Source organism: Canis lupus, chromosome 12, assembly GCF_011100685.1.
Source record: "Canis lupus familiaris isolate Mischka breed German Shepherd chromosome 12, alternate assembly UU_Cfam_GSD_1.0, whole genome shotgun sequence".
NCBI classification, from domain to species: Eukaryota; Metazoa; Chordata; class Mammalia; order Carnivora; family Canidae; genus Canis; species Canis lupus.
Window position 1 is genome coordinate 65,412,874 of NC_049233.1, and position 144,179 is coordinate 65,557,052.

General features: G+C 40.8%; 1 protein-coding gene, 1 long non-coding RNA gene and 1 pseudogene across 6 annotated transcripts; all 3 read right to left on the minus strand.

Moving 5' to 3' along the window:
• Positions 1–16,454: 16,454 nt before the first annotated feature.
• On the minus strand, positions 16,455–23,111 carry LOC102156451 (annotated as a pseudogene).
• Positions 23,112–23,439: 328 nt separating this feature from the next.
• On the minus strand, positions 23,440–58,543 carry OSTM1 (osteoclastogenesis associated transmembrane protein 1). 3 transcript variants are annotated; one of them, XM_038554874.1, is made up of 6 exons: positions 58,081–58,543; positions 52,640–52,754; positions 40,390–40,487; positions 31,535–31,702; positions 29,087–29,252; positions 23,440–25,501 (listed from the first exon to the last, which is right to left on the minus strand). In XM_038554874.1, exons 1-6 carry the CDS (start codon positions 58,459–58,461, stop codon positions 25,446–25,448), a joined length of 984 nt encoding a protein of 327 aa, XP_038410802.1. In that variant the 5' UTR covers positions 58,462–58,543; the 3' UTR covers positions 23,440–25,445. The 3 variants fall into 3 exon arrangements, with proteins under 3 accessions (XP_038410802.1, XP_038410804.1, XP_038410803.1); XM_038554876.1 differs by lacking the exon at positions 29,087–29,252; XM_038554875.1 differs by lacking the exons at positions 23,440–25,501; positions 29,087–29,252; positions 31,535–31,702 and adding an exon at positions 37,184–37,457 and having other exon boundaries at positions 58,081–58,509.
• A 21,072-nt stretch (positions 58,544–79,615) lies between these two features.
• On the minus strand, positions 79,616–144,178 carry LOC111098383. 3 transcript variants are annotated; one of them, XR_005368105.1, is made up of 4 exons: positions 144,059–144,178; positions 119,973–120,189; positions 107,025–107,133; positions 106,081–106,883 (listed from the first exon to the last, which is right to left on the minus strand). It is a non-coding gene; the product is annotated as an uncharacterized LOC111098383 (long non-coding RNA). The 3 variants fall into 3 exon arrangements; XR_005368104.1 differs by lacking the exons at positions 106,081–106,883; positions 107,025–107,133 and adding an exon at positions 79,616–79,911; XR_005368106.1 differs by lacking the exons at positions 106,081–106,883; positions 107,025–107,133 and adding an exon at positions 113,703–113,760.
• Between the last annotated feature and the right edge of the window lies 1 nt (position 144,179).

Genomic DNA, 144,179 nt, shown 5'->3' on the forward strand with positions numbered 1-144,179 from the left:
GAAGGGAAGGGAAGGGAAGGGAAGGGAAGGGAAGGGAAGGGAAGGGAAGGGGAAGGGGAAGGGGAAGGGGAAGGGGAAGGGGAAGGGGAAGGGGAAGGGGAAGGGGAAGGGGAAGGGAAGAGAGAAGGGGAAGATAAGACAAGACAAGACAAGACAAGACAAGACAAGACAAGACAAGACAAGACCAGGATTTGATTCATGGCTTTCACTTACTAGCTGTGTGACCTTGAACAAAGTACTGAATTTTCCCAAGTTTCAGTGTCATCATAGGTAAAAAACGAGTATAAATATAATTGGAACTACCTTGGAAGAAAAACTGTAAAAAAAAAAAAAAATGCCCAGGGCAAGGTCTGGCATATAACAGGAGCTCAGTAATGGGTAGGTTTTAAAAAAATCATTATCAGTTTTGAAACACTAGACACTTTAGTGGAATCTAAAGTGTCCTAGGTTTCAAAAGGTGAAGGACTCAAGAATCATTTCAACATCTTATATCCTAGAACAACACTACTAAGACTGCTTCATGTGCTAATGAAAATCCTGTTGTCTAGGCGATTTATAAACATTAAAGCCTCTTATGTCTTCCTCCTGTTAGACTACAAGATCTTTCAGGAAAAGGATGGAGGCTTCCTCATCTCTGTGTCCTCAGAACCTACCATTAAAATGTACATCACACCTTGCAATACTGCTTGGGCATTTTCTCATTGAGGAATTTAAACTGATATGTGAGAGGATATGTCACAAAGGACTGTAATGAGTACAGACCAGGTTTAGGAAAAGTTCCGGTTAGAAGCAATTGCCTTAGGCTGATGAGTCTATGTGTCTCACTTCCCACACTGATGTCCTTGGAGGTTTCAGTCCTGGAAGGCAATTCTGAATTGGGTGGACATTGTAATTGCACAGCCCATCGCTGTTTGAACAATAGTGCACAATCCTCTAACTTGTTTGATTCATTAATTCATATATTCAACAAATATTCATCAAGCATCTACAACATGCCAGGTGCCATCTGAGACACTGGGGATACTTAGGGTGAGCAAGACAAGCGGATTCTTATGGAGCTTCACGTCTTGGGGGAGGGGAATGGCGCAGGTGCAAACAGCACAAAATTAAGTCAATAATTTCAGATCATGGTGGGAGCTATGAGGGAAACAAAGAGGACAATGGGCTGGAGATGGACTGGACAGAAGTGGTGCCTCCTTCAGGCTAAGTGCTTCAGGAAGGCTTCCCCTTGGGATGAGGAGTCAGTCCTGGGAACAGAGAGCATTCCCAGGTCAAGAGAACAGGTGAGGGCAAGGGCAGGGCCTCCAGGCAGAGAAACGTAGGTGGAATTCAAGGAGTAGAATGGAAAATAGCTGGTGAATGGGAGGACAGCGGGCAGTGAGGAGCCCCAGGGGAGCAGATGAGGTCAGATCATGAGAGCCACACAGGCTTTAGGCTGACCATGTGGTTCTCCAGGACTGTCTCATAGAACATTTGGCGAATACTTTCAATTTGTATACATGTGGGCTCTTCTGCAGGGTACCAAGAGGGCAATCTGGATCTCTACAGATCATTCTACTATGGACAATTATTAAGTCAGTCTCTGTCAACCCCTTTGAGCCACAAGTCCTATGTTCCCAAGCTATATTTAAAAGACTGAATTGGAAGCCACCCTCCCTTGGAATATTTCTATCGAGGATAATCTATTTGATATTTCATTTTTGTGTCAATTTTAATTTTTATAGCATATCTAAACAAAGAGACACTTGAATGGGTACCTTCCAAAGACCTGAGAATGTAGAAGAAAAATAGTGAACCAAATCCACTAAGAGAAAGTAAAGAAACAGGTATGGCATGCCGAAGAGTTCTAAGCCTCTTGAATTAATTCATCCAGGGCTGAAGGTGCCCACCCTGCTCTATAAAGTGTGATTAGAAGGACATTATCAGAGCTTTGTACTTAAGAAATACTGGGCAGGGCAGCCCGGGTGGCTCAGCGGTTTAGCGGTTTAGCGCTGCCTTCGGCCCTGGGTGTGATCCTGGAGACCTGGGATCAAGTCCCACGTCGGGCTCCCTGTATGGAGCCTGTGTCTCCCTCTGCCTGTGTCTCTGCCTCTCTCTCTGTGTCTCTCAGGAATAAATAAATAAATAAAATCTTAAAAAAAAAAAAAAAAGAAATACTGGGCAACTAATTAGTTAACTGGAGAAACAAGTCAGAAATCTAATGATAAACTGATATTAAAAGTATTTTTTTTTTATTTCTTGGTTTAATTGGGATTTCTCTTTTATTCTTTTACAGGGCTTTAGCTCTTTAACTCAGAAAAATAATATTTTGAAAACACAAATGCATATGTGATATTGTTATTGACTTTTTCCAAACAAAAGAAAGAGATTTTTTTTTTTTTTTCCTGCAAGCACTTGAGTCTTCTTTCTCCTCCTTATTCTCTGGGAGAGGCAATGTAGCATTACAGGGGAGGAAGGATTTAGGGCCAGGGGTCAAAGACTTGCTTTCCAACTGCTGTGGGCAAACCATTTCAACTCTCTGAGGCCAGTTTTCCCTGCAGGGGATATTACACCAGATACTGGGGAGTCTCCTGACCTTCCAGCTCTAAGAGTCTGTGATTTTAGAAAGCAAGGAGATGTTTCTGAGAACGGATAAAGGAAATATATTAAAAGATGAGGGAAGCAAGAAGAGACAGACTGTAAGAAAAAAAACAAAATAAGGTTTGAAAAACGAGTCTGGGTATGTACTGTGTCAACCTGTTCCTTGTGAAACATCAGCAATGTTAAATTAAATTTTCTGGGCTTTTTCTCTTTTCTCCTATGCATCTGCTGGTATAAGTGCAAATGGGCTGCAGTACATTGGAGAAAGGCAAGAGCTGGACCAAAGAAGCATAACTGGCCCTCAAACCATCTAGATGTGAGGGTAGCTTTCTCCCCTCACATGACAACTTGATCCTGAGGTCCAAAAGGTTAAAAGGGATCTTTGCTCTGTGTAGCTGTTCCCAATCATCTTAATTCAAAAGTATACCATTGTTTAATTTATCCAGAATCATCTCTTAAGTGCTTTGCAATATACATCATCAAGGATTTCAACATAAAAAAGACCAAAGATACTCTGAAAGGAGAAGCTTAGAAAATTTTCTTTAAAAAATTTTTTTAAAATTTATTTATTCATGAGAGACATAGAGAAAGAGAAGCAGAGACATAAGTAGAGGGAGGAGAAGCAGGCTCCATGCTGGGAGCCTGGTACAGGACTCGATCCTGGGGACTCGAGGATCACACCCTGAGCTGAAGGCCGACGCTCAACCACTGAGCCACCCAGGCGCCACAGAAAAATTTCTTGGTTCTAAATCAAGTCTTTTATTTTTCTGTCTAAACTGATTAGGATTCATTTCAGGTCAAGTTACCCTTCAAAATATATCTCTGGACTTTTCTTAAGTATCCAGAGACCAGACCTAGAGAAAGAATAGTCTTTAGCATACTAAATAGAATTCACAACCTCATCTCCAGCCTCATCTCCAGCAGCTGAGAAGATGGTGTCACTTAGATTAATTCATCTCTCCGACAAACCAGGCCCTGAACTCATGTGAGAGGAGGCAAGTGAGTAAACAGCAATTATAGCACTTGGTGATGGGGGGTGTTACATGGTGCTGAGGGAATGCATTGGAAAACATTGCAAATGACCTGTGAGGGTGGCTTGGACCAGGATGGTGACGGTGGAGAGGGAGAGAAGTAGTTGGGCTTGAGATATATGTTGGAGGAAAAACTGATGAGTAAGGGTAACGCACTCTATAAGAAACACAGGGGAAAAGGTTTCTAGTTTGATTAAGTGTGTGAGCTTGGTAGCCATTTACTGAGATGGGAAATCAGGACATTTAACTTGGGACATGTTCAGTGATAAGCTGTAACTCCTCCAAGGGAGATGTGCATTTTGAAGACAAAGCTCTCAAGAATCAAGAAGGGTGACACTAGCTAGAGAGTAGATTGGCAAGCAGTTGGGTTGTCATTTTTGTTTTGGGGAGTTTTTTGTTGCATTTGTTTTTAATAAAATATAATTGGCATCTATATAACATTTTTACTTTTTTTTTAAAGATTTTATTTATTTATTCATAGACACAGAGAGAGAGAGAGGCAGAGACACAGGGAGAGGGGGAAGCAGGCTCCATGCAGGGAGCCCGATGTGGGACTCGATGTGGGACTCGATCCAGAGTCTTCAGGATCACACCCAAGGCTGCAGGCGGCGCCAAACCGCTGTGCCACCAGGGCCACCCCATTTTTACTTTTTATATAACATTTACTTATATATAACATTTGTACAACATGATTTAATATTTGTATTATTGTGAAATTTATCACAAAAATCTAGCTAACATGTCACCACACACAGTTACAAAATTGTTTTTCTTATGATGACTTTTTTTTAAAGATTTTATTTATTTATTCATGAGAGACACAGAGGCAGAGACACAGGCAGAGGAAGATGCAGGCTCCATGCAGGGAGCCCAACGTGGGACCCGATCCCAGGTCTCCAGGATCACACCCTGGGCAAAAGGCGGCGCTAAACTGCTGAGCCACCCGGGCTGCCCATCTTTTTTTTTTTTTTTTTTTTTTTCCGGGCTGCCCATCTTATGATGACTTTTAAGATCTACTCTTAGCAGCTTCCAAACATACAATGCCATATTATTAACTATAATCATCACGCTGTACATTACATCCCCTGGACTTATTTATGGATTTTCATTTTTGTAACAAGAATTCCCTACTCGGAGCACAATGACATTTTATGGAGATGAGCACATGATCCCGGGAAAGGGGTTCTTAAATTTTTTTTCTTTTGGTTTTGGTGCTAGGAACATGAGATTTGGTAGAGAATTTCCCTGAGTTGCTCCTGAGTACATCTTGACCCAAAAGGCTATGTCATTCACAATGGCTTGTGAGAAAGTGGCCACAGATCCCCTCCCAAAGCATCGCCTCACCTCCTGCCCCCAAACCTCATCCACCATGAGTCAGGGGAGAGCTCAAGCTTCCAAACAGCTGCCAATCTCTGTCTCTGAAAAGTAGTTCAATTCATCTCAAAACTAGGGAGAGGAAGGAGAAGCTGGGATCAGTAGAATTTCATATTCACAAAGAAGAACAAGGAAGAGAAAGAGGCTACACTGTCTGTTTGAAGACAGGTTTTCTGATCCTATTCTCAAAAACCTCACTCACCTCCAAAGTTATCCAAGCCCAGTGAGTGGCTCCAAAACCATCCTGAGGAGCACCTTACAAAAAATCACCATCCTCCGTTCCAAAGAATTGGGACATAAAAAAGGTTCTTCATAATTTTTTTCTGCACATATTAATACCTACTATTCATTTAGCATTTAAAAGTTTTGAGTGGGGCTCCTGGCTGGCTCAGTTGGTGGAGCATGTGATTCTTGATCTTAAGGTCTTGAGTTTGAGCCCCACGCTGGGCACAGAGATTACTTAAACAAACAAAATGACTCAAAGCATTTTTTAAAATGAAAGTTTTGATTTATGACACCAGCTCTAAAGAAGTTTCTTATTGGTCTCCAGTTATCTTACTAAAATTGGAATATGCAGCCACCAAATAAACTTGGTTATGATTTTATTATCTGTAAGAACAATTAATCAAGCAGGAAATCATGCTTTTTAAAAAGATTTTATGGGGATCCCTGGGTGGCGCAGCGGTTTGGCGCCTGCCTTTAGCCCAGGGCGCGATCCTGGAGACCCGGGATCGAATCCCACGTCAGGCTCCCGGTGCATGGAGCCTGCTTCTCCCTCTGCCTATGTCTCTGCCTCTCTCTCTCTCTCTGTGACTATCATAAATAAATAAAAATTTTAAAAAATAAATAAATAAATAAAAAGATTTTATTCATTTATTTAAGAAAGAGAGAGCAGAGTGGAGAGAGCGAGCATAAGCAGTGGGGAGGGGCAGAGGGAGAGGGTGAAGCAGACTGTCCGCAGAGCAGGGAGCCCGGACAAGTGGCTCGATCCCAGGACCCTGAGATCATGACCTGATCCAAAGGCAGACACTTAACCAACAGATCCCCCCAGGCGCCCCAGAAATCATCATGCTTTTATAGTCAACTTTGTTTTTCATATAAAATTAAAACCAAGGAAACAATAAGCACTCTATTAAAAGGATATACATTTTTAAGTTTTAAATAAAATGCAATTGCCTATGTACAATCAAGTTCCAGTCTCCATTAACTTTAAGTTAGTAATCCCTGTTTTTATGACCTGAGATCTGCCTATTTCTTGGTCTGGGCGCTAGACCACCTCAATGGCATGGTCATCAGATCAGAAACTCTGTGAGGTCAGGCCCATACCCGTCTGGGTCACCGCTGGAGCCCCAGTGCCTGGCGCACTGCCTGCATCTCTTAGGGAACCAGAAATATGTCTTCAGAGAATGAATGAGTGGACACAATCCAGGACCAGGCCTTTGGGATAAACTGAATCTGGTTGGATTATTTCTGAAGTGCTGGAAGGAGATAGAACTTAAGAGGTAAATGTGAATCAAAGCAGAGGGAAGGGAGCCAACACCAGAGGAGTATCAAATGTACTTTGTTTTGGTTTTTCCCTTGAGGGATTTTTATGAAGCCAAAAATAAGAGCTAAAAGGAGAGTTCAGGCCGCGAAGATCAGGAACTTCTCAGAAACTCAGGTTGTGAACAGGGCAAAGAACTAAGCAGGGGTCCCAGATGTTCTTGCTGGTGCTGGTCGGTCATGTGACATATGGGCGGGTCCTCCAGTTTAAACATTAAACTTGGTCCCCAAAGAAGCTTTCTTGAAACCAGAGTCCTCCCGGGATGGCTTAAACATTTCAAAATAATTTGACAACAAAAATCTTTATAGTGAAGTATACTGAAGTCGGAGGAACCTTAGCTCAAGGTCACATTCCCCAAAACATAGTTTTAAATTTTTCTTAATAACTTACATGGGGGATTAATAAGGTTTTGTGGGAAGGAAAAAAAGGGTGAGTAAAACAAATGCTAAGCAGATTACTTTCTTATAGCAATTCTCAGAGCCTTTAATATGTTAATGTACATTAGGAATCTCCAAAAGAATGTGTGTGTGTAGCATCGCTTAAGACTAGAATTCCAGGGGGGGAAGAAAAAAGAAGACTGGAATTCCGCACAGCGCTTTTTGGAAAATACTGACTTATTGAGTAATCCCACCTTCCTCTTTTTTTTCTTTTTTTTAAAGATTATTTATTTATTTATTTATTTATTTATTTATTTATTTATGAGAAACACAGAGAGAGAGGCAGAGACACAGGCAGAGGGAGAAGCAGGCTCCATGCAAGGAGTCCAAAACTCCAGGGTCAGGTCCTGGGGCACCCAGGGGTCCACCCACTTCCCCTTAAGCACTCTTCTGCTAGAAGAAATTCTCCATCAATGGCAATACCTTTCTCTTCAGAGAATTTCATTTGCTTTTTGTGTGGCATGGCAAGAGCCCAAATGAAAGCTTAAAGACCTGAAATACATATTTTTCAGTAAGAAAGAAATGTTTTTCTCCTAAGTTTTTGTGTTTTGCCCATTGAAACCGGAACATATATACACATATATAAATATATTTTTACATAGAAATATATAATATATAATAAATATATAATATATTTAAATAGATTATATTTAATATATTTATATATAATAAATATAAATAAATATAAATAAATAATATATATTTTATATATAAACTAGCCCTTTAGTGACCAACACAAACAGAAAAATGTGACAAAACTGCTTTGGGAAAGAACACAAAATTAGAAAAACAATTTATAAAAATATAACTTCAAAAATGTTTTTAAAATAAAACTTAACCACAAACACTGAGATATAATGTGGTGTCATCATGTGTTTGAAAAGGAGAATTACTCATTATTTTCATAATTCCTCAGAGTACCATTCAATAATTTGCCCAAGGATTTGATTTTATGTTCTAGCGGCCCCCAAAGGTGGCAATATCTGCTTATAAAAGCCTTGAGTTGGACTGTGCAGCCTGCTGACTTTTTTCCAGGTATTTACTCATGAAAACAAGATTGTACCCCAGGTGGGCAGTGTCACTTAATCGCTTGTGCCTCTCGGAGACTTATATATACCTTTTCCTTCTCTTCACAATATCGATTTTTTTTCTTAGCCAGTGATTATAAAATATGTTCTGAAAGAAAACGAAAATATGCTCCATACCGAGACTGCTTAGGAGTCTCTCTCCCGGGATCCCTGGGTGGCGCAGCGGTTTAGTGCCTGCCTTTGGCCCAGGGCGCGATCCTGGAGACCCGGGATTGAATCCCACGTCGGGCTCCCGGTGCATGGAGCCTGCTTCTCCCTCTGCCTGTGTCTCTGCCTGTCTCTCTCACTGTGTGCCTATCATAAATAAATAAATAAATTTAAAAAAAAAAAAAAAAAAAAAGGAGTCTCTCTCCCGGGATCCCTGGGTGGCGCAGCGGTTTGGCGCCTGCCTTTGGCTCAGGGCGTGATCCTGGAGACCCGGGATCGAATCCCACGTCGGGCTCCCGGTGCATGGAGCCTGCTTCTCCCTCTGCCTGTGTCTCTGCCTCTCTCTCTCTCTCACACTGCGTGCCTATCATAAATAAAAATAAATAAATAAATAAAATAAAATTATATATATAAAAAAAAAAAGGAGTCTCTCTCCCTCCCTCTCCCTCTGCCCCTTCCTGCCCCCTTCCCCCTGGTGCTAGCATGTGCTTGCTTGCTCACTCTCTCTCAAATAAATAAATAAATCTTTTTAAAAAAACAAAAAAGGAAGTGTCTGTCTACCACAGTTTGAAACAAGCTTTTGGGTTTTACTGATGAAATAGTCATGGCTTTTCAAAAAATAAATGATTACACTAGGCCCAAGTAAGAAATATGTGTTAATCATTGAAACAGCTTCTTATTGATCATCATCTACTCTATACTCTGACGGGTGCTTCTCCTCCCTATGGCGTGAAGGGATTCGGCCATAAAGGCTGAGACTGTCCTAAAGGCTCCTGGAGAAGTCCCATCAAGGAAAGCACTGGGCCTGCAAGATGAAACTGCCCACAGTGTCCAGCAGGTTGCCTTCTGCAGGGCTATCCTTGCTCAGCGGCATAAGAAAGTGGGGGTATCAAACTCTGAAAGCTGCCCTTGGTCCTGCAGGATTTGTCCCTAGAAGAGTTGCCCTAACAGACCATTTTTTAAATCAAAGTCTAAATGATGGCTGGATTACAGAGCTGTTGTAGCTCAGAGATGGAGTGGGCTGGTTATCATTCCTCTGCTTGCCTTCACGATTCATTCTCCATCCCTCCCAGCCCTGCTCCATGCCCAAGGAAACTGACCCCCTTCAGAGGAGAGGGTGGGAGGAGAGAGCAATCAGGCCTTATTCTCTGCCCTCCCTGCTTAGGAGCTGTGTCTCTGTGGGTAGCTGTGACCTTCCACACATTTGGCTCCCCTCAGGTGGCCCATCTTTCATGCTCTAGCTCTCACCAGGCTCCAAAACCGATTTTCCTCCCCTTGGCCCCTTCAGCCCTAGGGGAAATAATGGTTTCCTGCCAGTGTCAGACCCAAAATCCCTTTGTTCATGTCCTCAACCCTGCCCCCACCTCTGAAGGTAGCCTCTTTGTTCCAGTCTCTTCATCAAACTATCTGGGGTGAATTCTGTTTCCTGTGGGCAACCTGACTGATAAACCAACTGCCACTCATTTGCAGAATGAAGCTGTTAAAAGAGAGCTTGAGTTAATAAAATATATTTTCTTCACAGCTTCAGAGGATTGTGTAGAAATGCGGGTTTTGAAATCATGCAGATCCGTTCTTATTAATTGTGTGATTCTAAGTATGCTTCACCTTTCTAAATATCAGCTTTCTTATCCAGAAAATGGAGCTAAAAACAGTATTTTAACACATCAGATTGTTGTCAGGATTAAATGACATAATGTTTGTAAAATGCTCAGCACAGTGCCTAAAATATCAAAGATTGTCAGTAAGTTGGAGCTCTTGTTTTTATTATTTTTATCTTTAAGTATATTTCAGTTTTCAAACTGACTGCATCTGTGTCTCTCTATGAATTGCTTAGTGTTAGTCCTTTCATAAACAAGAAATGAAAGACAAGCACATTATAGAACATTATTTTATCAATATGGACATTGGATGCTCGAGGGATCTGTACTGGTAGATTAAGGGCCAATAGCAGAGAAAGAAAGGAGTTCCAAGTTGGTCACCTTTAGGAGCAGCATTGCCCCTACCAAGTCCCCCCAAAACAGATACCTAACTTTTCACTCTTTTCACACCAGGCTTTCACATATTCACACGTCCTGGGCGATATAACACATTACATTGTCTTGTCCCTTTAGCGCAAACTGGAATTCCTCATCTGTTCACCTGAAATCTACTGAATCAGCTGGTGTTGGTTTATCTGTGAATGACCCCAAACTCCAAATAGTAGTAGTCCAAGCAAGATGAAAGTTTCTTCTTCCTTCACATAAAATCTGAGTGGGCAGTCCTGAGTTGGCAGGGAGCTCCATGGTGGAGCTCCATGGTGGCAAGGAATCAGCAGGCTGATTGCTCTGCTGTCCTTTCTTTCAAGGTGGAGCTCCAGCCATGACAGCCATATTCCAAGTAGCAGGATGGAGAGAAAGGGGAAAGATAAAAGATTTTGTGAAATAATAGAAAATATGTATATTGGCCTCTGATTCTCAGTTCCTGGCATGGAAGTCCTAGAACCCTTCTAATTTCCTAAGTGATAAGAGTACTAGGAGCATCTTTTGTTCTAATATTTGGTCTTTGACCCCCAGCCCTGGACACACAGTCCTAAATTGCTTGGAATTTCCTGGGTGTGTCTTTTGTTCTAATGAAGCAACTCTTGGTAGTCTCCTGAATAGCTTCAGGATGGGAGCTGGTCACCAGAAAGATCAAGCCATAATTAAAAGCTTGTAACTTTTAATCCCACCTCCTATTCTCTGGGAAGTTTTTTTTTTTTTTTAAGATTTTATTTATTTATTCATGAGAGACACAGAAAGAGAGGCAGAGACACAGGCAGAGGGAGAAGCAGGCTCCATGCAGGGAGCCGGATGTGGGACTCGATCCCAGGACCCCAGGACCACGCCCTGGGCAGAAGGCAGGCACTAAACCACTGAGCCACCCAGGGATCCCTCTGGGAAGTTTTGAAAGGAACTAGACATTGAGGTGATAGCCGATCATAGCTATGTGATGAAGCCTTCATAATAATCACCAAAATATGGGGGATTCAGAGAGTTTGTGGGTCGGTAAGCACATCCACATGTGGGGAGGGTGATGTACCCCAACTCCACAGGGACAGAGAAGCTCCTGCACTCAGGACCTTTCTGGACCTCTCCCATGTATCTCTTTATCTGTTCAACTGTATTCTTTATTGTATTCTTAATTATACAAGAAACTGACAAATATGTGTGTCCCTGACTTTTTAAAGCCATTCTAGTAAACTATCAAACCCAAAAAGAGGGTTGTGGGAACCCCGATTAGAGCCAGTGAGTCCAAAGTATAGGGAACAACACTGGACTTGTGATTGGCATCTGAAGTGAGAGGTTGCAGGCAGTTCTGTGGAATTAAGCCCTTAGCCTGTGGGATCTGACACTAATTCCAGGCAGATAGTGTCAAAACTGATTTAAATTGTAGGACACCCTGAGGGTACCAGAGAATTGCTCAATTATGTGGAAAACTTACACATCTAGGGTCAGAAGTGAGGGAAGTATGATAGTAGAACAGGAGTAAATGAGAAGCTTGGGAGTTGTTCCTTTACATTGGCTGGCATTGGCTCTCTCTTAAAACAGGGATCCCAGAAGTTGCCATTAGACATTTCTGCTGTAAGCCCATGGGCCACAACTTAGTCAGATGGCAACCACTGGCCCCGCCAACCTCCAGTAATCAAGAAGGCTGGGAAATGTTGACTTTATCCTGGGAAGTCACATGTCCAGCTCAAACTACATTAACATTAGAAGAATGTTACATTAGAAGAATGTTACTACATTAGAAGAAATGTAGAGCAACTATGGGGGCTACTAGTAACTTCTACCACCTTCCTTTCTACCACTCTTCTTCCTCACCATACAAAACATACAAAAACATTCCTCACCATACAAAAACAGAGGCAGACATTAAAAAAAAAAAAAAAAAAAAAAAAAAACACAATGCTATCTTGACAGTAGAAAAGGGCACTTTAGTTTTCAGCCTCCAGAAATGGTATGGTGTGAAATCAAAAGGAAACCAGAAAGCTGTACTGTATCCTATTTTGCCCCACCTCAAACTCTACTCAGCTCACAATTTCCAAACCTGAGCAATCAGTAGACCTTGTTTTAGACTGCTGCCCCTGCCCAAACATACCAAGCAATCAGAGCATAAATCTGTATAAATAAATACAACATTGACAGTAACTGGAATTACAGAATACATTTCATACCTGAAGGATAAAGACAGCCTAGTAAAACAGTCTGATGTTTATCTTTAACCACTCGGGCGTGGATTCAATGGGTACCCATGGCAATTGCCTGGCAAGTCCGTTCTGTTTCCCTGTGGCCATCTCCATAATTCATAGGACTCAAAACAGATTTTTAATTGAATATGCAAAATAGGTGTTAAGTGATCAGGAGAAAGAGAATGGAGTTGATGCCGGTGAGCAGATACTGCGGTGCTAATGACAAGTGAGGTATACAACAGGAATGGGAAGCAGATGACAGATAGAGACCTACTCCAAAGGATTTAGAAGTAGATTGTTTTCAGGGGACACAGTAGGAAGGGGTTGAATGTAGGAATCTGCCAATTTTGTCTTCTCAGATAACTATCTTTCAATTTTGTCTTTGTAGGTATTTGTTCCTCTGCCACTTTGTATGATTGGCAAGACTGTCAAATTGAAGGACTCTGCCATTTGAACAGACGAACAGAGATATGAGTGTGTGTGCTAGTGGTAGGAACAGCCTAGAACCTTAGGCCCAGACGATCACAGTACTTCATTCTCTTAGGCACAGTGATTGGGCCAGGGATGGGCAACAGGTGCCCCAGTCTAGGCCAATTAGAGCCCTTTTCTAAGACTTCTCAATTCGGAGCCAGAGGAGAAGGGGAGTTACTTTTTGGAAGTATGTGAATGAAGACTGCCAGCAGCCTTTTTCTTTCTACATGAAGAGCACCTGTCTACAAGCATGAAAGCAACATAGATAAGTGGGTGAAGGGTGCATAGGGCAACCCGTTGAGTTCCTGAGTCCAGTCAAACCAGAAGTGAGATCATTTCCTGGACTTTCCAGCTATGGAGTCCAATAAATCTCCTCTTATGCATAAGCTAGTGTGAGTTGGGTTTTTGCCACCACTTGTAATCAAAAGAAGTCTGGGAAAAAAATATGCTCTTCCCATTAGAAAGAGACTATGAGTCCACAGCAAATTCAATGAAATGAACACTTAAGCACATTGGTATCTGATAAAGATTTATTAGCAAACTACGAACAAATCAGAGATGGTAGAGAATGTCAAAGAAACCAGTTTTGCTCAGTTTTGTTGTTGTCCTTCTGACACTGGTAGTTTTTGCTTTTGAAATTGTAAGAGGAAGGAAAAGAGATGTGTCAGTCTAGAGAGAAGGGATTGAGAGGCAGTAAAGGGAGGTATGAGAACAGAGTGATGGAAATTGGTAGATTCCTACTTTCAACCCTTTTCTACTGTGTCCCCTGAAAACAACCTTGGAGTAAATCTCTGTCACCTGCTTCCCATTCCTGTTGTATACCTCACTTGTCATTAGCACTGCAGTATCTGCTCACCGGCATCAACTCCATTTTTGAGAGATGGCATGATGTAGTCCCAGCTACAGGGAACATGGGTCACAGCCTTGGCTTTGTCACTACAGCTTCGTCTACTTGGGTAAACCATTTGACTTGTTGTGATTTCTACACTTGAGAAATAAGGAAGCCTGTAATAAAGGGTGATGAAGGCCCCTCTTGGTTCCAACAGTCTATGATTCTAGTGTATCCCCTATATCTGCCAGAAAAATGAAGGAAGAAGGGAATAGGATGCTTCACTATTGGATTCACAGATATCAGGGGAGTGACCTCAGGTTTTCTCAAGAGGTCCAGCTTGGATGGCAACTACTCTGACACACCCAGGGCAGCCTCAGATCATCCTATGGACAATTGAGGCTCTGGCTGTCCCCTGAGGAAGTCAAAACATGGTCAACAATTTTTGGGCTGGGAGTAGATCCAAGGTAGGGCTCCCTGTTTATAATTCATTAAATAATTTATCGAATTCGTTAGTCAGAAAGGGCAGAACCAACCTAAGCTCCCTCTTCCCTCCTCATCCTCATCCTACCTACTGAGGAGTGCTGACCCACACTAAATCCTATCCAGAGGAGCATACCTGGAATCCATCCAACCTAGCAAGTGCAGCCTGCCTGGCAGAGACCTGAGCAAACCAGTTTCACACAGGAAAATTCAATAGCCTGCTATTATCACAGCCAGGGAGGCAGGGGAGGAGCAATCCCATCTATCAGAGTGGTTTGAGGAGGAGAAGGAGGAGGAGAAGTGAGAATGGGAAGAAGAGGCAAATAAACAAACAGAGGAAAGGAAGCATTATGGAAGGTGCTCCTGCCCAAAAACTGGGGCTGAAGGATAAGTCTGTGAGAAGAAAGTTTTCTTCTAGCTCCTTTAAACTGTTTTCCCCAACTCCACCAAAATGGTCAGCAAGAAGTTTCTCAGTTTTTAGAGTTTTGAAACTACTTGGGTTTACAGTAGGCATTTAATAAATGTTTACTACGTGAAAAAAAAAATCAATGAAAGGATGAACAAACCTGTCGGTCACCATGTTCATTCTCTTTGTCTTTGATTCTCTGCTGAGCCACCAAAACGGAATATGCTCCACGGAAGACAAGGCCTGATAAGGATGGGGGCTCCTCGCAGGCTCAGCTGAGGCTGGCAGTCCCTGCTGTGGACCATCCGGGCAGAATCATAATGGGTCACATCACAGAGGATGCTTCTTTCAGTCAGTGAGCAATTGTTAAATCATATGCCCGTTGGGGCCCAGGACCATGTAGACGTTAGTCCTGGACTCCCCTAACGGAAGGGACAGTGTTAGCCCATATAGAATAATGATATGAACCATTATAAATCCGTAAATGGCCTGATGTAGAGAGAACTATAATTGCAATTAAACTTCAAAGAAAGAGAGATGAGTGGGGGCTGGAACAATCTAGGAAAGCTCCATTGAAGTAGGATTTGATCTTGATGCAGAGAACAAGTGAATGTTCATTCACTTGGGAGGAACTTAGGTTAACATTCTGCACTCTGATCCCACCTGAGTCATCACAGTGCTATTTTCCAGATGCACGGCCAAGCCCTCTTCAATTTGCCTTCCGTACTCTGCATGGCAGGCGAGATTCCCATCACCATTAGAGCAGAGGGGGGCTTCACAAAGAGCAGTGCAATTTGAGTGTTGATGAGGCCAACAGGTTTGATCCTGAAGGTTATTATTGCTGCCAGGCTGTAACCTAGACATATAAATTTGCTGCTTCAAATGTTCCATCGGGAGAATCGGCTGGGGAGCACTAATCCTAAGTGAAACCATCTTGATTACAAAGGAAGAAACGACAACACCGTATCGTTTAACTGCTGAACTTAACAATGAAACACAAAGCAGCATTAAAGTTCTCTGCCTGTAATGCCACGGTTTAAGCAGTTAATCTTATTTTAGCTGAATGGCATGTTCATTACAGCAAATAAGTAGGTAATATGTGGGATTACTGAAAGGAAAGATAAATTAAGCCAGTTATGGGCATCATGTTGATTTTTTCTTAACTGTCTGATTTAACTTGGTATTTTTCAACAGTCAGATCTAATATATACTCATCTAGCAGAGATTAAGTAGATGGGCCTTTTGCCCAGAAAAGGTATTACATATAACTTAAGATGCTAGTTTTCAGGGCAGCAATCCATGATACTCAACATTGCCTCCAGCCTGGAATCTTTAAGGCTTAAACTGGAGGGTTCCTGAGTGGTAAAATGGCACTTCTCTCTTTCCATTAAAGATGTTTTCACCATTTATGCTTCTCATGGGCAGCTGAAGCACTTTTCTTCAAGGTCTTAAATATCCTTCTGGGTGGACCTGCTATGAAGACACCTTCCAACATAATGTATAGTGCAGGAATGTATTTTATCTCATTGTGCTTGCCTCAAGCAAGTATTACTCTTACCGCAAACACCATTCACTGAACTAGGGGTATGAGAGGAAAGGGACATATATTGTCCCAAAACTGGAGGAGATTACAATCTAGTCAGAAGAGGGGGGATAATAATAAAAAATATTAGAAACCTAGGAAATAATGTGAGAGGGTGTATAAGCAATTGCCCATTGCATAGTGCAGTCCATAAGTGAAAAAAACTAGCACCTACTGAGCAATATGAAGTCCTAGATATTGGGCATTGCACTGTGGGCTCTTCGTATACTTATTCTCATTTAATTTGCACAATTATCTTGTGAAGTCACTCTGATTACCTCCCCTTTTCACAGCCCTCTCAAAGTGAAGGCCCAAGTAAGGGGAAAAACAGGAGTTTAAGCCCGGGTCTGGTTGATTCTAAAGCTCTTGCTTTTTCGCTTCTAGCAAGTTGCTTCCTGAAGAAATATGAAGAGTCAGGAGCAGAAAAAAAAAAAAAAAAAAAAAATCCTAAAAGAGGCAATGAAAGGAATGGAATTGGATGTATCTTCATCAGAATGTATCGTCAGTCCAACTTGAAAACAACGAAGTTCTTTACCAGTATCCACCTGACAGTTCATTCTACTTCCAGGAAGAGCCTAAAGAAATAACCTTTTCAGATAATGCAATGACCTTAAAACATTTTGTTCCAAAAATAATCCCCTCCTGACTTTTATGCCATTGTTATGTTTTCATTCTAGTCATTCTCTCATATATCTAGATAGATAAATGAGTAGAAAGGATATATATAGAGACATCCCACAGAATATTATTGTTGTATGCAGTTGTTATTAAATTTATCCATATATTTTCTCCCTATACCTCTGAGTTTCCATCTAGGTTCATTTTACTCCTGCCTGAAAAACTGTTTTTAGCTATTCCTTTAATATGTAGGCCTGCTTGTGAGAATTTTGTCTTTATGTCCAGAAATGCCATTATTCCCCTTTTAATTTTGAAGAATTTTTTGGCTGGGCATATAACTCTCAGTTGTCAGTTATTTTCTTTTAGAACTTTGGAGATATTTCATTTGTCTTTCTGGCTTTCATTATTTCTCTTGAGAAACAAGCAATAAGTTTGATTATTGCTCTTTTAAAGGTAACATATCTTTTCTCTAGCTGTTTTATAAGATTTGCACTTTGGTTTTCATATGCAATGAATGTGACTAGGTTTTTTGGTTTGTTTTAAATTCTGGTTAGGCTTAATTTGTGACATTTTTCACCATTTTGGAAAATTCTCAGCTATTAGCTTTTCAGAAATTGCTCCCATTGTATTTTCTTTCTCCTTTGCTTCAGAGACTCTAACTACATTTATATTAAATCTTCTAAATGCACCCCCTATATCCCCTACCCAATCTGTATTTCCAAACTTTTTTCTTTAAATGTTTCCTTCCAGAGATATTCTTCTAACAGATTTTGAATTGACTCTTTAACTAGGACTTATTTACTATTAAAACCCTTCCACGGACTTAATTTCAGCTATCATATTTTTTTATTTGGGATTTTACTCCTTTCTTTGGCTTTCATAATTGCCAATCTTCTTTTTTGTTTTACCTCTTTACCTTTTGTTTTGTTTTTGATAGCAAAATTATTCATCTTTTTTAAGTAGTCTCTGAGAACAGAAAGTTAGTCCATTCCAGCCTTTAGTGTCCTGGTGGTAATTTTGTCCTTCTCAATGATGCGGACAATGACTCCCATGCCTGACAGTGCATCCTGATCCACAGTATTCAGCATGGTTTGTGAGATAGTTTCAAACAGGTGTTCTGGATTCATGTCAGGCCCCCAGAGGGCTCACACACCCCATACATTTGTTTGGAGCAGGTGCACGGATCATGATGTTGTCAGTCACCATGGGGCAGCAGATAAGGCCTAGGGAGCAAATGAGGGGCTTAGTCTTCAGGTCCAACCCCATGATGACTGGCTTTGTGTAGTAGGGGCCAAACCACTTCTCATACAAGATGTGGCCACCATGCTCATGAGGGTATAAGGCTTGATCTGCCGACCTTCCTTCAGCTCATACAGGTTCAGCTGGAACTTGAGGTGCTGGGCAACAGTCTGGACATTTGTGGTGAGCCCAGCCAGGTCTATGTAATGTCAATCGCCCATGGGAAAGATCTTCTAGAAGTCTATGGTCACCATCTGGGACTGGATCCCACAGCACCTTTCGTCAGTGATGGTCACACAGTTCTTCCCATTCATGGCCACAGTGGCCCTTCTGTTATAGGACATAACAGACATGATTGCAGTGTACTGGGACCTCCAACTGCCACAATTCCAGTCAACTAAGGCTCACTGCCTGTTTTACCTTTTTGAACGTATTGAATGAACTACTAAGCAATTTGCTGTCAAGTAAAAACTTAGAGTTGACAACAAAGAAGCAATCAGTGAATTCTAGACCCACTTAAGATATAGAAAGCCATAAGCACTGCTCCTACAAAGTGTTTTGCTTTGGACAGAGTACAGGAGGAAGAGTAGTAACCAAAAAAGTAAGAGAAGAAAAACTGAAATGTTAACAAAAGCTTAAAGACCAATTGTGGGCTAGTATGACAACTTAGAATCTCTGGGGGCCATGGATACAAGCAGTCTGCCCCATTTGCCAGCACTTTTCCATAGGCCTCCCTGGGTGTTCATGAAAGACTAGGGGAGAATTGAAAGAGCCTCCCTTTGGGGAAGATGAGCAGATGACAACCAGCTACCAATGGGAGAGAGGCATAAAACCCATGCCCATCTTCTATACAAAGAAAAAGCCATCTGCCACTAGAGCACTGGTACAAAACCTTCCTGACCCCTGGTCCCAAGAAAAGACTGGCTGTGGTAGAAGAGGAGTTGAAGCAAAAGCCATCAGATGCTGCAGGAAGGCAGGAAAGCCACCAGTCCCCAGGATCCTTGGGTGATACAAAGCAGAGGTCTGTTACCAGTGAGAGAAGGACAGAAAATTCACTCCCATTTAAGACCTCACCCCATTACAATGCAAAGTCTGATTGCCATGGGAAGAGGGAGGCCCACCCTAAAACTCAAGAGCCCAGGACCTGCATGAGACTGCCGGCCCCAACCATAAGCCTTGTGCAAAGAAACCAGCAACATAACTCCACAGCGGAAGGAGGGATAGGACCATGGAGAGAGACCCCACTTGTTGCACAGGTACACACAATCTGCTGAGAGCTGATGGTGAGATAGGAACACAGAAAAATCCTCTGGCATTCCAGGGCACACAACAAACACAAAATGGCAGCAGTCCCCCCACTGGAGCAATTTGAAAACTATGGTATACTGAAGGTAATGATATTAACAGTAAAACCCAAGTCCAGATCAACTACTAGCAGGAGAAATTCAGTTCCCTCCATGCTAATAGCCTCATAGAAAGGTTTGCCCATTTGCAGGTATGAATGCTATTTATCTCAGTTTCTACCGTTCTTTTCCATGCAATATCTGGCATTTAACCAAAAATTAAAAGACAAATTAAAAATCAAGAAGAAAATGACAAAAATGTATTGTCACGAGATAAAGTAGTCAAGAGAACAAGATCCAGAGATGGCCCACATATTGATACTATCTAATAGGAACTTCAAAATAACTGTGGTTAAAATAAAGGATCTGCGGCACCTGGGTGGCCCAGCTGGTTGAACAGCCAGCTCTTGATTTCAGCTCAGGTCATAATCCCAGGGTTCTGGGATTAAACCCCACATCAGACTCCTTTCCCAGTGGGGAGTCTGCTCCTCTCTGCCCCCTACCCTTCTCCTGGCTTGTGTCCTCTCTCTCAAATAAATAAACAAAATCTTTTAAAAAATAAAATACTAAGATTTAGTGGAATGGGTGCACAGCATACAAGACAGATGGAGGATTTCAGCAGAGATAGTATTTTTAAAAAGAGTTAAGTGAAAATATTCAAAATAAAATACAGTATCAAGATATGAAGAATCACTTCAATAGGCTCATCAGCAGACGGGACACAGCAAAAGAAAGCATCAATGAACCTAAAACAGGTCAATAAAAATGATCCAAACTGGGGCGCCTGGGTGGCTCAGTCACTTGAGCAACTGCCTATTGACTTCAGCTCAGATCATGATCTCAGAGTCATGAAACTGAGCCCCATTGTCAGGCTTCATACACAGCAGGGAGTCTGCTTGAGATGCTTTCCCTCTCCCTCTCCCTTTGCCCCTCCCCCTGTTCACTCTTTCTCTTTTTCTTCAATAAACAAGCAAACAAACAAACAAAGGAATGATCCAAACTGAAACGCAGAAAGAAAGTCAGAGTGTACAACAGAAGTGTGCATCCAACTGAGCTGTGGGACAATATTATATCACCTAACAAATCTAATTGGAATCCCAGAAGAAGAGAGAAGAGGGCAGAAGGATATTTGATAGTAGAATGAGAATTTCCAAAATTAATGAAAGACAACAAAAAGATCCAAGAGGCTCAGAGAATCTCAAGGAGAATACAAAGAAAAATACACTTAGACACATCATAGTAAAACTGCTAAAAATAAAAAATTAAGAGGAAATCTTAAAGGTAGCCAGAAAACAACAAAAACATTACATAGAGAAGAACAAATAAAAGGATTATAGCAGGACTCTCATCAGAAACTTTGCAGTCCTGAAGGCAAAGGAGTGATTTCTTTAAAGTACTGGAAAACTTAGACCTCACGACAATCCCATCAGCTCCCTTGAATTTTTCATGTTGGTGAGGTTAATCAGAGCAAGGAAAACTGGTGGCACTATGGGAACAAGAGAAAATGAAAGAGCTTAGATCCAAGGAGCTGGGTGGCCTTGAGAGCTGGAAGTGATATGGATATGCCTCATGAAATCAACCATCAATGAGCAAGGATCCCAATTCCAAAAAGGGTTTTTCAGAGCCTGACCAGAGACTACATTCCTTAAATCACTCTCAGCACGGTGGGGTTGGTTACAAGCAAAATTTCTGTACCCGTCCAAGCACCTTTCCCTGGTGTTTAAAGACACAGAATGAGTGGTGCAGATTCGGTCACAAGAGCCAAACTACAAAGGATAGTTCCTTTGAGTCCATCCATTGTGGTATTAGGACACAGAGGAAGAAGTGAACACAGACTCTCCAGATGCAGAGAACATAAACCTAGAGGGAGGAATCAAAGCATCTAAGCAACCATTTCATTCTGCTCCTGAGATGTTGGGTTGGAACAAGAAGTCCTGGGAGGACGGTGAATAAAGTGTGCCAAGCATTGTAATTTCAAGCAGTTTTAGCCGTTTCATAAGATCCATCATTTTCTAAAAGCCCCCGCCCCCAGTAAATATACAATCTGTGTTGTACAAAAAAAACACTGCCTTATTTAGTAAAGAATAGCCAAGATATAACAAGGATTTTAAAAAGCCAAGGTCAAGCCCATATATGTCAGCTTCTATTACATTACTGGTGATAGCACTTCAAATGAATGTAGAAAATGAGATACTAGTAGGAGAGAAAAAAGGGAAGATGTAACTGCGAGGCTGTCTATTGTGGGCGCCTGTCTCTGAAGATACACATTCCAGTGACCAGAAACCGCCTAACTTCTTCTGATCACTCTTCTGCTTCAGAAATCAATAGGATAAGGTAACGATTTCAATCCTGCTACTTACAGTTATTCCAGAAATTACAGTTGTTGAATTGTTTTTCATTTCCAATGAAATGGAAAATCTGGGCAAATCTTTTGGATACAATTCTGGCACATAAGTAAGATACTGGAGGATCTACTACAATATCTAGCTAAAATGGGCTTATCATTCCTTTTAAAGGTTTGAAATATTTTGATTCCATTTGGGTACTAGATGGGTTTTTTTAAAATATATCTGTTTATCACAGGAAAGAGGTTTTAAAAATTATTATTGAAAACCTTCTACTTTAAGAAGCATGAATCAGTTATTTATTTTTTTAGTCATATCATGTTCTATTTATTTATTTATTTTTAATTTAATTTATTTATTTTTTTTCAGTCATATCATCTTTTAAAAGCTCTCTGTAGTGTCAAGGAGACAAAGAAAATTTCTGGTCATTAGGGATGTTACATGTGACTAATATTTATTATACCCAATGTAATAGTTTAAAACAAGCAGACTTGCTGGAGTTATAACTTTTATGTGCTACACGTATAATTCAGCATAGGTGAAAGCCCTTTTTATAATCAATATGATCATTTCTTGGAATTTTTACGCCATAAGCAGAGTAGAAAAACATCTGATTGGGTATTTCAAGTCTCAGTTTTAGAACTATCAAACAATGGCCCAGTCATAAATAAGGAGTGCTATGATGTTCTGCTTCTTTAGTTAAGAGGAGAGGACATAAATGATACACTTTTTAGAGGGAATCCATGCAGTGGATAGATTAGATCAAGTGATCTTTCTGGATCTTTAAGGGTCCATCTGGCTTAGGATTCTATGACTAGATGACCCCTAATGTTTCTTCTGTCTCTGAAAACAATTTACTTGGAACATAATCTTTTTTTCTATCTTCAACTGTTACATAGGTTATGAGTGCAATTTTGCTTTTTAATTCATTGCTGCTGATGTCTATTATTTATGTGATGTCAATTATATATAATGCTCCAGGAAAACATTTCACTTTATAAGGAGCACACTGCAGTAGAGCCTGTCCATGAAACATTAGAAAATGCTGTCCCATTAGAAGTAACATTTGCCTTCTAAACTCTGGCTATTTAGAGTTACACTTTAAGATAGCTGATGCTAGTTCTACCTCACAAATCCAACAAAAAAAGTAAATAATCCAAAAGTACATTTTTATTTGCGACAAAATCATTAGGTGGTACTTTTAAAGTAGGCATTTGAACTCAATGCCTGAAAAACTGAAATGTGATGTTCAATTATATCTGAATGTTGTTTTTTTTTTTAAAAAAAGATTTATTTATTCATGAGAGACACGCGAAAGAGAGAGGCAGAGACACAGGCAGAGGGAGAAGCAGGCTCCTCGCAGGGAGCCCTATGTGGGACCGATCCCAGATCCCAGGATCACGCCCTGAGCCAAAGGCAGATGCTCAACCACTGAGCCACCTAGGCATCCTGACATCTGAAGTTTTAAATACATATTTAAAACTCAAATATGGCTTGGGATGCTTGGGTGGTTCAGTCAGTTAAGTATCTGATTCCTGATCTGGGCTCAGGTCATGGTCTTGGGGTTGTGAGATTGTGCCTTGCACTGGGCTCCACACTGAGCATGGAGTCTGCTTAGAATTCTCTTCCTCCCTCTCCCTCTCCTTCTGCCCCTCCCCACCCCACTTGCTCTCTTTCTCTCCAAACAAAACAAAAAAAGCAAATATGGCACTGCAATTTCCTTAAATTACTTTCTTTATTTCAAAGTGTCAAAAAGCTGAAGATGATCTTATGCATACACATATACTATACTATGTGTCTCAGAATTTAAAACTATGCAAAGAATTTTTCAATATGACTAAAAAATGAAGTATTTACACACTTTAGTGTAATGCTTACTACTTATTTTTGAAATCTATTGCTGATGCTACTTCTAAAGAGCAATGACCCGACCAGAAAAATAGGAGAGGTGTTTTTTTTCTTTTCTAAAGTGCTTATTAGCAACCATATCCAAAAGCAATGGTTTTTAGAAATATGTAACATTGAAAGGTGATCAGAGAGTCATTACTTACAGATTCAGATATGCCATTTTGTAACTCTGCATATGTAAACTGCTTTTATCTGCATTAATGAAAGATTGCTTTCAATGGCCCTCAACTATATGCTTCAAATCAAGATAGTGCCATTAGTATCAGCAGCATGAGCAGTGACACTAGAATAAACCCCAGCACATTTTAAATGGATCACAGCAGACTAGAAAAACTGTAACAGCCTTTGGATATGTTACAAATCCAAAGATGAGCCTTCTTGTTTGTTCTGCATATACAGTAAACATTAAAAAAATTAAAAACACATTCTTGTCTCTTTATAGAGCGTTTCATAGTATACAAAGGGATTAAAATTCTTGTACTATTTAACCTCTCATTTCTATATAGAGCAGGCTTCACATTCTCAACATTTAAAACAAAGCCTATTTCCACCAAGAAAGAAGGAATTAACAAATGAAATACCTACTAAAAACCTGAGGAAAAAAGCTGTGACCAATTCTGAAATGACGCTTTTCTTTAAAAAAAAAAAAAAAAGGTTGATATAAACATTCCAAAATAGAATTTGCTTTCTGATAGTGAAATACCTGACTTCATTTCCATCATATCATGTTTATCTGATCTAAATAATTTAGAAAAAAATAAGCATCTTAACCTAACTGCTTTATGTATCATTCTCTCATTTTAACTCATGCCTTCAACATGAATCATTCAACAGTCTTACAGTGAGTGAGCATCCCCTCAGGTCTCTCCCTATCTATTTTCTGAACCTCAAGTTATTTGCACCCTTCCTATCTCTCCCCTCCAAAAATCTCCACATAACCCAAGAGAATCTTCATTGAAAAAATCACAACTTAAATATATTGTGATAACACTACGTTTGATTTACAATAGTAATAAATTACAAATTGCCAAATAACTTAATGTAATTCACAATGCAAATCCCTGGTAGAAAAAGAATCCATCTTGCCCTGAATATAATACAGCAGTCCAGTGATTTCAAATTACTTATAAAATAAAAGCAAAATAAGGTGCAAAATACTATTTGTAAAAGTTAAGTAAGAAACCAGTTTCCATAAATCTTTCTACAAAGACAAATGTAATGTGCCTTCCTGCTTCTAAAAATTGTTAGGGAGTTTATAATTAGTGGTTTCAAAAATGACATTAAGTAAACTAGGGATTGAATTACATATTATTTGTAATGTATGACATATTAAATACATATGTAACAATAATACTGCAATGGTGAGTAATTTAAATTAATCTTTGGACCTGCTACTTTTTGGCAAGTATATTTCTTTTCCCAAAGTCTTTGCTATAACTGATTAATTTTCAAATGTTAGTTTTCAAAAACTTTGCTACTTATATACTATGTTAATAAGGAGATACCAGAAGTCTCAAATAGTAGAACTATGCTACAAAATAAAATGAAGATTGTTCTTGCATCTTTTGTTATTGTAACAAATACATTTTAACATAGACAACATTGCTAGGCCTGGAAATTTAAAATACCTAAACTCTTAAAAAAAGGGATGGAAAAGGAAAGAAAAATGGAAAATTCTTATTTAAAAATAAATCTGAAGTCCTTGCATTTCTGAGGAAGTTGACTTGTCGAATCAGTTAATCTTCTTTTGAACCAAGCTGTATCTTCCAGCATCCATCCATGGCATATGATGTTAATTCTCTATTTTCTAGATTTCAGTTTGAATTTTCCTGAATGTTTGCAAAGCTGGTACTGGACTTGAGACGTTTGGCTAGAAAAATAAAAAATATTATATTTTAATTTAAATTCTCTAAACATAATTCGTTATTTTTATGTAAACTATAGTATTCATCTATTAATTCCATGTTTGAATAGATTCAATAGATTCAATCTTCTAAGAATTAAAAGCTAAGCCTGTTTTTTTTCTATCAACCTCAAAAAATATAACTTTGCTTGAAGCTGCACATGATTTTGTTAGAAGCGGTACCAAATAAAACAGATATAATTTATTTCATCTTGAACATCATAATCTCAAATATGTAATGTAGGTAAGAGTACTCTACTTAGAAAATGGAAGTGCCATAAAGTACAATAATAAAATTATGTATTTAAAAGTCTAAGTTAGAGGGCAGCCCCGGTGACACAGCGGTGACACAGCGGTTCAACGCCGCCTGCAGCCCGGGGCATGATCCTGGAGACGCTGGGTCAAGTCCCACGTCAGGCTCTCTGTATGATGCCTGCTTCTTCCTCTGCCTGTGTCTCTGCCATTCTCTCTCTCTCTCTCTCTCTCTCTCTCTGTCTCTATGAATAAATAAATAAAATCTTTAAAAAAAAATAAAAGTCTAAGTTAGAAATCCAAATCTAGATTTCTCTTAAGATAATTCTGTAATATAAAAAAAAAAAAAACTCAAAAAGAAGTTGAAAAAATTTAATGGCTAACAAAGAAAAGTGAGTTGTATTACACACACATACACAGACACATAGACAAATATATATGGCTGTTAATAAAATATGTACAATCAATTTTGATTTTGATGCTAATGGGACTGAGTTATAGAGTTAATAAAGAAAATCATGCTATTTCGCTTGGTAATGTTGGTGCTTATAGTTAAACATGAATATTTCTCATATTCCAGAAACGAAAAACAAGTGTGTCATAGTAAAGGTATCTTATATTGGATAATCAGGAATCCCTTTACTTTAGAGGTTTTCAACATGAGAGCAGAGGTTGTGGTTTAGAAGGTCTGCAATGGCACCCAGGCATCTGCTTCTTTATTTTGCATTAAAGCTCGGCAGACAATTCTGATATGTGCTCAAGGATGGAAACAAATGGGGATTTTTGTTAAGTTTTGGGAATGTCAACTTAGAGCCTTTAATTTATATTCAGGTACATTATGAAGATCATACAAAGGAATTTCACAGGACCAGTATTTTAAGAAACATACTCTAGGAAATGCTACCATTAAATATAATGTTCTTTTACTCAATGAATATATATATTTTTAAGATTTTGTTTATTTATTCATGAGAGACACAGAGGCAGAGGCAGAGGCTGAGGGAGGAGCAGATTCCCTGCAGGAGTCTAATGCAGGACTCGATCCCAGGACACCAGCATCATGACCTGAGCCAAAGGCAGACACTCAACCATTGAGCCACCCAGGCATCCCACTCAATGAGTATTTTTGAGCACCTATGATAGGCCCAGTACTTTCTACATGTTGATGATAGAGTAATGACCAAGATAAACAAAATGTTTACCTTGTTCTGATTTCTCAACTCTACAGTTGAGTCAGGAGGAATAAATAAGGTAGAAAATAAATGAAAAAGTCAAAGAAATATCATTAAAGAAAGATAATGGATATAGGAGAATTAAAAGAAGGATGAATTCTTAGGATGGGGGTCATAAAAGGTATCTTTGAGTAAGTAATCTTTGGCCTACGACCTGGATGACAAGAAGCTAGTCAAGGAAGGTGGGGAGGGGCCAGTACAAGAGCTTTGGGGGTGGGCAGTATAAATGAGTCTGGGGGTGTTTGAGAGGAGCAGAAAGATGGCCAGGCTGCTTCCATACAGCAACATGAGCAAAGAGAGGAGTGGGTACAATGAGTTTAGAAAGATAGATGGGGGGCCAGGTCACACATAGCTTAGAAATAAGTTTCAATTTTATTCTAGATGCAACAGGAACACATGAAGGGTTTCAAGTGGGAGAAAAGCATAGTAAGATTTGTGTTTAAAAAGTTACTCTAGCTACTATACAGAGAATGGATTGTAGTGGGTCAGAAAAATGGAAGCAGGGATACCAGTTAAGGGACTCCTGCATTAGGGCGGACAGGAGATGGGGTGGCTTGCGGTAGGGTATTATCAGTGGAGGTAGAGAAATGATAATTTAAGATACATTTTTGGAAAAGTAGGGCTGTCAGTACTTGCTGATGGAGTGGGAAAAGGGTGGGGAAGAGAATATGGGAATGGGAAATAAAAGAAGAAATTAAAGATAACAAGGTTTGTGGCTTATACAAATGAATGGTAGTGATTTAGAAAACAAACAAAAACCCTGATCTGAAGCAGTAAATATCCTCCACAGAGTTAAATTACAAAGTAATTAAGATGCTGAACTCTAAAAGTACACCAAGTCCTGAAAAATAAAATTTCTCAATAGTAAGGTCCCTGCAATACATTGTTATTATTCTAAATAAGTGCTTTTAAGACCAGGTTATTTCCTATTTTACAGAACGCTAGCAATTTGTGAAAAGCTTTACTAAATACACTCATATTAAAGGCTCTTCCCTCTATTAGCTAGCTTTTCAAGGTGACATTACAAATCCAGTTCAAACTGATCTGCAAGTAACCTTTTTTTTAGTTAGATATACTAGAAGTGAGGTTAAATAAACTATGAAGAAAGGCTAGCAAGAAATTTATAAGATGGGTGCTTGGGTGGCTCAGTCAGTTAAGCATCTGATTCTTGACTGCAGCTCCTGTCATGATCTCAGGGTTGTGGGATTGAGCCCCACTTCAGGCTCCGTGCTCAGCACCGAGTCTGCTTGAGATTCTCTCTTCCTCTCCCTCTCCTCCTCCCTTGTGTTCTCTCTTTCTTGAATGAATGAAAGAAAGAAAGAAAGAAAGAAAGAAAGAAAGAAAGAAAGAAAGAAATTTATAAGGGAAAGAATTTTTATATCATAGGTTCCTAGACCAGGACTAATATTTAAGAGGAAAAAAACTTTTTTCTACAAAAGACATTCTCTATTTTAAAAATTAAAATTATTAAGGGATAAGCCCATATCTTCCTTCTGTTAATAAATAAGAAACCATGAGACTTAGAAGCCACTCTTCTTCAGCTTTATGAGATCTTCTAGTTAGTGCTTTTTCTGCTTGTCCTATTTGATGGGGAATATGTGTTGAGCACATGCTGTATGTCAAGTAATGACCTTGCAACTACGATTCCAAATTGTTCATGAACAAATTGTCTGTGTGTTCACTATAGTTTCTCCCTGCCTTTTTAGATGTCTTTCTAGGTGGCTCTTCCATGGCTTCAATGGACCTAAGAGCTGTCTCCCTCTTCCTCCTATGGCCATTTCAGGTCCAAAAAACCTTTGTTGCTATTCTTCTGTTGTGGCCAACCTTATTCCAAGCTTCCTCAACAAAAACATCTGAAAGACACTATATGTTGACTTTTGATTATCTATAATTGTAAACTTCTTACACATTTCTTCCATTAGTAAGCATAACTGTAAAATTTGAAGCAAAGAGCTATTTTAGCCTAATACATTTTCAGTTTTCAGAATATACATCATTTCTAAAACAGGTTTAAGTTTTTAAAATACAGGTTTTAGCTAAAAAAATAAAGTTATAAAAAGGAACTTACGTAGAATGAGTTTACGTTTCTTTTGCTCCGAATGAAGAAAGCTACTAAGGTAGAAGACAACAGGTAGAAAGAGAATGAACACAGAAACAGCAATGACAGGCACTGTGTCACTGCATGGGACTGAACAATTGAAAGTTCGACTCCAAAGTTTTCGAGTAATGTTCATCTGGAACAATAACAAATAAAATTATTTTATTTCACATTTACTTTGTCTTCAATTTATACAATTATTTTATTAATATCATAACAGGCATCCAGAATTTAGACTAACTATATATCCCTTAAAAAATTTATTGATCAGGGCAGCCTGGGTGGCTCAGTGGTTTAGCACCACCTTCAGCCCAGGGCGTGATCCTGGACCTGGGATCGAGACCCACGTCAGGCTTCCTGCATGGAGCCTGCTTCTCCCTCTGCCCGTGTCTCTGCCTCTCTCTCTCTCCTCTGTGTATTCTCATGAATAAATAAATAAAATCTTTAAAAAAAATAATCTATTGATTGTTGAAGACAATTTCTTCTGCCAGGGAAATGAGCTGGTTCAAGGTTATTATATAAGCTTATATCCATATGGAAATTTCATATCCTAAATTCATAACACCATCCAGAGATTGCCAACTTTTCATAGATCTTAGAGAAGTTATATCAATAGGAATATGGTTAGACCATGCTTCATTTATTAAAAAAGATTGAAAAGGGTAACTCTGTGAGGTGACAGGTGTGTTAACTCGACTATAAGAACCCTTTCATAATGTGTGTATATTGAATTATCACATTGTACACTTTATTATCATTTTATTTGTCAACTATGCTTCAATAAAACTGGGTGGAGGAAAGGCTCATAAAAACAAAAAAAAATTTTTTTCATATGTTACATGTATAATCTCACAGTTTGTTGCAGTATTTTTAGAATAGAAATAAAAAATATCAACTAAATACAGCTTCTCTTCAAGAGATGATATTGATGAAATGTTTAGTATCTTGTCTAAGATATTATGAAAGATTCATATGGGGACGCCTGGATGGCTCAGTGGTTGAGCATCTGCCTTCATCAAATCCCACATCCAGCTCCCTGCATGGAGGAGCCTGGTTCTCCCTCTGCCTGTGTCTCTACCTCTCTGTGTGTCTCTCATTAATAAATAAATAAAATTTAAAAAAAAGAAAGATTCATATGGCAAACAATTTTTCAAGTACATAATATCTAATGAGTCATGGAAACTTTATTATATAATATCTTATTTAGCAGTACACATTAAAAACAGATACATTTAGAGGCAGCAATACCTCATTTTCATTGAGCTCATGGTTTCTGTCAAACATGCTAAGTGACATAAGGAAACTATCAAATTTAATGTAGAAAAATGTTCTTGCCTAAATTTTAAGATACAGTTTGCAAGTGGTGCTTTGTATGTTTACTGTAAGTTTTGCTTATTATAAGAAAGATGTTCTAAAACAGGTGGCCAGGTTGATTTCCTGTGTAATCCAACTTCTGTCAGAGAATCAATATTTTTTCTTTATCTTAAAAATTATGAAGTAGACAATTATTCTTCATTGAGAGCTTACTGGAAGCCAGGTACTAATCCAGACATTAGAGCAGTAAAAGCCCAAAATCCCCATAGTGCATCCATTTTAAGTTTGATGATAAGTCCTTTTCGCCATCTTGAATATTATTGATACACTATAGTTCACAGCTGCTATTCACATTCATCATTCTCAAGCATTAGGTTCATCAATTTTGACCATAAGCTTTCCATTTTGAACTAATAATTCCCACTTCTTTGATGCCTCAAAATTCAGGCATCCTAGTCCCATAAAAAGGCATGATTGCCATCTAGTGGTGCCCCATATGAAATCAGCCTATACAATGGAGGAAAAAGCTTGTTCATTGACCAATCAACACATATTACCAAAGGCTTACCATGTGCTAGGCACGGTTCTAAAATACTGAACAGTAAACAAAAAAGGACATGAGGTCCTTGTCCTCGTGGGGCTTATATTTTACTGAGGGGTGACAGACTATAAGTAAACAAATTAAAATTTTCAAATTTTAAAATAATGATAATAGATATAAAGAATAAAAGCAACGGGATAAGAACAGTAATTAAGAAATGGCTTCAGAAACACATGATAGTAAACCAGAGACTTCTTTAATCAGCAACAAGTACACAAGAGACTGAAATGTAAACATGTAACACCTATGCCTCTGAAAATGACACCCATCATCAAACTTAAAAACCAAATGTAACAATTATCAACTCATTTATGAAGTACTTGATTTATATCCATTTTAGTTTGATAGATCAGGATATTCTAAAACTTTACTACTTATAACCAGTTATTTCTAGTTGAAGACAGCATATGCAGATCCAATATACCTCTAAAAAGGATAATGATACTAAAAGCACAATCAACAACACTGCCAAACACATATCATATCAGAAGTAAATTACTTACTGCATCTTCCACATCAATGCATAAGTGTGTTCCAGATTCAGCCTTATTCTCAAGTTCATTCATTTTTTGCATTTCATTGTACAAATTACTCAGAGTTTTGTATGCTTCACGACAGTTTTTGCAAACTTCTGAATAATTCTTTAACTGCAGAAGACTGTGAATGCTCCCCTAAAATGTCAAAGGCACATGTAATACACATAATAAATATTATATCTTTTTAACATAAGCTATTTGCCCTCCTAGAGGACAGGAAACAATATAGTACATTTAAAGTGCTGAGTGGTGATGTTATATAGCATAGTAAATCACTCTGAGCCTCCGTTTTATCATCTATAACATATTGCTACCACTACCTGTATTATAGGCCTCAAGGATTAGATACCTGGTATGAAAAGCACATAGCAAAATCTTTGGCACTTTCTAGTTGCCCTTAAATTTCGAAAACCAGGGGCACCCAGGTGGCAAAGTCAGTTAAGCATCTAACTCTTGGCTTTGGCTCAGGTCATGATCTCAGGGTCAAGGGATCGAGCCCCACAGCAGGATCCACATTCAGTGTACAGTCTGCTTGAGATTCTCTTTCTCTCTCTCCATCCAGCCTGTATTGTCTCTCTCTCTCTCTAAAATAAATAAAATCTTTAAAAAGAAAGAAAGAGGGGCAGCCCAGGTGGCTCAGCGGTTTGACGCTGCCTTCAGCCCAGGATGTGATCCTGGAGACCCGGGATCAAGTTCCACGTCAGGTTCCCTGCATGGAGCCTGCTTCTCCCTCTGCCTGTGTCTCTGCCTCTGTCTCTCATGAATAAATAAATAAAATCATAAATAAAAGGAAAGAAAGAAAGAAAGAAAGAAAGAAAGAAAGAAAGAAAGAAAGAAAGAAAGAAAGAAAGAGTAGGAAAGAAAAAGAAAAACTACTGCACTATCCACTGATAACAGAACAATATAGCTCAGATGCCTAAATACCAAAAATTTCCTAAATTATCTGGTCATTCATATGTCTATCCTATTTTCACAGAATAAATAAAATAGGCCCTTGCCTGGGCTGACTTTAACAGTGAAATCTGCCTTATTGAAACAGAAGGGACTTGGGGCACCTGGGTGGCTCAGTCGGTTAAGCATTTTCTTTTTGCTCAGGTCATGATCTCAGGGTCCTGGGATTGAACCCTGTTCTCTCCCTGCCTAGCAGAGAGCCTGCCTTTCCCCTCTCTCTGCTGCTCCCCCCTGTGTGTGTTCTTTCGCTGGCTCAAATAAATAAATAAAACTTTTATAAAAAAAAAAAAGAGAGAGACAGAAAGACAGAAGACTTTATTAACGGAGAAGGAAAAGACACTAAAACTACATCCCCACTCAATCCTCTTACCCTAAGGCTTGTAATCCAGACCTCTCTAGTCAACAAAAAGGGACAAAGAATTACATAACCTAAAATGAAGGTAATGGATATAAGATATTGTATTACTGAATCTCAATCTTTTCTACTTCCCGGACTGACACTTGCCTTTTTAAGGACAAGTCTGCTAACCAGTCAGTTCACATTCTTACTTTCTATTCCCCTTATTCTTTACCTTATAGCATAAAAAAATAATATTAACTGAATATTAGAATGAAAGAGGAAAGGAAAACTTAAAGGAATTAAACCGATGTACCCCCATCCCACAAACACACACACAATGCTACCCTCACCATCTGTTTGACAAAGAAACTAAGTCTCCTCAGTCCTGCCACAAGAAATAGCACATGGCCTGTTTTTCACAGAACAATTGTGCATTTAGCTAAATGTGTTCAATCAAAAATTGAGCACAGAACCTTGATGGGGGAATGTAATTTAGCCATTGATATGAAAATTTAAAATGCACATATCTTTTAACAGAGTAATATCAATTCTAGGAAAATACCAGACAGGTAAAGTCATACAAATATTCCAAGTTATTTGAAAAAAAAAAAAAAAAAAACATGTTTGTAACACTAAAATACTAAACCAAATAAAAATCTTCATCAATATAGGGACTGACTGAATAAATGGTGGCATAACCAAATGGTAAAAAGCTCTGCAGTGTTTAACAGGAATGAGGAATTAGGATTGTGGGAAGAGGATGAGACAGCATGTGCCCTTGTGTCCTGACTTCTTTACTGAAGAGATTCAAGAAAAGAAAGATAAATCCAGGCACCTGAATAGCACCTAAATTATAAAGGTGTGACACACAACTCTCATCACAGGAAGGTTGTATACAAGCTACAACACGAGTCCCAGAGGAACCAACCAGAACGACAGTCTCTTGTGAACGTCTATCTTCTGTGCCCACCCGCTGTCCTCTAGAGATGCAATAGGCCAGAATAGTAGCCCTACCTTGCCTGCAGATCCATCCACAAAAAGCAGTCTTTTCAGAGCCACCAGGCAGCCCAGGTTTCCAAAGAAGCCATCTGCAAGCACTTACTACCCAAAATAGATCTGGTCTGGAATTTAAACCTACATCCTTGCTCAGTCACTAAGCTTGGAGCTACTGCCACAGCCAATGTCACCAATTTCATTGCTACCATCGAAAGATCTGGCTGCCATTTGGCCGCCTCCCTTTGACTTCAAACTTTCTAGCTGGGTTCTTCTTTCCCATTTGTCTCTTGGCTCTGGCTCTGGTGGAAGACCCTGAGGGCAGAGTATCCCCTGATGATAAATGAAACTACCTCCTGAAGCCATAAGGACCACCCTGAGCCTATGAGACCCCACCAGGGATGGACTCCACGACAATGGTCCATTTGACCTTCAAAGCCTGCCTGCAGGTACCCACACACTTTTGCCCCACATTTTCCTTATAAAAACCTAGTAGTTTTGGCACTTTGGAGACAGTCTTTGAGAGGCTAGTCTCCCATCTTCCCTGTGTTGGACTCATGTAAATTCCTTTCTTGTTTCACTGCCACGCATTTCTCTGCCTTTGGATTTTGTCAGCAGTGGCCAAACCTGGTCTGTTTGGGACCCTTGGAGCCAGGTGCTCTTGCACCCCTGCGTCCTGGGTACACCACTATCTCTTTAGCTGGCTCCCTTCCCCTCTCAAACACACACACATATACACACCCCACCTTTAAAGCACTGGATATTGGGATCCCTGGATGGCGCAGCGGTTTAGCGCCTGCCTTTGGCCCAGGGCGCGATCCTGGAGACTCGGGATCGAATCCCACATCAGGCTCCCGGTGCATGGAGCCTGCTTCTCCCTCTGCCTATGTCTCTGACTCTCTCTCTCTCTTTCTGTGTGACTATCATAAAAAAAAAAAAAAAAAAAAATTAAAGCACTGGATATCCCCAGGACTCAGTCTTTAGGGCCTCTTTATTACCAATTATAGCTTCATTCACTCATATCCGGTTTCACAGCTTTAAATATCATCTGTACCTGATCTGATGATTCTCAAGCTCACACTTCTCCCCTGAGCTCCAATTTCATCTAAAACACCATTTGACATCTCAACTTAATAGCTATTTCAATATTAACTTGTTCAAAACAGAATTCTTAATCCCCAATACTTTGCAACCAGTCTTTCCTGTGGCTCCACCATCCTCCTCTCAGCTACTCAGAGCCTAAAGCCTAGGATAATCCTGGTTCTTCTCCTTCCTTCTCTGATCAGCCTTCACTACTCCCAGGAATTACCCAATCTATCAGCAAGTCCTGTTAGACAGACTTCCCAAACACATCCTTAACTGATCTACGTTTCTCCAACATTGCAGCCAGTACCCCAGTCCACACCATCTCTCTCCTGTGACAGCCTCTTAATTAGGTTCCTTCTTTCCATTCTTGCCTAGGTTCAACTGAGTTTCTCCACAGGGCAGCCAGAATGCTATTTTAACATGCAATTCATATCACGCCACATTCCTGATTTAAATGGCTTCCCATTGTGTTAAAATTCAATCCGTATTTCTTCCTTTGTTCTGCAAAGCTCTACATGATTTGGCTTCTGCCTATCTCCCCATATCTCATTCACGTATGCCCACTGTGCTCCAGCCAAACAGGCCTCCTTCCTATTTTTTGCACATACCAACCTCACTCCCTTCCCCAAGGTCTTTATCCTTGCTTCTAAGGAAAATATTCTTCCTGTGGCTGATTCTATCTCAACCTTTAGATCATCTCAAAATTCTCCTATTCAGAGAGGTACTCCCTGCCCACTCAATCTAAAGTAGTATACTACACTCCTTTTCCAGGACTCATTACTCTTAAATTACCTTCTTTCTTTGTTATTAATCATACCCCTACTAGGACATAGTTTGTAAGAACAGAAATCTTACCCACCTTGTTTACTGCTCTATCCTCAGTGTCCTAGAACACTGCCTCCTGGCACATAATCAGTGCCCAATAAATATTTGTTGAATGAATAAGTGAGTACATAGGGTACGTAGGGCCTGCCTGAGGGGATTTTTGAAAACCAAGCTATAGAAACCAAACTCTATACGGACAGAGAGAGATTTCTTCCAGCCCTCCCAACCTGGTACAACCACCCTATTACATTGACCACCTAAGCATATAAGAAAGTAAGATGAGCCTAACAACATAAACATAAAAAGAAACAAAAGAAAACAAAATATATAAGGAAAGAAAAGCAAATAAAATGATTCAAAGGGAAAACAGATTAGTAGACATCAGAGTAAATGCCCTAATGAAAAAGAATTCATTCAGTGAATAGGAGAGAGCTTTTAAAAATTAATTACAGCCAATGGTATGAAATAAATGTCCACAAGCCCATACTGATATAAATAAATAAATGTGGAAGAAGCGGCAAATCTTCATTATAGAAAGATTTCTAAATATTTAAGTAAATGCTCACCCCTCCAGGACTTAAAGCTTAATTTCCCCAGCCCCCATTCCTGTTACTTAGTAATTTACTTCCAAAGTATGGAATATGGAAAGAGGAAGCAAAAGGTAACTTTACATTAAAGATATGGGGCAAGTGCTACCCTGTCCAGGTGATCAGGATAACGTCATCAGGAATAAATCATGTTGACAGACTATATCTCTGACAGGATGTGATCAGAAAAGTACTTCACTTCTGTAGTGTTCTTCCCCAAAACCCACAGTCCCAGTGTAACCATAAGAGAAACTGGGGACAAACCCAAATTGAGGAACATTCTATAAAATATTTAACCAGTATTCCTCAAAATTATCAGTCATGAAAACAGGGAAAGACTGAGAAATTGTCAGAGTCTGCAGGAGGCTAAGTGTGGTATAATGGGAAATAGATATTTGGTCTTTCTCCCTGGATCCTGGAACATAGCTCCCAAAACCTTTGGAATACCCAGAGTGAAAGAGTGCCTCTGCATGCTAATGAGATGACTACTGGCCAGGGGTCCCTATATAGCTACAGGATGAAGGCTGGTCACCAGAAAGACCAAAGCACGATCAGGGGGTTGGAACTCTCAGCCCCACCTCTGACCTCTAAGGAGGGAAGAGGAGCTAAAGACTGAATTAGGCACCGTTAACCATGATTGCCTACATAATGAAACCTTCAGGGGTGCCTAGGTGGTTCAGCTGGGCAAGAGTCCGACTCTTGATCTCAGCTCAGGTCATGATTTCAGGATACGGAGATCAGGCCCCATGTTGGGCTCTGCTATCAGCACAGAGTCTGCTTGAGATTCTCACTCTCCCTCTGCCCCTCTCACTTGTGCTCTCCAAAATAAATAAATCTTCAAAAAAATATATTTTTAATAATTGATTATCACATCACAAAGATATCTCAATAAATTCCAAAATATAGGCAGGCTACATTTACTGGTCACAATTTCAATAAAACTTAAGATGTACAAATGCGGGATCCCTGGGTGGTACGGCGGTTTGGCGCCTGCCTTTGGCCCAGGGCGCGATCCTGGAGACCCGGGATCGAGTCCCACGTCGGGCTCCCGGTGCATGGAGCCTGCTTCTCCCTCTGCCTGTGTCTCTGCCTCTCTCTCTCTCTGTGACTATCATAAATAAATAAAAATTAAAAAAAAAAAAAAAAGATGTACAAATGCAAATAAACAAACAAAAAAATCATGTCACTGCTATTAAAAAATAATCTTCCAAAAAACTCTTAAGTCAAAGAACAAATCAGAATTAAAATTGGAAATTTAAAGACAAATGCAATGTATTCCCTTTATATCAGAATCTATTATTGGAAAGGCCAAAATTATAAACTTTACACTCTGAAAATTATTTTATTGTTGAGCAAGAAAAGCTGGAAATGTTAGGCATTCAGTTCAAAGAACTAGAAAAATGACAAAATGAACTGAAAGATCATAGGAGGAATTAATAAATGCCAAAGAATAAACAAACACATTAAGATTTTTAAAAAACCAGGAACTAGTGAGTAAAACCAAACACAAGTTTTTGAAAGATTAATAAAAACGAATGTACCTTTAACAAGCCTAAAGAAAACTCAAGGGAAGAAAGAACTCACAAAAAATAGCATTTGGAACAAGAAAGAGAATGTAGCTACATATATTATAGAAATCTTTAAGAAGTGACCAGTTACTTATTATCCTGGAATGGATCCTTAGACAGAAAAAGGACATTAGTGGAAAAAGTGGTAAAATCAGAATAAAGTTGGCATTTAGTTAATAGTTCTGTACCAATGTTGCTTTCTTAGTTTTGACAAATATACCATAGTAACATATATAGGTTAACATCTGGGGAAACGGGTCAGCATTATACAGGAATTCTCTGCATTACCTATGCAACTTTTCTGTAAATCTAAAATTATTCCAAAATAAAACATTTTAAAAGAAAGTAAACAGTAAAAATCTGTAGTGGGGGCACCAAATGTGATAAAATACGTTGGAATAAACTTCAGAAATGTATAAAACCTATGCAAAATTTAAATAAATCAGTAAGACTGTGCTAGAGGACATTAAAAAAAAAAAAAAAGAGAGAGAGAATAATGGTGGCTGCCAGGGGCTAAAGGAGGACATGGGGAATCACTGCTTAATGGATACAGAGCTTTAGTTTGAAAAATTTCTAGAGATGGATGGTGGTTATTGCACAACAGTGTGAATATACTAATGCCACTGAACTGTACACTCAAAATGGTAGCATGGTAAACTTTATATTCTATTTTACCGCAATAAAAAGAGAATATACCATATTCCTAGATAGGAAAGTTCAGTATCATAAATATGTCAATTATTTCCAAATGATGAATCTAAAATGTAATGCACTTATAATAAAATCTTAAAATGACTGAATTTTTTTTTTTACTTGGTTCTACAATTCATTTCATGAGGAAAAAAAGAATTGGAGCTATGCCTCATATCTTACATCAAAATAAATTTCAGATAGAGAAAAGATGTTTAAATGCAGAAAATAAAACCATAAAATTACTAAAAGAAATCACAGGAGAAATTTTTAAAAATAATTACAAAGTGGGAAAAACCTGACATGACACCAAGTCTGAAAGCTATCAAAAAATTTTTTTGATAAATTTGATAATATAAAAATTAAAAATTTCCTCATAACGAAAAGAAAAGCACAATAAAAATAAACAACAAACTCGGAAAAATATTTGCAACTAATACCTCAGGAAAAATGTTAATTTCCCTAATAAAACATTCATCACAACACTTAAAAGAGTAAACAAAAGGCCTTGGTATACAAAGACTTAGTATACACTGCATACAATAATTACTATTTGGAGTTTTACAACACACATCAGTCCACTAAAGTTCTGAAGTCCTATAGTAAAGCATTTCCCAACCTTATTAGAAAACTAAACCTTTCTTTTTTTTTTTTAAATTTATTTCTTTATTCATGATAGACATAGAGAGAGAGAGAGGCAGAGACACAGGAGGAGGAAGCAGACTTCATGCCGGGAGCCCGACGCGGGACTCGATCCTGGGACTCCAGAATCGCACCCTGGGCCAAAGGCAGGCGCTAAACCGCTGAGCCACCCAGGGATCCCCAAACTAAACCTTTCTTATGGGCCATGTGTTAACACCTTGCAGAAGATATCTGGGGAACTGCTTATTTAACAGTTCTTATTATTTGCAGGGAAATTCATAATTCTGTGTCATCACATTGGTTACAGAGAAAATCACATGTATATTATACATGTTTACATCTATTTGTGGGGATTACTTACTTGTTAAGCAAGTTTCAAATCTAGGATTTTATCAGAGTTCCAATCTCACCCTTCATCACCACCATCAATACCAACAGGGTCAGAAGTAAAGAAAGCAAAAACCTATAAGGGTGGGTTTCCTTTCTTTCTTTCTTTCTTTTTATTTTTTTAGATTTTATTTTTTAAGTAATCTCTACACCCAACATAGGGCTTGAATTCACAACCCCGAGATCAAGAGTCACATGCTCTACAGACCCAGGCAGGCACCCCAAGGTGCATTTCTTAAAGGCTACCTTTTACATTATAATTCAATACTCAAGTTACCTCACTAAACAGTGCCTTTTATTTTATTAACAGTGCCTTTTAAAATAGGTAAAATGTTTAAGCAAATATTGAGGCAAAGAATAAGCTGCCTGTAGAATCATATACTGCATTACATAATATAATACCTTATTGCATAAACAAAGTCAAGGTAAGTTACTGTCAGATAGAAAAACATTGTGTTTTAATTAAACAATCACATGACTAAGTTACTGTGTTCATACCCAGTATCTCATTGGATCCTCACTACAAAATACTTGAAGGTAGGCAGGATAGATTTTACTGTTCCTACCTTACAAATAAGAAAAGTACAGTTTTGATGATTTTCCTAAAGGCAGAAATCCAGGTCCACTTACTGTTGTTCTACATTGTGTATATAGATAAACATCAACAATTAATGCTAAAAAATTAGTTGACTCATCTATTACTCATCTATGTACAATGCAGCATTTTAATTTCAAGTATCATATAAAAAATACCTGGAGGTTATGCTCAAAGCAGGTCAAGGTGTGATTAAATAGACTGAGGAAGTACAGTGTGCTATTTGATAATTCTTCACTTTTGTTTGTTAAACAATCTGTCAAAAAACAAAAATGTATATTAATATATCTCCAGCAACAATTATAAACTGTCACTTATCTCTCAAACTATCATCTTCTGTTTCGAACTATAGTAATTCTTTGTTCAAACAAGCATATGTGTTCCATGTAAGAGAATTTTTCAAATACATGAGCTTACTCCCTTTTAGTTTCTAAAAGATATATTTTTTGTATCATAACCATATTCAGAGAAATCTCAAAATAATCACATATTCTCTTCCCTTTATAAAAACATACATTAAATAAAATTTAAATTGATTGTTGATATGCTGCAAAGTCTTAGTCATGAACATCAGCTATCAAATGCTGACTTAAAAAGGGTATTATTCTCAGTGTTGTTTAGGCATCAGACTGTTTATCCTACATTAATTTAACCTAAATTCATACTTTTTGATCATCTTTTGTGTCAAATTTAGTAGTTCTGTGTCTCTTCCACCTTCACTTCTATTGTAACTTGACAGGATCACCTTTTTCAATTTGTTCTTTCAAATCTATTGAGTTGTGGGACCAAAGAAACAAGCTGGTAAGAATTTTGCCTAAAATACTGATAAAGAGGCTTCAAGCAAAGTCTGGAAACAAAGAGAAGCATTTTACATGTTTTTTAAAAGCTAAAATAAATGATATTCCTCTGCAACTTGGTACTTTTGGTTAACATTAGCTCAAGTTCATTCCTCTTGCTTTCTATGTATCTAGGATATAGGTGCAAGTAGCTGGCTTCATATCCTGAAACTTGTGGTCAGCCATTTCAATCTCACTCTCCTGGAATCCTTGCTCTCTTTACATTCCACATACTCACAAACCCTGGATAATCTAACCCTGAATAATCTTCGTTCACTTTCTCTACTCCCAATTCTGCTTGTAGCATGCTATTATAGAAAATTCTAAGGTCATAATTAAGCAACTCAATTCCAATTCTAATCTCAGGGCCACAAAAAAATCCTTGTAGACACTTTACCAATTATTCCACAAGGGATGTTCCAAATATTTTCTATTCTCTAGTACCTACTCCACCCTACTCTTTCAACTGATGGCCATATATTATACCCATTTAGGGCCATCTAAAATGATCTCTCTCAACTGGAAGTGGAGAGACAGGACAGGAAGCTACTGCAATTATCCAGGAGAAAAGTGGCAATGCAAACAAAGAATTCAATGGATGAGAGATAGACCAATAGGTAACGAAAGAGACTTGAATACAGCCCCCTCAAAATATGCCTCTTTGGCATGTAGATTATTATATTTTTAAGGTTTATTTATTTCTTTGAGAAAGAGAGCAAATGTGGGCTGGGGGTAGGGGGGACAAAGAGAGGAGGAGAAAGAGTCTCAAGTAGACTCCGCGCTGGACTCTGAGCCAATCTCACAACCATGAGATCATGACTTGAGCCAAAATCAAAGAGTTGGCTGTTTAACTGACTAAACCACTCAGGTGCTCCTGGCATATTGGCCACTAGGAACCAGAAGCAGGAAAAAAGCTCTAAAAACAGGGAACACGTATTTTAATAAATAAAATTTACATTTATAAAGGAAATTTCCATTTGCAAAGATGTCTTCTTCTCAGTGAAAGGAAGAAGAGGACTCTTTAACCAATGGAGAAGCTCTAACTTAAATGTGTATAACCAACTTGACTAAACAATCCTGGTTTAGCATACTTTTCCTAGTCACCTTCTGATAACTTGTCTCCTCCACCCAGAAGTCCCAAAACCCTTTTCTTTTGATTAGCTTAAGATGATGTATAAACCCAAATTCTAACCATCCCTTTGGATTACTTCCATGTCACTCCTATCACTGGGTACTCTACAGTATCCACATGCGTCACACATGTTAATAAGCTTCTGTTTCTGGCCAGTCTAAGTTATAGAGTTCCAGCCAGAGAACCTAAAATGGGTAGAGGAAAGAGGTTTTTTCCTGTTCCCTATAGGAGACACTAGGCTATGAAACACCGTGAGAGATGCACATGCTCTAACTCTTATAATATCAAGAGGCAGGCACTATCATTATCGCCATTCCCTAAATAAGGAACACAGGCTTAGAGCAATTAAGGAAGTTGGCTATGGCCATAAAACTGGTACTGAAAACCTGAAGATCCTATTCGGTCTGATTCCTGAGCCTGCATTTGCAAACACTGAAATAAATAAAATATTCACATCTATATCCTTTTTAAGATTTTATTTTTAAGTAATCCCTACACCCAATGTGGGGCTCAAACTTACCACCCCAAGATCAAGAACCAGGTGCTCTTCACATCTGTATTCTAAACCATTACAGTTCAATTCTGAGAATCACCCAAATACATGACACCGCTCATCCTTCCACTACCTATAGATCTCTTACACTATGCAAGGATTCGGGCAGTTACTACCAACTGACTAGTATTTGTGGCTGAGATGAACTTTAAACCTGGTAAGGAGAGGAGCAACTAGCACATTAAAACTTCTCTGTGCACATTAAAACCAGACATCCTCTCTGGGTTAGATTAATTACAAAAAGGCACTCCTGCCCCCCCAGAAGCTGAACCAGAATTCAGTTCTATTCATCACCATCTGCGCTAGTGCAGGGTGGGTGTGCACCTGGTATGCATGGGGCTCTGCTGATGAACCTATTCCTAGAGTCTCCCTCCCTGAACTCCTATACTCTGCATTCTCCACATCTTTATCTTCTCAAGAATGTAAGTCCCATTCAGAGAAATAAAGTAATACACTGAAGATCATACATCAGGTTAGTAAGGCCCTGAAATACAAAATGCACTTCCAGACTTGCAATTAAATAGTCTCTTTATTGTATCACTTTTTCTTTTTGAAAATGTTGCTCTATCATCTTTCAAAAAGTTCATTCACTAAATTCTCTTTTTAAAAAAGATAAAACAAATGCCTCTTCTTTTTTTTTTTTTTTAAATAAATGCCTCTTAAGGCTGGTTTAATGTCACCACAAAGTAGCTTTGAATCCTTTTATGCATGAGGCAGTATATAATATATAAAAACAAACACAACTACAAATATGTAGAATATTAGAATATTAGCCTAAAAGATCGAACAGGTTTTCTGTTTTCATAGTTGATATTTTGCAGGGAGTAATGGGAATACAATTTCATCCATAGCAATTGCACATCTATGTTAATGAGCCATGTCACTGCAACTGACACACTATAGGGAATTAATGGGTGTGTGTGTCCCTCTACTGCCTATAAAAGCAGTATAAAGCACGTGAACATAAGAGAGCAGTGGCAATTTCTTCTATACACAGTATGTCATTGGAACGATTTCTTAAAAAAATGATTTCTTTATAAAAAAGTAGTTTATAGGATAATTATGGAAAATAAAAACAAATGAAAAAATAATTTATAAAGGAAGCTTCCTCTGAACAAAAGAACTTAATCTCTTCTACTTTACTGACAGCTATTTCTTTTCATTTAAAATAATTTGAAAATTAAACTAAAAGCTAATATAGACTGGTCATCTTGTTGAGTACCACATTAATGCAGTACCATCAAAATTTTTTCAATGATCATTAGACAGTGGTATTATGAAGCACAAAGGAGTTCATTTATACAATAGGATTTTAAATGTCTTCATTACTAAAGAGCCCTGACTTTCTGATTTAAAATAAAGGAACTCCCGGTAAAATTCCTCTTTTATACTTTTGCAGGAATTGGGAGCATAATATTATAAGCAGTAAGAAACTATATATTTTAGAAATTAGGAAGTTAAGGAATATTAGTAATAATAAAGCTTCCTATAAGCACTAAGTGAAGTGGTCATTATGAATTTTCCACATCTCAGATAATCAATGCAGTCTCATCAAGGACAGATTAGCATAGCTTCTTTCTCAGTGAGGGCTCAAGCATCAGCTCAAGAGGCATTTTTAAAGGTGTGGAGGATTCAAGTTAAGATACATAGACCTAAATTATCATGATGGAAATTATTAGCATCTTTAGATAAAGTATTTGGCATCCATTAGGAGTTTGTATAAAGATTTCTGCTGTTTTACAAAACCAGTTTTATAGAAAACAACAGAGACAATCACCAATTTCTGAGAAACAGGACAAGCTTCAGAAAATAGAGCATAAACTGTGAGAACTTTGTACCTGAAGAATATAATCAAGACTAATGAGTATGAAAACAAAGACACTTTAAATTATAACATACCAATAAGTGAGTTTAATGCTTACTAAATTACAATGTAGATAAAATGAGAAAGAGAGGTTCTGCTTAACCAAACTTTTGGTTAACCATGAAGTTTTATTATTGACTTTTAAGGAATTAAGACATAGTAAGCGAAGGGTGATAGAATATGCCTTTCTAAAAATATGCCTCTTTGCAGGGTGACAAAACATGAGACTCCTAACTCTGGGAAATGAACAAGGGATAGTGGAAGGGGAGGTGGGTGGGAGGATGGGGTGACTGAGGGGGGCACCTGACGGGATGAGCACTGGGTGTTACACTGTATGTTGGCAAATCGAACTCCAATAAAGAAATATACATATTAAAAATAATAATAATAAAAATAAAGTAAAATAAAATATGCCTCTTTGCCTTAAGAATTATTTTGAACTAGAGTTACCTGAAAAACAGCAAGCACAGAGAGCCTTCTGTGAATTGCCTTTATCTACCTAAAGAAAGATCTTCTAAAAGAAACTCAATTATAAATCCCTTACCTGGGAGTTTCATCAACTAGATAAGACTGACTCTTATCACACAGGAAAGGAGACCAATGGAATAGAATCGAAAGTCCAGGAATAAACCTCAGCATATAGAGTCAACTAAGAGCTGAATTCATAGAAAGAGAAGAATGGTGATTGCCAGGAGATGGAGGAAATGGGGAGATGTTAGTCAAAGGATACAAACCTCCAGTTTCAAGATGAGTAAGCTAGGAATCTAATGTACAGCATGGTGATTAGAGTTACCAGTACTGTCTTATATACTTACATACTCAAAAGTTGCTAACAGAGTAAATCTTAAACATTCTCCTCACAAAAAAAGAAATGCTAATTATGTAACACATTACCTAACACCATGGTAATCATTCTGTAATATATATCAAATCAATATAATCACTATACACCTTAAACTTATATAATGTTCTATGCCAATTATATTTCAATAAAGTTCAATAAAGAAAAAGCAAAGAACCAAAATATTTTATCATAAAACAATCCATGGTTTCATCAAAGCTTGTGACCCTAATTATTCAATTGTCAGATGCATGGGATAACTCAGAAGCATGTCAATAATAAGGCTGTCCCTATGTCAACAATATACTTTTGATAAGTTTTAAAATTCTGTACAGAAGAAATATTGATTTATTTCCTTTACTATTTAGCAGTCTCCACAGAACGAGTTTCCATATTATTTGTAACGTGAATTGGGAGAGCTGAGCTGTTAACACTTCTTTTAAATCTCCATCAATTTCTAAAACCTTTTTTCCTACCAAGACTAATAAGACTAATAAAGACATAGGAATTCTAAAGATGAAAGAGATGGGAGTGGTATGTGGATGACACACTCTTTTTTTATTGGGTTTCTGGCCTTCCTTTCATCAACTAATAACTGCAGAGAGTAGATGTCAACCCACCACTAGAGCAAGAAAGGAAAGGTGGAGTAGTATTTTATATTCTCCAAATTGCAGTGTATTAATTTTAATAATATTCTTTTAAACAATATTTTAGCTTTTATATTTTTATGTTTGTAACAATCTTTTTAAAAAGAATTTATTTATTTATTTATTTATGTATTTATTTATTTATGTATTTATTTAATTTATTTATTTGAGGTGGGGCAGAGGGGGACAGAGAGGCAAGTAGACTTCATGCTGAGTGTGGAGCCCAACATGGGGCTCAATCTCACGACCCTGAGATCATTTCCTGAGTCGGGCACTCAACCAACTGAGCCACCCAGGTGCCTCCTTAATAGTCTTTAAAAAAAATTTTTTTATTTTTATATTTTAAATAATATTATTTTTAAAATGTAGCCTCTTAAATTCACTTAAAAAGATTTTTACCTATATAATTATAGTTTTGCATTTGCTAGTAGAGAAGATGAAAAAAACTGTCATTTTATATCAAAAGATACATTCTCATAAAATAGATCACATTTTGGTTTAACTCTTCATCAAAAACAAATATAAGTAGTTTTTGTTCATTCTTTGTCATTTTTTCCCTTCTTATTTTATCTTTTAGGTACTAGAATGAATGGATTCCATATTATTCACCATTAAAGATCCTTATTGCTGGCCTCAACCACCAGGGTGTATTTGCAAATTTAATAACTAGACCATCACAAAAAGATAATGTAAACAAATGGGTTAGTGGCTCAAGTTTAATAATTTCACACAAATTCTGAGAAAACTTTGTGTTTAAAACAAAAGGCAAATAATCCAGAAAATTTTTTTGAAAATTTGTATTGTGATTTTCATGTATATACTGTAAAGAAGAAAAAATAATTTTCCTTCTATTCTTCTAAATTCTCAGCTGGTACTCCTATAACAAAAGACAGATAACAGGAGAAAAACAGAAGTTTGTTAACTTGTATCTTTCATATACACATGGCAGACACACAGGAAAAATGAGTACTCAAAGAGATGGCTTAGAATTCAGGCATAAATGCCACCTTCAGCTAAAAACAAAGAAAGAAGAGTATGAGGAAGGCTGGTTATGAAGAAGTGAGGAGGAGAAGCATGGTAAATGAATATAACTTTTGTTATGCAGATGTATGTCCCTGCCTTGTCCATTTTTAAGATTCTTTTGGGATTTAGAGTCATCTGTTTCTTGGTACAAAGAAAGAAATACTCTTACAAACGTAGATCTCCTTTAATATATACAAATTTCCCTTATAAAATGGTTACTTCTACTCCATCTTCAGAGTTTCTCCTGTGTCTGATGTTTATCAAATAATCAGCTCAATATCCTCATTCCAAAGAGGCATATTTTGGGGTGGCATATCCTGGTCTCCTATAGTCATATTTTGGAGTAGTATTTTCTATTCTCCAAAATTGTAACAACCAGGCAAATTTCTGACCAGACACAATTCCTTTAAAATTATGACTATTGTCTTCCATTTATTAAGAGTAAACAACCCTTGTATTCTTCTACAAATTCCTAAAGGCCAATGATTTAGGGACACCTGGGTGGCTCAGCAGTTGACAGTCTGCCTTTGGCTTAGGGCATGATTCTGGGATCCAGGATCAAGTCCTGCATTGGGATCCCTGCGAGGAGCCTGCGAGGATCAAGCCTGCTGTGTCTCTGCCTCTCTCTCTATGTCTCACATGAATAAATAAATAAAATCTTAAAAAAATAAATAAAAATAAAGGCCAATGATTTTTAAAACAATGGATAGGTAGGAAATAATTTTAAATGCACAACTAAATGGAAAACTTTATTATCATTCATTAAGAAAATAAGAGTAGGGGTGCCTGGGTGGTGCAGTCAGTTAAGCATTTGACTCAGTTTCGGCTCAGGTCATGATCTCAGGGCCTGAGATCGAGCTCCATGATCAACTCTATTCTCAGCTAGTAGTCTGCTTAAGATTCTCTCTCCCTCTCCCTTTGCACCGCCCCCCTTCAAATGAATAAATAAAACTTAAAAAAAAAAAAAAAGGAAAGGAACAAATAAAGATCCCATGAACTTAGTGTTTAATATATCTGGTTGCTAGAGATGAAATTTCATGAGAACCTAATGCCAGACCATTGCTGAACATTTACATTTCCCTAGAAAATGTGCAACTCCATTAAAAAAAATTTTTTTCACATTATCTAGTTTTAATTTTATGTAGTATTAATTGTTCTTTAGAAAAAGAGAGTATTTTACATTTATATTTTTAGTAAAAGACTATGCTTTCCAGAATATCAAGTATGTATATAACATAAATGTTAAACCTTTGTGGGCTAATTAAAATGTATTTATATTTCTTACAATAGAGACTGTGCAATGAATTTGTCAAGTAGTACTTTAAAAAAACTAAATTAGGCATTAACTCATGAACACTATTCAGATGAACAATCTTAAAGCCTTTTGAATTTAGTTCTAGACTCGGGATTTATAGTTCACTTACACTCTCTGAACCCTCATTCTACCTCATAAGGCTTATTGTGAAGCTCAAATGAGACAAGGGTTCAAAATTGAGAAATATTATTTACTTCCACTGCTAACTTATTACTCACCTTCTTTAGCTCCTCATTTTTTCCTTCCTTCCAATTACTTTCCTCACTACTTTGTAAGAGAAGATTATGTTGCTCAAGTAAGAATGCTTTATTAACTTTTGGTAAAAAATTGGGACACCCAAGGGGTTCAGAGGTTGAGCAACTGTCTTCAGCTCAGGGCCTGATCCCAGGATCCTGGGATCAGGTTCTGCATTGGGCTTCCCATGGGGAGCCTGCTTGTCTCTCTGCCTGTGTCTCTACCTCTCTCTGTGTCTCTCATGAATAAATAAATTTAAAATCTTTTAAAAAATTTTTTGATAAAAAACTTAAAGTTACTTGAATAACTCCTTAAAATTTTCAGAAAATGTTCGTACCTTTATTAAATACAGTTAAAAAGAACATTATTAGAAGGGTTCCCTGGTACTTCTGATAGATATTATTCTATTTAAGATGATTATTTTAGAATGTCCAAGAGAAAACAGCTGAGGAATACAAATTTATAGAACTATTTTATTTCCATTTAAAATATAGAATATAAGTTATGATGAAATTTTAAAATATGAATGAAAAATAAATGGAAGATAATTTCTTTTAATGCATAATGCTAAAAAAGAAAATAGCCAATCTCTCTGACTATAACATATAAATACTCTAGATTTGGACATTCTATTAAATTTTATGTATTTTTGAATAGGTATTAAATGCATATGGCATAATATTTAAAGGGTAAAAAGTAAGTTGGATGAAAACTAAGTCCTCTTAGTTTTCTAATTCTTCAAAAGATGTCACACTTCTCTGCACCTTGCTTCTTTCACCTGACCACATATCTTGACCAAATTAATTTTAATTAGGAAGTAAGCATTTCATTTATTCTTCAAAAGATGTTCAATCAAGGAATATTTTTTAAAAGATTTTTTTATTTATTCATCACACACACACACACACACACACACACACGCAGAGGCAGAGACACAGGCAGAGGGCAAAGTAGGCTCCATGTAGGGAGCCCGACTGAGACTCGATCCCGGGTCTCCAGGATCATGCCCTGGGCTGAAGGCAGCGCTAAACCACTGAGCCACGTGGGCTGCCCAAGGAATATTTTCAAGATAAGATGGCTCACAGAAAAACAAAGTTACCCTAAGAATTTATTCTAAAGAGTTTTATAACTACTATATTAAGTAAATATGCAGCAAAATGTTTTCTTTCTTTTATTAACTAACTGGAAAAGAAAGCTATTTTTGAGTTAGTGAAGTCTTTGTCAGAAAATATCTTTTAAAGATAAGATGCTTTAGGGCACCTGGGTGGCTCAGGAGGCTAAGCGTCTGTCTTTGGCTCAGGTTATGATCCCAGGGTCCTGGGATTGAGCCCCCACATTGGGACTTCTCCCTCTCTCTCTGCCTGTCCTTGCCCCTGTTCATGCTCTTTCTCCTGTCAAATAAATAAATAAAACCTTTAAAAAAAGGAAAGAAAAGATGCTTTACCTCTCAAGCATAAAAATTAAGTCACACCTCACACCAATCAAAAGAAGTGAACCTCAATATATATCCCATTTATTTTAATTAATTTTAAATTATAATTAACATATTTTTTCTATATCAATAGATTTAAGGGTTTAAGAATATTTGAAAATAGCTCTCCTGGGATGCCTGGGTGGCTCAGTGGTTAAGCACCTGCCTTCTGGCCCAGGCCATGATCCTGGAGTCCTGGGATCGAGTCCCACATCGGGCTCCCTGCATAGAGCCTGCTTCTTCCCTCTGTCTATGTCTCTGCCTCTCTCTCTCTGTGTCTCTCATAATAAATAAATAAAATCTTTAAAAATAAATAAATAAATAAATAAATAAATAAATAAATAAATAAATAAAAAATAACTAGCTAGCTAGCTCTCCTATATAGGTTAAGCAAACTGTTCAATCATATTTATACTGGAAACTTTTACACCAAAACATAAAGCTTTTGTTTAAAAAAAAAAAAAAAAGTAACTGTCAGCCAAGCCTCTGTTCAAATTACCAAAAAATCTGAATTATTTATTTATTTTATAAAGATTTTATTTATTTATTCATTCATGTATTCATTCAGTCCCACATCGCAGGGAGCCCGATGTGGGACTCGAACCTGCGTCTCCAGGGTCATGCCCTGGGTTGAAGGTGGCGCTAAACCACTGAGCCACCGGGCTGCCCAAAAATCTGAATTAATAGAGACAAAATTAAAAGAATCAATATTCAATATACTATGATGTACTGCAAAGAAAAGAAACTTAGCAGGGGTCTTTCTGCCATTTAGTTTTTCTCGTATGATCTAAACAAAAAGACAAGACCTTAGAAAAGTTAAACTCATTAATGACTTACAAGCACATAGATTTTTTAATACTGAGGATTTCTCCTGTCCATACTCTATGTTTTCTTTGCCTCTTGCCTAAACTATCCTAATAACTTCCTCACTGCTCTCTGGATGAAATTCCAATGGGATTTCATTAAAAGAAAAAATGAAGGCTCTTTGTAGTTAAAATGAGTGAAAGCTTCTAGTGAGCACTGCATGATGTATAGAATTGTTGAATCACTAAGTTGTACCCCTGAAACTAATAGAACATGTAGATCAACTATACTTCAATAATATTTTTTAATGAAATACAGAAAACAAAACAAAACAAAAAAGCTTGGAAAGTACTAGGTTAAATGTTAAACATTTTTTAACCTGTAGTACTTCTTACTGCCTTTAGTATTCCATGTGTATGGTAAATATTTAAAATACTACAGTATGCAACCAATTCTTAATAAAATGCCTTGATAAACTACTCTATCAGTCAAGGTCCTATTTCCCTTTTCCAATTTTACCTCCCACTGTGCTCCCAGACCCTGAAACACCTACTAGTCTTTTATTCCTCTGTGCCTCTGTCCATGATGCCTCCCTCTCTGCAGTATCCTTCCTCTCATCTCTATTTATTGAAATTACGCCTGGCCATCCATAAAGGTGTAGGATCAAAAAGTACCTCCTCCAGGAAATCATTTCTAATTCTCCCCAGTTTATTTTCTACTTCCCCCAAGGATTCTATGACTTTATTAAAACATTTATTTGTCTGTCTCAGGTTATCCTCCAGATGTAACTTTCTCCCTCACTAAATTATAAAGCAAGGAAAACAAGAACTGCCTAGTACACAGTTGGTGTTCAAAACACATATTGAAATAATGGTTTTAACTTTTCCAAAGAGTGCCTGAAAATGATCTCATTGTAGTATACAAATACATATAAACCTGCAAAACTGGTAGAATGGATGTTACCACCTCCCATCACCACCATTTGACAGATTATAAACATCATAATTATTATTATATTAAACAGTTAACATTTCAACATTAACTATGTGCCAGCTACTCAGCTAAGTTCTTTATACAATTTTTGCCATTTAATCCTAAAAACAAGCATATAAGGTAGGTTCCATTATTATCCCCAATTTATCCCCAAATCAGATAAGGAAACCGAAGGTCCAAGAGGCGAAGTTACAAGCCCAAGGTCTGACTGCTAGTGAGTCAGGGTTAGCAGTGGCAGAGCTTAGAATCAAGGCCAGATCTGTCTGACTGCAAAGTTCATCCTGCCAACTGCTACACTTTTCTGCCTTTCAATATTTGCCCAAGTAATTCCCACTAATAAACCATGATGCTAATTGTAGTTCATTTAAACTTAGTAATAGGGCAGCTCCAGTGGCCCAGTGGTTTAGCGCTGCCTTCAGCCCAGGGCGTGATCCTGGACACCTGGGATCGAGTCCCACATCGAGCTCCCTGTGTGGAGCCTGCTTCTCCCTTTGCCTGTGTCTCTGCCTCTCTCTCTCTCTCTCTCTCTCTCTGTCTCTCTCTCTCTTGTCTCTCATGAATAAATAAATCAAATTAAAATAAACAGTAATAAAAAGTATTATCTAGCTTCAAAGATTTCAAAATTCACTAAAATAAAATCTGACATCTATACTATTGAACCACAACTGCAACATGAAAATGAAAGAATTACTTACTTGCACAATTTGCCTTCTGCCACGTGGAATTAAAAAACTCAGACAGAATCACAACTATCTGCATTCTATCTGCCATTAAGAGACTTCTGGCACAACTATGACTCTCTGATGTATTCTGTAACAACAACAAAAACAGAAAAATACAATCTGAGTATTTTTAGGCTTCCTAAATAACTTTAGGGAAAAAAACCTTATAAGAATAACTAAAATATTAGAAGCATTTTTAAACATTTTTTGATGTGATCAAATAATGATGTCATTAATTACACCTGTAATAAAAGCAGCTAATATTTATTGATACCCGGCGCACTGGAAAGGGAAGAAAATCTTTGTGCTTCTTAAATACTTGTTCTATTGCACAATTTCAACCACTTAGGCCCAAATTGTGTGCATCATATTTCTTACTTTTTATACATAGGAAAATTCTGGAAAGCTTTCATTAAAATATAGCACTGGTTATCTCTGAATAATAAAGCTATGGTGATTTTCTTTTTTTCTTTTTTTCTTTTTTTTTTTGCTTCTTTTACACTGTCTAGATTTTCCTACAATGAACATACACTATTTACATAATTTCTTTAATCTGGTGGGTAAATGATGACAAAATATTTAAGTTTCATCTTCCGGGAAATTTTTGGTTCAAAATCCTTTAAACCACAAGAAAGCGTGACACACCAATTTGTACCCAAATAGTTTGTACCCACATAGAATATGCTTTCCACAGATTATTTTAATAATGAAACTCACACTATGCAAAAAAATAAATCCAAGTTCCTCAGTTATTTGATCCTTACCTATATCTTTTTTCCCATCTGCCCCAAGCAAGAAATTAAGTCATGCTGACCCCTTCAGTGTTTCAAAGTTATTTAACTCCTACTACTTACTTACCAGGCACTATAAGACTCCTGGAGTTTTAAGGATACAGAAAGTGTAAGGAAAGGCCATAAACACTGGGACTTCAAGAACCCCCCACAGGTTAACCACTGAGTCTTGTCAATTCTACCTCCTACATATCTCTGAAATCTATCCATTTCTCCCCATCACAATGGTCCCTACGTAGCCTAACCACTAGTTCTCCTATCACAAGAGTCTCTTAATTCATCTCCCTACACCTACTCTTCCTCTATCCTTCCCATTCCATCCCCTCCACTTTTTCTCATGTAACCTAAATGGTTTTTTAAAGTATAAATCTGATCACATTCTTCTACAGAATTAAACCTCTCAATAACATCTCACTGTTTCAACATAAAAGTCTAAAACCCTTAACATACCCCATGAGGCCCACGTGATTGGGTACCTGCCTACTACTTCAGGCTAGGATCACTAGCTCATAGTACTTTGAGTACTCAAACACACCAGACTCACAATCTTCACACCTGCTCCTTCTTTACATGTATACCTTCTCGTCCCTGCCCCACAATCTCTCAGAATTTAGATATCAGCTTTAACCACTGACCACTCTACCTACCACTAGCCCTAGTCAAGATCAGCTCTCTTGTCATATGATTTGGTAGTAGTATCTGGGGTTTTTTACTTTGCAAGACTTAACTGAATTAAATAATTGCATTGTTAATATGCTTAATGTCCGCTTTCCCTAACAGACTATAAGCTCTGCTCATTTACAGCTATATCCCTAGTAACTACTATTAACTGTACATAATAGGTACTCAATAATTTTCTTGAATGAATGCAGAAGCAGCATTACTTTCTGATCACTAATAAAAGACAGATTATTGTTATTCTAGGTTCTGAGTCTCTCTATATATCCCTAAGATTTTATTTATCAGTCTATACTTAAAAAAAGTATGTTGAACAGTTCCAGATGTATACTCCTAATCTCTAACACCTTCATTAAATATATATACATATCTTTGTAGATCTACACCTACCTATCTATATAAATTTTTAAGCCAACCAAGGAGAATGAGATACAGCTAAGCAATTCAGAGTTTGGGGGTGTGGTCAAGGCATCCTAGCAGCTTCTCTGAGGATGCTGAACAGCTCAGTGAAATCACGATCGGTCTATACTAAAAGATTGAAAGTGTGACTCTAAGGAAATCAGTCAGTTATACCACTCAAGTTTCACAAATCACTGTATTCTTTACTTTCTGATAATAAAACTATATGTGGTCCTTGTCTCAGTAACTCCAAGAGGAAGTGACAAGAAAATAGAATTCTCATCAGACAATCTGTTAAATGAATTAGCTTGCTATAGCCAGAGAAATAGCTTGCTAATTTCTACATTTGATTCTTTTTCTCCTTGCTATATTCCCTTCCTCTCCCAATCAATCCATGGACATGGATTTATCCTGAAGAGATGATAAAGGATATCTTATTCAAAATTCAGCTCATAGGTTTTTTTTGATTAGCCCCACCTTGCTCTGTTCTCCTTTAATTCAACAACTCCTTCCCCCTTTTGCTGTAAACTGCTATTGTACAAAACATAACATTCCCATTGATGATTTTTTTCCTTCTTTCTTTTTCTCAAAATAGGTTTATTTCCCCAACTACACTGATAGTTTGAAGCTTGGGCCTTATCCTCCTTTTCCTTTTGTATTGTTTTACTAGCCCAATATTTAAGAATAGCATGTGCTTGCTGATTAAACTGATTTAAAGGAAAGACTGAGCCTCCGTGAGTCAAAGAAAGTACACTACTCCCTAGAAATAACCTCCCCAACACACACACAAACAAATGATTCCTTCAAGGTCACTTCTAAGAAACTCAGAACACTTTTTTTCCATCCATTACACATGATGATTCAATTCCCAAGCCAATCCAAAAAACTCTATTAAATCCATGAAGTATCTCCTAACTGTAGAAATCATGCTTTTGAGCTAGCAAAGCTAGCTCTCCCTTCCTTCCTCCCTCCCTCTTTTATTAACCCCCTCACAGGACCTACCACCACATGACCCGAAAAGCACTAAAATCACCAAAAATGGAAGGCAGACATACCACTTCCTAAATTCTAGCTCCTTTCTCTACTGAAGAAAGGAAGCAAAAGAGGTCAAGGTCTAGGATGAACTGGAGTGGAAATCCAGATTGAGCAAAGGGTTTTTCTGGGTTTGTTTGTGTTTTTGTTTTTGTTTTTTTTAAAAAACTCTTTACTTTCTTCCTTTCACACAAGGGTGAGGTGAGCCTGGTGCCCAGATCATTGGTAGAATCTGATAGGCACAAATGAAAGGAAGTTTCTGCCCCTACCCCCAACTCTCTTGGGCAGTGAGGAATTCATGTGGAAATTCAAACACAGACTGGGTGATGACTATAATACTAGAGTTCGGGGTAATCTTTTAACCTCTTCCTAATTCCACAGTATCTACACAAATGAGGAATGCATTTGCTCCCTCAAAGGATCCAAGCTTTGCCTCATGACTCAATCATCTTGGCCACAAAACAACTCACCTAATTGTTCAAAATCCAATACGATGTCATATCATACCCTGCTAATAGTGACAAGTCTTGGGTACTCTATTTTTAGATCATAAGAAGACAGGTAGAGAGGGATATACATCCACTTTGCTATACCTAATAGAAATATGCCTGGAAAATATTGCAGATAAGCCTAAATTTATTTAACCTATGTTAAAATCAAATACAAATGGAGACCAGATTTGAACATTCCCTGATGAAATAAAACCAGTTCGGTCATACAAACAGAAGTTTAATTTAGCTTATTTTGCAAGACAAGTGAGGTTAACTTGACCTGGGTCACCTCTTGCTTATCCCTTTGAAAAGCATACACCAGACTTCTATTATTCCCCAGAATTGAAATGAGGCAACTACTAACCAATTCTCTTTAAGAAAATTCTTATGAAAAATAAAAAGAAGGTTCCTATATTGTAACCAGTTCTGTGAAGAATTAACAGTCACAGTCCCATACTACATACACTGCTTTATAACAATGAATCTCTGAGCCTCATTCCATGTTTTGCTTTTAGTGCTCCCAGTTTACAAACTGTCTTTTTTCATGTGCACAATAAACTTCTACTAATTGCCACTTCGGTGATTCATCGACTTTAATTGTTTCTTTCCAAACTTGAAAACTAGCTCTTGGGACTCCTGGGTGGCTCAGCAGTTGAGCATCTGCCTTTGGCTCAGGGCACGATCCAGGATCGAGCCCCACATCAGGCTTCCTGCATGGAGCCTGCTTCTCCCTCTGCCTATGTCTCTTCCCTCTCCCTCTGTGTCTCTCATGAATAAATAAAATCTTTTAAAAAGTGTAATAGTATTGGTAAAACCAGAAAAAAAAAAAAAACTAGCTCTTTACAGAAAGATCAACCACATCATTTATTTCACGCAAATAAGTTTCCTATTTATGTAAAAAAAAATGGATTTAAGTAATAGCAGGCTGACAACGCAGGATGCAACTCTAAGTTCGTATTTTGTCAGATTGACTATGATGTATGAAATAATTCCAATCACATTTTCGTGAGACTACTGGTCCTCTCCATACAAGAGGAACTTTCCCTCCCTATGATCCCAACGTCATTCTTCGTGTTTTTTCCTTTACAAGGCCTATCGGGCCCACACCTCATGACTCCTACCAGCCCTGACACTCTTACCCTTTACTACTCTAGACCCTGTAAGTTTCTTATTAGCAGGAACATGAATTCTCTCCCTTCCTTCCTCCCTCCCTCCCTCTTTTATTAACCCCCTCACAGGACCTACCACCACATGACCCGAAAAGCACTAAAATCACCAAAAATGGAAGGCAGACATACCACTTCCTAAATTCTAGCTCCTGAGAACTACTACTCTGTGCTAGTCTTCTAAGAGCTCTTAGAGAGTCACTTGCCAGGACCATGCCAGCTACTAAGCACTGGACGTCTGGTTGACCGGCTGCAGACTTGTCTCCATCACCAAGATAAACTCTCACATGTTATCTCTTTTGATCCTTGTAACAGTCACACCGGGCGGGCAGTTGTTTTTCTCCATTTTGCAGAGAGGAGGAAACGAAGATTACAAGATAAATTAATCCAAGACCAAGCTGCTGTGAAGTGGCGCCTCTGATGTTATCTGGCCACAATGCTCCAGCCTCCTAATCACTACTACAGTCTCCCCACCCCCCTCCTTCCCCCCCCCCCCCCCCCCCCCGCCCCAGCTCTTTGGGGTTTCAGGAAAGGGTCCTTCCTGGGAACATCAGGCAGGGATGGGAAGAAGCTGTGTCGGGGTGGGGTGAGGAGGGTAAAGGAGGGAAAGGAAAGGTGGGGTGAAGGGTGCAGGACCCCCGAGAAAAACAGCCCTATCGACCTGCAAACAGCAGCCACGAGGGCAAAACTCCAAACTCCGAGGCCTGTAAGGCCATCCGCTCTGACGGTGCACAGTCCCAGGCCAACCCCTTTTCCTTACAAACGGGGAAACTGAGGCTCCCGCAGTAAAAGCATCACTGCGTCCTCCTCCCCCGACCCACCACGCCCCGGAGGTCCCGGGGTGCTCCTCTACCCACCCCCACGGCTCGGCTGATGTTGTCCATCTTGCCGGCGACCTGCTGGAAGAGGGGGTAGCAGGTCTGACACAGGCGCACCGGCCGCGCGCTGCGCACCAGGCACCCGGTCAGCTCCGCGCTGCTGCGGGCGAAGTCCAGTAAGAGCTCCCGACACTCGGGATCCAGATCCGGCAGGCCGGGGGGCAGTGACAGCGGCCCCAGCCTTCCGCCCTGCAGCAGGCTCAGGGACAAGTCCTCCACCTCCAGCAGCCGCTGCTCCGACAGGAGGTCGTGGAGGACCCTGTGCGGGCTGCCCGCCAAGGCGAGCGCGCCCGACCACAGCAGCAGCAGCAGCAGCAGCAGCAACGACCTCCGCCGCGCCGCTGTGGCGTCCGGACCCATCGCGGGGTTCGCGCCCCCCCGCCCCCCGCGCCGCCGCCTCCCCGGCCCCCAGCCGGTGCCGCCGACCGCCGCCGCTTCCGGCTTCCTCGGACGCAGGCCGCGAGCCGGGTCACGAGGCGCGCGTCATGGCCCCGCCCCCTGCGCGCGGCGCCCCTCCCCATTGGCTGCCGAGGGGGCGGCGCGCGTGCGGAAGCGCGCACGCGGGGGCGGGGGCGGGGGCGGGGTCGCGCTCGCGCTCCCGGCCGGCTCGGAGCGCCCAGCGGGAGGGGCGGCGGGAGTAGGGCGACCGCCGCGTCCGACAACTGAATCTCGGGGACCTGGGCCCGCCGTGGGGGCTCCCTGCGTTCTAGAAGCCCGAGGACTCCCTTCGCACCGCAGACGGCCTCCGCCGTGGGAATCACGAGTGAGTTCCCAGAGAAAGCCCTGCTGGCAGGTGCCTTGGCAGCTTCGGCTTGCTGATTCCTTTGCCTAGTTCCCTCCTCCATCCCGTTGGGGAAGAGTAATAACATCTGTTGATTATTTGGGATCGTAGAGCCTAGTGGCTTCCGAGCTTTTTTTTTTTTTTTTTTTTTTTCTTTTAACTTGAAACTGTCAACGCCAGCGATAACGGGAAAATTCCGTATGTGCATTTTCTTTTTTTTTTTTTTTAAGGATTTTTATTTATTTATTCATGGGAGACACAGAGAGAGGCAGAGACCCAGGCAGAGGGACAAGCAGGCTCCGTGCAGGGAGCCCGACGCGGGACTCGATCGCAGGACCCCGGGGTCACGCCCCGGGCTGCAGGCAGGTGCTCAACAGCTGCGCCACCCGGGCTGCCCCACCCCCACCCCCCATATGTGCATTTTCTAACACGGTAGCCCACTGGCCACGTGGGACCGTTGAGCGGTTGTAACGTAGCTCCTGCGACCGAGGGACTTCAGTTTTCATTGTGCTTCAAGGTAAATAGTCCCACGTGGGGCGTGGTGCTGGGCTGGACAGCGCAGGTCTAGGCTCTCTCCCCGCGTCGCGTGGTCCCCCGGCGGCCAACGTCCAGGCTCACCTGGGACTGAAGGGCTTCTCGAGGTGCAGCGCAAACCTGCATCCAGGCCAAAAACCCCTGCAAGGTGCAAGGTGCAAGGTACGGGGTAAACCGCAGAACTGCAGACTCCCCATTTCTGACACGATGGCCGAGGACGCTCTCTAGCAGGCGCCTGATCCCATTGCCCGGGCTGTAGGATGAGAGCTAATGACCCGCAAAGTGGTTTTCTGGCAAGTATCTGGCGGAACAACTTTGGTCGGAAAAAAAAAAAAAAAAAAAAAAAAAAAAATTCCTGGCTGTTTTGTGTCGTCCCGCTTTTTATTTTTGCCTTCTAAACTGCAGAGCTGCTGTACAAACTCCCATGCAGTTCACGGTGCTAATTTAGGTTTCCGAGGGCCCTTAAAGTTACTTTCTACCCTGTGTTTGGTTATTGTTTTTGCAATTCCTAAATTTGCTTGGGATGGCTACATTTTGTTTCATTTTCCTTACCAAGAGTCTAACTTAGTAGGAAACCTGGCTTCTACAGCAGTAAATGTATTTCCAGGGAAGAAGAAACAAGTTGTCTTAATTTTCTCCAATGTTACCCTGTAACTTTTAGGTCTTCGTATGTATTAGAATTATCCTTCTTAGAAGTTCTTTCAGACATCATAATGGGTACATTGCTTAAACTCCGTGAGAAGTAGCACAGTCGGCAACGTAACAAATGCACATATTCTGACCTAATAAGTCCTCTTCTAGGAATTTATTTTAAACATATACTAACCTTGTATAGACATGATTATTATTTTTTTAAAGATTTATTTATTCATGAGACACAGGGAGAAAGAGACACAGAGAGGCGAGACACAGGCAGAGGGAAAAGCAGGCTCCATGCAGGGAGCCCAAGGTGGGACTTGATCCCAGGACCCGGATCATTCCCCGGGCTGAAGGCAGGCACTAAACCACTGAGCCACAGCCACCCAGGCTGCCCTAGACATGATTATTAATTGCATTGTTGTTTGTAAGAGTAATAGAATAGGTGGAAGAGAATGTTAAAGAAATCATGGCCCTTTCTCCCTTCCCTTCCTGGAACAGAGTGTCAAAGCACAGGTGAGAAAAGGAGAACGCGGAGGGTAGAGGGAAAGCATCAGCCTGATGGAGGGTTGGATCGTGAGTAGGGTAAGAAGACTTTCCATTCAGGGCAGGGGACAGCACCGAGTGGGAGTTTGCTTACATTCAGAAAGATTGATCAAATAAGAAAATAAATTAAGGATAATGGGGATCCAGTTTCTCACTCTCAGAGGAGGGAGTTACAAATATGAAAACGGAAAAGTCGGGGTGCCTGGGTGGCTCAGTCGGTTAAGCATCTGACTCTTCATTTTGGCTCAGGTCATGATCTCAGGGTTATGAAATTGAACCCCATTTTGGGCTCTGTGCTGGCTGTGGAGCCTGCTTGATTCTCCCTCCCTCCCTCTCCTTTTGCCCCTCTCCCCCTAAAAAAAGAAAAAGAAAATGGAGAAAAGTAGAATGAACTCTGTAGTATTGGATTAGAATTAGCAATATCAGTGACTAGAAATATGTATAGATATAGAAATAAATATAGATATAAAGGTATATGTGTGTATATTTTATATATGTAAAGGTATATGTGTGTATATTTTATATATATTATATATTTTGTATATATACATACATACATATATATATGTGCACACATGCACACATGTGTGTGTGTATGTGTGGGTGTTTTTCCCTAGCTTTGTCCACTAAGAAGGCCTGGGAGCAGAGGCACCCCACTAATAATAAGGAGTACATATAAGACCCAAATGGTGGCTTCTAAATATTATTATCCACTAAAGGGAACAAGAATCCTTGAAGAAATAGCTGATTCTACCAGTAGGGCAGAAAAAGCACAAGTTTAGCTTGGGTCATCTTATGCCAGAAAGCAAGAAAATGCTCAAAGAATTAATGGAGACAGGTCAACATACAGAAGCCAGTTTGAATAGGCTCCCAATGGCCAAATCTGGGACAATTTGAGCATCAAAATAATGATGGTTAACATGTCATAATCCACTGAATAAAACAGGAAACCATGAGCCTATGTTGATATGTTTCATGAGGCATAAGCTATTGACACATTTTCAAAGTCACCCTCCCCAAATACTTATTAATTACAAATGGAAAAAATGAGCAAATTTACAGTGGAGAAATCTGTCAGGCTCCACATTAATCAAATGGTCAACATGAGTATCATCACAATAAGATAAAGAGAAATTGTATGCCACCCGATAGAATGCAGTTAGAAGATCAGAGCATCACTTCTGTTATATTCCTGCCAAAGGCGTATAATATGCTAATATGAGAAAGCATCAGACAAGTAAAATTAAATTCATTCTAAAAAAATAGCCTGTAATCTTCAAAAATGTATGGCTATAAGAGTCAGGGAAAAACTGAGGAACTGAACCTGACAGAAAGGACATTATGGGGATGACTAGTGAAATTTGAATAGGGTCTGAGAATTAGATGGTAGTAATATATAAGGTTAATTTCCTGATTTTTATAATTATATTATGGTCATGTAAGCAAATACTTTTATTTGTAGGAAATATATAGAAAAGCACTCAAGGGTGATAGCATATCAAGTCAGCAACTTACTTTCACGCGGTTCTCGAAAAAATGATTTGTACTATGCTTACAACTTTTTTATAAGCTTTAAATCATTTCAAACTCTAAAAAGTATATTGTAAAGGCAATTAGGGTACAGCAATACAGTAGAATTCTATGCACTTGAAATCTTATGTACTGATGTGGAACAATTGCCAAAATAAATGAAAAAAAAGGTGTCAGAAGAAAAGAATTTTTAATGCTCATGCATGGATATGCACAGTTTCCAGAAGGTTACACAAAAGCTGGTCACTTCGGTAGAAGAGGACTTGAGGAATGCCGGAACAAAGCTAGGAGAGAGACTATTCATTGTAAACTTTCATACTTACAAAATGTTCCATGGGAGTATACTTCTTACTGAAATAAATTAATAAAAACTACAAGAATTCAACTTGTCAGCCATCAGTGGGCTCAGGGCATTTATGAATCCCACAAAACTTTGCAGAATTTTGTATGTATGTATGTATATTTTTCTGAGAAGAAAGTCATAAATTTAAGCATATTTTTATAGGGGTCTATAATCCAAAAGATTAACAACCATTAATTTAAAATAAACCTCAGGGATGCCTGGGTGGCTCAGTGGTTGAGCATCTCCCTTTGGCTTGGGGAGTGATCCCAGAGTCCCAGGATCAAGTCTCACATTGGGCTTCCTGCATTGGGGCCTGCTTCTTCCTCTGCCTGTGTCTCTGCCTCTGTGTGTGTGTGTGTGTGTGTGTCTCATAAATAAATAAAATCTTTTAAAAAATAAAAATAAAAGAATAATAATAAAATAAACCTCAGTAACATTTCTTCCTTCAAGTTTGAGTTACATTAAATTTGCTTTTTATCTCAGCTGTCTTAGAATATGTGGCACAAACAACTAAAGCAAAACAAAAAGCCATAATTCATTGTGGTAGGTACTACAATAAACAAAGATGACTGGAACACTATTGTGCTCTCAGAGAATAGGATATAAAAATCAAATGTGTACAATAAAATTAAATATTAAAGGAGATAATGTGGAAGTGTTTTAGAAGCATTAAAGATAGAACCAATTTAGGGGTGTGGAAAAGAATCAGACATGTCTCCAAAGAGGACGTGATTTTTGAGTGGTGTCTTATAGAATGAGTAGGAATTTACCCAGAGGCAGCTGCAAGACTTGTCTTAAAGTTGCATCAGTATGGCAAACACTATTTTGTGGGGTTTTTTTTTTTTCATGCATTTGAGAGAGTGAGGGAGCATGGGGAGAGTCAGAAGGAGAGGAAGAGAATCTCAAGCAGACTCCTGCTGAGCCCAGAGCCCTGCTCCATCTCACAACCCTGAAAACATGACCTGAGCCAAAACCTAGAGTCAGACACTCAACCAGCAGGGCCACCCAGGAGCCCCACACTATTTTGTTTTCTTAGGGTTAATGGTGGAAATTATGAGGATGGTGATGAAGCCAATTTGTCCACCTACTTTTCATGCTAAAAAACTTAAGTTTTATCCCATAGGAAATGGGAAATCTCTTGAAGACTTAAGCAGGACAATAATAGAATCAGATGGGCATTTAAAAATGGAACTCTCACAGCAGTGTAGAAAATTTTTTTGCAGTACCGAGACTAAAGCATAATTAAAGGAAAAGATGGTAAAGGCCTAAAGGAGGCTAAGGTGGGAGTGAGAGAGAAGAGGAATTAGATTGAAGAGCTATTTATGATACAAAAGGAACAAGAATTGATGACTATATAGTTCTGGAATGTGAACCAGAGATGACTCCATGGTCACAAATTTGGGTATCTGGGTGAATGGTAGTACCATGGACAGAAATAGAGAATAAAGGAAGTGTAGGCTACATTTGGACTGTGATAGAAACAGTGAGTTCAACTGGAATTTTTAGTTTAGGTGCTTTTGATAGAGACACCCAGGGAGCATTTTAAATTACATATCTGGTATATGGTAAGTGGCCTGGGCTAGAGACTCAGAGTTGGAAATTCCTGAGGTTCATGTGATAGTTGAGTCCATGAAGGTAAAGGAGTCACCCAAGACTGAGACACTAGGATTAATTAATGCTTGTTAAAGACTACATTCATGAATGATATACACAGTAGCTACAAAATTTAAGAATAAGATCAAGGAAAGGTCTTATCTTGACTATAAACCTAATAACCAAAGTAATGCCACTGCCTAAATTCAGGTCCTTTGCATCTTACATTATGGCAACGGCAAAGGGCAGAGATCAAAGGAAAAATATATAAGAAATCCAGAGAAGAGGAAGAGAATTTGACCTGTAGTGCTACTCCAAATTCCTCCAGTAAACTAAAAACATGAATCAATTTTCACGGAAAATTGTCAAGAAAATTTACCCATGTCAAATTACTGTGTTTTGTATACCTGAAACTAATATAACATCGTATCCCAATTATACTTCAAAAAAAGAAAAAAGAAAAGGCAATATTATATGCCAGTTAAACATTTTTTTTAATTTACCCCAAATTTGGAAGTAAAGCAAAAGAGAGTCAGTATGCTGAAACATTGTTCAGCAGGTCCAAACAAGGATTATTTAATTTTCAAGTCTAGGAGAATAAACGTATGTTTGGCTCTTTACTATTTAGAGCTCAGACACTATGAAGTTATATGTTAATGTATAGATTTCTCTCCCCTAGAAAAGATAACCCTGCAAGTTATAGTTTGATTACCCTGAAGATCATTAAGTTTTGTATCTAACCTAGCAATCTAATCCTAATATTATTTTCTTTTTTTCAGTGTCAATATCCAGTTTGAGAGACATTAATTAATAAGTATTTGATGCATTTTATTTTATATTTGTATAAGAGTCATATTTTTGACTATTTGGAAATTACACTTTAATAGTTATTTCCTTTAGAACGTGCGGAATGGGAGAAAGTAAGGCTGTAAGCCAAGAAGATAATCAAAGATGATCAGACAAGGCCCAGAGACCAAGTCTCCCTGCTAACACCTTTTCTCTGCTATGATCTATTCTCATCATTACAAGCAAAGTGATCCTTTCAAAACCTGGATTGGGTCATGTCGCTCTTTATGCTCCAACTCTACTAGTAGCTACACATCTTACTCAAAGTTAAAGGCAAAGTCTTTACTATGTCCTAGAAGGATCTACATGGTCTATCATCTACCACTCCTACCAGCCTGCCCTTCCTCCCTAACCTGCTATATTTTTCTCCCTAGCTCTTACTACCATATTTAATCCTATACAGTTGTTTCTTTTCCTGACTCCTGCCACTGGAATTTAAGCTCCTTGAGAGCAAAAACTGACAGTTTTGTCTACTGCTCTATCTCTAGTACTTAGAACAATGCTTGGTACTTAATACGTGCTCCATAAGTATTTATTGAAAGATGGTTTCATTTAGAGGGGTGTGGAATATAAAAAGTTGGAGTCTTTAAAAGAAAGTGAAATAAGTGATTTTTTTATTTTTAAATTTTTTTTAAATAAGTGTTTTATATAGTGAAAAAGTGGGCATATTAGGTAAGGGTAATAAGACTGCCAGGCATTATTGAGTCCCTGTTTGAGATTTGTGGTCACAATTTTAAGGTGTGGCCAATCAGCCTAATGATATGTTCTCTTTGGCAATAATCAGTTGTTCAGGTAAAAGTATAGAACAGCATAAAAGTCAAGCTTAAAATTGTTGGGACATTGCCGAGGCCAGTATGATGAAAGGAGAGAGCACCATACCACCTTGTATGTCTCCTCACCGGACCCAGTTTCCCATGCCTTTCCACCTTCTCATGTCATTCTTTTAGAACCATTGGGACTCACATTGTATCATCTATAATCTCCCATTTCCTCAACATCTTCTCGAAATAGTCCCTTAACCGTCTTTGCCCTAACAAAACCTGGCTATCCCTTGATGACCTCACTTCCTCTATGCTTTGTGACCTGTAAAGATTTCATGGAACTTCTTCAAAAGGAACCCTAAACTGAGGAACCCTAAGCTGAGATCACGCACCTTTCCAATTCCCAAGCAGAGTGACTTACTTTGACCTATTTTACACATTAGAGTTCGACATGAGATTTTTTAAAAATTCCACTAGGGAAAGAATAATTTGGAAACTACTGTTTCATTACATTTTTGCCATGGGCCACTATCTGCTATGTCTCTGCAATCATCCCATTTCCGAGATTATCCTGATTCTGTTCCACCATCAGGTATTGGCTTATGAGGTGAGATAACATGGCTTTCTAGTTAGACCTCTAAGATAAGCCACGTTTGAATCTGTTGTAGAGACATCATGTATCACTTAAGATTCTAGACATTGAGGCTCTGTGCTATAACAAAATGGGACTTTTGGGTTGTCTCCCTTGGAAGGGGGTGAGGGGAATGAGTGTATTTTGCCCACAGGAAGGAGAGTCAGTCAAATATTTAGATGAACTGTAGTAGTCATGAATCATTCACTAACCATTTCCAATTTTTCTCCTGTGCACTTAGTGGATTGTACTTTGCTGTACCTTTGTTAGCCACTTAATTTGGCTAGTGAAAGGTGGCCAAAAATGACAGGTTGAAGCTTTAGAAATCAGTGTATGATTCACCAGATATCCCCTCCTCCCCCAGTTCCTCTCACCTTTCTAGACGATGGAAGTTCTGTCAGCCTGTTTGAGAAAGCACGGAACAGAACCTCTAGTTGACCTGTGATGGACATGCAACTTGAGAAAGAAATAAACCTTTGTTTTTTTTGTTTTGGGGGTCTTTTAAAAGATTTACGTATTTATTTATTTTAGAGAGAAAGCATGAGCAGGGGAAAGAGTAGAGGGGGAGGGAGAGAGAGAATCTCAACCAGACTCCATGCTGATTTTGGAGCCCACCGTGGGGCTTGATCCCACGACCCTGAAATCATGACCTGAGCCAAAATCAAGAATCGAAGGCTTAACTGACTGAGCTACCCAGGCACCCAAAATCTTTGTTTTTATAAGCTATTAAGATTTAGGGGTTGTTTGTTACCACAGCAAAACCTAGTCACATGTTTGTTTGCTGATTTTCTCCCCACTATTTTCTCTAATTCTCTCTTTGGATCTCCTTTTATATGTTAGTCCTTATTTTGAAGATAGTGCTGAACTTTCTTCAATATCCATTCTCTCCTTCCTTTTTTCCCCCTCTGCTTCCTTCCTCCCTCTGAGTTTTAGCAAAGCATATGACCACGTAGGCAAGACTACATTCCAGCGTTCCTTACAGCTAGATGTGAACAGAAGTATTACATGTACCTTATGAGTCATATATTTAAGTTTGTGGCTCTTCTTAACCTCCCTCCTGCTAGTTAGAAAGTGTTAACTGAAACAGCAGCCCTGGATACAGGGATGAATATGGATGTAACATATTTAGCACAACAGAGCCAATTGGTCATAATGTAGAGCCATCTGCCTATCTTAGGCCACAGAGGAAAAAAAAAAAGAAAAAGAAAACTTCTGTGCATTTAAACCACTGTATTTTGGAATCTCTTTGTTATACCAACTTAACCTTTTTCCTAATACGGTCCCCCTAGACTGTTACTTTAGTTTTCTCATCTTCTGTGTCCTATTTTTCCATCTCTTTGTCTTTTTACTTTACTTTCTGGAGATTTCATTAACTTTGTTCTCTAGTGCTTCTATTAAGTTTTTCATTTCTACCATACTTTTAATTTCATTTCTATCATACTTTTAATTTCTAACTTTTATAGATGCTATATCTTTTTTAAAAAGTTTTCTTCTTCCTCATAACCTATTTCCTCCAAGTTTTTTTCTCATTTTTCCTTGACTACCTGGTGAACATTGGCTCCCTGCTCACAGTCAGCAGAAAGGCACTACAAAGCTAAATGGACGCTCATGGATAGAGGTATTTGACTGTAGGCATCACTGTAGGCCAGTGGTTCTTAATTGAGGGCCTTATCTATTCCCCTTCCCTAAGGACACTGACAATGTCTGGGGACATTTTTGGTTGTCACAACTGGGGGAGCAGTGCAACTGGTATCTACTGGGGCAGAGAGGAATGCTGCTAAAAATCTTACAATGCACAGAATGGTCACCTAAAACAAAGAATTGAAAACATAGTATTTTAGATCTTTTCACTTGGGCGGGTCATAACCTCCAGAGAAGACTTTGCCAATATGCTATCTGGCAGCCAGCATTCTGAGATCCTGGCAGTAGAAAAAGACTGCATTCAGTTAGTAAAAGTTTATTTAATCCCTCTATTCTCAGTAAAACACCCCTGCCCTCATATATGCATGCCTCTTGGTCCAGACTCCTTCTGTTTCACTTTCCAGAGTCTAGAAAACTTTGGGAGTATTCTTCTGGGTGAGACAGAGTTGTAGGAAGCTTATTTGTAAACAGTCTTTCAGACTTTTAGCTCCTCCTTACCTACATTTTCAAAGGTACTTCAGGTCCTGTATTTCCCAGGTTATTTGAGAGTTCTATAACATATTTCACTTGCTTTTTTTCTACTGTAGGCTTAGGATTCAACTTTTCTGGTTCTGCTAAGTCAGTTGTGACTAGTCCATTTGCTTTCCAGCTTCCAGTATTCTTCCAGTTTTCTCCCCTTCTGTTCTCTGTGTCTTTGTGAGTCCTTTAGAAAATCCTTTTACTGTCATTTTGGTGGGATTTCAGGAAAGAACAGATCTAATCATGCATTCAACTTGCTACCTTAGGTAGCAGGTTCCTCTGTTTTACCTCACTCTTTATTAATTAGAATGTATCTCTTATGCCCCCCACCCCCACCCATTAGATGATAACCTCATGGGGAATGTGAACTCTATCCTGTTTATATTTGTATACTCAAGTACCTGGCCTTAGTAGGTACTCAATACATTTGTTACACTGAGTTTATGTAATGCAAATATACATCTGCTTTAAATACTTTTTCCATTGATACATCAGGAGAAATTTATATTTTTATTTTCCAAGTTCTCTAATATGCAGAAAAATACAATAATAAGTTAATTCTTAATGCCTATAAACTTTGCATGCCTGACTAAAATGACCTGAGCACATGGAACATGTAAATCATATTGTTCGTTCATTACACTTTGCAAAGAGTCTCACCTACTCAGTCTGGTGGCCAGTCTCATTTCCAAATCTTGCACCACAGAGTATTTTATGACATCTGCATTAGAGAATATTTTTAAAACATAAAGTTTAATCACATTTACCTGACAGATTATCTGGTTACAAATGTATACTTCTCTTAGATGAATTTTATTAGAACTTCAAATACCTTATATACGGTGCTGTTTCTTCCATAGTCAGAATTCATAGGTCCAGGAATCCAGGGGTAGAAATAGGAGTGGTAGCACTCACTATTACCCCTAGTAATCCAGTAGCAAAGTTTTTGGTTCCTGTTCCCATAGCCTTATGTTCCGCTGGCCTAGAGGTCTTTGTTCTAAAGGGAGGAATGCTTCTACCGGACCATACAACAATGATTCCACTGAACTGGAAGTTAAGACTGCTGCCTGGCCACTTTGGGTTCCTCATGTGTCTGAATCAACAGGCAAAGAAAGGAGTTACTATGCTGGCTAGGGTGATTGATTCTGATTACCAAGGGGAAATTGGACTACTCATCCACCATAGAAGGAAAGAAGAGTATGTCTGAAATACAGGGGATCCCTTAGTATTACTGTGCCCTGTGAGAAAGACCAATGGAAAACTACAACAACGCAATCCAGACAGAACTACTAATGGCTTATACACTTCAGGAATGAAGATTTGGGTCATCCCACCAGGTAAAGAATCATGACCAGCTGAGGTGCTTGCTGAAGACCAAGGGAATTCAGAATGGGTAGTGGAAGAAGTTAGTTATAAATACCAGAGATAACCATGTGACTAGTTATAGAAATGAAGATTGTAATTGTCATGAGCATTTCTCCTTATTTTGTTATGCATGTATGTGTGTGTATATCACAAATATCTTTGTTTTCTTCATTCTTATTTCCTTATCATATAATGTAAGATATATTGTTTACATCATAATATTTAAGTATTGTTAATTTTACATTGTAGAATTTGGATTATGGGATATCAAGAAGAGTAAACATCACTCAACAATATGAACTCCCCTTCTGAGGAAAGAGTTAGTATATTTTTGGTTATATGTAGGATAGTTGTATCATGTTAGGTAGAATTATGACCTTGCTATTGTCATTATTTAGAGATTAAATTTGGTTTAAGGAGTTGCATATATGGGGATCCCTGGGTGGCTCAGAGGTTTGGCGCCTGCCGTCAGCCTGGGGCATGATCCTGGAGTCCTGGGATCGAGTCCCATGGCGGGCTCCCTGCATGGGGCCTGCTTTTCCCTCTGCCTGTGTCTCTGCCTCTCTCTCTGTGTGTCTCTCATGAATAAATAAATAAAATGTTTTTTAAAAAAAGGAGTTGCATATATGGATTTCAAATTCACGTGGCTGGACTTCTGATGGTCAATTTTATATATCAACCTGACTGGGTTACAGGTGCCCAACATTTGGTCAACAGTATGCTGAGTTTGTCTGTAAGGGTGTTTCTGGATAAGCTAACATTTGTATGTGTACACTGAATAAAGCAGGTTACCCTCCCTAACGTGGGTAAGCCTCATTCAATCAGCTGAAGACCTAAATGGAACAAAAAGACTGAGTAAGAGGGAATGCCTCCTGCCTGACTGCTTTGAGCTAGGACATTGATTTTTTTCTCCTACCTTCAGACTTGAATTGAAACATCAGCTCTTCTTGGGTATTGAGTTGGCCAGCTTTGGACTAGAACTTAAACTCATGGCTCTCCTATTTCTCAGGCCATCAGAATCAGAATATAACTACACATCAGCTCTCTTAGGTCTCCAGCTTGCTAACTGCAGCCTCCATAATCATGTTAGGCAATTCCTTATAATCGTTCAGTCTTTCCTCTCTCTAGCCAGCTAGCTAACTAGTTTTCTCTGTCTCTCTGTATATATATATTGGTTCTGTTCTCTTGAGAACCCTAACACACATACATAATTATAAATAGAAAAGTAATTGTACTTTTTAAAATATCCTGTTAATTATTCAATGCTTATTAATAACCATATATGAATTTTGTGTATCTCTTATTAGTTTAAAATGTGTTTTGTTTTTTGTTGTTTGTTATCCATTTAATTTGTTGGGATATATAGATTATTAAAGAAATGAACAGGATAGGAAACAAAGGCTAAAATGGACTATTGGGACTTCATAAAGATAAACTTTTGCACAGCAAAGGAAACAGTCAACAAAACCAAAAGTAACCTACAGAATGAGAGAAAATATTTGCAAATGATGTATCACATAAAGGGCTAGTATCCAAAATCTATATAGAACTTATCAGGCTATGGGACGCTTGGGTAGCTCAGCAGTTGATCCCGGAGTTCCGGGATCAAGTCCCACATTGGGCTTCCTGCATGGAGCCTGCTTCTCCCTCTGCCTGTGTCTCTGCCTCTCTCTCTGTGTGTCTCTAATGAATAAATAAATAAAATCTTTAAAAAAAAAAAAAAAGAAGAAGAACTTATCAGACTTAACACCCAAAGAACAAATAATCCAATCAAGAAATAGGCACAGGACATGAACAGACATTTCTCCAAAGAAGACATACAAATGACCAAAGACACATGAAAAAATGATCAATATCACTTGGCATCAGGGAAATACAAGTCAAAACCACAATGAAATAATACTTCACACCAGTCAAAATGGCTAAAATTTACAAGACAGGAAATGGCAGATATTGGTGAGGATGCAGAGAAAGGGGAAACCTCTTGCGATGTTGGTAGGAATGCAAACTGATGCAGCCACTCTGGAAAACAGTATGGAGGTTCCTCAAAAAATGAAAATAGAGCTACCCTACAATCCACCAATTGCACTACTGGGTATTTACCTCAAAGATACAAATATAGTGACCCTAAATGGGTACCTGCATCCCAATGTTTATAGCAGCAAAGTCCACGATAGCCAAACTGTGGAAAGAGCCCAGATGAGTAGATAAAGAGGATATGGTATATGTGTGTGTATATATATATATATACACACACATATACCATATACACACATACAATGGACTACTACTCAGCCATCAAAAAAATTGAAATCTTGCTATTTGCAACAACATGGATGGAACTAGAAAGTATTATGCTAAGCAAAATAAGTCGATCAGTGAAAGACGACTAGCATATGATTTCATTCATGTGTGAAATTTAAGAAACAAAATAGAGGATCATAGGGGAAGAGAGAAAAAACAAGATGAAATCAGAGAGGGGGACAAACCATAAGAGACTCTTAATCACAGGAAATAAACTGAGGGTTGCTGGAGGGGAAGGAGTTGGGGGGGATGGGGTAACTGGGTGATGAACATTAAGGAGGGCATGTGATGCAACGAGCACTGAGTATAAGACTTAACAAATCATTTTTTTAAATAATAAATTTATTTTTTATTGGTAAATGGGTAGGAAGTATCAGAAAGGGAGACAGAACATGAAGACTCCTAACTGGGAAATGAACTAGGGGTGGTGAAAGGAGAGGAGGGCGGGGGGTGGGGGTGCATGGGTGACGGGCACTGAAGGGGGCACTTGATGGGATGAGCACTGGGTGTTATTCTGTATGTTGACAAATTGAACACCAATAAAAATAAATTTATTATTTAAAAAAAAAGAAAAAGACTTAACAAATCAGGGGATCCCTGGGTGGCTCAGTGGTTTAGCGCCACCTTCAGCCCAGGGTGTGATCCTGGAGATCCGGGATCGAGTTCCACATCAGGTTCCTGCATGGAGCCTGCTTCTCCCTCTGCCTGTGTCTCAGCCTCTCTCTCTCTCTCTCTCTCTCTCTCTCTGTCTCTCATGAATAAATAAAATCTTTAAAAAAAAAAAGACTAATCACTGCCCTCTACCTCTGAAACCAATAATATATATGTTAATTGAATTAAAATAAAAATTTTTTTAAAATGAACAAGATGCTATAGAAATAGTACGCCTTTTTTTAAAAAGAGTTTATTTGAGAGAGAGCAAGCAAGAGAGGGGGAGGGGGCACAGGGAGATTGAGAAGCAGGCTCTCCACTGAGCAGGGAGCTGGACTTGGGCTGGATCCCAGGACCTTGAGATCATGACCTGAGCCAAGGCAGTCGGTTAAATGACTAAGCCTACCCAGCACCCCTATGTGCCTTTTTTAATGTCAAATTTTAAGTATTCTTTGTAAGTAAATCACAATCATTGTGTACATGACAACAAAAGCAGAAGGAAGAAAATGTTACAAAGAAGGTAAAGGGTATGAATGTCCATGTCTCAGGAAGGCCTGTTCTCCAGTACACTTACAGCAACATTTTAGAGCAAGTACTACTTGTTAACATCCTTCTACTGTGCTTCTTGAAGACCTGGACAATGTCAGATTGTTTGCTTTGTTTCTTTTGTGACCTATTTTATTTTTCTTCCAATTTTAATTTGGTCCAACTGCTTCATTCAAATAAAGTCATTTTATCTCTCCTGTTCTGATTAATATTTTAATTATCCAGTTTTTACCAGCTGTGTCCACCCCAGCTTTTTATGAAGAATGGAGAGCTATGCTTTCTGTATTTGAATAATGAAACTATGGACAGGGTCACTCTTTTCTTCCCCAAGTTAGAAAAAGAAATTACCCACAAAAGAGACTTCTGCTGCTCTAGGTATCACAGGGGAGATAATTGCCTATCTATTCTATTTTATTAGTGTCTTAGACATTTTAAAGACTGTGATAGCTATTTGAACTAATTACTTAAGGGATGCTTGGCTGGCTCAGTTGGTAGAGCATGCAACTCTTAATCTTACAGTTGTGAATTCAAGCCCCATGTTGGGTGTAAAAAAAAAAAAAAAGGATTGTGTGATGATAAAATGAGTTAAAAAAATAATTACTTGATTTTATAGAAAAGAAATATATATGTGAATATATTTACATACACATACATTTATATGTGCATGTAAATCTTGGACTTCTCTGAACTCATTTTGACTTTTCTGGGGTACCTTGATTGTATTCCTAGATCTTTAGGGACTGGATTCTTTGTGCATTCAAAAATAAGTACTGGCTGATGTGATAGAGGCAATGTGACTGTAGGACTAAGCAGTAGGCTTCTATCAAGACAGTCTATCTCTTGGATTACTTTGGTTTCAAGAAACAGAAACCAAATGAACTTAAGCAAAAAGTAGAAAATATAAGGATGAAACCAAGGCCATGTCTCAGGATGGAACTGTATGCGTGAGACACTTTCTTTGCTCCACTTTATATATCTCTTTAACTACCCAGTCTTCATGGTAGAAAATATGGCTGCACAAACCATTTTATATCTCCTGCATTAAAGATTTCAACTTAAACCACATCTCTTATTCCCAATTCCAAATTTCTCAAGGCTGAGTCTCTACCCAGCCCAAACTGTATTTAACATGAAAGTTAGGGGACATAATTTATAACCATGGCTGCTCAGGAGTCTATCCTGTGACCATGTAGAAAAGGGGGAAAGAGAGAAGTTTGTAGAGAAGGGAGGCTAGCTGTCAAACTTAATAGGTACCCATTGCAAGATCCTTCACTTCATTCCTAATGACCCATTGCAAGATCCTTCACTTCACTCCTAATGAAAAAGTGCTATTAAAGAGTAGCTTACTGGAGTCCATGCTGAGGAAAAAGAAGTGGATGATCTTCAAGGTAGATTGAGTGAAAGGAGAAATTTTGAGGCAACTGGGGTTTGGGTGACTCCCCTTAATTCATACTGAAAGTATGGTTTCTTAAAAATACAGTTCATGGGGATCCCTGGGTGGCTCAGCGGTTTTAGTGCCTGCCTTCGGCCCAGGGTGTGATCCTGGAGACCTGGGATCGAGTCCCATGTCAGGTTCCCTGCATGGAGCCAGCTTCTCTCACTGCCTGTGTTTCTGCCTCTCTCTCTCTCTCTCTCTCTCTCTCGTGAATAAATACAATCTTAAAAAAAAATACAGCTCATTATTTGAACCATTCTCACACAAAGAGATTTAACTGACTGTGGCAAATTTATTACTAGATTTTGAGCCATCTTCAAATTCAAATATATGTTAATTATCCGGGTCAGCTTTGCAGAGATTCAATTATCACAAGTGCTTGAAATGACCAGAATGGACAAGTAGTGACTCAGTTGTTTCCATCCTGTAAGCCAATGGGTTCCAGCCTGAGATCCTGAGACATCTAAGAGTACACAGAAATAATTAAAGATCCATAAACTCTTTCCAAATTTCATAAAGTCTTTATTTTAAATATTTTATTTGAGAGAGAGAGCACCAGAGAGCACAGATAGAAAGGGAGAAGTAGACTCCCTGCTGAGAAGGGAGCCTGATGCGGAACTTGATCCCAGGACCCTGAGACCATGACCTGAGTGGAAGGCAAATGCTTAACCAACTGAGCCACCCAGGCTCCCCAAATTTCATAAACACTTAAAGAAATAATATATTTACCTGACACATCAAAAATCTGACACCTAAAAAACATCAAACTTTCCTGTTTTAGAATATAATTATATCGAGGCAAGCAGTAAACCTATTCTATGCTAATCTTAAGCTCTGGAGATAAACACACACAAACGTAAATTGGTTCATTAAATAGATTCTGGGCAAATGAATTATATCCTGGGAAAAATGTGACTTTAATAAATTCATATGTGACTCTTATTATTCTGTTTAAAGACCATAGGAAGAGAAATTTAAAATTCAAGATTACTGGGCACCTGGGTGGCTCAGTCACTTGAGTGTCTGCCTTTAGCTCAGGTCATGATCTCAGGGTCCTGGTATCGAGCTCAGTGTGGGCTCCCTGCTCAGTGGGGAGTTTGCTTCTCCTCCTCCCTCTGCTCCCCCACCCACCCCATTTGTATTCTGTCACTCTAATTAATAAATCTTTGGAAAAAATTTCAAGATTACCAAACACAACTTTCCTGGAAATATATAAACATGAGTTAACTAGGCATCTCTCTAAAATAATAAGGTCTAAAATAATGACTTCTGGAAAACCCTCCTTCTTTCCTCTTAAAATATATTAGAATATCACCCAGCCCATTATTAGAAGATATATTCATTAGAATAATATAATGCCTTAATGACAGAACTCTGTGAGTGATAAGTTGTTTCCCAAAATGTTCTGCCTTTAGAGCATGAATTTTGGATCCTGTGAATGTCAAGATCTTGGATGTTTAGGGTTTTCTGCAAGTCCTCATCTCCATAATGATCACAAGTGCTTGGTTATTTTCTGCTTCATTCCATGATTAGGCCCTCTGGACCCAGATGGAAAGAACGAGATAGATAGGTTTCTAAAATACATATTCTCTACATGTAGTCCAAGTTGTCAGAAATATTTCACACCCTAAGCAGTTGTGCTTGAAATCCTTTTTGCAGCAAAGCCAGCCCTCTTCCTACAGCCGGGATACATTTGTAAGATCATTTTGAGCAACCTTGAAGACTTCCTTCACTTCACCAAGGCTCAAACCTCTGCACTGTTCCTATTCCATTCTGCCTTTTAGAAAAATATTTACAGTAGACCCTTGAACAACACAGGTTTAAACTGTGCAGGTCCAGTTACACATGGATATTTTTCGATAAATACAATACTATAAATGTATCTCCTCTTAATGATTGTCTTAATAACATTTTATCTTTCTCTAGATTTATTATAATACAATATGTAGTACCTATACAAAATATGTATTAATCAACTGCTTGTGTTATCAATAAGGCTTCCAGTCAACAGTAGGCTATTAATAATAAGTTTGGGGGGATTCAAAAGTTATACACCAATTTTCCACTGCACAAGGATCAGCCCTTGCTGTGTATAACCTCCACATTGTTCAAGGGTCAACTGTCATCCCAACTCAAATAAGAAAGCCCATAATTGGAGTTCCATCTTTTTTTTTTCTTCTTTAAGATTTTCTTCATTCATGAGATAGAGGCAGAGACATAGGCAGAGGGAGAAACAGGCTCCCCACAGGAAGCTCAATGTGGGACTCAATCCCGGGGCTCTGGGATCATGCCAAGTCGAAGGCAGACGCTTTAACCGCTGAGCCACCCAGGCATCCTGCAATTTCATCTTTAAATGTACCTTCTACTTCAGTCTTGGAAATGATATATCTAAGTTTGATTTAAAAAATAATAATAATGATATTAGAAGCAGTAATGACACAAATTCTGATAGAAAGTATTAGGTTTTTTTTTCAATTTATTTATTTATGATAGTCACAGAGAGAGAGAGAGGGGGGCAGAGACACAGGCAGAGGGAGAAGCAGGCTCCATGCATCGGGATCCGGATATGGGATTCGATCCCAGGTCTCCAGGATCGCGCCCTGGGCCAAAGGCAGGCACCAAACCACTGCGCCACCCAGGGATCCCAAGTATTAGTTTTTTAAATCATTGTTTTAAATACAAAGCTACACAGAAACAGACCCATACATACAGAGAACAAACTAATGATCACCAGAGGGAGAGGTGGGGGATGTGCAAAATAGATGAAAGGGAGTGGAAGATACAGGCTTCCAGTTATGGATTGACTAAGTCACAGGATTAAAAGGTACAGCACAGAGAATATAATCAATGATATTGTAATAGCATTTTAAGGTGACGGATGGGAGCTACACTTGTGGCGAGCACAGCATAAGGTATGGACCTGCTGAATCATTATGTGATACACCTGAAACTAATGTGACATTGTATATCAACTATACTTCAATAATAAATAAATATAAAGCTACATATTTATTCAAAATTGATTCATGTTTTGTGATGGACTAATCACTTCTCAAGTGTGCTGCTTTGTAAGGTTATGAAAAAGGAAGAGTAGATGGGACATGCATTAATGAGTGTAAGGTTTTTTTTTTTGTTTTTTTTTTTAATGAGTGTAAGGTTTGCTCACCCTTAAATACTTGTACAGGATGTTCTTTGTAAAGCAAATGTAGTGAAAATTCCCCCTTTTCTTCTTTGAAGCATCTGTGACTCTTTCTTCTTTAGATAAAATGAACTTTTTTGGTGAACACATGGCAAGGGAGAGGTTCAATGTAACAAGCAATCATGTTATTTTAAAGAGCTCCATCTCTAAATTTACATGCAGCAGTTTTTTACGGAGGGTGGGTTGCAACATGTGAGCAATTTAAATGTAACATCTCGTTTACAGGTTCAGAGTAGCTTTCAATTCCCTGTATTTGTATGCTTTCTTTTTCCCCCCAAAGATTCATTTTTATTTATTTTTAGGGAAGGGGGAGGGGCAAAGGGAAAGAGAGAGACAGAGTCCTAAGCAGACCCCTGCTGAGCACGGGCTTGATCCCATGACCCTGAGATTATGACCTGAGCAGAAACTAAGAGTCCACCCTCAACTAACTGTGACACCTGGGTGCCCCTCCTGGTATGCTTCTAATTAAATATTAATTGTACCATTCATTATGAAATGTAAGAAACACTGATTTACTAGATTTTACTTAAGAGAAAGTCAAGATGCCTGGCTTGGCTGGCTGGTTAATCCAAAGAGAAGGAATAGCCACATCAGGCTCCTTGCATGGAGCCTGCTTCTCCATCTGCCTGTGTCTCTGCCTCTCTCTCTCTCTCTCTGTGTGTCTCTTATGAATAAATAAATAAAATAAAATAAAAAAGACAAAGAGAAGGAATAAAATGTGGAATTGAGCCTTAAAATCAAAGCCTAAAATTTGAGGTTGCATAATTATTAAATTATCTCAAGTAATATTTTTTAACCTACCCAAATGATTTAAATATATGGTTAGTTATAGTAGAAGTGAGAAGGTAGCAAATGTCATAAAAAATGATATATCCAATATATAAGTTGCTACTTTATCATATGACAATTTTTAAATATATCTTCATGAAATAAACATTTTTAAAGTTGATTTATCTTAAAGTCAAAAGAAGAAAGGACCAAAAAATGTAAGTAGCCCATGGTACTTTCAGGATTTTTGTCTGAATTGTAGGATAATTGTTACAGTTGTCTCATTACTCCTCTTTGATATGTGCTTGGGTAAATTTGTGTTTTCAACTTAGTGTGACATAATTTTCAAAGACAAATCAGTTCCCTTTCAACTTTTCATTCTTCTTGTCCATAGACTCGTCATTCTTAAAATCTGGTGCTTTTGAATTTAGAATTTAAATGACCTCACTTTTAACTAGTTCTATGGAGAATAAATGAAACAATAACTTAAAGAGTTGATCAAGAAAGCCTCTAACAACTATGTGAAACTGAAAACAAACGGTGCATTTTTCCTGTCTAGAGGGCTAGAACATATCAGACCTAGGTTTCTCTTAGTCTGGGATTGAGAATTTATTCTCTTTTTTGAAAAATAAAATATGGAAAATCATATATGTTAATATACCAAATAAATATATCCATGTTCCCACCACCCAGATTTTAACAGTTATTAACATTTTGTCATGCTTTTTGAAAGTCATTTCTATAAAAGTATGTTTTAAATTCCTGTATTTTTCCTCTATTCCGATTCCCTCCCACTCCCTTCCCAATCCAGACTATAACCCTCATAATGTGATTTATTAGTATCTATTGCTGCAAAACAAATTACCCCAAAACTTAATGGTTTAAAACATTTATTTTGTTACAGTTTCCATGGATCAGGAATTCTTGTGCTTTACCTGGACCCTCTGGCCCAGGACCTCACAAGGTTGTAATCAAGGTGTTACCTGGGGCTGCAGGTTCAACTAGGGCAGCATTCACTTCCAAGTTCACTCAGTGGTTGTGGGCAGGCTTCAGTTCCTTGAGGATTATCAGACCGAGAGCTTCAGTTCCTTCCTTGCTCTTAGTTAAAGGCTGCCCTCAGTTCCTTGGCACATGGACCTTTCCATAGAGCAGCTCACAACATGCAACTTGTTTCATAGGAGCTAGAAGAGCCAGAGCCAATAAGAGAAAAGTCAGTTTTTAAATATGTAATCTTGAAAGTAATGCCATAACTTCTATTCATTATAAGCAAATCACTAAGCCCTGGTCAAACTCAAGGGGAGGAGATTATAGAAAGGCATGGAGAACAGGAAGCAGGATTCATTGGGGATCAACTTATGGGTTGGCTACCAAAGTGTGTGTCTTTGTAGCTAATTATTTTATACTTTTCTGTGAATATCTATAAATGAACTCTTTATAAACAAATAAAAATGTGCAATGTTTCATATGCTTTCAATTTATAAAAATGATTTCATAATGTGTATATTGTGCATCTTGCTTTTTTTTCTCTCAATATTTTTGACATCAGTTCATGGTTGGTGTATTTAGATTCTAGTTAGTTCCTTTTAACCACTATTCAGTACTCAATCTACGGATTACCACACTTAAAATTCTACAATATACTTCCAAATTGTTTTCCTAAAAGATTATACCTGTTTATACTTATGCCAGTAGTTTAAGAGGTACCTTTTCCCAACTTGCATATCAACCTTTTAATTGGTGATACATGATATCTCATTGTTGTTTTTTCATAATTACCTAGGAGGTTGAGCATCTTTTCATATGTTGGTGAATCATTTGGGTTTCCTAATCCCTTCAGTTTCTGTTCATACTGTAGCCATTTTTTTTAAGATTTTATTTATTTACTTGAGAGGGATCCCTGGGTGGCGCAGCGGTTTAGCGCCTGCCTTTGGCCCAGGGCGCGATCCTGGAGACCTGGGATCGAGTCCCACATCGGGCTCCCAGTGCATGGAGCCTGCTTCTCCCTCTGCCTGTGTCTCTGCCTCTCTCTCTCTCTCTCTCTCTCTCTCTCTGACTATCATAAATAAATAAAAATTTTTAAAAATTAAAAAAAAAGATTTTATTTATTTACTTGAGAGAGAGTACAAGCAAAGGGAGGGGCAGAGATAGATGGAGAAGCAAACGCACTGCTGAGCAGGGGACCTAATGTGGGGACTCAATTCCAGAGTCCTAGGACCATGACCTGAGCCAAAGGCAGACACCCAACCAGCTGAGCCACCCAGGTGCTCCTGTAGCCATCTTTCTATTGAGTTGCTTGTGCATTTCATTACACTTTGATTATATGGCTTTTGTCATACAAAAAACTTATGTAGTCAAATGTCAGTTCTTTGCCTTTATGATTTGTACTTTTTGTGTCTATTTTAAGAAACCTAAGGGTGCCTGGGTGGCTCGGTTGTTTAAGTAGCCAACTCTTGATTTAGACTCAGGTCATGATCTCAGGGTTGTGAGACTGAGCCTGGATCTGGGCTTTGGACTCTGGGCTCCAAGTTCTGTACTGAGTGTGGAGCCTGCTTAAGATTGTCTTTCTCCATCTGCACCTCCCTACTTTCCCTCTCTAAAAAAAAAAAAAAAAAAAAAAAAGAGAGAGAGAGAGAGAGAGAGAACATTTAAAAAGGACACACTTTCTGTAACCCAAGATCCTAAAGATATTCCTTGTATTTTCTTCAAATGGTTTAAAGTTTGGGTTTTTTTTTTACACTTTAAGCTCTAATCTATCTGAAATTTGTTTTTGTGTTTTGTGTGAAGTTAAGATCTTAATTTTATTTTTCTATGTGGAAAGTGAATTGTTCCAACATTATTTATTAACTGATCCATCTTTTTACCCCTGATTTCAATATCCCCTAAATGCATTAAGTCTGTTTCTGGGCTTTCTCTTTCACCTGATCTCTTCAAATATTTCTGAACCAGTATTAAACTATTTTAATTTCTAAAGTTTTATAATAACTTGATTTTTTGAAAATATTTTATTTATTTATTTGACAGAGAGCACAACAGGCAGGGGGAATGGCAGGCAGAAGGAGATAGAGAAGCAGACTCCCCACAGAGCAGGGAGCCTGATGAGGGACCTGATCCCAGGACTCTGGGATCATGACCTGAGCTGAAGGCAGACACTCAACTGACTGAGCCACCCAGGCACCCATGACATGATATTTTAAAAAGCAGTCACACCTCCTTGTTCATTTTGTTTAGAACTGTTTGGGATATTTTTAGATATTTACTCTCCTGTTTGCATTTTAATCACTTTCTCAAATTGCATTAAAAAATCCCACCTGGAATTATGCTAAATTTAAACATCAAATTGTTGTGTTTGGAATCAAGTCTTCCCAAAGAAGAACATGATATGTACCTCTACTTTAAAAAAAAATCCTTATGTCCTTCGTAATATGTTATAGTTTTCTCTTTAAAAAAAAATGTATACATCTTGGGGCACCTGGGTGGCTCAGTTGGTAAGCATCTGCCTTCAGCTCAGGTCATAGTTTTAGGATCCTGGGATTGAGCCCTGCTTCACGCTCCTTGCTGGGCAGGAAGTGTGCTTCTCCCTCTCCCTCTACTGTTTCCCCTGTTCATGCTCTCTCTCTCTTTCTCAAATAAATAAATAAAATCTTTTTAAAAAAATATAGACATCTTTTGTCAGATTTATTTCCAAGTATGTTATAGTATAGTATGTTTACTATAGTGAACGGTATCCTTTTTCTATTCATTTTTAAATTATTTACATAATGCTGACTTATAGAAATACCATTGATGTTTGTGGTAGTATGTCAGGAAATTAAATTTCTTCATTAATTTTACAAGTTTGACTATAAATCGCCTTAGATTTTCCATGTAGATTATTATAGCATCTGCAAATAACACTTTTTATTTTTTCTTTTCCTGTGTGTACATTTATCCTTTGTTTTGACCACCCAGCATCTGAACTCTTTTCTATGTTTGAGGAATTTCCCATTTTATGAGTCTGGTTGTAGGATAAAGACTGCTCCCTCTTTAGGAGCTTAAAATATTCCAGACGTCTTTCCCAGCCTTCCTTGCAGCTGAGGAACAAGCAATTACTGATACTGTAGTGGTGACAGCAGTGACATTAAGAGCAGTGATGGAGCAGAGCTGACATCAGTGTGAGCAAGAGTAGCAGTTGCAGTCAAGTTGCAGGAACAGAAGTGATAATGGTCTATCAATAATGTCTAGGCCTCAGTGGTGGCAGCAAAGGATTCCTTGTCAGACATTTCTGCAGCATGTTATAGGCACTTCTGGAAATTCAGCCTTAAGTCTAGTTTTTCAGCTTTCCCAAAGATTCTGTGAGCTGTCAAATATTCTGGTAATAAACTGTTTCTGCTTAATCAACCAGAGTCAGCATCTACTGCTCATAACTAAGAACTCTTAAGAGATATATTTTGTCTCTTTGAACTTTTTATTCTACTTTTTAAAAATCCAGTAGGTTGTCAAGGATCTCCAATACAGTATTAAAAAGTAGGAGTGGTAGTATTTTAGTATTGCCTTGCACCTAACTTTAAAAGGAATGTTTCTGAGAATCTGGCTGGCTCAGTTGGTAGAGCATTTGACTCTTGATATTGGGGGGATGAGTTGGATCCCCACATTGTGCATGGAGATTACTTATGTTAAAGAAAAGGAATGTTTCTGAAGTTTCACCACTTAGCATGCTGTTTGTGTGTATGTTTTTAGTGGATATCAAATAATCAGGTTAGGGAAATTCTATTAATATTTTGCTGAGAAGTTTTTAAAAATCATGAATGGGTCACATTTAGGTCTTTCATCCATTTTGAGTTTATTTTTGTGTATGATAGAAGAAAGTGGTCCAATTTCATTCTTTTGCATGTTGCTGTCCAGTTTTCCCAACATCGTTTCTTGAAGAGATTATCTTTTTCCCATTGGATATTCTTTCCTGCTTTGTCAAAGATTCATTGACCATATATTTGTGGGTTCATTTCTGGATTTTCTATTCTGTTCCATTGATCTATATGTCTATTTTTGTGCCAGTACCATACTGTTTTTGATCACTGTAGGTTTGTAATATAACTTAAAGTCCAGAATTGTGATGCCTCCAGCTCTGCTATTCTTCTCCAAGGCTGCTTCGGCTATTCAGGGTCTTTTGCGGTTTCATATAAATTTTAGGATTGTTTGGTTATAGCTCTGTGAAAAATGCTGTTGATATTTTGATAGGGATTGCATAAATGTTCAGATTGCTTTGAGTAGTATAGACATTTTAACAATATTTATTCTTCAATCCATGAGCATGGAATGTCTTTCCATTTCTTTGTGTCTTCTTCAGTTTCTTTCATTAGTGTTTTATAGTTTTCAGGTCTTTCACTTCTTTGGTTAGGTTTATTCCTAAGTATCTTACTGTTTTTGGTGCATTATAAATGAAATTGATTCCTTGATTTCTCTTTCTGCTGCTTCATTATTGGGTATATAAATGGGATAAAATGGGATATTTTATCCTGCAACTTTACTAAATTCATGTATTAGTTCTAGCAATTTTTTTGATGGAGTCTTTCAGGTTTTCTGCATATAGTATCATATCATCTGCAAATAGTGAAAGTTTTACATCTTCCTTGCCAATTTGGATGCCTTTCTTTCGTTGTCTGATTGCTATAGCTAAGACTTTCAGTACTATATTAAATAATAGTGGTGAGAGTGGACATCCCTGTCTTCTTCCTGACTGTAGAGGAAAAGTTCTCAAATTTGAAATAGGGCAGCCTGGGTGGCTCAGCCGTTTAGCACCGCCTTCAGCCCAGGGCGTGATCCTGGAGACCGAGGATCGAGTCCCACATCAGGCTCCCTGCATAGAGCCTGCTTCTTCCTCTGCCTGTGTCTCTGCCTCTCTCTGTGTGTGTCTCTCATGAATAAATAAATAAAATCTTTTAAAAATTTCAAAAATAGGTTAAAGACCTAAGTGGAAGATATGAAACTTTAAAAATCCTAGAGGAGAACACAGACAATAACCTTTTTGACATCATTTGTGGCAACTTCTTTCTAGATATGTCTCCTGAGGCAAAGGAAACAAAAGCAAAAATAAATTACTGGGACTTCATAAAAATAAAAAGCTTCTTCTGCATAGTGAAGGAAACAAAATTAAAAGGCAACCTACAGAATGGGAAAAGATACTTGCAAATTACATATCTGATAAAGGGTTAGTATCCAAAATATATAAAGAACTTACAAAACTGAACATCCAAAAACTGAATAATCCAATTAAAAAATGGGCAGAAGACATAGACATTTCTCCAAAGAAGGCATACAGATGGCCAACAGACACATGAAAAGATTCTCAACATCACTAATCATCAAATACAAATCGAAATACAAATCAAAACTACAATGAAATGTCACCTCACGCCTGTCAAAATAGCTAAACTCGGCAACATAAGAAGCAACAGGTATTAGTGATGATGTAGAAAAAGGGGAACCCTCTTGCACTGTTGGTGGGAATGCAAGCTGGTGCAGCCATGCTAGAAAATAAAGTATGGAGGTTCCTCAAAAAGTTAAAAATAGAACTATCTTATGATCCAGCAATTGCACTACTAGGTGTTTACCCAACAAAAATACTAATTCAAAGGTGTATATGCACCCTGATGTTTATAGCACCACTATTAACAATAGCCAAACTGGAAACAGCTCCGACAGGTGAATGGGTAAAGAAGGTGTAGTACATATATATGCATATATATATACACATACACAGTGGAATGCTATTCAGCCACCAAAAAGAATGAAATCTTGCCATTTGCAACAACGTAGATAGAGCTAGAGAGTATTACAGTAAGTGAAATAAGTCAGTCAGAGAAAAATAATACCATATGATTTCGCTCATATGTAGAATTTAAGAAAACAAATAAGCAAAGGGAAAAAAGAGAGAGGCAAACCAAGAAACAAACTCTTAGCTATAGAGAACCAACTGATGGTTACCACAGGGGAGATGGGTGGGGGATGAATTAAATAGGTGATGGGATTTAAGGAGTGCATTTGCCGTGATGAGCACTGGGTGATGTATGGAAGTGTTGAATCACTATGTTGTACACCTGAAACTAATACTAATATGTTAACTAACTGGAATTTAAATTAAAACTTAAAAATAATTAATCTTTAAAAGTTTTAATTGGGTAGCCCGGGTGGCTCAGCGTTTTAGCACCGCCTTCAGCCCAGAGCGTGATCCTGAAGGCCCGGGATGGAGGCCAACATCAGGCTCCCTGCATGGAGCCTGCTTCTATCTCTGCCTGTGTCTCTGTCTCTCTCTCATTCCTCTCTCTCTGTATTTTCATGAATAAATAAATAAAATCTTTTAAAAAAAAGTTTTAATCAATGAAAAATCCAAACAAAATCATGAGTGAGGACTACATTCTATCAAATGCTTTTTAATGTATCTTTTGAGGTATTCATATGATATTTGTTCTTTAATAGGTTAATATAGTGAATTAAATAATTTTCTAGAGTTATTGTTGCATTCTTATAAATCCTATTTGATCATTTTTATTCAATGTTAGATTCAATTTTCTAATGTTTTATGTAATATTTTGCATTTGTGTTCATAAATAAAATTACCTAAAATTTTATTTGCTTCTACTCTGCTTTGGGTGTCAGGATTACTTTACTCTCTCCCTCTGCCTGCCATTGCCCCTACTTGTGCGTCGCTCTCTCTCTCTAACAAATAAAATCTTTTTTTTTTTTTTTATGATAGTCACAGAGAGAGAGACAGGCAGAGACATAGGCAGAGGGAGAAGCAGGCTCCATGCACCGGGAGCCCGACGTGGGATTCGATCCCGGGTCTCCAGGATCGCGCCCTGGGCCAAAGGCAGGCGCTAAACCGCTGCACCACCCAGGGATCCCAATAAAATCTTTTTAAAAATGTATACTCTAGTTCCATCCACATCATTGCATCATTGCACATACTACATCTTCTTTATCCATTCATCAATAGACATTTGGGCTCTTTCCATAATTTAGCTATTGTTGATAAGTGCTGCTATAAACATTGCAGTTCATGTACCCCCTCAAATGAGTATTTTTGTATCCTTTGGATAAATACCTAAACATGCAATTGCTAGGTCATAGAGTAGTTCTATTTTTAGCTTTTTGAGGACCTTGCATACTGTTTTCCAGAGTGGCTGCACCTATGCCAGTAAAATTTTCTTAACAGCTATTGTTTTGGGCTATTTTTCTGTTTCTTCTTGAATGAGTGTTAGTGATTTTTATTTTTTTTAGAAAATTGACTATTCTGTTTTCAAACATACTGGCAAAATTAATAAAATTATCCTGATTTTTAAAATATTTACAACTTCTGTAGTTATGTTGCCCTTTAAATTTTCTTTTTTTAAAGATATATATGTATGTATGTATGTATGTATTTGAAAGAGAGAGAGCATGAGCAGGGGGAGGGGCAGAGGGGCAGAGGGAGTGAGAGAAGCAGGCTACCCACCAAGCAGGAGCCCAATGTAGGGCTTGATCCCAGGACCCTAAGGTCATGACCTGAGCCAAAGGCAGATACTTAACCAACTGAGCCACCTGGGTGCCCCACCGTTTAAAATTTCTAATATTGTTCACTTAATGCCATTCTCTTATTTTTTCAATTACTTTGTGAAACGTGGGTCTATTTATTAGTCTTTTCAAACAAGCTGCATTTGGTTTTATGAACATATCCTTTATTTTTATTTATTTTCATTTTAATTTCTGATTTATATTTATTTTTTCTCTTACTCTACTTTCTATGGATTTTTTGTAGCTTCTACAATTGAATACTTCATTTATTTTCAGTTTTTCTTATTTTCAAATATATTCTCCATTCCCAAAATTTCCTTCCATGTTGGAAGAACTCAGTGTAATACTCCTGACCTCTGTCCACCCTTACTGCACTGCAATTCAAGGAAAGAGACTTATTTGGTTGGTAAATTTTAGAAGATCTGAATTCTTCTAAGAAATAAGAACATTTGGCTCAACTCTTCCCTTCCTTTTGAGAGTAAATAACCAGCAAAGAGCATGAGTCCCCCTCTGCTATTCCATGATTAAGTTTTACATAGATAGGATCCCATATGCGGAGACCTGCTCACATCCAATGTCCCTGTATATAAACTCTCAATTCTGGTCCTATGTTCCCACCTTCATAAATCCTGTTTGTAACTGTTCTTCCATGAAAGCTGCCTATACCTTTAAGATTATTGTCTTTCTCAGTAATCAAAAATCTCCCAACAAACAAGAGTCCAGCACCAGATGGCCTCCCAGTGAAATTCTACCAAACATTTTTTTAAAGATTTTATTAATTTTTTGAGAGAGAGAGTATATATGAGCAGGGGCAGAGGCAGAGGGAAGAACAGACTCCACTGAGCAGGGAGCCCATCCTAGGTTGTGGGTCTCCATCCTAGGACCCTGGGATCATGATCCAAGCTGAAGGCAGACATCTAACTGACTGAGCCATCCAGGCACCCCTTCTACCAAACATTTAAAGAAGAATTAATACCCATTCTTCTGAAGCTGTTTTCAAAACATAGAAAGGAAAGGAAAATTTCCAAATTCACTCTATGAGGCCAGCATTACCTTGATCCCAAAACCAGACAAAGAACTCCCCAAAAAGGAGAATTACAGACCAATATCCCCGATGAACATGGATGCAAAAATTCTCACCAACATACTAGCCACTAGGATCCAACAGTACATTAAAAGGATTATTCACCATGACCAAGTGGGATTTATTTCTGGGCTGCAAGGGTGGTTTAACACCCACAAATCAATCAGTGTGATACACCACATTAATAAAAGAAAGGACAACAGGCAGGCAGCCCGGGTGGCTCAGTGGTTTAGTGGCGCCTTCAGCCCAGGGCGTGATCCTGGGGCCCCGGGATCGAGTCCCCCGTCAGGCTCCCTGCATGGAGCCTGCTTCTCCCTCTGCCTGTGTCTCTGCTTCTCTATCTCTCTGTGTCTCTCATGAATAAATAAATAAAATCTTTAAAAAAACAAATAAAAATTAAAAAAAGGACAAGAACCATATGATCCTCTCAATAGATTCTGGAAAATCATTTGTCAAAATACAGCATCCTTCCTTGACTAAAACTCTCTGCAATGTAGGGATACAGAGAACATACCTCAATATCATAAAAACCATATATGAAAACCCAACAGCAAATATCATTCTCAATGGGGAATAACTGAGAGCTTTTCCCATAAGGACAGGAACACAACAGGGATGTCCACTCTCATCACTGCTGTTCAACATAGTACTAGAAGTCCTAGCCTCACCACTAAGACAATAAAAAGAAATAAAAGGCATCCAAATTGGCAAAGAAGAAGTCAAACTTTCAGTCTTTGCAGATGAGATGCTACTCTATGTGGAAAACTCAAAAGACTCCACCCCAAAATTGCTAGAACTCATACAGGAATTCAGCAAAGTGACAGGATATAAAATCAATGCACCAAAACCAGTTGCATTTCTATGAACTAACAATGAGACAGAAGAAAGAGAAATTAAGGAGTCAATCTCACAATTGTACCTAAAACCATAAGATACCTAGAAATAAATTTAACCAAAAATAAAAGGATCTGTACTCTGAAAACTGTAGAACACTTAGGAAAGAAATTGAGGAAGACACAAAGAAATGGAAAAACATTCCATGCTCATGGATTAGAAGAACAAATATTGCTAAAATGTCTATGCTACCCAGAGCAATCTACACATTCAATGCAATTGCTTTCAAAAGACCAACATTTTTTAATAGAGCTGGAACAAATAATCCTAAAATTTGTATGGAATCAGAAAAGGCCCCAAATACCCAAAGGAATGTTGAAAAAGAAAACCAAAGGTAGAGGCATCACAATTCCAGACTTCAAGCTCTATTACAAAGCTGTAATCCTCAAGATAGTATGGTACTGGCACAAAAACAGACACAGAGATCAGTAGAACAGAATAGAGAACCCAGAAATGGGCCCTCAACTCTATGGTCAGCTAATCTTCAACAAAGCAGGAAAGAATATCCAAAGGGAAAAAGTCTCTCCAACAAATAGTGTTGGGAAAATTGGACAGCCACATGCAGAAGAATGAAATTGGACCGTTTGCTTATACCATACACAAACATAGACTCAAAATGGATGAGACCTAAATGTGAGACAGGAAACCATCAAAATCCTAGAGGAGAACATAAGCAGCAACCTCTGGCCTCAGCCCCAGCAACCTTTTGCTAGACATATCTCCAAAGGCTAGGGAAGCAAAAGCAAAAATGAACAATTGGGACTTCTTCAAGCTAAAAAGCTTTTGTACAACAAAGGAAACAGTTGGCAAAACCAAAAGACAACCTACAGAATGGGAGAAGATATTTGCAAATGTTTTATCAGATAGAGTTAGTGTTCAAAATCTATAAAGAACTTATCAAACTCAACATCTAAAAAACAAATAATCCAATCCAGAAATGGGCAGAAGACATGAACAGACATTTCTCCAAAGAAGACATACAAATGGCCAACAGACACATGAAAAAATGCCCCACATCACTTGGCATCAGGGAAATACAAATCAAACCACAATGAGATACCACCTCACACCAGTTAGGATGGCTAAAATTAACAACTCAGGAAACAACAGATGTGGGCAAGGATACAGAGAAAGGGGAACCCTCTTACACTGCTGGGAATGCAAACTAATGCAACCACTCTGGAAAACAGTATGGAGGTTTCTCAAAAAGTTAAAAATAGAACTGCCCTACAACTAAACAATTGCACTGCTGGATATTTATCCAAACGTAGTGATTTGAAGAGGCACAGACACCCCAACGTTTATAGCAGCAATATACAGAATAGCCAAGATATGGAAAGAGCCCAGATATCCATCAACTGATGAATAGATAAAGAAGATGTGGTATGTTTATGTGTATATAATGGAAAATTATTCAGCCATCAAAAAGAATGAAATCTTGCTGTTTGCAACAATATGGATGGAACTAGAAGGTATTATGCTAAGCAAATAAGTCGTACAAAGACAAATATGATCTCACTCATATGTGGAATTTAATAAACAAAACAGATGAGGTTGCCTGGGTGGCTCAGTGGTTGAGCATCTGACTTTGACTCAGGTCGTGATCCTGGGGTCCTGGGATCCAGTCCTGCATCAGGCTTCCCATAGGGAGCCTGCTTCTCCCTCTGCCTGTGTCTCTACCTCTCTCTCTCATGAATAAATAAATAAAATCTTTAAAAAAAAAACAGATGAATATAGGGTAAGGGAGGGAAAATTAAAATAAGATGAAAATTGAGAGGGAGGCAAACCATAAAAGACACTGAACTCTGGGAAACAAACCAAGGGTTGCTAGAAGGGAGGTGGGGGAAGGGTTGAGGTAACTGAGTGATAGGCATCAAGGAGGACTCTTGATGTAATGAGCACTAGGTGTTATATGCAATTGATGAATCACTAAATTATATCTCTGAAACTAATAAAAAAATTATGGTGTAAAAAATAATGTTTATGACTATGGTAGATGTTATGATCTGAATGCTTGTGTCCCCTCCAAATTCATATGTTAGGATTGTAATACCCAAGGTGATGATGTTAGGAGGTGAGTACTTTAAGAGGTGATTAGGTCATGAGGACAGATCTTTCCTGAAAGGGATTAGTATTCTTATAAAAAAAAAAAAAAAGACCCCAATGAGCTCCTTAACCCCTTTCACCATGTTAGGATAGAAGAAGTCTGTGACTAAGCAGAGGGCCCTCATGAGACCATGCTGGAACCCTGATCTGGGACTTCCAGATTTCTGTTGCTGATAAACTACTGAGCCTTGGTATTTTGTTAGAGCAGTCTAATGGACTAAGACAGTAAAACTTGTTTCTGCATTATCCCTATTCTATCTCAGCAGTGTGTGAAAATATAGCCAAATAATCTCTAGGCCTCCAGGTTATCAGTTCTTCAGATAAACCCAAGTAGAAATAATCTATTCTGTCCTCTTTGGCTTTTTTGTTTGTTTGTTTGTTTTAAATTTATTTATGGTAGTCACACAGAGAGAGAGAGAGAGGCAGAGACACAGGCAGAGGGAGAAGCAGGCTCCATGCACCGGGAGCCCGATGTGGGATTCGATCCCGGGTCTCCAGGATCGCGCCCTGGGCCAAAGGCAGGCGCTAAACCGCTGCGCCACCCAGGGATCCCTGTCCTCTTTGTTTATAAGCAAAGAGCTTGAGACAAGGAGAAATCAAGCAACTTGTTTGTGATCTTACCACACAAATAAGTAGCAGACCCAAAAATAGAACCCAGGTATCCTCAGCCCAAGAGTATTATTCACAACAGCAAGCCCCATTTGTGACCAATAAAGATGAATATCAGAAGCTAAAGAATGTTTTTTCTCACTTAATATTCATAATTTCATTTGCCCATGAAATGATATTGTGAAGTTTATTTTGTAAAGTAGATGCTAGATAACATTAGGAAATACTTGCTAACTTTGTTAGGTGTGAGAAAGGCACTGAGGTGATACAGACAAATAGCCCTTAATTTTTAGGAATATACATCACATGTATTTCCTTCAAAACACTTCAGCAAAAAATATGAAGCAAATATGGCAAAATATTAATAATTGTTACATATAAATGATAGATATATGAGTGCTCATTGTATTATTCTCCCTACTTCTTAATTTATTTTTTAAAGATTTTATTTATTTATTTACTTACTTTTTTTTTTTTTTTTTTTTTTGGAGCAAGAACAGGGGAAGGAGCAGAGTTGGAGGGAGAGGCAGGGGAAGAATCCCAAGCAGACTCTGCACTGAACCAGGAGCTGGACGTGGGGCTTGATCTCAAGACCCTGATACCATGACCTGAGCTGAAACCAAGAGTTGGATGCTTAATTGACTAAGCCACCCAGGCACCCCACCTCTTATTTTTTTCATAATAAAAAGTAGAAAAGAAAAAGAGTCACTTTCTTTTTGTTTCTAGGCTTGTAAGTCACTGTTAATTTTTTCATACGTCCAACATTCCTTACATTTATTGTCTCTGAATCAATAAGCCTACATCCTGTGTCACCAGGTCTATGCACATTCGTTGCTATAGACTAGGAACTCATCCCAGGAGATCCCAAATTGATCCTATCTGGTCATGTGTACATTCCCTCTTGATACCTGTTCTAATATTTGCAAGAAGAAAAGTTATCACAACATATTTGTATCTCCTGAAAAGACACAGAACCTTCCTGTCCTCTTCATAGGCCAAATAGCTTGCTTCCCTCCTGGAAGTTGAAGCCAGTATTTGTCTGATTACCATCCCTTGTGGTCAAAGGGGTTTATGGACATGCTTATTCCCTACAATTTGTCCCTTAGAATGAATGGCTGAGGAACTTGGTTTTATCAAAGTATAGAAAATGGTGTGTATCTCCTTGCTGTCTCTACTATAGAAGTTTGGAAGCCAAATACTGCTTTCCCAGCTCCTTAGCAGGTCAGGATGCCATAATGACCCAGTTCTGACCAAAGAGAATACTGCTAGGGGGCTTCTGATAAAGCTTATGTTTTCCTTATTGACAGATGTGGCTGGCATAAGCCTTTTCTTGAGCCTCTTTCTTCTGCCTTGAATGCAGACATGAAGATTGGAAATGCAGGCGCCATCTTGAGCTCTAAGGGAAAAGACTAAGAGATAACATTTCCATGTCATCATCAAACCCCTAAAGCAAAGCCAGCAATTGCTAACCACAGGCCTTCTTGTTATGTGAGAAAAAAAAATCCTAATTGTTAAGCTCCTGAAATTGGCATTTCTGATACTTTCAGCTGAACACAACCATTACTTAAACAGTTCGTTGCTGGGGACTAGAATATTCCTGAGTGAGAGAAGTGTCCTCTTTGGTTTATCTGTCCAATGTTATGCAAATGAAAAGTTGACTCAAACAATAAAGATGTGGGGCACCTGGCTGGCTCAGTTGGTGGAGCATGTGATTCTTGATCTCAGGGTCACAGGTTCAAGCCCTACATTTGGCAAGGAGCCTACTTAAAAAAAAATTTTTTTTTTAATTAAAAAAACAAAAAACAATGAGGATTGCCTGGGTGGCTCAGCGGTTGAGTGTCTGCCCTGGGCTCCCGGCATGATCCCTGAGTCCAGGATTGAGTCCCATCTCAGGCTCCCTGCGAGAAGCCTGCTTCTCCCTCTGCCTATGTCTCTGCCTCTCTGTGTCTCTCATGAATAAATGAATAAAATACTTTTAAAAACACACAATGAATATGGTTTGGGCTTTTAGATGTTCATAACCAAGCAAATCAAATTTCTTATATCTGGTATTCAGACCAAAGAGACCCAAACTGATTAATACTCAAGATTTTTAAGTCAAAAGACTTTGGACCTTTGAGCCCAGTTTTAAAATACTCCTTTGGATTCCAAATGGCAAGATACTAGGGAGCATTATTACCTATTAGGTTTCCTGCCATAGAAAGGAATTTGAATTCTGGAATTCAGCAGACTTAGATTTTAGTTATTCATAGTGTGATCCCCAAAGTGACTTCTCTATTACTCCTCCATGCAATAAGGGAATTATAAGTATCTCTGTAAAAAGAAATAAGTTACTTGAAAATCTGCTTTGCAAAAGATACCGTCAACAAAACTCAAAGACAACCTACAGAATGGGAGAAGATATTTGCAAATGACATATCAGATAAAGGGCTAGTTTCCAAGATCTATAAAGAACTTATTAAACTCAACACCAAAGAAACCAACAATCCAATCATGAAATGGGCGAAAGACATGAACAGAAATGTCACAGAGGAAGACATAGACATGGCCAACAAGCACATGAGAAAATGCTCCGCATCACTTGCCATCAGGGAAATACAAATCAAAACCACAATGAGATACCACCTCACACCAGTGAGAATGGGGAAAATTAACAAAGCAGGAAACCACAAATGTTGGAGAGGATGTGGAGAAAGGAGAACCCTCCTACACTGTTGGTGGGAATGTGAACTGGTGCAGCCACTCTGGAAAACTGTGTGGAGGTTCCTCAAAGAGTTAAAAATAGACCTGCCCTACGACCCAGCAATTGCACTGTTGGGGATTTACCCCAAAGATACAGATGCAATGAAACACCGGGGCACCTGCACCCCGATGTTTCTAGCAGAATGTCCACAATAGCCAAACTGTGGAAGGAGCCTCGGTGTCCATCGACAGATGAATGGATAAAGAAGATGTGGTCTATGTATACAATGGAATATTACTCAGCCATTAGAAATGACAAATACCCACCATTTGCTTCGACGTGGATGGAACTGGAGGGTATTATGCTGAGTGAAGTAAGTCAATCGGAGAAGGACAAACATTATATGGTCTCATTCATTTGGGGATTATAAAAAATAGTGAGAGGGAATAAAGGGGAAAGGAGAGAAAATGAGTGGGAAATATCAGAAAGGGAGACAGAACATGAAAGACTCCTAACTCTGGGAAACGAACTAGGGAGGGTGGAAGGGGAGGTGGGCGGGGGGTGGGGGTGAATGGGTGACGGGCACTGAGGGGGGCACTTGACGGGATGAGCACTGGGTGTTATTCTATATGTTGGCAAATTGAACACCAATAAAAAATAAATTTATTTAAAAAAAAGAAACTCCGCTTTGAAAAGAATAATATGCTATCTCCTAATGAAATACCTGATTCAAACAATGGTCAGAGCATGATGGGAACTATATAATGAAGAACTGGGCTGACATCACCCCAACCCACTGATCAATCAATCTGAGTTTCACCCAAAACAGAACAAGACATTGTGGACTTCCTGATTTGGTGCAATATGAAAATTACCTCTGATGTATTCTTGCCCAAAAAATACAAAACAAAACAAAAAAACCTGAACTTATTAAAATCTTTAGACCTTACTACTAGTCTTCAGGAAATATAGGAGAAAGAAAAACAAGTCAAAATCTCTGCTTACTGACACATGAAATCTTTGTTAAATGAAAACCATGAAGAAACAAGCAAGCAAATCCAGAATGTGGAACACTCCTCAGGACAACTAACCTGGTCATATAAAAAGAAAGGGGCAAAAAAAAGAGAGACTATAAGCAAAAGATTTTAAAAGACTTAAAGGGGACACCTGGGTGGCTCAGCGGTTGAGCATCTGCCTTTGGCTCAGGGTGTGATACGGGAGTCCTGGGATCAAGTCCCACCTCGGGCTCCCTGCATGGAGCCTGCTTCTGCCCCTGCCTGTGTCTCTGCCTCTGTGTGTGTGTGTGTTTCATGAATAAATAAATGAAATCTAAAAAAAAAAAAAAAAAAAAAAAAAAAAAGACTTAAAGGCCGGGGCACCTGAATGGCTCAGTTAAACATTTGCCTTGGGATCACGTCATGATCCCAGGGTCCTGGGATGGAGCCCCAGAGACCCTCACATTAGACTCCCTGCTCAGAGGGCAGTCGGCTTTTCTCTCTCTCCCTCTGCTGATCCCCACCTTCACATCCTACCCCCACTGCCACTTGTGCTCTCTGGCTCTCTCTCTCTCTGTCAAGTAAGGAAATGAAATCTTTAAAAAATAGCAATAAGGAACGCCTGGGTGGCTCAGCAGTTGGGCTCTGTCTTCCTTTGGCTCTGGCATGATTCTGGGATCTGGGATCAAGTCCCACATCGGCCTCCCTGCAGGAGGCCTGCTTCTCCCTCTGCCTGTGTCTCTGCCTCTCTGTCTCTCCCTGTGTCTCTCATGAATAAATAAATAAAATGTTTTTCTTTAATTTTTTTAATTTAAAAAATAATAAAAGACTTAAAAACCATAACAAAGACAACAATTTTTTTTTAAGATTTAAGAGCCATACAATCAAATACAAGTGTATCTTCTTTGAATCCTGATCAAACAAATTAACTGTAAAAAAAAAATAGACCATTGGAGAATTTTTAGTATAGACTGGATATTATATGATATTAGAGAATTGTTTATCTTTAGGTATGACATTGCCATTGTGCTATGAAATGTCATTTTTGAGATGTATAGTGAAGTATTTAGGGATGAAATGACCTTTAATGTCTAGGATCCACTTTAAAATATTCTAGCCAAACCAAGAGGGAGATAGGCAAACAAGAAGGCAATCTGTGATGCTTATTGGATTTAGGTGATGGATTCATGGGAGATTATTATACTGGATGTTTGTGTACAGTGGGAAAATTTTCACAATATGAGCTATATAAAAGCAAGTATAACATGATGTAGAATGTGACTTATTCGGGTTTGGTATTTTCCACTAAATGCTAATTTGTGTTCATTTTTCTTTTTATTTAGATAGAGTATAAGGTGCTTGGGTGGCTCAGTTGTTTTTTTGTTGTTGTTGTTTTTAATTTTTAAGGCTCAATTGTTTAAACATTTGACACTTTATTGGGGCTCAGGTCATGATCTCAGGGTTGTAAGATCGAGCCCAGCCACTCAGCACGGAGCCTGCTTAAGATTCTCTCTCTCTTCCTCTTGCTCCTCACTTCTCTCTTGTTCTTGTTCTTCCTCTTCCTGTCCCTCTTCCTGTTTCTGTCTCTCTCCTTCCCTCCCTTTCTCTCAAGAAAAGGATATAGTATAAGTAAAATTTCAGATTTATACCAAAGGGATGATGGAGTCCCAACAAACCATTCAAAGCAATTAAGTAAGCTCTTTCTTCACAAACCCTGAGAATGCCCAAGAAGCTTCTTCTGAAAAGCAGTTTGTGCTACAGAGCACAAAGTAAAGCAAAATCATATAATCATCTGATGACAGAGAAGGGCACACAATTCAAATAATTCAGTCTTTACATGTATATTCTGACCTGAATTTTGCAGTTTGGCTATCTCAAAACTTTCAGTGCTTTAATAATTGTACATTTTTCTCTTTGCTTTATACCATTTAGACTCAGTCCAAATCGAAATTAGCTAGAGCAGCCGTGAGACATTTCAGCTGTTTTCAGGACACTGGTTACGATACTAAGATGAGCTCTGTGGGTCATGATTCTCTGATAAACAGGAAAGACTGAAGAGGACAGATGAACGTTCATGAAAGCTTTAAATATGAGATGGGGTGGTTTGAGGAGAGTGCCTTGTGCCAAAGTGGGGTCATAATAGTTCTGCCTGTGGGTTTGACAGTGGCCACACGAATCATGATTCATTTGCCAGGGCTCCCTTTGTTGACTTGTCATCCCTCATTTCAAGCCTAAGTCATCATTTGGGTCAAATTTGGGTCAAGGCTCTCCTGAAACCAGTAATGGCTCTACCAGGGGACAAAGTGCAAAAACTCCAAGAGAATCTTATACTCTCACTGACAAAAGTTGTGGGACATAGTGCTGTCTACTCTCACTGGAACACGTACTCACCTCTTACTAGTATTTCCTGCAGATGTGCTACAACTATATTCTATAAATATTTCCTTAATTTCTGTCAAGAGAGACTATTTACCCTCTATTGAGGACACCAAACTGATCCTCTTGACCTGCTTCTCTCAAAACACATTTCAGAACAAGTGTGCTCTCTGCATGTCTGCCCTCTCCCATCACCCTCCCCCTAGTGTTTGACACTTGCATTCGAGAGTCACAAACACAGCATATGGGTTTTCCTTCCTATTATATACTCAGACACAGCCTCTAACAATATCCTCATTACACTCCTCAGCAAAGTTGTTCTCAGTTGCCAACGAGTGGCTGTGAATCTGTTCACACTAGATTCCAGAAAGACTAGCCCAGAACCACCCTCCTTCTAGGTGTGGTTTATAAGCCCAAATTGGATCTCACAGGATAGTAAAAAAGTTCAGCAAATTTCCTGAAAACTCACCCAGGGTAAAGTTATGGATAATGGATGGTTGTGGAGGTTAGGAAGAAGAAAATGCTTCTGACGTGTCCTAGGTATAGGAGAGATAAGGTGTGTGAAAGAAATCCCTGTATAAGATCAGGACATGTAGAAGAGGACAGAGGATAAGACAGATAGATTAGGAGGGAGCCACACAGAGGCACATCTTGATAGTGGATTCAAGAAAGGCTTTCAAAAAGAGCTCAAAGACACAAATGCCCCCCTTTGCACTTCCTTGATTAAGCTGAAGTGCTCCAAATAAACATGACTTACTCATCAGGGAGATCTTTATCTTTGATATCACCTTTTTCTTTCTACTTTTATTTTTAACTGTTTGGCCCTGGACATCAGCAGAGGCTTCAGTATAGTGGTTCTCCCTCCCCTTTTGCTCTAGTGCCTGAAATACCACCATCCTGTGGGCAGAAACCTTGTGCCCCAGATGTTCTCCATTAAAATTCAAGAACAAATAAATACCAGAGAGGAGTGGGGCTTGCATTAAACAGCAATTAAGCTGTTTTCCCTCTTGGTAAGTTGAATTTCTGCCTTAGTTACTATCACCTTGCAATTACTGAGAGGTTAGGATAGTGGGAAGAAGAGGTTTGTTTAGAGGAAAGGGAAGGAAGATTCTGGAACCTGAATGCTCTCTGGAGCAGGCAGGCAGTGGCTGCCAGTGTCCAACAGAAACCTCCATCTGCCCTCTGTGGCCATAGAACATGAAACCTCCACTAAAGAGAAAGAGAAGAGGGGTTCCTGGCTGGCTCGTTGGTAGAACATGGGACTCTTGATCTTGAGGCTGAATTCAAGCCCCACGTTCGTTAGGCCTAGAGTTACTTAAAAAGAGAGAGAAAGAGAAAGAAACCAGGCTTCCCCTCCCCCCCACACACATATCCCCTGATACTGCCCAGGCCACAAGCACTGAGGATGCATACTTGACCCAAGGGCTCAAAAAGATCTGCCCTCTGAGTCTCAGACTTCCCAGCTCTCTCCACCTGCATTGCACCTGCTTCTGTGTGATCTCCCCTGATTTCTGCCTCTTCTGATTTTCCTTTTCCTATATATCCTTTCCTGCCCTCTCTCTCATCCTTCTCCCCCTCCTCTACAGTGTTACAGGCATTTGAGCATGAGGCTCTCTCAAACCTTCCTTATATTTATTCTTAAACTTTCATTTTCTTCCACCAGGGGTCGGCTTTGTTTCTTTTTTTCTGAGGCTGATGCAGCTCCCTCTGCATGAGAGATCTTAATCTAAAAACAGCCCCCCTTTTTTGGAGGTGTCGGAGGCCTCTCGGTCAGGCTACAGGCAAGGTGTGCCCCTGGGTTGCAGTTACTCTAGTGAGGAGCGAGCTCGCCAAGGGGGAGGCTGTAGTCCTCTCCACCACCAAAAATGCCCTTTCTCCCCCTCATTTCAGGTCTTTGGGTTGGATCAAGTCTCTAAGGTTGGGAATGCCCAAAAGTGTTGGGGGATAAGGTGGGGTCAGGCACCAAGACAGCCATGTAAATGCCTGGATCTGTCGGCACTGCAGGGGCTGGCTGCGATGGGATCCTGCCCAAAGAAAGGCCAGCAGGTCACCGTCCACTCCCCATTGGGCCACAGGAGCGAAGGGACTTAGTCCCGCGTGGGTCTGAGCCCAGCGTGTGGTGGGAAGGATGGGGACGCAAGGAGTGGGGGCGAGCACCCCTTGCCCAGACTGAGACTTGGCGGCCAGGAGCAGGCGTGCTGCCGGCAAGCTCTAGCCTAGGAACACAGCTGGCCTGGGTGTAGGCACGAGCCTCCAAAGCCCGTTTCTCTTCGAACCCAGGATGGGACATTCATCTCCAAAAGCCTTTTTCCTTCAGGTTCTTCCTTCTGTTTCTTACTTCCCATTTGTATCCCTCTGGCTGCAAACCAAGAGAGGCTCCCAAATATAAAAGTCAAGTCGAATCAAAAGCGAGTGGCTGTTTGCTCCCAGCTCTCCCCCACCCCCACCCCTTAAATTGTGTTTCAAAACAGCATGGTGACTTTTGGGCAAAATTTTTCTGTTTCACCCAAACCACAATAGATATGCAATGAATGCGGCTGGTGAAATGTTTGGCTGTGTCAAATTCAGTCCCGAAGGCTGGCTTGGGCCAGCACTGGGGCTCCGCTTTGTGTTATGTTCACGGAGAAGATATTAATTAAAAGAAATACATGATTAAAAAGTAATGAGTTGAATAAAAATTATCTCAGCTCATTTTCTGATTATGTTAATTGTTAAAAACCCTTCAATCACGACGTTGCAGTCAATGGGCTTTAATGTGAAATTAGTGGGCTCTTGATAACTTACAGTCCAGAATAATCCTGGCGGTTTAGTCATCATTCCTAATAACAAGGATGTTGCTAAGAACAGAAATTTTACATGATTTTGATACATTCAGCCCTTCCCCCATATGTCATTTAAAAAAAAAAAAAAAAGGCTTCGCCTGCTTGCGATTTCCAACTTCTTCCACGGATCCACCGCGGCCTTGGTGGGCTGGAGTGTGGGATCCGGCCCCCTTCGCGCCCCACGCGCAGCCCCGCACGGCGCGTCCGCGGGTTGCGGGTTGCGGGTTGCGCGGCTCAGCGGCGGGGCGCGCCTTCTCCGGGCCGTCTACGCAGCTTCCCCTCCGCGCCGGGGACTGCGCTGGGGGTGAAGGGCCAGGTAGAAAAGGGGCCGAATTCGCAGCCGCAGGGGCTGGAGGGGCCTAGCGGCTGTCTGGGGACCGGTAGCCAAGCGGGGGGCGAGTAGGGCTGTGCGTAATCGGGTCCAGACTTGGTGCGCCCCGCAGGGCTGCTGGGCAAGGCGGGCCGAGTTGCGGCGCGTGTGTTTTGTGTGCGTGTGCCTCCTGCTTGTGCGCTTTTGGAGCTCTGAATGCCACGAATCTTGAGAACCCATCCAAAGCGCTGAGGGGGCGGAGGGTCAAGCGAGCTAGGGAGAGGTTCCCCACGCCTCAGAGCCAGGGTCGGGCTCCTGACAAAGTGCCTAATGCAGAGTAGGCACTCAATAGGTTTTTATTGGACCTAAATGAAAGCTAGTAAATCTATACATGATTCTGATGGGCCACGCCGGCCGGTGGGCCTCCTGGAGCGCGCAGAAGGCTCCAACCCCACCCAGGACCAAACTTAGAGCAGAGGCTGGGAGTGAGAAGAGGGTGGACACGTGGATCCAGGATGAGGAGGGATGTTTTTCACGTACAACATAAAGATTTTATATTCTCTGTGAGCCGGAGGAAAGAAAAAAATGCCCCCAAATGCCCTTTGTTGTTACTGTTGTTGGTTCCTTGGGAAACAACCCTCCGCAAATTGGGCTTGTGAGGGAAGTGCAACCCAGGAGTCGTGGGGGCCTGGACTTTGGATGGGTGTAGGCTATGGGCTGCCAAGGTAGGAAAGAACGGGCTCCTGGTGATCTCAGCCCACCTGGTGCAGGACATCTAGGGACCCCAAAACTGCCCATTCCAGATGCTCTGACACCTGGGCCAACAACCAATCTGTCATCCAACTAGAGTTGAAAATATTGTTTGCAGAAAGGAAGGGATTCAAGCTCCATTTTTCTCCCAAGAGAACTAAGTGGGAGAAATTGCATATCCCAAATTCTGTCTGAAATTACATATACATAAATATAGAAGTCTGTAGATATTGATGTGCAAAAGTATGTGAGCTGGGCGCAGGGGTCAGTGAGGTGCAGGGTGTGCCCATGTGTTACAGATCAGATTCGTCGCTAGAGCTGGACGCTCTGAGCCTCAACGCACCTTTTTGAAAGCTTCTACCTTTAAGACTATTTGGTTAGAGTGGGGAACGTGCTGTCACAATATAGGGTTTTTTGTTCTGTTTTGTTTAGGGGCATTTGTTTTGGTTCTTTTGCGCCTCTGAAAGAGCAATTCTCTTTCAGCGTGGTTTTTTATTTTTATTTATTTTTTTTATGTTTCCACCGTTTCAAGCCCCCAAATTGAGGAATCTTCCCTGGGGAATGGAGGGTCAAGGTGTCAGCAACGGATTGGGATGAGTCCCAAGGCTAATTCTTGTTCGCCTCTCTATTTGCAATCGTTGTTAGGCTGAGGATCATTTTAATAAATAACAATGAACTGGAATGGCATCTAAAGGGCTTGTCGGCAACATTTAAAAGCCAATAGAGTTTATAATTCTACTCTATCATTTCTTATTGATTAGCGTAATCAAGATAAAAAGCTAGCCGGGCTTGGAGAACTTCAGCAGCATATCATTAAAGATAAGAGTCAGTTAATTCTGGAGCTGGGGTAATGTGGCTGAAATGAAGAGTTCATTTGCATGAGATGCTGAGCCCAGTAACAAGGGGACAAAAATCACTAATTAGGATTGCAGAATGTCGCCCTCTCTGCAAGCACCCTTTCCAGATCGGGGACTAAGCGGAGATCCACGTCTATGTAAATCTGGGGCAGGGTTCTCACTCATTATAGATGGCGATTATCACCCCCACTCTCTCCACCATCCTCCTGGCCGGGCTGCCAGACCTGGGTGGGGATGCGGGTCAGTCAGATCAGACCCTCTCCTTCCCTGCCCATCCCACTCCCCACCCCTGTGGCTGCCACCGCAGCTCGTCCACTCCTTTAAGGAGGTTCGTGGGCCGGCGTTTGGTGCCACGGTGAACAAGTCCCACTGGCCAGTCTGCCCCGGGCTCCAGCCTGGTTGGTGTGGTGGCCTGAGAAGCCCCAGCTCCAGTGCAGCGCCCGCGAGGTGAGGGGTGGAGGGCCGCACAGGCCCAGAGCACAGGGCTGCTGGGCAGGTGGGGGCATTTGCCCAGGCAAGGATCCCCAAAGGAGGCCCTGGGTCCCAGGGCCAAAGCCGGTGACCCCCACCCGGATGGCTAGTAGCCTTCCCTGCCTGACGTACCATACCAGCGGAGCCAGTCTGTGCGCGCCCAAGGGGCGTGCTGGTGCACTGTGAGAGCAATTGGGAGGGTGTGCATGTGCGTTGTGTGCCTGGATGTTCAGGCGTGTGTGCAGGTTGTGTGACTGTATATGCAGGTGAGTCCGGGTCTTGTGTAAATGTATGTTTCAGAAGCTTGTTATAGCGTGAACGGTTTTTTCTGCATGTTCCTACACAAGGGAAGAGGTTCATATCAATAGTGTGCGGTGTATGTCATGTGCACCTATGTGATACCGTGTGTGTAATGTGTGTGTGCTGTGGGTGGCGCAAAGGGGGGTAAGTGGCAGCCTGGAAGGTTCTCCAGAGGGAAAAGCCCAACGGGCTTCGGGGGTTTGGATGCCCAGGGATGAGGTGGGAGTTGGGCGCTGCGGGAGATGGGCGCCGGGCGGGGGCCGGAGCGGGAATCGCCCAGGCTCGGGCGCCCCGGAGGCCCCTTGGAGGCGAGGAGGGAATCCGCCTTCGTGGCCTTGCTGCCGCCCTTGGCCCTCCCTCACCATCCCCGGGAGCGGCCGGAAGAGCAGCTCCAGCTCTCCGCCGCGGGGGGAGACGAAAGTAGACAAAAAGGCTCCCCGAGGCAGGTTGGGCGGCTACGGAGGGGACCGGCGGCGACCGCGCGCGCACAGCCGCGCCCCAGCCCTTTCTCGGCCCGAGGTGTTCGGGGATGTATGTCCTCTGCGGTCCCCCCAGTCCAGTGCTGGGGTTGACTCGGGCCGTCGATCCCAAATCCGCGGGCGACGGGGCATTCGCAGCTCTCCCTGCTCCTTCCCGGGCGGGCGGGAGGTGGGGGGGCGGGGGGGGCGGGGGGCGCGCTCCCCTCCCGGAGAGGCCGGGCGGCGCCTGGAACCCGGCCCGGCGGCCGCTTTACATCGGCCTCTTTAGAACTAACTTTGCCCCTCACTTGGCTGCGGCATAAAGGAATCAAGGCCCATGTCAGATAATTGTAGGTGTCAGCGTGGAAAGTGGCAGTGTTTGCACACTCCCCCAGGTCTCGCTGCGTCTGCTCCCGCGGCCCCGCGGGCCTCTCGCGCCCCACCCGTCGCCCACGGCGCGGGGGCCGCCGCCCGGAGCCCCGGCTGCAGCGGCGGGAGCCCCCGGCCCCGGCCCCGGCCCCGAGCGCGCGCCCCGCGCACCTGCGCCCGCGGGGGACCGAGCGGCCCAGGCCTGGCGGCGGGACCCGGAGCAGCGCGGGGCGCGGGCCTCGGGCAGCAGCCCCGCCCCCCCCCCCCCCGGGTCCCGGGACTCAGGATCCGCGCGCAGCTGGGGGCTCCCCGCCACCCACCCCCGCGCCTCCCCATACAGAATAAAGTCAGCCTGTATTTAATGGTCATGGCGGATGTGAGGGGATTTGGCGGAGGCCGAGGAGAGGCCTTTGGCTCTCAAGCCCCGTCCTCACGTCGTGTGAGTCTACCAACCCGCCACGACCCCAGATTCTTGTGCGGGTGTCTGACTCGAATGACAAGCGAGCTGATTTTTTCAGTACATAGCTGGGAAATGTAGTGAGTGATAATAGAGATTTCTCTTTCATTTTTTACGCTTGACTTGGTTATTGTTGCTTTTCTTTTCCCGTGATTCCTTCTGAGGATTAGCTCTGACTTCCCCACTATTGGCGGTCAAAGTGGCCCCGACTCGGGATGACAATTGACGGGGATCAAGGGATTGCCCATTCTGTGCCTGTAAGAACGGATTCGTGCCAGAGAAACTCATCAAGTGGAGGCGGAGAAGAAAGACCGTTCGGGGGTAAATGTATTCATTGAGAAGGGTTCTCCCAAATTGCTTCTAAGTTTTTTTAATGAAAAGTAACGATTGCAGCAATCAGCGGCTTTTTGGCGGATTACAAATCTGGAGGGAGCTGCGGGCGCCGCATTGAAAAGCGCCCCCGCCTCCGCACGGGGCAGCCGGTTCACAGGAGCAGCGCGAGGGGCGGGGGGGGGGGGTCCCGAGGGGGGGGGTCCCCGGTCCCCAGACAAAGGCGGGAGGGGGCCGGCCCCGGAGGGTGCCCTGGAGCGCTCGGGCGCGCACCCGGGAGCCGCGGGAGGCGCGGTGCGGCCGCGCAGGTGTGGCGGGGCGCGAGGGGCAGGGTGCTCAGGCAGGTGCCGGACAGGTCGGCTCCATCGCGGCCCCTGGGCGGCCTCCGGGACCCGGAGCGGGGCAGGTGCGCGCGAGGGACCTCGCAGGTGGACGCCGCCCCTGCGCACACCGGTTGGTGCCGTTAGGGACGCCTCGTTTTGCAAACGGCAGCGGCCGCGTGGGGTCCCACCCAGGTGTCGCGGGCAGGAGGAGGGGAAGCTGGGTCCCCTCCCCGGGGCGGGGGAGGATGGCCGGCAGCGGAACCCCAGGGCCCCGAGCGCGCGCCGGCTCCCGCGGCCTCCGAGGGCGCAGCCCCCAGCCCCGGGCCACCGGCTCGCAGCCCCGGGACGCGGGAGTCGCCCTGGGCCGTGGGGGAGGGGCCGGGGCGCGCAGACAAAACGCTATTCTCCCAGAGGCTGGAATCAGCTGCGGCGGCCCAAGGCGGCCGCATTCAGCCTGACTTTTTATACATTTATTTTTTTTAATAGTGTATCTTAGCAGGGGGGTGGGAGGTATGTTTTTTTTTTTTTTTTCAGACCGACTTCTTTAAGGCTCTCTGAAGTAAATAAGGGAGCAGAGAGACAAGGGTAGGGAAGAGAAGAAGAAAGACTCCCTCCCCTCTCCTACCCCCCTCCTCAAGTTTAAAAAGAATAAATCCAGCAGGCAAGTCCACAGCCCTGAAGGTTTAACTTTTTTTCTTTGCAGCTTGTCAATGCGACCATTGCTTTGATGGGAGGCTCCTCAAGGTGACACATTTCTGAACTTCACCCCCTTTTCAAACTAACTCCCTACCTCCTTGTTAGTGGCCAGCTCTGAACTTCTGCAGAGTGTTTTTGTGTGAGTCAAGGCTCATTCACGGGCGCTTTTGTGGGCCTCTCCTCCTTTCAGGCCTCAGCGTGTTACACCAATTAAAGGGCGACGTGCTGTAAATGTAATGGGCCGCTCAGCGATTGTTTCTGACAAGCAACAAAACACATAGATCCACCCCTTAGATTAGGCCGTTGAAGGGGAGGTTGAGGCCGGTCAGTTTACTGAATAGTTTGTGAACTGTAATTCTGAGGACTCATGTGAAAAAAAGTCTCTTCCCACCTCCCTCAGCTTGCTTCCCCTCCCCAAAACCTCCAAAAAAGAAGGGGAGAGAGCGAGGGAGGGAGAGAAAGAGAGAAAAGTGACATCCATGGGGCAGAATGGGGTCACTACAGGGAAAAAAAAAAAAAAAACCACTGAGGGGGTTGTCCGATCCTTTGGACTGTCCAAAAAGCCCCTTCAGTTCTTTCCCCTCCTTCCTTACTCCATTGCACCCGGTGCTCAGTTTTACTGGCCGCAGCAGTCTTCTCCCCTGGGCGTGGGCCTCTGTCCCCCCACAGTAGACTTGAGATCAGGGTCGCAGTGAAGAAAAGTCGGGCTGTCTTAGAAAATCCCATTGAGGTTTGATCTGTTGGGACAGTGATGAGCCCCAAGCTGCAGCCGGCCTCACACATCCCTCCTCCGGCGGGGCACTCAGCCCTGGCTTCCCCTCCAGCCTCTTCCTCCACACCCCCAGCAAGCTGCAGGGGCCCTGATGCCAGCACTCTACCTGGGCTCTCTCTATCCTCCTGGGATTCCCTCCTCTTTTCCAGGATCTGCATCCATCCTGGCTTTTGCAGTTCTCTGTCATCACCAGAGAATTCAAGGGCACATGTCATCTGGAAAGAAGACGTTTAGAGATTTCCTACTCCATCTTCCTCACAAATGCCGAGGCCCAGAGAAGTAACCTGTCCAAGGTCACAGAGCTCATAGCTGAGCTACAACCGGAGTTCAGATCTCTCATCCCATCGCACCCCAAAAAACACCCAGCCTCCCATGCATCACCGCTCCCCTCCCAACCTGCCTCTGAGAGGGCTTCTCCGCCCTTCCACAAGGTCAGGCAACCCCAGCTCCGAGGCTTTGTCTGTATGTTCCTGTTCTCACTGCCCTGCTCTCCTTCCTGCCACATGAGGCCCAGCCCCAGCCTTCCCAGCCCAGCTCCATTCTACGGACAGTTCCTGAATATCAGTTAAACACAAGGAATGCTTTGCCTTTTCTATGAAACTTTCCTCAGCCACTCTTCTTCACTGAGTCCCCTCCTCACTCAAATTCCTCTATCCCCATCATTTTTGGCCTGGAAATCTCCTAGGCAGGCTTCACGGCCCTGCTCAGATGACACTTCTGTGAAGCCATCTCAGGGTGTGAAGATCCCAGGGGAGGAAGCAGTTCTTTGAAGCCCGGTGTGTGTGTGGAACAGAGGGAGTCTGGAGAGAGGCGTGAAGGTCACATCTCCTACAGCCTTGTGTGGGCCACGGCAGGAATTTTGGATTGCCCCCCAGAAGCAATGGGAAGCCACTGAGGGGTTTGAGCAGCGAAGGTCTCTTGTCCGGATTTGAACTTCTTGAGAATTAAAGAAAGGTGTCCTTTTCCTCTCTGGGTCCCTCTACTCCCACCCCAGTGTCTGGCACATAATACTCAAGACCTGTTTGCTAAGCGCATAAACGGACTAAGTGTGTAAACTCATTAAATGCATACCACGCAGCCCTTCCTTATCTCTTAATTCTGGCTAACCGGTTTACAAGAGCCAGGGTGGTAGGGACCAAGTCATGGGGTCTTCGAATCCTCGACAGAACCGAATTGATACGAGTTCAGTGCTAGCGATACAGTGCACGCCTGTCCACCGACTAAGGTGTGCAAAGGAAAGAACGGGAAATCAGGAGGTCCGAGACTTCTCTTTGCTGGTACTAATTGCCTTACCTTGGGAAACATTACTTAAACCCCTCTGAGACCTTGGTTTCTTCATCAATAAAATGGGAACAATGCTACTTATTTCATGGGTTATGAGGCCTAAACGATACCATTTGTATGAGAATAACTTGATTGTGAAGGGACACGTTAATGAATGAAAATTAGTGCATGCCCTGGGGCCAGGGCAAGAGCGGTGGGGTAGGCACCACTTTAAAATGACAAAAGGTGGTCCGGCAGCAAGCAGGATCCTGGAAGAACTCTGACTCGCTGCTGTTGGCTCCGAGCCCAGCTGGTTCCACATCTTCCCCCAGGGCGTGTTAGCCTTCACACTTGGCTCCCTATGCTTCTGCTCTGAGAAGCCTGTTTCACAGAAGCCTGAATTCCCCTGTTGCGTGCAGAAGGCTGCACTTGGAGACGGGGCAACGGGATTCTGGGAGGCCAAGGAAATCACGCAGACTCTCATCCCTGTGAACGCAGGAAAAAGAACCACCCGTGGCAAGAGCAGATGGGGCCCACCAAGCCCTACTGCCCATTTACTGTGGAGTCCTTACCCTGGAGGCCCGCACATCCTTGGGCAGGAGATGTGAGTACCAGGGCAGAGACTGCCAGCATGCTGGGGTGTGTCTGCACAGGAGAGAGAGCGAGAGACAGAGACAGAGACAGAGACAGAGGAGAGATTGTGTTCCAAACCACCATAGTCAGCCTCTGCCAAACATAGTGGGGGAAAGAATCTTCCAAAAGGGAAGGTATTTTTAAGTTTCTACACCCAAACTGAATTAAAAAAAAAAAAAAACACCTGTCTCTTAACTTTCATTTAAGAACAGAGAGAGACGTGGGCTTCTTACCTCTCCCTGTTGTGCCTTCATCTGAACGTTTTTAAACCTCAAGGAGCAGGCTTAGAAGCTAATATTTGTAAAGTTCTGAAGCCAAGTGGCCCAGCCAACCCGCCAGGGAGAACGCCGGGAGCGCGAGGGGGTAGTCCAGGCGGGTGGTGGGAATCGTTTGGCAAGTCACGTCCTTCCCGTGGAGATGGCTTTCGTGTCTGCAGGCTAAGTGTATGCCAAACCAGGGGCCTGCCGTCATCGGAGCTAACGTGGGAACGAATGCGTCCTTAGCGACTTTTCACTCCAACCTGATGTGCGTACCGCCAAATCCTCTCCCTGGGCCCCAAATAACAACAAAAGCTATCTTTCCCCCTTTCGCTGATGCCGGAATCCCTCAGCCACAAGGAATGCATGTTGCTCCAGCTCAGTGTCAGCTCTTGCAACCATAAGTGATTTCAGTTCAAGGATTCTAGACCTGAATTTTTTTTTTGCACTCGACCCCTCCCAGAGGATATTTTTCAGACGAAGTGCTCCTCCCCAGCTGATAGAGTCGTTTGTTTCTGGAGGAGACTAACTTTGGGGGCTGGGAGGTGAAGAGTAGCGGAGGGGGAAATTGGTAAGCAGCATCAAGGGAGCAAAGCGTGGAGAGGAATTTCCTCGGGGTGGGGGAAGATAGTAGCAGTGGAGGAAGGGATTAGGAGCCTCGGATCCCGGAGGACGGTCCTCCCAACACCCAACGCCGTCTACAGATTGCACCGGTGCCCCGCCTGGGAGAGCAGAGCAGCACTCCCCTTGCCACGGGATGGAAGGTGGGGGAGGCAGAAACCTAAACAAGTGAATTCAATTACATCTGAAAAAGAATGGGCTAAATTAGGATTCAGTCCTTGGGCCCGTTCCAGAAAATATTTGTGAAAAGTTGGTTGAAAGAATACCACCATCCAAACCCTAATTTCGCTATTATATAAAAGCCCCAATTTCTTTGCAGTTTCTGATTAGAAAATGTTTTCCTGATTTTGTCTTTGCTACTGGCGTGTGACCTCTTAATTTAATTTTGGTTTTTGCTTATACAAACCAAGTGCCATGGAAACTTTTTCCTGTGGTGCAGCAAAGACAGGGAAATGTAGAGCACTGGTAATTATGTATTATGCACCTAATTCATTTAATTAGTAGTTATCAAGCAGCCTTAATGGTTCCAAGCCATAAACTAGGTTTATATCTGAGGATATCAGCCTGCCTCAGAGATCTCTCGTGTGTCTCCCAGACGCAGAAAGAGGGAGAGTGTTCTCAGTGGAATCAGGTTAGAATTGACCAGGATCTCACAACAAGTCCTGCTGCCTCCTGCGTCTGTCTTGCCCGGAGAGGAGCCAGGGAGGTCGGTGCAGACCAGGGATACCACTGCCCAATTTACTCAAATAGCCAGTCCGTGGGAGTGAACATCCAAAGCCTAATATTTTTTGTAAAATTTGTTTTTGACTTTTCAGTCATTTGCCTGAGCTGGTAAAGAAAATGCTCCTAGGTTTCTTCAGCTCCTCTTTTCAAGGATGTTAACTCTTTGAGAGAACTCTCATATCTATGGGGAGTGGTAGCATTTGGGAACGTAAACTAGAGAGAAAGTGATGCGTGGGTGGCTCAGTGCTTGAGCGGCTGCCTTTGGCTCAGGTCTTGATTCCGGAGGTCCTGGGATCGAGTCCCCCACCCGGCTCCCCACAACGAGCCTGCTTCTCTCTCTGCCTGTGTCTCTGCCTCTCTCTCTCTCTATGTCTCTCATGAATAAATAAATACAATCTTTAAAAAAAATAAAAATGAATAAATCAGAGAGAAAACTCAGATTTAGAAAACACGGTGCATTTGTTTTGGTGTCATGTGCCATTTCATGGTGGATGAACATGAGGGCAGGGTTCATGTCTGTTTCTGTTCAACAGTATATTCCCAGGGTCCTTGGTTAATATTTGTTGAATAAGCTTTCAAAATATATTATTAATGACTTTCTTGAACAAGAGCAGTTCAGTTGGACCTGAACTCAATAGAACCCTCAGTTTACCTGATTTTTCCCTATATCTCACTTTTTTAAATAGAGTTGACACACAATATTACTTTAGTTCCACGTACAACACAGTGATTCAACCTCTCTATACATTATGCTGTGCTCACCACACGTTAACATCTGCCACTACACATCCATCGTTATTACAATATCATCAACTATATCTGCTATGCTGTACCTTTTATTCACATGACGTACTCATTCCACAGCTGGTAGCCTGAATCTGCCTCTCCCCTTCACCCATTTTGCCTATCACTCCACTCCCTCCCTTCTGGCAACCATCAGTTTATTCTCTTTATTTATTGGTCTGATTCTGCTTTTTGTTTATTCATTTGTTTCCTCTTTTAGATTCTATATATAAGTGAAATCATATGGTATTTGTCTTTCTCTGTCTGACTTATTTCACTTAGCATAATACCCTCAAGGTCCATCCATTTTGTCACAAAAGGCAAGATCTCATCCTCTTTTATGGCTAAATGATATTCCGTTGTATATACATACCACATCTTCTTTATCCATTCATCTATCGCTGGACACTTGGGTTGCTTCCATATCTTGACTATTGTAAATAATGCTGCAGTGAGCATAGGGGTGCATGTGGCTTTTCAAATGAGTATTTTCTTTTTCTTTGGGCAAAAACCCAGTAGTGGATTTTTTTTTTTTTTAGATTTTATTTATTTATTCATGAGAGACAGAGAGGGAGAGAGAAGACTGAGACACAGGCAGAGAGAAAAGCAGGCTCCATGCAGGGAGCCCCATGTGGGACTCGATCCTGGAGACCCAGGATCAGGCCCTGGGCTGAAGGCGGTGCTAAACTGCTGAGCCACCAGGACCGCCCCCCAGTAGTGGAATTACTGGACCATGTGGCATTTCTATTTTTAATTTTGTGAGGAACCTCCATGCAGTTTCCACAGTGGCCACACCAGTTTGCATCGCATACAGTGCAGTGTAACAAGAACAAGTGTTCCTTTTTCTCCACATCTTCGCCAACACTTGTTATTTCTTGTCTTTTTCATTCTGGCCATTCTGACAGGTGTGAGATGCCCTACCTCTCACTTTGTGAAAGGAGAAGCTAATAGAACTAGCTCTAGTATATTAAAAAAAATAATCATAATTTTTCAGAATATGATCTGGGACTTGCCCAGATTCAGCAAATTTCCTATATCACCTATATGGAGATTGTTCACATCATAGAAGTCACTCAGCCAACATTTATAGAGTGAGCCCGAAATAACTTATGCTTTTAATTTACTAATTAATTTCACCTGTAAATTTAAAGTAATTACCCCTGAGATAAAAAGAAAAGACAGTATTACCACCTCCATCTTCCCTTTCTCCTATGAGGAAAGTGGGGCTCAGAGAGGCTCAGTGATGGGCCTGAGGCTCCTCTGGTGATACTGCTGGGATGGAGGGGGTGTTCTGACGCCCTAAATGCAGTACTTCCTGAGATCTCTTCCAAAGGAACTGCTATTTTAACTCATATGTCACCAAGAGGGAGCAAATATTGTCACAATCTTATAAGGAGATGAAGTAAACATTTTAGAAATATCATCCAGTGAAATTTTTTTTAATAAAAGCATTTTCTGGTTAACACAAAAGTTTTATCAGAAAATGAGTCAGAATACTTCACTCCCCAATCTACTCATTAATCCAAATTTAAATGTAATTAAGATAGAAAAGTAGAAAAATATAAGGCATTTTTTGGGTATTTCTAGCAATCTGAATAGAAATTTTCAGCATGCATTTCCTCAGTAGATGTTTGATGACTTACAGCTCCTGCCAGGCCCATCCCACTTTGTAGTGGCACAGGGGGTGGTGGGCCAACCTTGCTGGGCAGCTAACACAAGAAGCCACAGGACCACAGAGAGACACAGAGACTGAGACAGAGAGAATGAGTAGGGAATAGCTGCAGTTTCCTAAGAAGTCACTTTTCCTATATCCATCCAATAACCCTCACCTCTTCCCTAGCATAAGTAAGTTTGAATGGGTCTTTTATACTTAAATTAAATTTACTTTGGGACAGCTATGGCAAAGGTCACCCTCAAAATGAATTGGATGGGAAAAGGTGGAGAATCTATGTAATCAGAAATCATGGGGGAAACTTCCATATTAATCAAGTTTGTCTAGCATCCTTCAATCCCCCTACCCTTGCCTGCTTCTTACCCACTCCCCTCCCCCATGGGTGGCTTACACTCCCACAATGACCTTTGCTTCTGAAAAGTTCTAACTGCTATACTCTTCTTAGGCCTATCCTTTTTGGAAAGTGCCTCAAGCTTCTCGGGTAGGTATCAAGGTTATCTGACCCAGTTAACTCACCCTAACTTGAGTTATCCCCAGAGAATTCAAAAGAAGATCTTCTAAACCAAAATGAAGCTCTGATTTGTGGGTTTTATGCCAGAAATGGTTCAGGAGCCCATGAATGGAATGTCCTGGGTCATGTGCTCACCCCTGGCCAAAAGCAGAGGACAGAGGAGCATATGGCCCTTAGGGCAAGCCAGGGAAAACAATTTTGTTTTATTTTTAAAGTAATCTCTACATCCATGGTGGGGCTCAACCTCATGATCAAGAGTTGCTTATTCTAGGGGCACCTGGGTGGCTCAATTGGTTAAGCATCCAACACTTGATCTCATGTCTTGATTTCAGGTCTTGATCCCAGGGTCTTGAGTTGAAGCCTGGCATTGAGCTGGAGCCTACTTAAAAAAAAAAAAAAAAAGAGTTGCATACTGTACTGACTGAACCAGCCAGACATCCCACAGTGGACAATTTTAGAAGGGGACATGGTTTATGGCAGTGATTGGTATCACCTTTACATGGTTGTTTTATTAGTCTGCTCTGGCAGCCATAACAAAATGCTGTGAACTCTGTACCTTAAACAACAAATTCATTTTCTCATAGTGGTGGAAGCTGGCAAGCCCAGTGTAAAGGTGTTGGTCAGTTTGGTTTCTGGTGAGAGCTCTCTTCCTGGCTTATAGATGACTGTTTTCCCTTTGTGTCCTCTTGCATTAGGAAGAGAAAGCTCAGGGTGCCTCGGTGGCTCAGTTGGTTGAGCTGCTGCCTTTGGCTTAGGACATGATCTTAGGGTCATGGGATCGCAGGCTCAGGTCATGATTTTAAGGTCATGGAATCGAGCCCCACATCAGGTTCCCTGCTCAGTGGAGAGCCTGCTTCTCCCTCTCCCACTCCCCTGGCTTGTGCTCTCTCCCCCTGTCAAATAAATAAAATATATTTAAAAAAAAAAAAAAAAAAGGAAGAGAAAGCTCTGGTGTGTCTTCTTCTTTTTATAAGGGCACCAGCCCCTTAGGATTAGAGACCCACCTTCATGATCTTGTTTAACTTTTATTACCCCTTCACAGGCCCTATCTCCAAATATAGTCATATTGGGGGTTAGTGCTTCAACATATGAATGGGGGGACACAAACATTTAGTCCATAACATTCTACCCCTGACCCCCCCCCAAAGTTCATGTCCTTCTCACATGCAAGTACATGCACTCCATTCCAACACCACCCCCAAAGTCTTAACTCATTCTTACATCAACTTTGAGTCCAAAGTCCAAAGTGTCATCTAAATAGCATCCAAATCAGATATGAGTGATACTCAAAACTTTCTCTCCAGATGTGAACCTGTGAAACCATACAAGTGATGTGATTCCCAAATACAATGGTGGGACAGGTGTAGAACAGACATTCTCATTCCAAAAGAAAGAACCAGGAGGGAAGGAAAAGGTGGGGAGTCCAAAGTAAGTCTAAAACCTAGCAAGACAAATTCCATTAGCTCTTAAGATTTAAGAATAATCCTCTTTGGTTTGATGCACTGCCCTCCAGGGTCACAGGGGTGACAGTCTCTGTGGGGAGCCCCACCCCTTCAACTCTCTGCTGAGGGCCCCCACCATGGTTCTTTTCAAGAACCCTGCCCTCTGAAACCAAAAAGGAAATCGTCTTGCCCCCTGGCCCTGTGGTGGGAGTAGTAGCCCTAGTGATCTATAAATCCCCTTCAGGGCTGTTCTTCCCTTTTCTGGAACAGTAACCTATGTTAACAGTCTTACTTCATTCTATCTCATTTTCTTGAAGCTGTCAGTGTCTGGGATGGTATAATCCCACCTGTATTTGTGGCTTCTGCTAAAATGACTGATTAGAACCACAGTTCACACCACATTAATCTCCTTATTAAAGGGTTGTTCGGCCACACTCAGGATACTTGGTTAGAACACCTTCCTCATTTCTCAGAATGGATAGGCTGAGAACTTCCCAAATCTTTAAGTTCTGACTTTATTTTTGCTTAAGCTTGCCTTGTTCAAACACATTTCTCGGGCAGCCGGGGTGGCTCAGTGGTTTAGTGCCGCCTTCAACCCAGGGCCTGATTCTGGAGACCCGGGATTGAGTCCCACGTCAGACTCCTTGCATGGAGCCTGCTTCTCCCTCTGCCTGTGTCTCTGCCTTTCTGTCTCTCATGAATAAATAAAATCTTAAAAAATAAATAAAATAAAAAATAAATTAAAAAAACACATTTTTCTCCTCACATCTGAGTACTTTGCTAAGAAAGCTCCTCTGCTATATATCCAATTTCACTACTCACAAGTTCCAACTTCCACAAAAGAGTAGAACACAGTCGAGCCAAGTTCTTTGCCGCTTTGTAACAAGGATCATCTTACTTCTAGTTTTCAATAACCTGTTTGTCATTTTTGCGTGAGACCTCATCAGAATGGCCTTTAACATTCATATTCCTATCACCATTCTGTTCACGATTATTGATGTGTTCTAAAAGATGAAAGCTCTCCCTCCAGCACTCCTCTTTTCTTTCTGAGCCTTCACCTGCATTGCCTTTAACATCCATCTTTCTAGCATGCACCTCAGACTCCTCCAGCTTCCTTTCACTCCCTAGTTCCAAAGCTGCTGCCACATTTTAAAGTATTCATTATAGCAGCACCCCGCTTCATGATACCAAAATCTGCATTTGTCAAGATTCTCCAAAACAATCAGAACCAATAAGATGTGTATCTATACAGGAGGAGATATATTATGAGGAATTGGTTCTGGTGATTACGGAAGCTGACAAGCACCCAGGAGAGTCAGTGGTAGGGTTCTGGTCCAGCCCCTGGTCGGCTCAAGATCCCAGAAGCATCAGTGTTTCAGATTAAGTCCAAAGGCAGGAAAAAAACTGATATCTTGGCTCAAAGGCAGTCAGGCAGGAGGAGTTCCCTCTGACTCAGCATTTTCCATTTTATTCAGTCCCTCAACTGATTCAGGAGCCCCACATTAGGGAGGGCAATCTGCTTTCCCCAGTCTACCTATTCAAATGCTCACCTCACAGACATATCTAGGATAACGCTGACCAAAAGTGGGGCGAGGCACTCTGCGGCCCAGGGAGGTTGACGCACAAAATAAACCATCACAGTTCTCAACCTCGTAAGTCACCTCTGATTCATAAGTGCACACTGAAATGCCCTGGGGAGCTTTAAAAACATACCATGTGCTAAACTCACCGCCAGAAATTCTTATGTAGTTGGTATGAGGTGCAGCTCTTGGGAGTTTTAAGAGCTGGGGGGTTGGGGGGAGGAGCACTAATATGCAGTCAGGGTGGCCAGATGAGGTACTTGAGCAAGCAAACCTAGTGGGGCAGAGAAGCCACTCGGGAGCACTTTATGTGATTCAGCCTACAGCCACCACCAACTAACAACTGGGAGTCTCTTAATTCAATTAGTTAAGGGCCTGTTATACACGGCTAGGGGTAATAGCAAAGGAGTATCAAACGATTTGACTATATAGGTACGAAGTACACACATGGTAAAACTGAGATCAAAGCATTTGGGGGGAAATGGGGATCCTTTGCACAAGGGAATGGTGGGGTTTTATTTTAAGCTTTGGTGTTGGTGACAAATAGAGCCACGGCTTATATTTCGTAAGTTACGGACTTTTGATTCCATGCGCTTTTTATCATTTAGCTGATTTTTCATAATTACTACTTTTTCTTCTGGGAAGTTGAGGGCACATCACCCTTCATTTTCCCCAGGGCCGTGCCCACAGCCAGGAAAGGAAGGATGACTCGACTAAAGGGTCTGCTGGCAGGGCGTCTGTGGCAGCTGCTCTGTTCCAGCGCCCTGGTCTGGGCCCTGGAGTTTCGCTTCCTGTAGGGTGGGTGGGGAGGAGGAAGAGCCTGGGAGGATGGCGGAGGAGGGAGGACACACTCCTCACCACCCTAGCTGAAGAAGAGACTAAGGCCTGGGTGTGGGTGATCATCAGATATGATTCTGTGTATTTATAGTAGTTCTGGTCCTTTCCTTTGTAATGCTAAGAGTGACACTTCCCTCTTCTCTGAGGAACAGCAGTTCTTTCTCACTCTGCTAGTAAGGCACACCAAAAGGGCCATTTACTGTCTGGGTGAGATTTCATGCAGTATTTGCTCAATATCAATCCAGAAAGAGGCCAAAGTACATAGAAGTGTTTTGCATGGCAAACAAGGGCAGCATTACATCGCTCCAGCCTTCATCGTGAAGAAGTACTATGCAAAAACTCTCAACTCCTTAAAAGATGCTAATCCCTCAAAGAGAATTTATTGATAACTTGGAAAACCAACCCTGCAATGTAATTTCAAAAAATAAGTCCCACAGTGCGAACAGAGTTTCAGTTCAGGCAGATGGATGGTGGTGATGGCTGTACAACAAGGTGCATGTACTTAATGCCGCTAAACTCTACACTTAAAAACAGTTTAAATGGCACAAAAAAAAAAGTTCCACATTAAAAACTACAAGTGGGACGCCTGGGTGGTTCAGCTGTTGGGCGTCTGCCTTGGGCTCAGGGCATGATCCCAGGATCCAGGATCGAGTCCTACGTCGGGCTGCTTACCGGGAGCCTACTTCTCCATGTCTCTGCCTCTCTGTGTGTGTGTCTCTCATGAATAAATAAAGAAAATCTTTTTTTATTCATGAGAGACATAGAGAGACACAGGCAGAGAGAGAAGCAGGCTCCATGAAGGGAGCCTGATGCAGGACTCAATCCTGGGAATCCAGGATCACGCCCTGGGCCAAAGGCAGGCGCCAAACCTCTGAGCCACTCAGGGATCCCCTAAAGAAAACCTTAAAAAAAAAAAAAAAAAAAAAAAACCCTAAAAGCATCTTATATGCAGAATTAACACCATCTTTAAATAGGTAATGCCGGGGATCCCTGGGTGGCTCAGCGGTTTAGCACCTGCCTTCTCCTGGTCCTGGAGACTCGGGATCGAGTCCCACGTCGGGCTCCTTGCGTGGAGCCTGCTTCTCCCTCTGCCTGTGTCTCTGCCTGTGTGTGTGTGTGTGTGCGCGCGCGCGCGTGTGTCTCTAATGAATAAATAAAATAAAAAAAAAAAATAGGTAACGCCAGGGAAGCCTTGGGGGACTCAGCGGTTGAGCACCTGCCTTCAGCCCAGGGCGCGATCCTGGAGGCCCCAGATGGAGTCCCTGCAGGGAGCCTGCTTCTCTCTCCGCCTATGTCTCTGCCTCTCTCTCATGAATAAATAAATATTAAAATAATAATAATAATAATAAATACGTAATGCCAAAACAAAGATCCCGAAGGTCTCCCTGTCTAAATCAGAAATTCTAGGCTCAAACACGTTTGCAAGGAGGCGAGAAACCGCAGGCAGGCAGGGAGGTCACGTCTATGCAACCACCGCCAGGCACCCGGACTTTTCAAGGAGGCAGAGACTGAAGCTTTGCCCTGGGGGGGGGGGGGATGCGCGCCCCGCCCCGCCCGCGCCCCGGCCCGCGCCCTGGGGGCAGCAGGGGCGCCGCGGCCGCCGCACAGCCTGCGCTGCGGGGAGAGCGTCGGCCCGCGCGGCCCTCGGGGCCTCCCGCGGCCTCTCCCGCCTCCCTCCGGCTCGCCCGGCTTCCAGGTTCAATACGGATTACATCATGGAGCAAGTATGCGGGGCAGCCTGAGAATCAAAGCCGCCCCAACCAGGGGCTGGTTAACTGTACCGCTGCTGCAACACGTCCTCCCCCCGCCCCCGCCCCCGCCCTCGCCCCTCTCCCCGCCCCGACCCTCTGCTTTTCGTACTATTAAGCGCAGTATTATTGGGGAGAGGAAAATCTGATCAAAACTGTCGACCGCCAACGGCAGATTTTCTATGGATTCTATAAAGGCCACCTTAACGATTTCCCTAATTAATGGATGACATCTCTGGCTGAAGGAGAGGCGATGGATTCGACTCTGTCTTCGTCTTTGTTAACCTTCTAATTAACTTTCGTAGGTCACCCAGGTCTCCCAAACCTAAAAAGTGAAGAGGCCCATTGTGCGAGGAGCAGTAAACTTACTTTTTCTGCTGGGGTACTTAAAAGGGAGAACGATTATAAGCCGAGAAAAATAACTCCATTTAAAAGCTTTGTGGCTGCGGAGAATGCATAGGTCCCTCCCTTAGAAAATAATTGAAACACCTTTTATACCAATATTTCTATGCATAATAAAAACAAATTAGCAAAATGCATCTAAATTCAGCAGCACTTTCAAATTACCTTTTTTTTTTTTTTTTTTTTTTTTTTGGAATGTAAGCCTCTGCAAGTCAACAAAAGGAGTGGGGTTTAGAGAGAAAATTGCAACTGCAACAGCTATAGGCCTTTATGCAGTGTGAGTGCAGGACAGGGCCAGGGGCTCAGATATCTCTGAGTCACCTCCCTTGGGAAATGCTCTTGCCCAGGCCCCGGGGGGGGGGGGGGATGAACTGCCTGGGGGACCCAAAGACTGTTCACATATAAGTAGATCTGTTTCTGGAAAGAAGGGGTTTGGGGAGGGGTTCAGAAATATTTTAATGATCTTAGTGAAAAACGGAAATGATGGTGGTGGAAAAGCCAAAAAGCAAGATGAACCACCACTGTGATCAGTGAAATTGACAAACCAGAACAAATTTTTTTTTTTTTAAGTAAAAGGTATACCTGTTGGAATTTTAGTGTTGATGGATTTGCCAGACTGTGCCAGATAAAGTTGTAGCTGCTACTCCAGTTTCTTGGCATCTCTGACCAAGCAAAGGAGACACTGAAGGAAGACCAGGTAGGTGTTCAGCCCAAAATGAAACCAAGCTGGAGGCTCCTTTATAGGACGGCTTTACTGAAAAGGAACTCTTCTCAGATATCTTGCAAGGGAATGAGATTCCTAAACCAAAGACAACAGCAGCAGTGACTTTAGCATTGTTTCTGATTATACACAGAACCAGAGCTAATTGTAGAAAAGTATGAAGGCTTTAAACACTGTCAATATTTTAATTGTCTTTCATTCTTTTTTCGATGCATCCCCAAATGTTTGCACAGTTCAAATTTGAATGCTTTTTTTGTTCCTTTAATATGTAGGGTGAGCATTTTTCTGTGTTGTTAAAAATGGGAACAAGATCCTTTTAGGGTCCTGCTCACACACCTAGAATGAAGGTGCAGGGGGCTCCTTTATGACCTCTCTTTTGGAAAGCTGCCACACTTGTGGGAAAACCAGTGCTCTCGTGTATTACTGTGGAAATTTAAATTGCTGCTACCCCTCTGGAAAAGGGAGCAATTTGTCATCATTTAGCAAGATTACAAAAACATACATCCTCTGATACAGCAATTCCTCTGTAGGAACTTTCCCTAAAGTACACTTGCACACGTGCAAATGGCATATGTATAAAGTTATTCTTTGCAGCACTGCTTATGATAGGTTGAAAGCAATCTAAATGTCCCTCAATTGGGGACTGGTTAAAGAAATACGGTACATCCATTCAGTGGAACATTAGGCAGCCATAAAAGAGATGAGGGTGCTCGTTGTATATCAATTTGGACTGGTCTCTAAAATAGCTTGTTCGGTTAAAAAAAAAAGAGCAGAGCAGGATGTACAGTATGCTACTATGTGTAGGGAAAGCATGGTTTGAATACTCCTAAAAATTTTCTTCTGGTAGCATTTGTCTTGGGAAAAGAGAACTGAATGGCTGAGGAGCAGCTGTGGAAAGGAGACATCACTATAACTTTTGTATGTTTTGAATTTATACTGTGTGAATATGTTGCCTATTCAAAGAAATAAATACATGAATTTAAGAATTTAAAAAGAGAAAGGTTGCCATTTTCTAATCTGCTCTGTGCACATCTCTGTGCAATCCAGGGGTAGCCCAGTCTTCAAAGCTTTCTGTTCATTTCCACATCCTAAATAGCTTATTTTAGACTTCTCAAAGTCTGCCTCATTTAAAAGACCCCTAAAATGGAAGGTACACAGTCACTTTCTCTTTGAAATCTTTAAATGTTTTTTTAATGAAAACAGAATAATGCATTCAGTGATTTAATTGTTCAAGATTAAAATTCAACAAACTGTTAAGTCTGTATAAATAAAACATTCACAGGCTTCATCAGCACGTGCATCACGACAAATGCTTTGGGATTGTGGAAATATTTCCTAACATTTGAGATGTGCCAAGAAAGAGATAAAGAAATCAAATAAGATCTTGTATTACACAAAATCATTTTGCTCACAAGAGTCTGATTTACTTGTATCAATCAATTTAAGTGATTCATGCTTTATGAGCTATTCTAAGTGATTGAACTAAAACCTGAAGCCAATATTATCCTCTCCCCACTCCTCAGCCCAATCTGTCAAAATGGCATTGGAAATGATTAGATTGAACCATATGAGATTAGTGTTGTCAATGGTCCAATAGGGGCAATTTCAAGATTTAACTTAATATTTTTCATCATCATGATGTTTTAGCCTAGAGCAACACCAACACAGACATTGTTAGTTGTCCACCCAACATCCATTTCCCTTTTTCCCCGTTGTCAGAACTCCCATATAGTTCCCATTTAGGAAGGTGGCAAGTCTCACTGCAACTAAATCATATACATGGAATTTCCATTTCCATTTACCTGTGATTGGTTTAAATTTGAGATGTGATACAATTCTAGACCAATAAGATGTAAGAAAGGACAGCTAGCGGCTTCTGAGAAAGATTTCTCTTCCACTGGACATTTTCAGGTTCAGAGAGCGAACCCAGAATTCTAGCAACCATTTCACCACTACAAAGGCAGATACAATGGGCATGCTAGGGTCACACAGTAGACAAGCAGAGGGAAGCTGGATCTCCATGAGAGTACAGAGTGGTTGTGTAGAACAGCTCTGTAATCTCCTGATGTTGTACTTCTTGTTACATGAAATGATCATTTTCTTCATTGCTTAAGCCATTTTGAATTGGTTTTCTCTCACATTCCAAAATCAGTAGGCCGTCCTGGCAAATATATTTACCATTTTAAGTGATGTGAAGCCCACATAGTGTCTTGTAAAAAAGCTCCTTGAATAATTCCGTTGTGCTCCTCTAGTCAAGATTATTTTAAATCATAAAAATAAATGTCTCCTCAATAGCTTTAGTCATTTGGGAAATGCAAATGAAAGCCACAATGAGATGCCTACCATTTCACACCCACTAGAATGGCTATAATCAAGTAGATGGACAAAAACAAGTCTTGCCGATGATGGGAAAAAACTGGAACCTTCGTACATCGCTGATGAAAATGTAAAATGCTGCAGCCACTTTGGAAACCATTTGGCAGTTCCTTAAAAGTTACCATATAACCCAGGGATTCTACTTCTAGACATATACACAAGGGAATTGAAAACATTCACCCACACAGAAACACACAGGAATGTTCATAGCAGCATTACTCATAATAGCCAAAAAGGAGAAACCACACAGATGTCTATCAACTGATAAATGGATAAATAAAATGTGCCACATCCATACAGTGGAATATTATTTGGCAATAAAAAGAAATGAAGTCCTGATTCATGCTACAACAGGTTGAACCCTGAAAACATTATGCTAAGTGAAAGAAGCCAAACACAAAAGGCGACATAGCATATGATTTCACTTATGTGAAATGTCCAGAACAGGCACCGTAGAAGCAGAAAGTAAATTAGTGGTTTCTGGGGATTAGTGGGAGGGGGAAATGGGAAGTGACTGCTAATGGAAATAAATTTTCTCTTGGGGAGTGATAAAAATGCTCTGGAATTTGAGAATCGGCGCACAACTCTGTGAAAATACTAAAAACTACTGAATTATATGCTTCAAAAAAGGTGAACTTAATGTTAATGTCAATTATATCTCAATAAAGTTATGGAAAAAATTTTTAAATGCCTCCCATATTTATAATTATTTTAAAAGATCCTAAAATTACCTTACAACCAAGAGCCAACCTTCAAAAATACATATGGCCCAATTCATTAAAAGAAAGATAATTTTTAATCTAATTAGATCTGCATTTTTGCAGTTATTTAAGCAAAAAGGAGTGGAGATTCATTCCTCCAGTAGACAGTAAACTTCATAAGGGCAGTGTCCCCCTCTGTGTCTCAGTGCCAACAGGTCCAGATAGATTACAAATATTACAGAATAAGTGAATGAATGGATCTTTTCTTTCTTAAGATTTTATTGATTTTTTTTTGGACAGAGGGAGAGAGAGCACAAGCAGTGGGAACAGCAGGCAGAGGGAGAGGGGGAAACAGGCTCCCAGCTGAGGGAACCCAAAGAGGGGTTCAATTCCAGGACCCCAGGATCATGACCTGAGCCCAAAGCAGACAATCAACTGAGTCATCCAGATGCCCCGATTGAGTGGATCTTGGTGCATTTTCTCATGAGCACTCATGGGTTTAGTCCCCAAAAGAGGCCTCTGTTTACTCACCTGCAAAATGAGGCTAAAGCAGAAACTACCTTATGGATGTATGTGAGGATTAAATGTGATAAGAGAACTAAAATTTTGCAAAGTCTCTGGGACATAAGAGTCAGTAATCCGTCTGGACCTATATTTGGGACATTATGTCCATTCATCACAAGAGATGGAAATTTCTTACCAGTTGGCATGAGCAAATCTTGAGTAATTATGTTTCAAATATGTATGTGTTCTTGTTACAAAATTAAATAAGAGATTAGCAACTTTCAGATTCTGAAACAAAAATGATTAGAAATTCAGATTCAGCAATTGTAAGATTTTGAAAGTCTGGGTACATGAAAAAATCTACTAAAATGTAATAATTTAAAGTCCTATAAATGTGCTTAGAGTGAAGCATCATTTTTTTTTCTAAACTTCTACTATTTTTTCAGTTACTCCATAAGTTTATAATACCAAAGGCCTTTTAGTTACGTGGTTAGCTTTTCAGCCTATAAGTTTGTCTCCTTCACCTGTTCTTTTCACTTACCAATTTATAAGGTGCACCTTATTTGAGTGAGATATTTCTCCCTTTGCCTGAAGTTTAACATATATTGATACCGATAGGATACAAATTGAGCAACAGTTGTTTGGAGGTAGGTAGGGGTATGCTAGGGGCCAAACTTCAGTCCTCCCATCTCTCATCTCCCTGGGAAAAGCTTACTTGAATGATTTATCCAGCATCGCACAACCTGTTAATGGGACTTTGAAAGGAAAGCCCAGGACAGGCTGCTCTTTTTTTTTTTTTTCTGCTGCTGCTACAACACAGGAGCCTTTCCATCACATAACACATGACAAACAATGGACAAGCAGCAAAATATTTCCCCCTAGCCAAGACATCAAACATTTTGAGAAAGGACAAGCATGGGGAGAGTGAAAAGTGCACAGTTTTCAAGTGCATTCTTCCGGGTTTCAATCCAGGTTTTGATCATTTATTTGCTCACAAGTTTCCATTAGATCAATATGCTTCATTAGCCTTCCTGTTCGCTCTTGTGAGAAAAATACAAGGGCCAGGGAAAAGTGGAGGGGAGATGAGCAAGCGTGTGATTTGCTAGAGAGATTAGAAAATCTCGTTAGGATCAATTCTATGTATTCACACCAACTCCCTAACTATTCCTCACCTCACCCCACAAAAACAGAGAGAACAGAGGGTAGGATAGAAATAAAAGAGTCTTCTAATACCAGGCATTAATAGGATTAGATATCACCAAACTGGGCCAGAAATAATGGATGGCAACCTCACCGTTGTACATCACCCCTAGTATCAATTCCTTTTTCTTTGTTCTCAACATCAGTGAGACCCACCCACAAGGGGGAAGATTTCCTCCCAGTGTGAAGAGACTTCCTAACAACTAAGAAAGTTGGATGTTTTTTCTGCTGAAAGGTTACATCTTGTTTATGGGTTGGGTTCTCTATTTTAAAAGTTCACGGGAAGAGGGGCCCTGTGGAGATGCATTATTCCCCATTCCCCCTAATTTAATCCCCTCATTCAATTCTCATTTTCTTTTCCTGTCTGCCTTCACCCTTTCTCATTCTCTTCCCTTCTCTCTTCCTGTTTTGCACCTCCATTTCATTTCTCTCCGCCCCCCTCTTTTAGCACATCAGTCTGTGTTTAGGGTATTTGATGTATTTCGGCAAAGTGACAAAGTCTCAATTCTGAAAGTCTGAGGTCTTCATTCTGAATTTTGCTTTGCCGGATGAAAGATCAGTTTAACTTTAAGAACTACAGGTGGTCTAGTGTCCCTTCTCATATCCACTCACCAAACAAGGTGGTCATATGTCTTTCTAGAGGTATTTTATAGGGCTGAATTTAGTATACATGCAATTTATGTATACGGGTACATTAAAGAATTTTCTGGATCTGTGTAGTGGCCTTTGAAGTCTCTTCTGCATATTAATTTCTCTACTAATCCAGATGCCACTGCTCTTTGTGACATTTCGGAGAGGTCACTGAGCACCATCCTTATAACTTTCCAGAGAAGAACAATGAAATGCCAGCACAGAACTATTTTTTTTTTTATTACCTAACCTTTTAGTGTTTTCTCCTTTCAAGAAAAGTCACTCAAGTCCTAAGAGGTCTTACCAATAATACTAATTCCTCTCTAATGCAGCCCTACAGAGAATGTATCTGTGTCCACAGATTTATACATTTCCTGTTTTACTTGATTACTACCCAGAAGGAACTACCTTGAGCTCTCTGCCTCTGAACTGATCTTTCTGGCCTTTCCATAATTATGCAGTTCAAAGAATTATAGCTTCTACAAATGAACTTACCTTCTGACTTGGAATTCTAAGAGTTCTAACTTCAGTTAGCCTATATATAGGACTGTAGGGATTTGAAAGAGGTAACAAAGATTAGAGACAGTTATATATTTCAAAAACAAAATATCAGCTTAAATTAGAAGCTGAAAACAATATTTTTCTTTTAGCAGAGTCTTGAAATTTGCTAATAAAATGAAAAGTTCATAAATTCTTGAGGATTAACCTAAAATATTAAAAATTTCCACACAAATTTAACAAATGATCTCCATGTGTCTACCATGTGGTGACTTTCAGTTTTGGTTAGCACAAAAATAAGTTTTCTGACACTAGAATGGTTATTTGGAATTGGCTTTATACTGTATAAAAACAGTCTTACGCACCATGGATAGGGAAAATCCATGTGTGTTTTAAAAAAAATCCTTCAGATATTTTAGATTCTTGCTCTGTTAAATAAATGTAAGGATAATTTATATGCTTAGTATAAAGTTGCATTTGTTGTTGAAACTTTGAAAAAATACAAAAGAATATAAAGAAGACAATTGACTGATGATTTCCTCCTCCAGATCCCCACTGTTCATATTTTCTTCCAGTCTCTTGACTATGCATCTATTCCTTGTTTTAAACTTTTACTATCCTGTTTTATGCAGTAATACTTCATGCTAAGGCATTGTTCAGTTTTTCACAATAGGGAGGGGAAATCAAGACAGAAGAACAGGAAGACTGCAAGAATCTCTTACTTCTTTTTTTTTTTAATTTTTATTTATTTATGATAGTCACAGAGAGAGAGAGAGAGGCAGAGACACAGGCAGAGGGAGAAGCAGGCTCCATGCACCAGGAGCCCGACGTGGGATTCGATCCCGGGTCTCCAGGATCGCGCCCTGGGCCAAAGGCAGGCGCTAAACCGCTGCGCCACCCAGGGATCCCAAGAATCTCTTACTTCTGATCCTCCTGATGGCTGACATTATTCCCCCACACCTTCCTCCCCAGAGGCACTCCCTCAAATCAAATAGAATAGAAAAAGCTCTTCCAAACCAGAAAAGCATTATAAGTGATTCAGTGTAAAGAAAGTATCAATATTCTGTATGTGGATACCTAGGTAATTTGTGGATTTTAAATTTTTGATTGTCATCTGTTTCTAGGCCTTTTAAAAATCGTGAACGAAGGAGGAGAAGGAGAAGAAAAAGAATTTTTTTAATCACCTGAAAACACCTTTTAGATTCTAAAGCAGGAATAATCATCATTCTGATCCCCCTGCCATGTAGTACTCTCCAGTTTGGCCTTCTATTTTTATAAGACATTTACTGAATTTCGGCAAGTTTGAGTAAATAATATGCTTTTCCAAGATAGATTGCATCATTATGGCCTATAACTTGAGGCAATTAAGTTTATCTTCCTTTTCCTATAATTTTAAAGGGAAGAGCACATTTGCCACAACCCGTAACACGTATAGTAAGCATTCAAGCCTATAGTAAGCACTACGCTGTGAAAACAGAAGTCTGTAAGCCTCCTCAGAAAATGGCCACTGTCACCCTAGACCTATTTGCATCAAAGTCTCTAGGCATGACATTATTGTGCCCCTTCAGTGTGCTATTATGTCATCATGAGAAATTATACCTCTGGCTTCTGTTTCCAGCACTTTGGTAGATTAGATGCTGCTATGGTTAATTTTATGTGGCAGCTTGGTTAGGCAATGGTGCCCAGTGTTTGGCCAAAACACCAGTCTAAGATGTTGCTGTGAAGGTATTCCTTAGATGTGGTTAAAGCAGATTTTGAGTAAAGCAGATTACCCTCCATAATATGGGTGGGCCTCATCCACTTGGCTAAAGGCCTTAGGAGAAAAGACTGAGGTTCCCTGAGGAGGAAGAAACTCTGCCTTCAGACTTGCCTTTGGATTTTAGACTACAGCATCAACTCTTGCTGGCATTTCCAGCCTGCTGGCCTGCTCCATGGATTTTGGACTTGCAGCCCTCACAATCTCATGGGCCAATTCCTTAAAATCCTTCTATTTTTCTGTCTCTTATATATACTGTAATCTCTTTATATGCAGAACCCTGACTAATACAGATATCCTGAAAGATAACTTCAACTAAAATAAAATGCTTGATAAAGGTTTTTTAAAAGTGTTTCTTTCTGTTTTTAACTTCCTTAAGTAATTTTTAAGGACAACATGGAGCTCAAACTCATGACCCCAGGATCAAGAGTCACATGCTCTATGGATTGAGCCAGCCAGGTACCTCCCACCCCCAACTGAGATATTTTTTCTTTTAAGATTTTATTTATTTATTCATGAGAGACACACAGAGAGAGGCAGAGACACAGGCAGAGGGAGAAGCAGGCTCCATGCAGGGAGCCCAACCTATTCTGATTCTGGGTCTCTAGGATCACTCCCTGGGCCGCAGGCAGGCGCTAAACCACTGAGCCACCCAGGGATCCCCTCGATTGAAATATTTTTAAAACATCTTTTTAGGGGCACCTGGCTGGCTCTGTTAGTGGAATCTGTGGCTCTTCATCTCAGGGTTGTGAGTTTGAGCCCCACTTTGGGCATAGAGATTACTTAAAAAAATTTTTTTAAATTTAAAACAACAACAAAAAAGCCCCATCTTTTTAAATGCATCAGTGAGCCAGCACAAATAGGAGGGATTTTCAGATCCCAAAAAGCAAGTTGAAAACAGGAACCCTAGTAGGTAAGCAAGTTCCAAAGCCAGCTTTCACCCTGAGAGTTTCTGTCAGATTCTGAAGATCCTGAATCTCAACTTTGAGATAATGCTCAGAGAATGCCCAAGGTAAGGAACTGATTAGGAGAATCCTTGCATAAAAACTAAAAACACAAGGGGCTATATCCTCAGTGTAAAGATAAATTTAAAAATTTACCGGTAAATATATTTGCTATCTTACAGTTGATGCTGGGAAGACAGAAAGAAAACAAAACTTCCCTAAGAATTAGGAAGCACAGCTAGGTCTCACACAGGTTTTTCTATCTGGACCCATACCACTTGTGCGGTCAAAAAAACGTTAAATCCTAATAATAGAGTATCTCAACATAAAAGGATCCCAGGTAGTACAACCAGGTGACCTGACTAGAAAGGGCAAATGCAAATCCTCTCTGCACAAATTCATCTTCTACTTTGGCTTCTAAGAATCCCCAGAAAGAAAGCACCAAGACAATGAGAAGCTCAAAGGAGACAAAACCATCCCAAAGCCTAAGAAGAAACATGAAGGGAAAATCAGAAAAAGCAAGTCGCAGACACCAAAAGCAGTCCCTCACACCCATCAAATATTGACAGTATTAGTGACCAAATACAAATTTTATATGGTTGATGATAAATATAAAAGGAGCTTGTAAATATTAGCACGGAGTAAGAGATGGTGAGGAACATCCAAGCAGATCTAAAATGGAACCAAACAGTACTTGAAGAAATGAAAAATAAAATGATTACTTTTTAAAATGAGGGACTTAAACAGCCGCTTAGACCCAAAAGAAAAGAGAATCACTGGGAGACCTGATGGCTCAGTGGTTGAGTGTCTGCCTTCTGGCTCAGGTCCTGATCCTGGGATCCTGGTATCAAGTCTGACATTGGGCTCCCTGTGGAAAGTCTGCTTCACCCTCTGCCTATGTCTCTGCCTATTCTCTGCCTCTCTCATGAATAAATAAATAAAATATTTTTTTTTATTTTTTTTTTAAATTTTTATTTATGATAGTCACAGAGAGAGAGAGAGAGGCAGAGACAGAAGCAGGCTCCATACACCGGGAGCCCGATATGGGACTCGATCCCGGGTCTCCAGGATCGCGCCCTACGCCAAAGGCAGGCGCCAAACCGCTGCGCCACCCAGGGATCCCCAATAAATAAAATATTTTTTAAAAAAGTAGAGGAGAAAAACAGATCACCCTGTAAATGTGCTTTTCAACAGCAGTAAAAAGAACCAAACAAAAAAACCCCAAAGATAGTTGATCCTATCATCAATGTGTTGAGAGAAAATAACTTCAAATCAAGAATTATAGCCCCAGTTAAATACCTAAGAATGAGTGCAAGACATATTTTCAGTCAACCAAAAACTACGAGACTCTAACACCAACAGATCTGCAATGAAGAAAATTATAAAGGATATAATCAGCAAATATATAGGTAAATATTTGGGTAATCTAAATAAATTTGTTTATATTAATAATAATACCTATTCTGTGGAGGGAAAGGGATTAAGCTATAACTGGATCCCAGCACTAGAAAAGATGAGATGAAAAGATTTCTAAGGTTCTCATATTGTTCAAGAGGCAGAAAGATTAGTAGATTAGTAGATACTCAAAAAATATAACTTCCAAACAAGAGCAGGAGGAAACTACTAAGAGGGAGGAAAATCCTCAGCTGATATAAAAGAAGCAAAAAAGAAAGGAATGAAAAATAGAAATACAAAGCACCAAAAATATGGTAGTAGTAAATCCAGCATATCAGTATGTACAATAACATAAATGTACTAAAGACTCCAGTTAAATGACAAAGATTGTCAGATTGAATTTTTTTTTAAAAGTTCTATACTGTTTACAAAAGATTCTTAAAACAAATACAAGAAAGTTTGAAAGTCAAAGGGTAAAAAAAAAAAGAAAGTCAAAGGGTGGAAAACCAAAGAAGCCAGCTAGTTTCCCTAAATTAATATCAGAGAAAACAGACCACAGCCAAAACATTACTGGAAATGAAGTGAATTGAGACTGAATTCACCAGAAGATATGCCAATTCTACACTCATATCCCATATGCACCAACAATCACATACTTTTCTTTACTATCAAGGAAAATGTAAAGTCACTGCCAGCACCACTGCTATTCAATGTTGTATTTGTGTCGCTAAACCATATAAGTATGAAAAGAATAGAAACTAAATTACAGATTTAAGGATGAAAAAAAGAAAGATAAGAAACTGTCATATTTGCAGATGATATTATTGGCCACATAGAAAACTCAAGACAAAATACAGATAAATTATTAGAATTCATAAGAGAGTTTTTCTAATCACTATACATTTCTATAGAGCAAAAACAATAAGAAAACTGATTTTAAAAGAATGCCATTATAAGAGCAAAAATATATAATCAAAGTTGTGTACCTCATTTGTAAAGGAAAATTATACCTTATTTTTTGTAAGATTTTTTATTTATTCATTTGAAAGAGAGAGAGAGTGTATGCACATGAGTGGAGGTGAAGGGGCAGGGCAGAGGGAGAGGGAGAAGCACACTCCTTGCTGAGCAAGGGAGCCCCACATGGGGCTCAATCCCAGGACCCAGAGGTCATGACCTGAGCCAATGACAGACGCCTAACCATTTGGACCACCAAGGCGCCCCAAATGAAAGGTGCCCTTGTTGAAACACCATTAAAGAAGATTTAAATAAATAGAGAAATATCACGTTGTTAGTAGGAAACTTCGATAGCATGAAGATGTCAATTCTCCTCATTTCGACAGAATCCAATTCCAATGAAAAGCCCCAGCAATATTTTTTATGGAACCTAACAAACAAATTCTAAAATTGAAATGAAAGAAGAAAGGATAAAAAATTGTCAAGTCTCCCTAAGAAAAAAGTATAAGGTAAGGATAATTGCCCTCCCAGATATCAAGACGTAGTCTGTAAGCTATAGTAAGAAAATGAGATACTGGCCGAAGACTAGACAGAGGGGCCAAAGGAATACAATAGAGAACCTGGAAACAAATCAATACATATATAGAGACTTGTTTGTATAATGTAGTGGGCACTAGAGATAGAAGATTCGATCAATTACACTAGGAAAATGTATTAAGCAACTTTGAAAAAACAGAATTGGAGCCCTACCTCACACCATGCACAAAAATCAATTCCAGTTGGATTAGAGACTTAGACATGGAGGGAAAACCTATAAAATTTTTATTTATTTATATTTTAATTTAATCTATTTATTTAAAGATTTTTATGTATTTATTTGAGAGAGAGACAGAGAACAAGTGTGGAGGAGGGGCAGAGGGAGAGGGAGAAGCAGACTGCCCGCTAGGCAGGGAGCCCAATGTGGGGCTCCATCCAGGACCCTGGGATCATGACCTGAGCCAAAGGTAGGCGCTTAACCAACTAAGCCACCCAGGCTTCCTAAATCATAAAACTTTTAGAAAACAATTCAGGAGAATACCATTACAACCTCATAAAAGGGAAAGTTTTCTAAAACAAAACAGAATTATCAGTTTCTGGAGGAAAATATTGATAAATTCTACCACATAAAATTAAAACTTTCTCCTAAATCAAAGACATTAGGAGAGTAAAAAGACAGTCACTGAAGGTGAGAAAATATTTTCCATACATATAATTTTTTTAAGGGTTTTATTTATTTATTCATGAGAGACACACACACACACACACAGAGACCTAGGCAGAGGGAGAGGCAGGCTCCCCGCAAGAAGCCTGATGCACTACTCGATCCTGGACCCCAGGATCATGCCCTGAGCTGAAGGCAGAGGCTCAACTGCTGAGCTACCCAGGTGTCCCTGCCATACATATAATTAAGACAAAGGATTATTAGCCAAAATAGTTTGGGGTTTCTTTTAGATTTTATTTATTTATTTGAGACAGAGCACAAGCAGGGAGGAGGGTCAGAGGGAGAGGGAGAGGGAGAAGCAGACTCCCTACTAAGCAGCCCAACACAGGGCCGGATCCTAGGACCCCAAGATCATGGCCTGAGTTGAAGGCAGATGCTTAACCAACTGAGCCACCCAGGCGCCCCCCAAATAAAGTTTTTAAACTTCTATGAATCAAAAGAAAAACAACCGTATGGGAAAATAGCAAAAATCACATAGTTCATAAAAGAGAAAATAAAAATGGCCCACAGACACCTGAAAAAGACTCCACCCTAGTAGTAATCAGAGAAATGCAAATTAAAACTACAAAAAGCAATTTCTCCAATATGCATTATAAAAATTTATTTTTATTTTTATTTTTTAAAGATTTATTTATTTATGCATGAGAGACATGGGAGGGCGGGCACAGAGACACAGGCAGAGGGAGAAGCAGGCTCCATGCAGGGAGCCTGACGTGGGATTCGATCCTGGGTCTCCAGGATCCTGGGTCTCCAGGATCACACCCTGTGCTGAAGGCGGCACTAAACTGCTGAGCCACCGGGGCTGCCCCCATTATAAAAATTTTAAAATAAGTCTAATAAGTGTTAACAAGGATGGAAGCAACAATAATTCATCACTTCCTGGTAGGAGTGTAAATAAATACAACCACTAAGGGAAATAGTACCTAGTAAAATTGAATAAGAAAGCAATTCTAAGGGTACCTGGGTGGCTCTGTCAGTTAAGCGTCTGACTCTTGATTTAGCTAGGTCATGGTCTCAGGGTTGTGGGACGGAGCCCCCCCCCCCCCAATTGGGCTCCAAGCTCAGCAGGGAGTCTGCTGGAGATTCTCTCTCTCCCTCTCCCTTTGCCCCTTCCTCCTCCTGCCCTCTAATTAAAAAAAAAAAAAAATTCTATGTCTGGGTTTATATGCTAGAGAAACTTTGGCATATGTGCATACCAGGAGGTATGCACAAGAGACACACATAGAAGCATCTATTATAATTACAAAAGAAAGAAAGGAGAGAGAGAGAGAGAGAGAGAGAAAGGAAAGAAGAAAGAAAGAAGGAAAGAAAGAAAGAAAGAAAGAAAGAAAGAAAGAAAGAAAGAAGAAAGAAAGAAAGAAAGAGGAAAGAAAGAGAGAGAGAGAGAAAGAAAGAGAGAGAGAAAGGAAGGGAAGAACCCAGATGTCTATTCACAGTAGTGAGGACCAATCACTGTGGCATGCTCACTCAGTAGAGTTCTCTACAACAGAGGGAAGGAGGAAACCACATTGGCTGGATGTACCACAATTAATTTAATACCAACATTAAACAGTGTTGAGAGAAAAAACACATCACTGCAGACTCCAAAATATATGCTTCTGTTTATATCAAGTTTTTCTTTTTTTTTTTTTAAAGACTTTTATTTATTTATTCATGAGAGACAGACAGAGACACAGGCAGAGGAGAAGCAGGCTCCACGCAGGGAGCCCGACGTGGGACTCGATCCGGGGTCTCCAGGATGAGGTCCTGGGCTGAAGGTGGCGCTAAACCACTGAGCCATCTGGGCTGCCCTATATCAAGTTTTTCAAGAGCAAAACTCCATACTATATTACTTAGGGATATGTACATAAGTAGTAAGCTTATAAAGAAAATAAACGAATGAGCAAAACACAGCTCAAGGTGCTGATGACTTCTACTATGTGTTGGTGGGGAGAAGACATGCAACCCAAGAGGGCACAAAGAAACCTCCCTACTACTGAGATCCTATTTTTAAAACATAGCTGTTTGGGGGCAGCAGCTGGGTGGCTCAGTCTGTTAAGCAGCTGCCTTCGGCTCTGGTCATGATCCCAGCATCCTGGGATGGAGCCCCGCATTGGCCTGCATTGGGCTCCCGGCTCACTAGAGAACCTGCTTCTCCCTCTCCTGCGCTTCCCCCTGCTTGTGCTCTCTCTCTCTGTCTCTCTGTCAAATAAATGCATAAAATCTTTTTTTTTTAATGTAGCTGCCAGGATATAAGCATTTATTTTTATTTCATTCTTTAGATTGTGTAGATACCTTCATATAGTACTTTATATATATGATACATTTCACGATCAAATGTTAGCTATTTTATTTCTAGAATCTTGGCTATTATACTAAAGCTCAACGGCTATGTCTCCTTTGTTTTCCCTCTCCAAGGAAAAGCCATTAGAAAACGCCATTCCTTTACTGATTTAAAAAATCTAGTCCAAAAAAAAAAAAAAAATCTAGTCCACTCCTAGATGGAGCGCTCCTTCTTTTTGGCTCATGACTACCGTATTCTAGGTCCAGTGCTGTACTTGCCCCTGCACTGCCATTATCAGAGGTCAGATTTCTGTACTTTTCTGGCAACCTAACTGAGGGTACCAGGATCATTCTTTCTTTCCGGCAGTGTTTGCTCAGCCAGCAAGTATAAGTGAAAAAAAATTGAAGTTTAATTATAATCAGATCTCCAGGAGTTTTTTTCCTCTAATGATGGTCACATCAAATGACTCCAAAGTAATTCCTTCTAAAAAACAGAGGGTAGTAATTCAAGGCCTTCAAAGCTAACCAGAGTGATGAAACGGCCCAATGCCAGTACATCATCCCTTTCATGAGTGGACCTTATTAAAATCACCTTGTGTCCCCTTCTCTGATGAATTTCTTCTGTAAAATATAAATGATAAGCAACCATGCTGGGTGTTCCTAGAAGCTGTGGTCATAAGCTTTCCATTAATAGACAGTTGAGCCCATCATCAGTTTTGTCTACACCTACACACTGAGGTTGGAAGCTTCATCACTCTGATTCATACTTGTATTTTCTTTTTTTCTTCCTAATAATGCAACATCTCAATCTTTCCACCCTCACCCAACTTTCCCCAGCATGGACACACTCAGCATTGTCACACTTGGCCAACAGAAGTTGAATATTAAATACATTTTTGGTAGGCTTTAATAACTTCCACAATAAGCTGAATGTCCTATCATTTATTTGCTTTGAACTTGCAATGGCGTCAATAAACTCAAAGAAAGCACGCTGAGAATGGGTGGAAGAAAGATGTTGATCCCCCCAATCTATCTTTTGGAAATTCAAAATACACAATGGAATAACAGCTGTTCTAGATTTCCATCAGAGATTAGCAGATAAATTATTATTGAAATTCAAAGTTGTGACATCTTTAGATAAATATTTGCCCTTGATTTTCACAGCCTCTGATTCAACAGAAATCTGGAAGGGTCCCCAGTCTGGCCCAGAAAGGATCGTTTTCAATCTACGCTGTGGTTAAAAAGGAGCCCAGGCCGAATCGTACCAGCAGGTCCCTCTTGGGCTGTTGCTCCCTGATGTCAATGGCTAGCTCTCTCTGCCTGCAGCCTTGTTTCAGCCTGCCCCCCCCCCCAAGGCTTGTTCACCCCTCTTCCTGAGCCTGCCACAGATTCAGTACCTGCCATCAGAGCTCCCCTCCAGCGTGCCCACCTAGACGCGTGCCAACACCCTGGCCTGATGCCTCTAGGGGGTCTCTATAGGAAAGCCTAGCTGTTGAAGACTTCAACGCACCAGCCTGAGAGCACGCAAGTGCCTGCTGATCCAAGAGCAGAAGTATCTTCCATAAAGACCTTGTAATTTAATCTCTTAGCGGAGGCTCGAGCCCTCCATCAACAGATGGCTTCCCTTACACCTGCGCGTGGTCCCTCCTCCCAAGGGATTCACTGGGAAAGCCGGTCCTCCAAGAAGACTATTGGCCTTTGCACTAGCCAGGAGGACTGGGGTGTCTGGTATGCAACCATTGCCTACCCAGCTTGGAACGGAGGCTTGGAGGCAGAGACTGCATCTAGTCTTATTATTAAAGGAATCTCCTGCCTCTCCCAGTGTCCTGCTGAAGACCCCTCTGCACCCCTTCTCCTATCTTGAAAGGAGAGAAACAGAGGAGACTATTTCTCTATAGAGAACTCCTGGCCCCTCCATCCTGGATCTTCAGACCGTCACTACCTTGACCCTACAATTTTTAATGACTGCCACTTCTCACAGTAGGGTGGGCCTACAAGGTAATCAGTAGGACTATGGAATCCATAGTTTCCACGGGCAAGTCTGTCTTGTAACTTTACAGAAGGCTGGTGGTGCTCAGGCCTTCCTTCGGGACCCCCATCCTGGCAAGCCCCTCCCCACACCCGCTAATTGATTTGGGAGTCAGCCTTCCCACTTGTGTGTAAATTGAGAGCAGGGACGCCTGGGTGGCTCAGCGGTTGAGCGTCTGCCTTGGGCCCAGGCTGTGAGCCTGGAGACCCAGGATCGAGTCCCACATCGGGCTCCCTGCGTGGAGCCTGCTTCTCCCTCTGCCTGTGTCCCTGCCCCTCTCTCTGTGTGTGTCTCACGAATAAATAAATAAAATCTTAAAAAAAAAAATAAATTGAGAGCAAACTCGCTTTTGTCCCCGCTCGCAGTAGTAGTTGCTCAATAAATACCTGACGAACGGTCACCCCTCCGGAGAGGCCTCTTTTCCCTCCTCCTACATCACCTGCCTGTACTCCCCCCAGCTGGGCGGCCCCACCCCTCACCTGGGCCTCTCCCCGCGGCTGCCGGGCCCCCTGCAAGGGTCCGAGCTCCCACCTGGAGGTCAGGTGCGACCAGGAGGGCGCGCCTCGGGTCGGCACCGCGGACAGCGCAGGCCCCCGCAGCCACCCCGCGTCCCCTGCCAATCCCGTCCGCGCCCCGGCGCCCCGGCGCCCCGACACCCCGACACCCCGACACCCCGACACCCCTCTCCTCCCCGCGCACCCCCGCCCCCACCCCCACCCCCCTGCGCTGCAAGAATGTGGCGCAGGAGCCAGTGGAGAATCTTGGCCGCGGCCCCCTCCCCCGCCTTATAAAAAAGAAATTGACTTTTGTTTGGAGTTTGTGAAAAGTGGGGCTCGGGGCCCAGTCAATGGGGCGCCCCGCGGCGCGGGCTGAGTGGAGCTAGCGCGAACCGCTCAGCCGCGGCCCCAATTAATCCGCCCTTTGTGCGGCCCGCGCGGCCGCCCCCGCCGCAGCAGCACCAGCGGCCCATTGTTCCCCTCGCCGGGCCGCGGGATTTACCCTTTTCAAACAGCCGGTTTTGTCCAGGGCAGTTCGAGCGGAAGTTTCTCACTGACAATTTGCCCCAAATAGATAGATTTGTCAGAAACGACCTTCGGGAAGGAAGCAAAAAGCCACCGGGCCCGAAGGTTGGGCCGGAGACGGGGGCCTCGACGTCCCTCCCGCGGCCGCGCTGCCCCCCCACGCGCCCCAAAGCCCCGCGGGGGTCCCCGGCGCCCGCTGGCACCTGCTGAGCCCGCCCCTCCGCGGACCTGACCTCCACTTACCCATCTGTAAAATGGGACAGCGCGGCGCTGGCGGGCCGTAAGTGCAGAGCTTTGCAGAGCTTTGGGTCATTTGGCGTGGATAACCTTCCTTTCCTTTCTCCCCACTTCCTTTTTTAAGACTCTAAGCTAAAAAAAAAAAAAACTCTAAGCTAAAAAAACCCAACCAAACAAAAAAAAAACCCTAAAACCCTGATGAGGCCTGGGCCACGTTATGAAATGGCCCTTGAAGGTGGGGCTCGGTCACCAGTTCCGGATTGTGCACGTGCTGTTTTCTCTTCTGCCCTCCGGCTCCTCCTTAACAAAGATGTCAACCGTGCTAAATCACAGGTGGTGCCTTTGTAAGACTGGCTATTGTCCCCTCATAAGTCAAGATATAAAACGCTTTGTACTGAATGGCCCGTGATGTGGAGCTCTCAACTTGGGAGTCGGGCTGTTAGATTTTTTTTTTTTCCCACCCACCAGAGCCGCTCTTCTCCCAAATGACCTCACTTAATAAGCAAAACCGAAATGGGGGAGGAAAAAAAAAAAAAAACCAACATGCTGTTGATGAAAAGAATAGTTACTGATTTCTTCACACTTAATGGCAAGTATGAGTCTTTTAAAATACAGTCTCATACCAAACAGATCTGTGAATTTTAAGCAGAACTGAATTGTATTAATCAGTTGATGGGTTTGTTCATTTTCTATCACTAGAGGAGAAATACGAAGGTTGGGACCCCCAGCGGCTATTTCTACTGTACTCAGGCAATCTCCGGCTTTAGTTCAGAAAATTTCCTGCTAGTGGCACAGGAGAGAAAAATTGAAACAAAAAAAATCTGGTTTTTGTTTATCCATCAGGTGAATACACAATTCAGCGTCATACAGAGGAAACCCTAGGTGGTCTTTAACAAGATCTCAGTGGCTAAGAGCTACAATTTAGAGAAGATGACAATACATACACAGTGTCAATAGTATTTAAACAAACATCCCAGACAACAGAATAATGGTTATTAACTATGATGCTTTGGGCTTCTGACTAATTTCCCATGCCTGTCTGCAGCCAAACAGCTGCAGGATTTTCCCCCTTTAAAACTGTTTATGCGCATCATTTTAAAAATTGCATTTAACAGCCATATCCTTCAGAACAGTCCCTCTGTGTGGAACAGAAGTGAATGGCTTAGTAATAATGATGAAGCCAGTGGCAAGAATGTCTTTCATGCCAAAAGAACTCTAACCACTCTGCTAGAAACCTACTCCTTCAAAAGCTTCTGCACCTCTCTGAAATGTGGACAGCTGTCTGATGTTGTATGCCCCGCAGTATGGGTTGACGTGTTTAAATAAAGGAAGTTCTTTAACCCTGCTCACACTTGCAGAAGTGTTTTCAAAATTGGTTAAATTGTGCAACTGTACTAAACATGTGCCCCTCCTGGGGTTTGAAAATGTTAAAGAAATCAAAAGAGGGACGCCCGGGTGGCTCAGCGGTTTGGTGCCTGCCTGCCGCCAACGGTGTGATCCTGGGGTCCCGGGATCGAGTCCCACATCAGGCTCCCTGCATGGAGCCTGCTTCTCCCTCTGCCTGTGTCTCTGCCTCTCTCTCTCTCTGTGTCTCTCATGAATGAATGAATGAATGAATGAATAAATAAATAAATAAATAAATATTTTTTAAAAAGGAAAGAAATCAAAAGAGAAGGTAAGATTATCTTGCATTATTCCTTTCTCACTTCCAGACAAAGACTAAGTTTTAAAAATTACTTTAGCAACCAGGACATTAAAATGAATGCATTCCTTGTACACTCCAAACATGCAACTCAATCATTATTGAGCTAATGCAACTGGAAATAGATATATTTAGGGACCCAAATACGTGCAGTTATGACCTTGGGTAGCTATATATTATTTTAGCTAATCAAAAATGCATGGACTACAGTTGAATTACTTCCACTATTTCCATTGTTGCTGTTGTTTAACATTTATTAAGCTTCCACTTTGCACTAAAAGATGTTCAAAACACATCAAAGAACCTCAGCCTTCACACACACACAAAACGGCATCCAAATATTTGTATTTATCTATAGAGAGATACACATATGTTGTATGTGACGTGTGTGGGTATTTCGAACATCTCGTTATTCAATGTCCTGATCTGATTTCAAATCGCTGTTTCATCTACTCCAAAATCATGTCAATTATACCTGAAATTTTAGAAACTGGGAGAAATACCAGCAACCTACCTCCTGAGTTGTGAACTGCTTTACCTGAAAGGCCAAATCCCCCCCCTCCCAGCAGGCAATCATCTTATGCCCTGAAGCATGAGATCTGATTACCCCTATCATCATCTTAGCTTGCATAGATACAGATGTTATTAACGGCTGTAGTTTATCCAACCCTTTTTAAAAACGCAGCTGCAGCATTTGACTTGGGGACCTCCTGTGAATCCCACTGGTTGACTCCGTCTTGCACAAAGCGCGTGGGGTTTGGGGGAGGGAGAAGAGAGGGGGAGGTTTGTTTTGTTTTGGAGGGTTTTTTTTTTTTTTTTTTTTTTTTGAATCAGACTTCCCTAAATAGCCACTCGGCATCTTTGTAAGTGATGTGAATTCTGAAATTACTTACTAGAATAGGAGGACAACAGGGTACTGTGTGAACTAGATCATTTGGAAACAAAGCATACTAGAATGTATGATGCTTTTCACTGCATTGGCAGAGATCAAATATGTGATCCTGATATACTTATTCATGCAATAAAGAATTGTAGTTTATTCTCAAATATGTTAGCCACATTTAAACGGGCTACCCCGTTTTACATAACAATTGTTTCTACTAGTGTTGAAACAGTAATCTGGATAAAGCAGGTCCCTGCTGTGGAGGGACTAGAGGGATGTTTTTAAAATCTGAAAGGCCCGGATTGGCAATCTACACCGATCAAATTTAGTAATTAATTGTTCAGTCTAATCATTGACTTTTTCTCAGCGTCTACAATTAGTATCTCTAAGTAGTTCCTCTTGTAGCTCAAATCATTCCCTCCACAAAACGGAAAAAGACCTCACGAGTCTGCTCTCCATTGGGACACAGCAAATTTTAAAGACTGTCAGAGAATTTGAAGGAAAATTTGGGAAGTGGGGGAGTTGGAAGCACTAGAAATACCAAACTATTGCTTCAAGATGCATACAACACTTCTCTTAGTTCTGATTACTTCACTTGTGAGTGAATTTGGCTTCACTGGAGATTCTAGAAGCCCTTCTGAGAAATGGGATGGGAGGTAGCTCAGTGCAGTGGATTTAATATTTCAAAGAGCATTAGTCTCAGCATCAAGAGATATGGGTTCTGGTGATGGCCTCTGTCTCTAGGTGAGTGACCTAAGACAAACTTTGTCTCTAAGGATCTCAGTTTTTCTCATCTGTGAAATGATGGAATTAGAAGAGTACTGATCTCTAAGGTCCCTTCCAACTTGTATGCTCTGTAGTTCTGGGCTAAATGGAAACTGAGTCACATTGTGTCATTGACAGGAAATTAAGAGGTTGTGGAAGGCTCGGTGGCCAATCTCTCCCTGGATGTAGTCTGCTTCCTAGCCTTTCTTTTTTGTTTTAGAAAGCCAAACAATTACCTGCATTGCTTCCCACGGTTTGAAGGTCTAGAGGACCTGTCTCTACTCCCCACCAACCCCATTGCTGGGACAAAGTAAAGGCAAGCCCCGCCCCCCTCGCCCCCCACCTCAAACCTCAGCTTTCACTGTGAGTACCAAGAAGCAGGGTCACTTAGACATTGCACATTTATAAAGCACCATTATGTGCCAGAGTGCGAACACCGACACTCCGAAGATGAATCAGGTAGTCTCTACTCCAAGAGCTCCTTGGCTAGTTGGAGAGCTGGGTATCCCTTATGTCTCTTCCAAACCTCTAACTCTTGCCATTAGGAAATAAGAAACAGACAGCTTTGTCCCTGTTGACCCATTTTCCTGGGGGAAAAGAAGGAGACCACAATATTTTCTTGCGCTTATGTTTCTGTTAACATCTTTGGTTGTTTATGTTTTAAATACATCTCAAGTGAGTCCTCTTTTAGGGACAGAGCCCAGGTCACAAATTAAAGCACTTTGACAAGAGAGCCATTGATAAATTCTTCTGGCACCAAGGCAGGCTATCAATAAATAGAATATTTTATGTAGGAAATAAAATAAGAGATGGAGAAAGATGTTTCTATTTGATCATTCTTAGGGCAAGAAGAATGTCAAACTATAGTAGGACTCAGACGCCCCTAATCTTCAGCCTGCCTCTAGACTTGAATTTCTTCAGCTTCTGTGGCTCCAAGGGAGGAGGGTGTGGATGAATGCCAAGACAATGTTATTTGTTAAGGGGGTTGGGGGGAAAAAGGGGGGGGGTTTGGGGGAGAAGCCAGTCACACCAAGCATTGTCTTAATCCTTTTACTGGGAACAGTGTTTGTCTTCCCATCTGGTGGGGAAGAAGAGACAACTCTTAGCCAACAAGTCCTGGGAAATGTAAGGAACAACTTCACAATTCAGCACCATTGGGTTCTGGAGCATCTGTATCTCTGTTCTGGGTTGTTCTCAGTGTGTCTTTCCTAAGTAGAATTAGATAGGACCCAAACAGCTTGTAGAGAGGCCCTCAGCAGAATCAGGAGCAAGTTTGATGAGATGGTGTCTTTCATTCCATCACTTAGAGCAAGCCCTCACTGAGCATCTACTTTGTGCTAGACCATCTTCCCCATCCACCGGGAAAGCAACAACCAACCCAGAGGTTGACGTATGGTTTGGAAACAAATGAGAATCAGCTTTTTCCTCATGTAAACAAACAAATAAATAAATAAACAAAACTTGTGTCCAAGCATCTTTGGGAGACTGAATATCAAACCCACGCCAAGCTTAACTGGTAGCTTTTCTCAGACATTTTCTGGGTCTGGGTATCTCTCAACTCTGCTTGTCAGTGAGGTAAAGGGCATCTTAAAGAAAGGAATCTCTACAGGTAGAAGGGCCTCTGAGAGGGGGTTGATTATTGGTTGGGGAGGCCGTCTCTCTGTTCCACACCAACTTCAGCTCTGTTTGCTGATGGAAAGGCTGTTTCTTTCTCCTTTGCTGTTTTAATTAAGAAGAATGCAGGGTGGGGGGCAGTTAATGGAGAAGATAGCACCATTTTTAGCGATGCTAGTAAAGAGAGAGGTAGGGGTGAGACCGACATAACCTGATGCTAGAGGCCTGCCTTGCACCTTTGCCTCTCTTACACCATTTAGTTAATAGGACTCTACTGCCCTCTTTAAATGGATGGGAAGAGGCATTACTAAGAATAATGGAGTAAGGGAGAGTAGGCTCTAATATAAGACTGGGTTCAGAGACAACAGATTCCCCTAACACAAGACCAGCTTTTCAGGCAGCCCATGATAGCCTACTCCACTCCACACTGGTTTAGGGTCCCTTGTGTATTTCCCCAGAATGTCCTGTGTTTTAGTCCAAGCCAATGCATTTAGCACCTCTTATGTGTCTGCTCTCTCTGTAGACTCCTTGAGAAAGGGATCATGTCATGAATCTGTGACACAGAGCAGGTACTCAGGATGTGATGAAGGGGGGGGGGGTGATGATTGATGGATGGACAGAGAGACCCTTAGATTCTGTGGTCCTTCTCATAATTTTATTTCTTAACTCCTGGGCCAACATATAAACATCCTGTAATGAAAGTATGTTTTTGGTTTTGATTTTTGGTGGAGAGTCCCATACTCACAGAAGGCTAAAGAGGAAGTTAGGGGCTGTGTTTAGAGCTGGTCCGAAGGGCTTCGGAACCTCTGGGATGTGGCTCCACTCCTTCCCCAAGAAAACTACTATAAACTCATCCTTGAACTTGTCTCTGTTAAAAAGTACTGCTGAGCTAGGTGGCATTTGCCCCTTAGCAACCATTTCCCGTCCTGCACTCATAGGAAAAATCTTTGAAAGTTAAGGTTGAATCATTTACTGACAGTTGGAGCCCAGGGAGGTCGCTTGCCCAAGGTTACACAGCTAGTTGGGACAAGAGTCTGAACCTCCACCTCCTGGCTTCCAGTGGTTAGCCTTATTGTGCCTCCAGGGGCTTCTTGGGAATTCTGCAGGAGACTTTCCTCCTTTATTTATCCACACAACATTTATGCAGCATCTACAATGATTCACACTGCACGCATTGATAGAAAGACGGAAAATAACAGTCCCGAGTTTCTAACCTTAGATCCGAGGTCCCTGTGGCCTGCAGCAGCTTCCACTGAGCAGAAGCCTGCAGGCCCTTGGGCTCTAGGCTCCTCTTGGACCCCATGGGCGGGTGCACCCCAGCCCCTCCCGCCCACC

Excerpts from the sequence above, each read along its gene's own strand:
- OSTM1 (XM_038554874.1), bottom strand. The coding sequence starts at position 58,461 with ATGGGTCCGGACGCCACAGCGGCGCGGCGGAGGTCGTTGCTGCTGCTG. Across the intron at positions 40,488-52,639 it reads GCAGAAGGCAAATTGTGCAA|ATTGTTTAACAAACAAAAGT; the intron begins GTAAGTAATTCT and ends GTTTTTTGACAG. Across the intron at positions 31,703-40,389 it reads GCTTTGAGCATAACCTCCAG|GGGAGCATTCACAGTCTTCT; the intron begins GTATTTTTTATA and ends TTGACATTTTAG.